Below are 144,179 nucleotides of genomic sequence, written 5' to 3'. Positions count from 1 at the left end.
TTGGATCCGCTCCTGTCTTACCTGGATTTAGCCGTAACAAGACCCCTTCAAGGTTTGTAAACATTGAATGACTATCGGGTGCTCGCGCAGCATGGGGTCAAACTGTTCATAACATCCAGGCTTTATAATTTAATATAACAGGGCTGAAAAATGATGACTTACCTCAAATGAAATGAGCACTACAAACACAGGCCTCTTTGATATTTGCATTGTCCCAGTCTGCACGTTAATTGCTTGCAGCCGCAGATGTTGTATTTTTTTGTTTTTGAGATTCTGCATGAATCGCGAAAACTTAACGGAAGACCTGGTGCGGTTTTCACAGCCCACGACGTAAGCATGCATTTTTAACGATACCGAATAATACGCAACTCAATCTGCTGTAATGGCTTTTCTGACCCCGACATGCGCAGTGGGAACCACCTGTGACGTGAACCGTGAAGGGGTCTATACTAAAAGTGACATCCTAATGCAAACACCAAATTTAACTCTAAACCGAAGCGACAATGGTTTGAAAATAGGACAAAACAGTTAAGTAACAAATACGTGACAATGACACGTAAACAGAAATACGTGATACGTTCACGTAAAAAGGCGGAAAAACGTGTCAGTGTCACGGAAAAGACTCACAAATTTACGTGACTATAGGTACATAATTTTGTGATACAGGGCTGGAGTTTACCTCAGATGTACCAATTGGTACCAAAGAGTGCAGAGCTTAGGACCATTTTCTCTGACAGTGTAGTTTGGTTCTTATAATAAATATATATTATTGTTTCCTTATATATGTGTAGTTTTATTCTTAAAGGCAGAGTGCACAATTTCTGAAAAACGCTTTGGAAAAGGGAGTCGGGCCGACTACCAAAACACACTTGTAGCCAATCATAGATATGTACACTAGATGTCGCCTTGGCTACGGCAGTTCATTGGACCGAATGCGTCAAATAGAGCCGCCATCTTGAAACAGGGGAACCCCGCATCAGCGTCATTGTAGGCAATGGTGTAACGGAAATAAAATCACTTTAAATTGACATGAATGCGATTTTCTTGGGGTTTTTTTGGTTCGTTTAAACAGTCAGACATGTATTTAGCATTGAGTCCAGAAAAAATTTAAGTTTTAAAATTTTGAAAATCTACTTTTTCTAACCATAATGCATAGTGCTAGTAGGCCTAACATCCATACGCAGCACAAAAGTCCAGCATCGTTCATGAATTCGAAGTACAGTCGAAGATAGCAGCTTTACCTAGCTTTCTATGACAAGACCCCTGTTTCAAGATGGCGGCGGTTTTGACGCATGCTCAGAACCCCAAGGCGACATCTAGAGTATATATCTATGGTAGCCAATCAACAGTAAGGAGCGTGTCTTCTAGCCGACATCCTTGACAGGGTTGCGTATGTGTGGGGCGGGTCTATCAAAGAAGGTCCAGATTCTATTGGGGTAGGGGCGTGTTTGTTTAGGTGATTTCAAATATCAACACTGGCTTTCAAACATTGTGCACTCCGCCTTTAATATGTGTACTTTTTGTTTTTTAAACTTATTGAGTATTGTTAGCTTAGAAAAATATTATGGCAAACTCAAAAGAAATTCAGTTAAAGATCTAAATTGAACACTTATGATTATGGTTAGAATGCTGCCTACTGTATGTAGCAAAGCAGCTGATCATCTTGTGGTGCAGAGCTAAACAGTAAATAAATACTAGATTCAGATTAAATCTCAGTATCTTGATATATTTTTTTCATCTTTCCTATACCTTTAGCTTACACTTATAGTTGCAAACAATTGTCATGCTACATTATAAGCATCCTAGAGGAATAACTGCCAGATTTATTGTGCTGTTCATTTTGTTTTATAGCAGACTGCTGAGATGGGTGATGGGTGTACTGTATGTTCTTACTGATGTGATGGAAATGTGTGAACGCTGAGAATCAGTGGCGATAGTAGCAAAAATGTGCACTTGGAGTTAAACAGTAAAAAGTGTTAAACTATATTTCAATAGAGCTAAATGCTGGAAAATAGAGTGATGTGTTTACTCTTAAAATTTTTATTTAAATGTACTGAAACAATTGGTTAAATGCAAGAAACAATTGGCGCATCTAAGCAATGCAACTTGTGATTTATCTTTGCAAGAAACGTTGATTGTGCAGATCAGCAGTAAGGTCTGTAAATAAGTGCTTTTATTGTACAATATAACCACTTTTTTTTTTATTTAGAAAGCAGTCTCATCAAACAATAAACTAAAGGCAATATGCCTTGTCTACTTATAAAAGTGCATTTATTGGAAGTTTACAACCTTGAGTGTAAATTTAAAGCTTTAGAAAATTGAAAATGTCTGCAATTTATAACTTAGATTAGTGCTGCAGCTTCAACAGCGAGTAGCCAAATTATCATAAAAAATAGATATAGGAATAATGAAAGATTTTGTAACTAGGTATTTTCAAAACAGCAATTACAGCTTCTTATCTATGCCTTCAACTTGATGAATGTGTTAGGAAAGACATTTACATTTATGCATTTGGCAGACGCTTCTATACAAAGCTACTTACAGTGAATTACAAAGAACACATTTTTTATGAGCGTGTGTGTTTGCTGGGTTCGAACCTGTGACCTTTTGCGCTGCTATTACAATGCTTTATCATTGATCTATACAGGAGCATGCAGGAGTTGTGGATAAATTCAGTATAGCAAAGAGTGCATTTCCATGTTGACATCATGTTCTGCAACCAAATCAAAAATGACAAAAGGTAAACAAAAAGACACATATTGCATGATCTATTAGGAATGCCAGTGTGACATGCAAATAATATCGGTAATAACACCCAGCTTACATTCAGCATTGCTCATGTTCTCGTATAACAAAAGTATGTACATCTATCATGACCAATACAGAACCAATGCTTAGTGTAATTTGCTTCATTCATTACTGGAGACTAATGAGAATAACCAGGCATTCCAACATTTCCTAACTGCAGTTTATTGACTGAAGCGACTGGGAATCACTCAACACATGCAGATGGGAGGAGAGAGTTATCAGTCCGTGCTCTGACTGATAGATTTACACCTTTATATGCATCGACAGACACTGATTGATGCGAGAGCAACACGGTGGAGAGATGCGGAGGTTGTGCCTGCAAAAATCTGAAAATAAAAACCTCAGTACACTTTCTTCATAAGTTTCAGTCTTTATAACCAATTTTGGTTCTAACTAGAAGTTTCTCAGAGAATCTGTACACTTATCTGCAAAACCAAGAACAGTTTTACTCTCCAAAGAATCATATAGGCAACTTTTACCAAGAAAAAATGACTTTTAATCTGAAAATGACCTCAGGTGGAGCAAAGACACATTTCAAAGGACATTTATTCAGAGAAATACTGATTGGTTGTTAATGAAATAATACATCACTTATTCTTCTCTTCAACCCTGTCCTTCTCATCCATCCTCAGGAGGGATGTTTTTATCCTGTTTCATCCTGCCTCATTTTTATTAAACACAGAAAGCCACTCTCCTGACATCTCTTCATTGCGCTGTTGTGCGGTTGGCGTGATTGGTAGCCTTCGTCTCCGTTCCATTCATTTTATTATATCTCACAAATGATCTTGCGCTGCTCTACTTTAAATACCGCAGTCATGGATAAATCTGCCTCAGTTCACAACCCTGTAAAATATTAAACATACGAGATCAGAAAGAGAGAGAGAGAGAGAAAGAGAGAGAGAGAGAGAGAGAGAGAGAGAGAAAGATTAAGAGAGGTGAGTGAGAGTGAGGCGCCCACCAGCCGGATGGATCAATATTTGCACCTCTGCTTAGAGCAATAAATATTCGATTGGTGCGAATGTGATTTTGACTCCGTACCCATAAGAGATGATTTAATGAGTGCTTATGAATAAAGGGAAATAGTGCACAGTTCATTGTGTCACTATCTTCTCTTTAGATGATGAATAGGAACTCATCAGAAGATGTGATGTCTGAAGTCAGGACATGTTTCTACTTGTTCTGGGTTTATACGGGAAATGAGTGAAATAATAACGGGCTGTGATTGTTCTTTTCTTTCATCATTTATATTTTCACTTTTGAAAAGTTTCATTTTGTCTCTGCTTGCCGTCTCCTGCGGTTTGAGAATCGGTTTGAAGATCAAGAGGTGAAGTAAATCTCCCTATGAACTGTAACTTGTATAAGTCTGCTGAAATGGATAAAGATCAGCTGCTAAAACGCTTAACTTGCCACAGTGCAATAAGGATATGATGAAATGTAGGAAATAGTCATGACTTTCCTCTGAAAGGGTCTTTTAAGATCCAGAAGGGAATTGTTTTCAAGTGTTTAAATGTATGTGTGTACACTTTTAAAACGGTTGTGTTAAAACAACACATTTTGAGTCTGTGTTATTATTGGAACAACACATTTTGTGTTTTTTAACACATCTCGTGTTGTCCCTTTTATTTATTTGAGCACAAAATCAACACAAAATGACACATAATGTGTTAAATAGGATAAAACAATCTGTAAAAAATTTACACATCCTTTCTTAGTGTGAGTGTGTGTGTGTGTGTGTGTGTGTGTGTGTGTGTGTGTGTGTGTGTGTGTGTGTGTGTGTGTGTGTGTGTGTGTGTGTGTGTATACTGCATAAATTACTTGCTTACTTAGTTAAAAATTAAAAAATTAAGAGAAAAATAAAAAATATACAATTTAAGTGAATTTGTGCTGAAAACACACAAATAAATCTACGGAGCCCCTAGGGGACATGGAGGAAAAATTAAATAAAGTTAGTTTCATGTGATCACGTAAACCTTTCATTTGCTCATGCAAAAGCTTCATGTGCAGAATTTTTTTTAAAGCTTAGTTTTGTGTGCTCACGTGAAACTATCGCATGCTCATGTGAAACTATCGCTCGTGCACGTGATAGTTTCACGTGAGCGCGCGATAGTTTCAAGTGAGCACATGAAACTAAACTTTAGATTTTTTTACTCCAATGTCACCTTTGGGACTCGGTATAAATCTGCCAATGGGGTAAGAAAAAAATCTTGAAATAAGTTTACTTTTTTCTTAACACTTAATTCAAGAAAAAATTTCTCACCCTATTGTCGGATATTTTTGCTTGTTTTAAACACAAATTTCCTTAAATATGAAAATGTTTGTTTCTCGCAGGATTTAACTTTGTGTCATGCAAATTTTTCCCTCGAGTTGAATATTTTTATCTTGGGCAAAGATGCGTTTGAGGCGCTTAGCGCGTGTTTTCGTGGCAAACGCGCCACTCAAATCGGCCCACGCGAGGACGCGTCTGATCGCATCTTTGCGTTGACTTTGTATGTAATCTACTCGCACAAAAGTTGAACTCGCATCTGGTGTGAACCCACAGTTAGTTCATTTTGCTAATAAAAATACATCTTGATTTACATTTTTTTTTAGATATTTTTACTGAAAACAAGATGAAAATATTAAGTAAGAAAGCCATTTTTGCAGTGTATACACACACACACACACACACACACACACACACACACACACACACATAATGTATGTGGTATTTACATTTATACATCAATCATAAAAAACAACAGCAAAATCAAACACGGTACACAAGTATATATTTCCTTCTTATGAAAGTCAATGTAAACGTGCCATGCTGGACCAGGCTCAAGTGGAAATATAACTGTAATTGTTGCTTACCAATCTTAGAACGGTTCGGCCCAACAGTGCTAAAGCTTTATTACTGTAGTTAGTGCATTTACAATATACAATGCAAACCATTATAAACAGTATATCTGCTGGCATTTCTTCACCTTCATTTGTATATTTTTGTCATTGAATTATTAAAGGTATAGCGGAGGATTTTCTCGAATTTTAGAAAAGAACCGCCTTCTCCACTTTTTTTAAAAAACGCAATTGCACAACACTCTTGATTGACAACTAGGAGGACCAATAGTCTTGATGATCCACCCGGAAATAGAAAATCCTCCGCAATACCTTTAACTTTCATCAGTCAAAAGCCAGAATAGAAACTAAAAGTTTAAAGCTATCCTGCCAGCAATGTTAAAAAGATGTGAAGAACTATTCATGCCCGCAGTGAGCTGTGTGTCTGTGTGATAACAAAGCTGAGGAGAACATCTCTAACAGTTTACGGCAACAAGGGATTTCTGCAAATTCATATTTTTTTGTAGCACAAGTCAGTGTGATAAAAGTGTTCTGTAAAGTCAGTAACGTTTATCTCTGACCATTTGTGGAATACAATAGTGTTGAACTTTGTGGTTGGTATAAAAATAATTCTTTGTAAAGGTAAAACTTTTTAATATACATTTCTCTTTTTCTTTTTGTCTCATACAGACAGTAACTTTGTGCTGGGGAATGCACAGGTCCAGTCCCTCTACCCTATCGTGTACTGTTCTGATGGATTTTGCGAGCTTACTGGCTATGCCCGGGCGGAGCTGATGCAGAAGAGCTGTGCCTGTCATTTCCTGTATGGACCTGAGACCAGCGATAGGCTGATGGCACAGATCCAGACGGCTCTGGACGATAGACGGGAATTTAAGACAGAACTGGTCTTCTACAAAAAAGGAGGTAGGAGATGCTGACAGAGTAAAAAAATCTGAGCTGAGAACAAAAATCACACCACAAACAGTACACATACTAAGGCTACAAAGTACAATTGTTATACTATAAGTCTGAAAGTATGCAGCATTATGTATAGATTAGGGAGTCCCAAAACATGGCACCTAGAAAATAGCATGATAAAATGCTTTCTTGGTCAAAGTAATATTGCATGCAATCTTTTCAGTGTGTAATAGAAGTATGCAAATTGTGATGCAACCCCAGCTGGTTCTGAAGTTAATTAAAATTGACATCTTGACAGGGAAGAGGTTTAAAAGAGGAGTTTAAACTATTTAAATCACCACAGGTACATTGAGCATAAGAGACAAAAACAAAGCAAATCCTAAAAGGATTTAGTCAGAACTAAATATTTGATGTACTGGCTTGATCAGAATGATAAAGCAGGTATAGCTGCAGGCGATAAGGACATTGATTATCACAGCGCGGTGAAAAAGAGTAATGGATGGATAAAAAGAAAAGAACAATTATACAGTGAAAGGAAATAAGATGTTGTACCTTTGTAGCGATACAAAAAGGAACATGTATAGGGCTGGGAATCGATTCCAAAAAGAATTGATTCTTAAATTCTGAGGTGCTGGGAATCGAGAGTCGGGAATCGACTCCTTTTTAATAGCCTGTAGTATAACCCCCTCCCTTTGAATCACACAGTCACCTGTAAATAAACTCACCTAAAGAATTATTAGGAACACCTGTTCAATTTCTCATTAATGCAATTATCTAATCAACCAATCACATGGCAGTTGCTTCAATGCATTTAGGGGTGTGGTCCTGATCAAGACAATCTCCTGAATTCCAAACTGAATGTCAGAATGGGAAAGAAAGGTGATTTAAGCATGGTGGCATGGTTGTTGGTGCCAGACGGGACGGTCTGAGTATTTCACAATCTGCTCAGTTACTGGGATTTTCACGCACAACCATTTCTAGGGTTTACAAAAAATGGTATGAAAAGGGAAAAACATCCAGTATGCAGCATCTTTGACTGAAATAACCACTCGTTACAACCGAGGTATGCAGCAAAGCATTGTGGAGCCACAACACGCACAACCTTGAGGGTGATGGGCTACAACAGCAGAAGACCCCACCGGGTACCACTCATCTCCACTACAAATAGGAAAAAGAGGCTACAATTTGGAATTGGACAGTTGAAGACTGGAAAAATGTTGCCTGGTCTGATAAGTCTCGATTTCTGTTGAGACATTCAGATGGTAGAGTCAGAATTTGGCGTAAACAGAATGAGAACATGGATCCATCATGCCTTGTTACCACTGTGCAGGCTGGTGATGATGGTGTAATGGTGTGGGGGATGTTTTCTTGGCACACTTTAGGCCCCTTAGTGCCAATTGGGCATCATTTAAATGCCACGGCCTACCTGAGCATTGTTTCTGACCATGTCCATCCCTTTATGACCATCATGTACCCATCCTCTGATGGCTACTTCCAGCAGGATAATGCACCATGTCACAAAGCTCGAATCATTTCAAACTGGTTTCTTGAACATGACAATGAGTTCACTGTACTAAACTGGCCCCCACAGTCACCGGATCTCAACCCAATATAGCATCTTTGGGATGTGGTGGAACGGGAGCTTCGTGCCCTGGATGTGTATCCCACAAATCTCCAACTGCAAGACGCTATCCTATCAATATGGGCCAAAATTTCTAAAGAATGCTTTCAGCACCTTGTTGAATCAATGATATGTAGAAATAAGGAAGTTCTGAAGGTGAAAGGGGGTTCAAACACAGTATTAGTATGGTGTTCCTAATAATCCTTTAGGTGAGTGTACTTAAAACTTTGTCTTAGCTATCAGTATAGCATTATAGTAATTTTACAATTAACACCTAATTAATAAATCACCCTATAGGAGATCATCCAATGTATTGAAAGTAACTTAACAAATATACAGTTTATTATATAATTCGACATTATTTAGCTTGAAAACAGCTGTTTAATAAAGTTTTTAAAAAAAGTATTTATCAATACATTGGAATTGGAGGAAAAGATGCGAATGACCCTTATTGATATTATATCATATAAATATATATCATGATACTAATATTATGATTTAGGTTTATAGTTGAAGAGTATATTTATTTTAGGGGCTTGTGATTTAATTTTGAGGTATGTTCCTACATGTTCCTTTAGTGAAAAAAAGAAGGAATAAAAAGAATCGAAAACAACAGTGAGGAATCGATTCTCAGAATTGATTCATTTGATTCCAGAACCAGGAATTGAAATCGGAAACCATTCCAAAAATTTCAGAATCAAGCAGCCCTAGTCTGTTACTTTATCTGATAAGTAAATAAACAGGATAATATAGTTGCGTATATGTGTAATACATTGTATGTATTAATCAACCATCAACTATTAGGTAACATATAATTGTATGCAATTATTCAAGTATTATTTAAAAGTTTTACTTTTTTATTGAAACAAATTATATAAAAGCCTTGGCTAGTAATAAAATAACATCTCATGAGCCTTCAGTATCCACAGTACACAACCAAGCATTTTATTTTGTGCCAGAAACCCGTTTATTTGTCCAAATCTGCAAATGCTCATCTTGTTTTCTAACGTCCGTCTGGAGCACCTGAGAATAGATTATGATAATATCTTAATTCAACAGCTGCCTCATGTCTCTGACACAGACGTTCCCGAAAATAACATTATATGCCTTTAAACTAGCTTGGGATAAACAACAGCATGGAGATCTGATGGCTTGATTGGTTCCACATTGAACGACGTCCACAGAAAAATCCCAGCATGTCATACAGTTAACGCCGTCTGCATATTTACCCACCTGCGGGCGGGCGAACACAATTCTGTTTGTGTAACAGGAAACCGTGCGGATCATTGTAAACATGTAATGTAGACCCGATTCAGTTCAATTTCAGGTTTGTGCAACATGCATAAAAAAAGATCTTCGATGCCCGAATTCATAGAGTGCCCAGTAGGAGAAGCACTTTCCAACTCATTCATTTAGGCAATTGTAAGAGATTCTCGGTAGCTTGTGTTAGGTGATTTGTATTTTAGCCACGCTGGATTCAAAGAGAATAGGCAATCTGTATGTTTTGTCCTGTCTGATTGTTGACTGTCTGAAAAAAGACGCTGCAGTCCCATGCAGCAGTCCAGACATCTCTGCTGCCTCTGTGCATTAGTCACAACATTCCTACTGCTTTGTCGCATGGTAAATAAACCATTCAAAGCTTGTGGTGCATTCAGAGAGCACCTTCCGTAGCTGCAGACTTCAAGTTGTACAGAATTCAAAGGGAATAGAAGATGATAGTAGCTGTAAATCCCCCTTTTGCACGGCTGCCCTGTTGTATTGAGTCATGGTCAATCCACTGTTTATATAAGACAAAGAGCTCAATGGCCTGTCAAATGCAGACTCCCAAAGGCAATAATCGGTCGGACACGACCAATTAAAACATAAAATACAATATATACCAAATAGAAAAGATCATGCAAAGACAATTATAAAGTGCAGACTCGCTCATTTTGCAATGCTGAAATAATTGGATGACTAGATTGGCTTATGAAGCATTATGTTTAAAGGATTGTTGTATATTTGATGTGCTTGACATTTGTAATGATTTGTAAGATAAGCAGCACATTTCCAATTTATTAATAAAGCTGTTATGTGACAATGATGTACACTCACCTAAAGGATTATTAGGAACACCATACTTATACTGTGTTTGACCCCCTTTCGCCTTCAGAACTGCCTTAATTCTACGTGTCATTGATTCAACAAGGTGCTGAAAGCATTCTTTAGAAATGTTGGCCCATATTGATAGGATAGCATCTTACAGTTGATGGAGATTTGTGGGATGCAAAATCCAGGGCACAAAGCTCCGGTTCCACCACATCCCAAAGATGCTCTATTGGGTTGAGATCTGGTGAATGTGGGGGCCATTGTAGTACAGTGAACTCATTGTCATGTTCAAGAAACCAATTTGAAATGATTCAAGCTTTGTGCATTATGCTGCTGGAAGTAGCCATCAGAGGATGGGTACATGTTGGTCATTAAGGGATGGACATGGTCAGAAACAATGCTCAGGTAGGTCGTGGCATTTAAATGATGCCCAGTTGGCACTAAGGTGCCTTTCTCCTTCTTCTTTTACTTTCTTGGCACACTTTAGCCAAGAAAACATCCCCCACACCTTTACACCACCACCAACCTGCACAGTGGTAACAAGGCATGATGGATCCACGATCTCATTCTGTTTACACCAAATTCTGACTCTACCATCTGAATGTCTCAACAGAAATCGAGACTCATCAGACCAGGCAACATTTTTGCAGTCTTCAACTGTCCAATTTTGGTGAGCTTGTGCAAATTGTAGCCTCTTTTTCCTATTTGTAGTGGAGATGAGTGGTACCCGGTGGGGTCTTTTGCTGTTGTAGCCCATCCGCATCAAGGTTGTGCGTGTTGTGGCTTCACAAATGCTTTGCTGCATACCTCGGTTGTAACGAGTGGTTATTTCAGTCACTTGAATCAGTCGGACCATTCTCCTCTGACCTCTAGCATCAACAAAGCATTTTCACCCACAGGACTGCCGCATACTGGATGTCTTTCCCTTTTTACACCATTCTATGTTTACCTTAGAAATGATTGTGCGTGAAATCCCAGTAACTGAGCAGATTGTGAAATACTCAGACCGGCCCATCTGGCACCAACAACCATGCCACGCTCAAAATTGCTTAAATCACCTTTCTTTCCCATTCTGACATTCAATTTGGAGTTCAGGAGATTGTCTTGACCAGGACCACACCCCTAAATGCATTGAAGCAACTGCCATGCGATTGGTTGATTAGATAATTGCATTAATGAGAAATTGAACAGGTGTTCCTAATAATCCTTTAGGTGAGTGTACACGTGTGTCAGTCCTGCAGTTGTTCAATTACAGTCACGGCATGTACAGATGTTGTTAAAATGAATTACTTCATTAGAAGTGACGCACTGTTATGTTTTCATATATCCATAGACTGTTTCAGGGTTGGAGTTATCACAGATTGTGGATTTAATTTTAAAATCACTTTTAATTTTAGTTTTGAACTACAACGGTTCATTTACAGTATTAAATGAGCTCTGATAAGAGATTTAGAAATGAAAGATGACCTATTCGGTCAATAAACAGCACAATGCATCCATTGTGCCGTCAACCCAGATACTGCTTAATTATTTATTGTGTATTTTTTTCAAGCTGCTTGTCACAGATCAATTTATTGTATTTAAACATTTTTATTGCATGTATTATTCATATTGGCAGGATGCCGTTTTTAGGCCTCATTAAGTGGTTTGTTTAGATTGTAATTTCCATTGTATTGTATGACCTATGGTCTGAATCCGCTAGTTCAATGAAATTCTGGTTCAATGAGTATTCTTTCTTAGGAGATTTCTTTTTACTTTGCTTGACTCAAGCTGTGCCTAATGAAAGGGCTTGGCGATTGAGACACACATACACACATCATTAGGGACTCCTACCTCCAACCATGCATCTTTCCTTCTGTTTCTCTCCATCTCGGTTTAATGAGGCATAGTATAATGCCGAAACAGAATGTTGAGCAGCTGTAGAACATTGCAGAACCTGCATATCTGCATGTGTGCACACAAACACCTCATACAAATCCATATACTGTACACATAACATTTTTGCATCCAACAATTATATCCTTCTGCTCTCCTGCATACAGAAGAAAATTGCATAAGCTAACAAAGCTCCAGCATACTCATATGAATACGTTATTGACAGACATCAATGGTGGATTAGATAAATTAAACCAAATACTTGGATGAAAAGTACAGGAGGCTGAACAATGAACATTTTATGAATGCATCTGTGTCTCAGAGTTTGGAGGAATTCAGTAAGAATTGTGCAGTTTGAACATGCCATTTATTTGCATTTGTGTTGCTTTAGTGTGGGATTCGGAAAAGCAAATATTCAACAAAGGAAACTGTGCAAATGTGCCTACAAAATTACCATGGCATGATTTCTGGCTCTCAGGCTGACTCTGAGTGGCTGGTTGTATTACTGTATTACTGTGAAATTTTTAAGCAATGTAAAAATGTATTAAACCTATGACATTTAAGAAGCTCAGTTACCAAACCACTTAAACGCCACTTCTGTCAAAAATTAGATCATGATATTGACCGAATGCTTCACTTTAAATCTGCTTAATCCCATCCTTAGGCCATTTAGAAATATTGCTTTGTTGGCAGAAACCACTAAACATCATGTTAATTTTTCAGCAAAGTGCACGAAAGATTAATTTTTGATGATGAACGACGGCATTCAAAACGAATCACATTCAAACTTGTGTCCCTTGTGAGTAATTAGACCTGGATACAACCCCTATATGGGAGTCACATGGATCACAGCTCCCCCCTGTGTGGTTCAGTTTCTTTTTCTGACTTTCATTTTGCAATTGTTTACTATGTCTTGTCCAAAGAAGTGAATTTTTTTAAAGGTGGAAGTTTTTGCCACAAAAGCTTGTATGCACTTAGAACAGTGGTTCTCAAGCTGTGTATATGTGGGGGGGCTGAGATGGTGCCAGGGGGCCCCGATTTAATCACAAAAAAAATACATTAATTTATCATATATTCTGTGTAATTAAACCATATTGTAGGGCGGAAGAGCACTTCGTTTGCAGCACTTCGACCTTGGGCGCAGTAATATTGACGGAAGATTGAGCGAGAGGGGTAGTCAAGAGTGATGATGTTACTGCACGCTAAGGTCAAAGTACTGCAAACTAAGTGTTCTTCCGTCACACAATAGTTCTCATTTTTATCTGCTTAAAAATCCCCATGTTTTATTTTGTGCCACCATACTTACTCATGTAACCACTTATGTAACAGTCTTTAAATAAGGAAAACATGGAAGTGTTTGGTGGCTTCTAAATCCATCCCTGTTTGGATCCTAAGGAATGAATGGGGCTAGGCTAAATGCTAACACATTCACGATGAACTGTACAAAGATTAAGTGCATGCATTGAAAAAAGATACAGCAAAATGACTCAACTTGTATACGTAAATGTTCTGATTTCTTTGTATGAATTCAATATTTGGCTTAATGGCTACATCTGGTGGAAATTTTGTGTCAATAGCCCACTTAAAAATCCCCTTACTGATAAAAATGCTGATGTGTCAAATTTTCCCTGCTGTAAGTACATATTAATTTGTAAGTTGAGGTAAGAACATAGTAAAATATTGAAAAATGGTGGTGTTTTTCTTTATGAGGGCTTTGCATCTGAACTCCTCATTTGGTTTCAATAAGTAGTATGTTAATATGAACATACAAAAGTATTATGGTAGGCTATACGTTGTCTGGTGATACTACCAAGTGCAAGATAAATAGTGTTTCACACGACTATTAATAAACATAAATATGTATCCATATTAAATGTTCATGCTGAAAATGTACGCTAATGGCAAACATTGTGTTGTGACAGGAACTCAATTCTGGTGTCTTCTGGATATTGTGCCCATTAAGAACGAGAAGGGGGAGGTGGTGCTGTTTCTAGTATCGCATAAGGACATAACAGACAACAAGAAAGTTCAAGATGAAGAACAGAGTCCAGAAAGAGGTAAGAGTTCCTCTATCACCAAGTTATACTATCAACTTTGCCTGTTTGTATTCATTTCTCTAATCTCTACCTCTAAAATCAGAGGGAATTGGTAGTTTGATAAGAATGTTGGTCATTGCTTACCAACATCTTCCCTACAATCTCATTGGTTGATAGGAAAGTTGTTCCAAATCCAAAAAGGATCCATGAGCATGTACTGCTCAGGTGAATCAATGTGAACATTGTTGATAAGAAAAGAGATCTGTGCTGAATTTAAGATTGATCTGCCTATCCGCGTTTAGCTTGGGATTAAGAACAAGAAAAGAAACAGTGAGTCACACACAACATAAAATCCCCAAACCTGTGAGATTCCAGTCTCTGAAATAACTTCAGTAATGAAGATAACCTTTCAAAGTGGTGTAATGCTGTGTACAGAACAAAAGACAACAATGATGAAAAGAGAGAAAAACAAAAGAGGTGTCATGTGTAATAATACTGTAACAGCAAGTAGGTACGGAGACAAAGCATCTAAAACAAAGAGATAATGATTTCAAAAGCGAGAATTATCCTCAATGCCATACAAGCTTATTATGGGTTGATTTTCTTAATGTACTAATATTCACACATGCATGTTTCATAAGTCAAAACATCTTGTAGACTTCTATTATTTTCAATGCTTAGTTTAAGTAAAACAAGATTTGGCTGATTTATTTTTACAACCTATCGGTTTTACTATTTCATAAATTTGGCAGAAAGTATAGCAACACATGCACACCATGAACCCCAGGTCCCGTCAAGGTCATATTTAGCAGTCCCATCCTGTCCTTTATGTCTCATTCTCTCTCTTTCTTGGCTGAGTCATGCATTGTGTATGTGTCCATGCAGGCTAGCATCTCATGTGGTGCTTTTTGTTTCTGTAATCCTAACACCTCTTCTCTCCAGAGACATAGATAGAGAGATTAAAAGACACACAGACAGGACACAGAAAAGGAAAGCTTGGCACAGAAATGTGAAGCTCCTTTTAACAAGTGTCCTGAGCCAGCACACAGCTGCTGTTATTGCTTTTGGCTGAGGGATGTGGATTATACTGGCACAATGATACATCTGATCAATGACATCAACACATTTAAAGTGAATTGGAGGAGATCATTTGAAGAATGTGGTTACATTGTTTATCATTTTGACTCAATGTTCTTTTAAAAATGTTAGTTTGACTCAATGTCCGTTTAATTCAACAAGATATGAAAATACATAAAAAAACTATTTGGAAGACGTATAGTCATAAGGCCTTGCTGGGTGTTTATCCCAAATATTCATGTAAGGAAAAAATATATAATTAAACAAAACAGAGCTAAAACACCATAATATGTACCATTAGGTACAAAAATGCATATATTTAGGACCATTATGTACCTTTGAGATACTGATATATATCTTTGAGGCACTAAAAATTTACTCACCACCATGTCATCAAAAATGTTGGTGTCTTTCTTTGTTCGGTCGAGAGGAAGTTGTGTTTTTTGAGGAGGGCGTTCCGGGATTTTTCTCATTTGAATGGACTTTGGTGGACCCCAGCGCCTGGCAGTTTTGGTGCAGTTTTAGAATTGCAGGTTCAAAGGACTCTAAACAATCCCAAATGAGGCATAGGGGTCTTATCAAGGGAAACAATGTCATTTTTGGCAAGAAAAATAAAAAATATGCACTTTTAAACCACAACTTCTAGTCTTCCGCCATTTGTGTGATGCACCAGCCTGACCTCACGTAATACGTCATCACTTCAAGAGGTCACGGATGACGTATGCGAAACTACGCCCCAGTGTTTACAAGTGTGGAGAAAGAGGACCGTTCCTACGTTGTTGGATGTGGAATGATACTTATTAATGTCTTTGTGTCAGTTTATTGTTTAAAATGGTCGCAAATGTGCGTTCATACATGTAACACGTGACCTTTCGACGGCGTTACGCAGTTACGTGAGGTCGCGCTGGGGCGTCACACGAACGGAGGAAGACGAGAAGTTGCGGTTTAAAAGTGCATTTTTTTTGCCAAAAATGACAATCGTTTCGCTAGATAAGACCCTTATGTCTTGTTTGGGATCATTTAGAGTCCTTTTAAGCTGCGCTGAAATTGCAATTTTAAACTTCATCAAAACTGTTAAGTGTTTTGGTCCATTAAAGTCCATTAAAATGAGAAAAATCCTGTAATGTTTTCCTCAAAAAACATAAATTCTTCTCGATTGAACAAAGAAAGACATCAACATTTTGGATGACATGCTGGTGAGTAAATTATCTGGATTTTTTTAAAGAAAATTGAGTAATCCTTTAAGTAATTTCAGTTTAAATAACATAAATGCTTCTTCTTTTACAATCCCCCCCCCCCACATAGCATGTCAGTCATAGCTACTGTAGTTACACTTGGATTGCTATGTAAAATCCACAAAAATATTTTTTTTTTAATAAAAACAAGATTTATAAATATATTTTTTTATAAATGAACACCCTTAGTACAGCATCTCACCACTAGGCCATTATTCTTTATCCCCAATAAATGTCCCATCTTCTCCAATAAACCTCCATTTTACCCAAATTTTGTAGGACATTTTTTCATATGCTGCCACCTTCCTCAGCTCTATAACCCAATCATGAAAAGAAGGCCAACCCGCTATTCACCATTCTCTCATAATATTTTGTCTCACTCTCATAATACTTAAAGTATTTGTATCTTTTCGGTCCTCTCAACATCAGATCCTAGAAAAAACCAGGACATAAAGATTGGGGCAAAATGGTAAATCTTTCTCATCTTGACATTGCATATGGCTATTCTCTTTTCAGATGAGGAGACAGGGTTGGAAGTGCACAAAGTCACACGACCACCTGGCTTCAATGCCAACCGGCGACGTAGTAGAGCTGTGCTATACCAGCTGTCTGGACATCTGCAGAAACAAGACAAGAGCAAACTCAAGATCAACAATGTAAGAGACAAGTTAACACTTAGACTCCCGTAACACGGTAGTCTAACACAATAATGCATGTTTGTCCTCAGCCCAGCCTGGTCATTGGGTGATGTACAGTACAGCACGTTCTAAGTAATCTCAGACTCTTTATTATCTTTATTATTTTCATAGAACATGAGAATAATACAGATATTATTGATAGAAGTAGAAAAGTGACCTTGGCCTTGATAGATAACAATACTTTGTATTTATAAAAAAGGCAACCAAGGAATGTTTATTCGATTTTTCTCATATTTATTTGATTAATTCTGTAGTCGTTCGTGACTGGCTTTCACGCACCTCAACTTAACCTGTACATGATGTTTCTAAACTTATAGAACATGTTTGGAGAAAAGCCGCCCATCCCGGAGTACAAAGTGGCGGCCATTCAGAAGAGCCGCTTCATTCTCCTTCATTACGGCACCTTTAAAGCTGGCTGGGATTGGCTGATTCTGTTAGCCACCTTTTATGTAGCAGTTACCGTTCCCTACAACGTCTGCTTCACCGTCGTCGGTGGGCGGGACGAAGCGTCGACCCCCAGAAATCCACCGAGTGTGAGCGACATCCTGGTGGAAATCCTTTTTATGTTAGGTAAGGCACATCTTTTTCCACAGTTATCATTAAATGACTTTAGTCAAAAATCATAGTGTATATATAATCCTAATACTTAACAGTTCTCTTGTGCCAGGACACACAGTTTCTGGCAACTTTTAATACGGCTGTGCGAACAAGCCACAGAAGTGCCATCTCAGTAATGGTATGCAGGTGGCGTTAAATGTCTTGCTGTCAGCCATGTGTTAAATTAAAGTAACCAGGGCTGTTGCTGCTAGATTTCCTTAGTATAGAAATGTAAAGTGAATATGGAGAACAAGATTTGCATTCCAAAACCAGACAGTTATTACACAAAATCACTTAAACATCTACTGCTAATGAAGCCTTAAACATAATGAGAGAGAGTCTGAACATATTTTAAAGGACAGTGCAGCAAATGTCAATGCAGAGCATGCATGAGGTACATCTGAGGACTCTCAGAAAAAATATTCTCAGGAAAAAAAACGATAAAAGCTGTCCCCTGGATGGTACCCTTTCAAAAAGTTCACCTTTGTACTTATTAAAGGGTGCATAGTACCTTTAAGGTGCATAATAGTAGCAAATGTACACATATCTGTACCTAAATGGACCTTTTTGAAGCGTACCATCCTAGAGACAGCTTATGTACCATTTATTCTGAGAGAGTATATTTCTTTTCAGGTCTATTAGATGAAAAATGATAATAAGCCATTAACTCTAGATTTTAATTGTCATAAAGCTTCACAGCGTGCAAAGACGCATTCGTTACTGTAGTGTTGTTATCCTCACTTAACATTTCTTAGGAGCAGTTAGTGTTTAATGACAATGTGTTTCTGCTCATTACACCCAGTTTCATAATTCAGAAATGAACAATTTACATTTTGCACAAAAAAAAACACATTTTTGCTGAGGATCTGTGCATAATAATTAAGGTTTTAAATTTTTTTCGTTTTCTTTATAAATCGTGGACTGGCATTGTAATGATACTAATGATGTCATCGCTCATGTTGGTCTTATTTTTTTCTGTGGCAGATATTGTACTAAACTTTCGCACCACGTTTGTGAGCACATCAGGCCAGGTGGTGTATGATGCGCGCTCTATCTGTGTGCATTACGTCACCACCTGGCTCTTCGTGGACCTGATAGCTGCCCTACCTTTTGACTTGTTGTATGCCTTTAATGTCAGTGTGGTAAGTGTGTTTCTTTTGTATAGCTTATTTCCTACAGTATGCCATCTTAAAGGGTTCTGTTATGTATTCTATGTTTTGTTTTATACAAAGTACAAAAGCTGTCACTAGGATGGTACCCTTTAAAAGGTCCTAATATGTACCATTTAGGTACAGACATGTATACATTTGGTACAAATAATATGTACATTTGAGGTACTAATATGCACTGTTTAGGTACAAAAATGCACTTTATGAAAGGGTACCGCCTGATCAGTGACAGTTTTGTACCATTTCTTCCAAAAATGTAGCCATGCATTCAGTCTCTGTGTGTTCAGTACTTTGGGGTTCATCTTCTGAAAACGGTCCGATTGCTGCGGCTTCTTCGCTTGCTGCAAAAGCTGGAGCGTTACTCTCAATACAGCGCCGTGGTGCTCACTCTACTCATGTCCATGTTTGCACTGCTGGCTCACTGGATGGCCTGTGTCTGGTACGTCATCGGCCGCAGCGAGATCGAGAATAGCCCTGGTTCCTGGGACATCGGTAAGCAAAATTTTTGTAAACATTCTTCAATTTTACAAACATATTTTACAAACATACATTTCAAATTAAACAGCTAAAATTAGAGTTTTAATCATATAAATGTTTAAAGGGAAATTTCACTTTTTTTGAAAATTTTCAATTTTTTTCAACATTTGATTTATACCATTTTGGAATCCATTCAGCTGATCTCCGGTTCTGGCGCTAGCACTTTTAGCATAGCTTAGCACAATCCATTGAATCTGATTAGACCATTAGCATCGCGCTAAAAAATAACCAAAGAGTTTGTATATACTTACTATTTAAAACTTGACTCTTCTATTGTTACATCGTGAACTAAGACCGACGGAAAGCTAAAAGCTGCGATTTTCTAGGCGATATTGCTAGGAACTATACTATCATTCTGGTGTAATAATCAAGGACTTTGCTTATGTAACATGGCTGCAGCAGGCGTAGTGATATTATGCACTGCTCAAAAATAGTTACCTTCGTTACTTTCAATAGCAGGGGACTATTTTCGGGCAGTGCGTAATATCACTACGCTTGCTGCAGCCATGTTACATCAGCAAAGTCCTTAATTATTACGCCAGTTTCAGAGTTCAGTTCCTAGCCATATCTGCCTAGAAAATCGCAACTTTTAATTTTCCGTCGGTCTTAGTACACGATGTAACTACAGAAGAGTCAAGTTTTAAATAAGATAAATATCTAAACTCTTTGGTTATTTTTTGGCGCGATGCTGATGGTCTAATCAGATTCAATGGATTGTGCTAAACTATGCTAAAAGTGCTAGCGCCAGACCAGGAGATCAGCTGAATGGATTCTAAACCGGTAAGAATCAAAAAGTGGAATGTCCCTTTAAGGTCTTTTCCTGAATGTTGGTCGAGCTAAAACAGAATTCTACCAAAATTGAATATAAATAAAAACATATGAAATCCCTCTTTTAGACTTGTTATATGTTTTCAAAGTGTCTTGTACGCATAGGTGATTATTAAAGATGTGCCTGCCAATATGCCCATTATATTGTAAATGTACAACAACCTCCACGTGATCCATAGACAAACTATTATATTTCTCTTTTTCGGTAAGGTAGAAATGAATTTACAGGTTAGATAGACGCGTGAACAAAAATAATGCCAGACGTAATGTGTTTTGTCAGAGGACCAGGACAATCTCTCTGGCTCTGTGAATAGAACATCACCTCCAAAGAACTGATGAAGCAGTCACCCATTAAAGACATTTGATTCTCACCATTTATTTCAGCTGCTGGACAGACGCCAGTATCTCGCCCTTTTAAGGTTTGTTCATGATAAAATGAACTGGTGAATTACATGAAAATGAAATAGACCTGACATCACAAGAAAAAAAGAAACAGAGCAGTAGTGTGAGAAGGATGACATTGAGATGATTCAGACAGCACAAATCTCCCGGGCCCTGATTTACTAAAGGTCATGGTACCTCAAAGGAAAAAAGTTACTTAATCAAATTGCTGTTAAAAGTGTAAGATTGAATTGCACCATTCTGAATTTATTGAGGTTTTTTGAGAATTGCGAGTGCTGTTTTCATGCATGACCATTATTTTTAGTAAATCACCTGCAATACACCCACAAAGATTGAGCATACACTATTAAACATATAGATGCGGAACGTTTTTTTTTTTATTGTAAGATTGCACATAATATTGCACATTTGTTGGATTACACAGGCTTAGTACTTTAATTTAATCTTGAATTTTAGTAAATTAGAGACTCTTCTCATTTTGGACAGACAAACACCATCTGTCATATTTAGTGGTAGTGTTTCTGATTGGCCACTGAGCTATCCAACAATCCGTAATAACCTGGGGCGCACTTATGTCCTAAGCAACCAATATTCTTACACTGAATTCTGGCCAGTGGTCTAAATTGCACCCACATGGTTGGCTTGGAAAGCAGGAATGCTTTAGTTTCTAGATTTAGTATCTGCCTGTGTGCCAACAATACCCTCTTGCCCAGTTTTACATGGCCAAACCTTTACATTTTTAAATACATGAGGCAATTTGGACACATCTAGTTTTTCTAGGGCTAGTGGTAAAAAGCAAGTTACCTGTATAGCATTTTGCACATCAAATTTTTTTAAATTGAAAGTGTTAAATATTAAACAGTTATTAGATTTATAAGACCTTGCTATAGATCTAACTGTTTTTGTTTGTGGTTGCTATCTGTCAATTTGCATTTCTTGAAGTAAGATTATTGATATATTAAAATAAATATACTTATCAATACTGGTGTGTATTTGATTCTGATAGGAATAGGGAAATGTTAATGGACTGAAGACGATCAATAATAAAATATTTCTCTGAGGGCTCCTCCAGCTCCACCCCCAACTCTATTTGATGGGTTGCCTTTTTCTGTCCTGACCTTCGATTACCTTCCCTTCTATTTTTTTCTGGTCTCGCTTTCATCATAACCCTATAGTTTTCAAATGCCTGCTGTCTGGCAAACCTTAAAAGACTAGAGGGAATTTGAAATGTAATTCAAAATTAATAAAATAATTAATAGAACATAAAAGAACATGTTTTATCTTGAACACAAAGTGGTTTTAAAAGAAGATTGCGAAAAGATTTGATGTGTGCAATATAGGTACAAAATGCATTTCTACTTTGGTCTTCATCTTGAGTTCCTCTCTTAGTTCCTTCTTGATGTTTTCCATCACATACATGACAAATATAATGTCAGCCTTGAGCAAATCAATGTCTCTCTGACCTGTTATTTCACAGCGTGTGTACTGTGTACAAACCCTATTATATATCCCCCAGCTAAGAGTGTCCTGTAAGTGTCCTTCACCTACCACTTGACGTTTCTCTCTGCGCAAAGCTTAATCTTTACCCCTATTACCTACTGTACTGAATAATGTGCAACTCATTCGTTTTCTTCTCTAGATGTGAATGATGTGTCCCTTATATTCAAGTCATATTGCATTATCTTTAAGATGTCTGATGCTGGGTACACACCAAAAGATTTTTTACATCTTTTTCAAAATGTGATAGACCACAAGCATGAGAATAAAAAATCTTAGATTTAACCGTTTTGCACAGATTTTTAGCCAGAGTCTCGACTGTGAACACATGAAAAATCTCGCAAAATATTGCAAGACTTTAGAATAAGAAAGGCAGATGATATGCAGGAAGAAATCTCAATGATAGTAGAAGGAAAAAAAGAAAAGGGTTTGGGTGAAGTCAGTGGGACCATGGTCCATCTCTACTGTCCACATCAACTTCACTTTGTACTGCGCCATGATGCTTCTGTCTTCCATCATCTCTCTTTCTGATTGGATATTGTTTTGTTTCACGTGATATTTCAAAGAGCGTGTGCGTGTTTGTCCTCAGAGTTCTAGTCGGAGGCGCCCCATGTTTAATATTTACGATTTGCGATCAGGGCACCTCCTCCGACATTCTTCCGATCGGGTTTGGACACTCTTAACACACCCCACACCAAGGGAAAATCTGATAAGATAATCTGTAGAACCATCAAGATAATCGGGACATTGCTAGGGTTGTCGGAAGGGGGAAATCGGCCAAAAATCAGCCCGATTATCTTTTGGTGTGTACCCAGCATAATAAAAATGGACAACAGGAAACTCTTGCCTTGTAATATAGGGCAGGGTCACTAATATCCTCTTTGTAAAGCCTACTTATTAAGTCTGGAGGTGAAGGGGTTCACCTATTAAAAACGTCAATGTTACTATGCCAGATGTGCTATTAAGTGAAACACTTTTGCCTAAGTAACTCTGGTTTTGACAGCAAGAGTAAAAAATCTGCAAAAATCCTTCATCAGAACATAATTACAAAAATCACACCCACAGAAGCAAAGACGGGTGGAGATACTAACCACCACAAAAATATAATATACAGAGCAACATAAATTGCTAGAAGAAGGATCAGAAACTAAAGTGAAAGTGAATATCTGTGGTAGGGGTGATCCGGGGCAAAATTAACGCGGGACGAAAGTAACAAACCGATTTTCTCTGAGCCCTGATAACATTTGCATCCCAAACTACGACAGCATCTTAGGCATTTTTCAGGTCTGACAGAGCTGAAAAAATATTACGTTATTTACTCACCATTTTCTGCGGGTAGATCCAGAAAGGTGTTTTAAACCATGCTTAGTAAATTCCTAAAGCGGTCTTTTTTATAACGCGTTGTGTTTCCGGTTTCATGTGTTCTGGTCATTTAGTGCTCCAACACATCCTGAAGTTTGACCTCTCTGAGTTTTTCCAAAATAAAAGTAAATCGGGTTTAAATGTGAGGAGATCCTGTCGGGTCGAAAGTAAACCTTGTTACTTTTGTCCCGCTGCTAATACTGTTGTATATGTTGATAATGTATATTATTCTAATTTGATTTAATTTAATTTTTATAGTGTTCAAACTGTTGAGAAAATGTTTTATTCTCAACTATTTAAGTTTGAACTGTTGATTGCTTTTGAAACATTTAATTTATTATTTTTTTACAGATAAATTCCAAAATATGTTATAAATATATATAATATATTTAATAAAAACAAGTGTAACACAAAAAATCTATCTTGTTTTGTTGTGTTACTTTCGTCCCTGCAGGTGGGGTCGAAAGTAACAATTCACTACTTATGATTAAAGTGAAATTATACTGAAGTCCAAAAATATATCTTTTAAAATTAAGTTTTTCTGAAAAATGATACTTTCGCCTTTGCTCTCCCCTAAGCTTGCTAATCTGTACTAATCTGTAAAGAAGTCTAAACTCAAACTAGTCGCTGTCTGAATTCTTGCCAAATATTTCTTGCACACGTGCGACACTGTGTGAATGTTATAAGTGTGTTTGTTTGTATGTGTAAAAATTTTTTTTAGTATGTGTGATTGCTCTTTAAACCTTCTCTGACAACTCTTAGAAAGAGATTCTCTGGCATACGTTTTTCTCCATCATTATCATTCTCTTCTTTCACACCCCTTTCAGTCTCCTGTCAGTTTTCCTCGTTCTTTCGGAACATTTTAGTGCAAATTCCACATGGTACCTGCACTACTATCAAGTTAGAAGCTAGGAAACCAACAACGAGAGAGAGAGAGAGAGAGAGAGAGAGAGAGAGAGAGAGAGAGAGAGGTAGAACAGAAACAATCCCACAGAGAATAAAAGTTTTTTTCTTTCAAAAAAAGTTTCAGATTCAGCCTAATACAATTCAGCTGATATTTAATATACTCAGGCTTCAGGACCATGGACAGGGACAGTTGTTCTGTATTTACTTAGTACTGAAAGTGACTTTGGACAGAGACAATACATGTACTTTTTTAAATTTTGGAAGTTTCAATTATATGTAAGTGTTGTAGTGAATCCCCTGACATTAACATTCTATGTGTGAGCAGAAGATAGGAGTCTGAAATTATGATGATACTGGAAGGTGATGCAATCCTATGTCTAAGGTAATATTTTGGCAAAGTAGATGGGTGATGTTTTACCTTCCAGCAATTTTCAGATAACTGCTGTGAACTTAGGCACAGGTTTTGTTTATGTTGCTGCTTTTGAACAGCACTCTCTCTGTGGGCTGTCTCTGTAGCGCAGGGCTGATGGGAGTTAGATTTGCACAAAAGTCACATAACTGTGTTTATGGGATTTTTTAGCACTGCAGATCATCCAAGCTGTTTAAGATTCGAAATTCAGAAGGAACGCATTAAACGTATTTAGTTACAGTCAGGGTGTGTACGTGACCAGGGAGTGTTAGCTTAGAGATGCCTTGGAACCATTGACAGTAAACACAAGCAGTGGTGACAGATAAAAAATGACTATTAATATGATGTGGGTCTTAAAACAAGAACTGTAGTCTAAAAAGTTAAAGGGGTCATATTATGAGATTTTTTTAAGATGTAAAATAAATCTTTGGTGTCCCCAGAGTGCATATGCGAAGTTTTAGCTCAAAATGCCATATAGATAATTAATTATAGCATGTTAAAATCGACACTTTGTAGGTGTGAGCAAAAATGTGCCGTTTTTGGGTGTGTCATTTAAAATGCAAATGAGAGGATGAAATGCAAACACTGATCACAATGATGATGGTTTGTTGAAATTGAAACTCAATTGTGCTATCAATACTTTTTCTCTCTCTTTCTCTCTGCACTAAATAGCTGTGCCGTGGTTGGATAGTGCAGATTAAGGGGCGGTATTATTGTAAGTCACCTTGCTACCTACCTCACAAAACAGGCGAAATCTGAACGACCTAATTTTTCACATGCTTGCAGAAAATGGCTTGCCCAAACAAAGTTACTGGGTTGATATTTTTACGTTTTTTAGGTTGAGAGAAGCACTGGGGACCCAATTATAGCACTTAAACATGAAAAAAGTCAGATTTTCACGCTATGACCCCTTTAAAGGGATAGTTTACCCAAAAATTACAATTCTGTCGTCATTTACTCATCCTCGTGTTGTTCTAAACCTGCATGAGTTTCTTTAAAAATCAAAAGAAAATATTTTGATCAATGATGATGATAACCACACAGTTGATGGTACCCATTGACTTCCATGGTATTTGTTTATCCATTTAGCTATGGAATCAGTGGGTACAATCAACTGTATGGTTACTATTATTTATCAGAATATTTTCATTTCGAAAAATATGATTATTGAAATACTCTAAAGCTTCGACAAACTACAAATATTATAAAGATTTTCATTGGTCATCATAAATCAGTCATTCCCATTTCTGTCTCCCTTTTTTTATAGGCTGGTTGCATGAGCTGGGTAAACGTCTGGGCACCCCCTACTTCCTTTCCCCTCTTGCATCCCTTATTCCTGATTCGCTGCGCCCCACCATACTAGACGGATTGGTGGTTAATACAAGCCAGTGGAATGGCACAGATCTGGTGGGACATGACTCTGGGTTGAACTCAAGCCAGTGGAACACTACAGGGGCGGGACCTGCGAGCACTACACCCGCAGGACAGACTGGAGTTGTACTGGGAGGCGGGCCCTCAATTCGGAGTTCATACGTGACGTCACTGTATTTCGCGTTGAGCAGTCTGACCAGTGTGGGTTTTGGCAATGTCTCAGCTAATACTGACTCTGAGAAGATCTTCTCTATCTGCACCATGTTGATTGGAGGTAAGTATTGGAAACTGCAGGTACAGATTCACTTTAGAGTTAATGACTGGGAAACAAGTCAATGTTTTCAATCATGTGAAATGTAAAATTAGATTTAGAGTTAACTGGTTCTACTTTTCGCAGAAAAATACAGGCTGTGAAAAGTATTTGTGACATAGAAGATTAGAACAGTTCAACACACAGCCAGATTAATCGATTTAGCTCATTGTGTTAAAACATTAGACGTTAGATTAAAGGTGCAGTGTGTTTTGCGGCATCTAGTGGTGAGGTTGCAAATTGCAACCAACGGCTTAGTCCACTGCTCACTCTCGCTTTTGAAACACATAGAGAAGCAACGGTAGCTGCCACCAGACAAACATGTCATCGTTTGAGACAACTTGGTAAAAAAATGTGTCCAATAAGGCTTCTGTAGAAAAATGGCGGCACAAAATGGCGACTATCATGTAAGGGGACGCTCAGTGTATGTAGATAAAAAGGTCTCGTTCTAAGGTAATAAACACATAATGGTTCATTATGAAAGGTCTTTATACACCCCTGATAATATAGTTTTGTATATTATTTTGCATTTCTGTCAAAAGATCATTCTAAAAATTACACACTGCACCTTTAAACCAAATAATACATTTCTGTATTTTTTAAATAAGTACCAGGATTTTCGCATGCTACAGCAGCATCTAGGAAACCACAAGTCCTCATCATGTTTGCCTTTTGGAACAGATCCATGTGTGCCATATTGGACTTCATTTTCCCCAAGGTTTAAACTTTGTACAGGGCTGAATTTCCCAAAGGACTACATTCTTAATGAGACAAGACTGAAGTGCATTCGCCTTATTGAAGTGGTCTTTAGTGAACTATCAGTCGCTATTAGGTTCTGTGTCCAATTCGACTTACATTTCCCTACGGGCTTCCGTTTTTTAAGCTCCAACATTTCATTTGACAAAGTTATCTATTATGCTTTGTTACTTATTGATTATCGCCATCATTAGACAACATTTCCTAGTGGTGGTCATGGTTTATTGACCATCATTTTTACAACCACAGAATCATCAACCCTATTTATAGAATCAGTGATGGATGAGTAAATATTTGAACTGCATACTTATTGATGTTAACACAACATAATGTAGTGTTGGGCAAAACCAAACATGTTTATATACAGGTTGCCTCAATATTATCTAATAAAATACCCTAGTAAATCAGTTATGATCCCATGATTTATTTCTAATATGCAATCGTGTCTAACTTTGTTTATATTGTCTTAAATTTAGTGTGGCATATTTGACATTCTTTTTATGTCATATGTTGGCCACTTTTAGCTAAAACTTGTTTACCATCGTGATCAGAAATGGAATGTATTGTTATCTGTTGGGACATCTGTAATGATTTTTGCTGCTGCATGTGCAGGTTTACGGAAAAAGCCATGAGATTAGACTGAATTTTATGGCATGTCCTCTGAGCCGTAAGGAGAGAGACACAGGCATCACTGCACTTAAGTGGGGCCGCATGAGACCGGCTGAATCTATGCACACTCGCATAATGCATACTGAATCTATCTGTCACCAAATCCTACCACTAAGGGCCATTACAGTCCCTGCCAGCTGACAGCTTTATACCTACCCACATACAGAGATCACACGCGCACACACGCGCATACACACGCATGCACACGCACACACACGGGAGTGAGCACATAGTTGATTAGGTTTACCAGTCCACATTATTATGTCCAGTAAACAATTCAACTGTTGACATAAAATAAGTCAATGAATTGACATACAGTTCTTAATGTATGTCAGCAATTCATTTATTTATTTTAGACTTCATAGTATGGTCCTGTGAATGATAAATGCACTACAGAAAGTGAGAATTGGAGCTATAGAATGAATGTATATGGTGTAGCACAAAATAATTGTATTATTGGATGATATATCTCTGGTTGTACATTTTGGTATCTTATTACATTGTAGCATTTAATGCCACAACTACTGTATATTAACACTATAATTGAGATCTTGTTGTTTTCACATCAGGTGGCTGTAATTTTTTGTTAATTTCTATTCATTCTGTTGGCCTGCCGGAATCTGTTTTTATACATTTCAGTATAAACCTCATCCAAGCACTCAACATGTACACAGCCCAGGTGCAGCCACTTTAACAGAGCACCGTACTTGAACAGAAGTGAGGCTGGCAATTTCCTCAATAGTTTATGCGGCAGACTTCAATTAGCACCCAGAGTACCCTCCAATCTCTCTTGATTGTTTAGGACTTGTTTTTTCTTTAACTCCTGTTAGCAAAATTCACAAACGTATATTAATAAATGGCAAGTAAATGAAAACAGCTGAATTATCTAGGTTCTGTATGTTACACCGAACAAAATCTCTGCAGAGAAAACCATAAACACTGAAATATTGAAACGCCGATAAAAACCATTAGCTTGCTTTCTACAGAAAGTGAGACTGAACATCAGACTGGAGCTTTTATCAGACTGGATAACAAGCTGGAAGTTAAAAGCTGTCCCTTTGTCACTTAAGCACCCTGTTTACACCGGATGTTGATCTACAGTGAGGAAAATAAGCATTTGAACACCCTGCTATTTTGCAAGTTCTCCCACTGAAATTGTCATCGTATATGCATGTCCACTGTGAGAGACATAATCTTAAAAAAATCCAGAAATAACAATGTATGATTTTTTTAACTATTTATTTGTATGATACAGCTGCAAATAAGTATTTGAACATCTGAGTAAGTCAGTATTAATATTTGGTACAGTAGCCTTTGTTTGCAATTACAAACGTTTCCTGTAGTTTTTCACCAGGTTTGCACACACTGCTGGAGGGATTTTGGCCCACTCCTCCACACAGATCTTCTCTAGATCTGTCAAGTTTCTAGCCTGTCCCTTAAAAACACGGAGTTTGAGCTCCCTCCAAAGATTCTCTATAGGGTTTAGGTCTGGAGAACCTTGATATGCTTCTTACAGAGCTACTCCTCGGTTATCCTGGCTGTGTGCTTCAGGTCATTATCATGCTGGAAGACCCAGGCTCGACCCATCTTCAATGCTCTAACTGAGGGAAGGAGGTTGTTTCCCAAAATCTTGCAATACATGGCCCCGGTCATCCTCCTCATTAATACAGTGCAGTCGCCCTGTCCCATGTGCAGAAAAACACCCCCAAAGCATGATGCTACCACCCCCATGCTTTACAGTAGGGATAGTGTTCTTGGGATGGTACTCATCATTCTTCTTCCTCCAAACACGTTTAGTGGAATTATCACCAAAAAGTTCTATTTTGGTCTCATCTGACCACATAACTTTCTCCCATGACTCCTCTGGATCATCCAAATGGTCATTGGCAAACTTAAGACGGGCCTGGACATCTGCTGGTTTAAGCAGGGGAACCTTCCGTGCCATGCATGATTTCAAACCGTGACATCTTAGTGTATTACCAACAGTAACCTTGGAAACGGTGGTCCCAGCTCTTTTCCGGTCATTGACCACCTCTTCCTTTGTAGTTCTGGGCGGATTTCTCACGTTTCTTAGGATCATTGAGACCCCATGAGGTGAGATCTTACCAGATTCTAGCTGATAGACAGGTGTCCAAATACTTATTTGCAGCTGTATCATACAAACAAATAGTTTAAAAAAATCATATAGTGTGTTTTTTTAGATTATATCTCTCACAGTGGACATGCACCCACGATGACAATTTGAGACCCCTCCAAAAAGTGGGAGAACTTGCAAAATAGCAGGATGTTTAAATACTTATTTTCCTCACCAGTATGGATATCACTAAAAACGTGATAGCACACTACTGTCTGTTTCAAATGGTTGGGTAAAATATGGATATTTTCAAGGTTAATTTATTTATGTCCATATTTTACCAAACCATGGGCTGAAATAAATGTAGTATAGAGAGCGGGGTAAGTTGTCACACTGTTCATACTGTATCTCCAACACTAGAGGCTCTATCTCAAAAATCAAATAGCCACTTTGTTTGACGACTTCTTCTATAGTCAACTTCTTGTTCACATGTGGTCAAGATCACTCTAATCTGACGTTAGCACAATTTTCTTATTTTTTGGCTTAAAAAGTTGAATGTTATGAATGTTAAAAATTATTATTTTGCACAAAATAGAGGAGACAATAATGTGTCTTTTGATACTTTAGCTGATGTGCTATGTTGAGCTAGCCCTGAGATTTAGCTAGCATTAACACACATGTTAGTTTGGGGCAAGTCGTCACATGCTTTTCAAATTGTAAATAGTAAACCCCAGGTAAATTTAAACCCCGGGGTATTCTAAACCCTGGATTAACAGAATCTTGGGTTATCTTTCCATTTTTCACACTGTTCGTACTTAACCAGGGGTTAAGAGATAACCCTGGGTATTCATAATCTTCTTTTTAGATAATCTAGTGTGACAATTTACCCACCGATGGGGCAAATTATAACATGTAAACATTCTTTATTCAACAGTCATAATAAGATAAGATATGAAAATGTAATGAATACAACATATGTGCCCAAAACTTCCACTTGGTATGAGATTTATACCATTGTGATGCATGGTGCTCCGTGATTACTTATCCCGCTCTCCCCTACTTAAAAAAGGCAAATCATTAAATGTCATAGTAACTTGCAGTAGCACAATAATGTGATAAATAATAGATTTAAGGTACGCAGTAAAACCAGGTGTATATCTCTCTACATCTCTTTGTCTAAGCAGCTGCCCACTTGTAATTGGACCCTTCCAGATGGATGTTTAATACTATTAGTAAACAGGGCCACTATCTCTTTTTCATAGCAGACAAGTACACAAATCATATAACGTAATCCTGTTATTATCACATTTATTATAACTCTTAAAAGGATTAAATTTCATCCACTGATGCTTTTCTTAGTAGTCCAACACAAGTTTTATGCTGAAACATCATTCACATCACTCACTTAACAAATGATGCAATTTATTTCTTTGATATGTAGTCTTTTTAGACTGTTGCACAAGTTGAATGCTGTTTAAATCAGCAGTTTTAAATTTTGCCATACGGAAGCGTGTACACTACATTGTTTTGTTGCACGATCGAAATGAACTTTAAAATGAATATTCTGTCATCATTTACTTATCCTCATGTTGTTTTAAACCTGTATGAATTTCTATTTTCTGATGAACACATAAAAAGATATTTTGAGAAATGATGGTAAACACACAGCGGTAAGTAACCATTGACTTCCATAGTAGGAATTAAAAAATATGATGGAATTTAATGGTTACCATCAACTGTGTGCTTACCATCATTAATCAAAATACTTTCTTCATAATTTATCACAATAATTCCAAAATACTTTTTTCCTACAATGGAAGTTAATCTATCTGCTGTGTTTACCATCATTTCTCAAAATATCTTCTTTTGTGTTCATCAGAAAAAAGAAATTCACACAGGTTTAAAACAACATGAGGATGAGTAAATGATGACAGAATTTTCATTTTAAAGTGAACTATCCCTTTAATCAAATTAAATATATTGAAGTGTGGTTTCATTTAGGGTCAATTTCAGCATCCTGGGAATACTAAGGCCATTCTTAATTTAATTCTATGTTTTAAAGGTGCAGTGTGTAAATTTTAGCGGCATCTATTGGTGAGGTTGCAAATTGCAAACCACAGCTCAGTTCACAGCTCACCCCTTGCTTTTGAAACGCATAGAGAAGCTACAGTAGCCGACACAGGACAAACATGTCATTGTTAAAGACAACTTAATGAAAAGTTTGTCCGTTAAAAGCTTCTGTAGAAACATGGCGGCACAAAATGGCGTCTTCCATGTAAGGGGACCCTCTGTGTATGTAGATAAAAACGTCTCATTCTAAGGTAATAAAAAAGCATAATGGTTCATTATGAAAGGTCTTTATACACCCCTGATAATATAGTTTTGTATATTATTTTGCATTTTTGTCAAGAGATCCTTCTAAAAATTACACACTGCAACTTTAATGTTCGGAAATGTTTGTTATATATCTCTCCACAGCACTCATGCATGCCGCAGTATTTGGCAACGTGACGGCCATCATCCAGCGCATGTACTCGCGTCGCTCGCTCTATCACACACGCACCAAAGACCTAAAGGATTTCATCCGAGTGCATCGACTGCCCAAGGCCCTTGCGCAGCGCATGCTGGAGTGTTTTCAGACAACTTGGTCAGTCAACAATGGCATCGATGTCGGTGAGGTAGGACTTTAAGCCCCTCTCTTTGTTTTCAGTGTGCTTTTTAAGACTAAGCTGAATGATGATACAGTGTTTGGAGAGGTGTGCCAGGCTACCCAGTTGTTTTTAGTGGTCGTTTGAGGGTTGCTATTGTATATGGTTTATGGATAACACCAAAATTATGTTGATTTAAACATTTTTAAGTAAATGCATATACATTTTTTATATTTTGGCTATTCCAGCCTTCCATTACCACTAATGGACCAGAATTAGGTGTGGGAATATGTGTAGTTTACAAAGAACACCATAAAAAAATGCTTTTATCTATACTCCTAGGAAGCATTACAAAAAATACAGCAAATTTTTGTAATAAATGTCATTTACGATCTACAATTTACTTCACTCATATCCCGCTTATATTGTTATTGTTTTATGTAATTCTTTTAAAAGTTTCTGTACTTTATGTACATTTTTGCTCCTCTTTGCAAGAGTTGGTTTCAGTTTAAATAGTTATTTTTACAACATTATTGGGTTTTTTTCTCACACGTTATTTTATAACACGTCTACTGTGACTTGATGCATCTTTATAAGATTTTCATAATCCCCCATCTCTTTCATCATTTGATTTGGCTTTTGCACACACACATCTCATTGACAGTCTCATATCGTATATCAGCTCTGCTCACAAACATTTGATTTCATCCTACTCTCACTATGTATTTAATGAGCTCGATTCAAAACCTGTTACATAACTCACATTTCTCTCTCCCTTTCTTTTTTTTCTTTTTTGATAGCCAATACTTTGCTTTATACTGTATCATACAAGTTTAATTATTAGAGTGCACTGATCAGTTTCTTTGCTGCGTTTGTTTCTTTGATGATGAAGTGCACATCTCACGTATGGTAATCTACAGAATCTCTTCTGACATTTTTAATTACTCACCGTCTCTCCGTGTCTCTGACTTTTTCAGCTCCTGAAAGATTTTCCAGATGAACTGCGGGCCGACATTGCCATGCACCTGAATAAAGAGCTCCTGCAGCTGCCTCTGTTCGAGTCGGCTAGTCGCGGCTGTCTGCGCTCTCTATCGCTTATCATCAAAACCTCTTTCTGCGCTCCAGGAGAGTTCCTTATCCGCCAGGGTGATGCTCTTCAGGCCATTTATTTTGTCTGCTCGGGCTCAATGGAAGTACTCAAGGACAACACTGTACTGGCTATACTGGGTGAGTTACATAACAGTGATCTTTTATATGGGAACAAAATATTATATATGAAGTTTGTCATTTTGGGGACAGTGATGTCACCGGACAGAATTGCAAAAACCTGGCGCCAATGGGGTTTGCAACAGATTGCATTTCTATTTGGTGCCACTAATTGTGCATGAATTATACACTTTTGGGTGATTTTTTGCACATATAAGATTAAGGTCTGAACGGACTATAACCATTATTTTTAGAGGATTTAAAAAATATTTCCTTTAGAATTATTTACATTTTTTTAGATGATCATTATCAAAAAATATCATTACCGCAACATGATATTACAATAAATATATGCATGTACAGACTCATGTTCGGTAATGAGAACTAAAAAGTTGTCTATGTACTATGACAAACAAAATTTCAACTTTTATCTGGAGAGAAAAAATAAGAAATGCTTACCTGGTAGCCATCTTGAGTGTCACAGTTAATTATGTCTCTTCCAACAATTTTATTTTTGAAAATGTTAGTTCCTTGAGGGCTTAAACAATGATTGAAAATTGTTGCGGAGGATGAGAAAATTGGTCTTGGACACATTTATATTCCTTATTATTGTCTCTACATTTACCAATGATCACCAAATACCACATGTTTCTTTACTGTAAATGTTTATAGTATAACATGCACTGAAGCTTTTGATTTTTTATTTATAAATATTTCCATGTCAAAGAACCCAAATCCAGTCATGGACACATTGCGGTAATGAAAATGTTCCCCTTAAATGTGGAAAAAACGACAAAATTGGTTTGTATGATGTCATTTGAAATCATGTGCAAAATAGTACATGAAAAGATGTTTGTAACTGTATGCTGCTTATTTTGATAGCATTTACTTTTTATCAAAATGTTTCATGACACCTCATAAGTCTAATTTCGCGAGAATCACCCTTTTATCTTAATTAGGATAATAAGACATAACCTGATTAAAGGTAAACGGGGTCTGTAAATAAGGCTATTTGATGTTATTAACTGGGATTAACAGGTGAAAGAAATTGCATTATCTCTTTAATCTTAAACTATGCTCATTTGTTAAGATATAAATATTGCAAATATATGCCAGGCATACTGACTTATTCATAAACCACTATATTGTAATTTCACAGCAATTTAAAAGCCCATTTTAAATTCCTCCTACTTGTCACTAATCAGTTTGCTTCCTATGTGAGTTTAAGACAATAAATTTAAGGCCCACACGTTCACCATATATTAATATCATTGTATTTTAAATGAAAAAAGATTGCTCTTTTATAGCATCGTCTCACACAGACAGTAGTTTCACTTTGCTCAACAAATTTAATCCACCCACTACCTTTATTTATTTTTCTTTCGAGGTAGGATTCCCATGTAATTTTCAAGTCCATTGAACAGTAACTATCCCCTCCTCCATTTTCTCTCCTTTTCACTCGCTCTTTTAAACACGCATATCGGCTCATTGGATTTGTTTTCTTATTAATTGTCTTCCTTTATTGTGCATATTAATTGCATATATTATCTTTGAGATAATGCTTTTGATGATAGGGCTACCACGGGTTTCTCTTATGCGCATGCCAATACATTTTCTGATATGTTGAAACATGCCAGCAATTTACAGTAGTTACAACATAGGCAGCAGTCAAATGAAATTGAATCTGATACATATAGTAATTTTCCAGCAGCTGTTTGGATAGCGATTGTTTTCTGGTCAAATCTTTGGAAATGTGTCTATATCACTCCATGCACTGTATTAGAAAAGGCATCTTTTATGCTATTGTATTGGTTAATAAGCTGGGCACGCAGCCCTGATGAGAAACCCAGCTGAATGGATTCATAAAGATTCATGATTGTTTGCCCTATGGGCTTTTGAATGAGACAGTTAACCTTTAGGTTTCTCTGAGGGGTCTATGTAAGAAATCAACAAGTATTTGCTCAATAACAAATAACAATCAAAAAATAACTTGAATCACGTGGTCTTGTGGTGTCTGCTAGCTAAACAATCTGATAAAACACCCAATCTGTTGGTTTGGCAGAAATGCATAGTGGCTGGTCTGCTATTCTTGTGAATATTGCTCAAGGTAGGCTTGTTTTTGAAAGTCTGTACAGTATGAATGCAGTACACATCTTTATACAAAATAGATATGTGTATTAAATACGTGCAACCATTATTGGTTCCAGCCTCCAGCTTGACATTTATAAAAATAGCATGAAGAGCTCAGATGCAAAGGCCACTAAACGCCACCTCCATCAAAAATTAGATAATGATACTGACCGAATGCTCTCGACACACATATATGTTAATTAAATACATTCACTTCAAATGTGCTTAATCCCAGCCTTGCTTCATTCATGAATACAGCTTTATTATGAAAATCTGCTTAACGTCACATCGACTTTCTGCACTTGTGCACGAAAGATGATTTTGACAACATGAAAAACGACTGTGAATCACATTCAAACTTGTGTCCCCTGTGAGTACTTGGACCTGATTACACCACCTATATGGCATTAACATTCAGTTTCATCATCATTTGCAATGTTTCTAGTACAACTGTTAACTATGTCCAAATTGTTTTTCTTTTCTTTTTTCAAGAAGTGAAAGTTTTTGGCTGTCAAATTTGTTCAATTATGGAATTACATGTCATGAACATGAAGGAGATTTTATGCACATTTATGGCAACTGTCATTAAGTGTTATTCGTTTAGTTGTGTCATTTTTAATGCGGGGATGAGGCTGTTTGAGATGTCTTTGTTGGGACAACTTGACATTAATCAATACATCATAACTTGTCACGACAACTTGACATTACCAACACAACATAACTGACCACTTTTTACCAGTGGTACAAATAAAATTTGTCATTAAAATTTGTCATTAAAATAAGTGTTAATACTCTGTTCATTAGTTTTATAACAGCGTCATGAATATTTTTCAGTTTATAATGTTTTTTTAAGTTTCCTCATGTGTTTAAGAAATAAAATCAATCATCCAATAATAATCATAATACTAAAATAATTAAAATTGAGAAAATTATATTGTATTGCATTTGGAGACCGATTCACCTAAAATTAAATTAAAACAGTACAATAATGAGTTAAGCCATTCAGCGTTGGGGCCATATTGCGGCAAAAACAGTTATTTACAATAAATGAATTAAATATATTGTTTTTTCTCTTTTCTTCTATGTCAGAAAATTTCAGAACCCTTTGTTGTCAGTTTTTATGTATTGTGCACATAAAGTTTAGTATAATTTTTTGATTATACTTAAGTCTCTTACATTTTATATTAACACTTAATTTGTACCACTGTAGTTCAGGTCAAGAAAAATATGCAAGATGCTGTTATAAAACTATTTGACAGAGTATTAACACTTAATGACATTTAAATGACAGTTTATTGTATTGTTAACCCATATACAGTAGCTATAGGTAGTTTCTTAAGTTTGATAATTATTTTGCTATGTCATGTTTATGACAGATTTATTACGAGTTATGAAATATTGGTTTATGTCAAGTTTTCATAAAAGACATCTCAAACAATGTCATCTTTGCATTAAAAATGACATAATTGAACAAATGACATTTAATGACAGTTGTCATAAACCTGCATAAAATATCCTTTATGACACATGTCATGTCATGATTATAAAGGTGTCATGTCAGTCTAATGCACACCCCTTAAAGTAAAGTGTTCCCACACTGAATTATACAATGTAGTGCTATTGGTTAGTAACCTTATTTAGGGTTTAATTAAACAGAATTAATGATAAATTATAAAAAATGTCATAAAACTGAGAAATAAATTTCAACCTTTCAAGGTTAAAATCAACATTCCAATTACAATAAAAATCATTAGATATAAATTTAGTTATGAAAGTAGACCACAGATGATACAGACACAAATGCCTCTGATTGCACTAATGGCTTTTAAACTTAATTTACATACAGTAGGACGTTTCAATGTCATACAGCTCTAATCAATTTGCTTTACAAATCAATGGATAAAAACCGAATAATAGCAGACAAATATAATACTAGAAAAACTGAATTCATATTAACATAAATGGAATCCAATTAAAATGACACCAATTATAAAGCCTCAGTCATAATCAGTCACAGCAGATGCTGTTTGAGGGTCATTTAAAACAGTGCCTTACCTTTCTGCCTTATCCGAAAATATTTTCATAACACAAAAGCTCACCAAAAAACTCTGCTAGGAATCATCTAGACCAATGGTCTCCAACATGGTGCCTGCGGGCACTAGGTTGCCCGCCAAAGCACATTCTATTAATAGGCAATTTTAATATTTATTTATTACATATTTTTTATATTAGCTTGGCTTCTTTTATATATGTTAATATTTAAAAAAAAAAAAAAAACATATCAATAAGTAAAAAATAAACTAAAGTAAAACAATAAAAGTTTTGAGTAGGCTATATAAAAAAATTGCCCTCCAGATTGTTTTATCCAAGGTTGGAGACCCCTAAACTAGACGCAGACAGTTTTGCGAAGTGTACACCGCTTCAATAAGAAATTTGGAATGTGAAAGCATTAACAAATAAAGGTGCATATACACTCACCTAAAGGATTATTAGAAACACCATACTAATACTGTGTTTGACCCCCTTTCGTTTTCAGAACTGCCTTAATTCTTCGTGGCATTGATTCAAAAAGGTGCTGAAAGCATTCTTTAGACATGTTGGTCCATATTGATAGGATAGCATCTTGCAGTTTATGGAGATTTGTGAGATGCACATCCAGGGCACGAAGCTCCCGTTCCACCACATCCCAAAGATGCTCTATTGGGTTGAGATCTGGTGACTGTGGGGGCCATTTTAGTACAGTGAACTCATTGTCATGTTCAAGAAACCAGTTTGAAATGATTCGAGTTTTGTGACATGGTGCGTTATCCTGCTGGAAGTAGCCATCAGATGATGGGTACATGGTGGTCATAAAGAGATGGACATGGTCAGAAGCAATGTTCAGGTAGGCCGTGGCATTTAAACGATGCCCAATTGGCACTAAGGGTCTTAAGTGTGCCAAGAAAACATCCCCCACACCATTACACCACCACCACCAGCCTGCACAGTGGTAACAAGGCATGATGGATCCATGTTCTCATTCTGTTTACGCCAAATTCTGACTCTACCATCTGAATGTCTCAACAGAATTCGAGACTCATCAGACCAGGCAACATTTTTTCAGTCTTTAACTGTCCAATTTTGGTGAGCTCGTGCAAATTGTACCCTCTTTTTCCTATTTGAGATGAGTGGTAGCCAGTGGGGTCTTCTGCTGTTGTAGCCCATCCACCTCAAGGTTGTGCATGTTGTGGCTTCACAAATGCTTTGCTGCATACCTCGGTTGTAACAAGTGGTTATTTCAGTCAAAGTTGCTCTTATATCAGCTTGAATCAGTCGGCCCATCATCCTCTGACCTCTAGCATCAACAAGGCATTTTCGCCCACAGGACTGCCGCATATTGCATGTTTTCCCCTTTTTACACCATTCTTTGTAAACCCTAGAAATGGTTGTGCGTGAAAATTCCAGTAACTGAGCAGATTGTGAAATACTCAGACCGGCCCGTCTGGCACCAACAACCATGCCACGCTCAAAATGGCTTAAATCACCTTTCTTTCCCATTCTGACATTCAGTTTGGAGTTCAGGAGATTGTCTTGACCAGGACCACACCCCTAAATGCATTGAAGCAAATGCCATGTGATTGGTTGATTATATAATTGCATTTGTGAGAAATTAAACAGGTGTTCCTAAAAATCTTTTAGGTGAAAGTATAGTGTTGTTAGTTCTGTCATTTAAAAAAAATTATGTTTACTCAGAAAGAAATTCTGTCTTTATTTCAACCCCATGATTTTCACTCTGAAACAGATTTTTTTTTCTTCTAATGAACAGAACTATCATTTACGGTAAACAACTCCTTGACGTGTCATATTTATTATGGCTCACATTTTATCCAGTTAATGAGTGCTACACAATGTTCCTGAAAGACATTTTTAAATTCTGTCATGTTCTGAGTGACATCAGTTTTGCAAAACAGGAGATAAACATGTCACAATGTTTGTAATTGTTACACTATCACTCATAGCTTAATGGCCCACACAGACAGGAAAAGGGACTTCCTTCATTTCTTCTGGAGAAAATAATGAAAAAATCATTTTCGGTTTCCGACGTATTATTACTTCTGTGTTGTCTCAGAGATTAACTATATTGCCTTTGAGGGTTTTATGGCGGTAGATTATCATGAAAACATCTCTTTTGTTTTAAAACTTCATTCCATTTCTGTGTGTGTCATCTGGAATAGCCTTCTTCTAAAGCCTTTTCTCTTAGTAAAGTGGATGGCAGCAGCTGTGACCATAGATGGATTATAAAAGTGTTTTTACTTCATTTTAAAATAGACCAGCTGTAGCCCAACAGGTATCTGGATTTCACCTTCATGCCCAAAAACAATGACACAAGTACCAAGAGCTAAGGGTATATCATAGTCATCTTTTAAAATTGAAATTGAGTTTGTCACCATGTTCACAGGTTCTCAATAACCTACAAGCTCTACACATTTTTGTACATTTGGGTTCATCAACTTGTTACATAAAATTGTACATGGATAATACAAACTACACTCGTCATACTTATGTAGTATATACAAATACAAAACAACATACATCTGACCTAATATGCTTCTTTGTGTTACACTTATCAGTCAAAAATAAACAATTTGTCATATCTAACCTGCTCTTGTACAGTGGCTACAGTTAATGTGGATATAAAGCCTCGCAAAAGGTCACAGTAAACGATGAGCCTGTGCTCTCACCAAGCTAAAGGTTCTTGTGTGTGCGTCTGTGTGTCTCTTTATCTCCAAACACCCGGACCCCATTGCTCTGATCAAATCAAATGTTGATGTGCCGCTAGGTCACATCCACCTCTCACACACTTAATAATTGATGGTTAATACATTATTAAAATGCTTAGACTATTAATACAGGCTGACACATGAAGGCAAGACCCATAGATCTTTACACAGACACACACACACAAAATAATGGTGCGAGGGAATGAATTAAGGAAAGGGAACAGGAACATAAAGTCAAGGGTAATGAACACAATGATACAGACTGAAAATAAAGACACACATCCAAGATTCTTGTTTCCAGAAAGTGTGCTTTTTATCTAAAGGAAAGTTTTTCTAAAACTTTTTCTGTTTTTACGCCAAATTCTAAGACATTATAATACACCAGGGTTCCCCAAATCTTGCCCTGGAGGGCCGGGAGCACTACAGAGTTTAGGTCCAACCCTAATCAAACTTACCCACTTGTGATTTTCTTGTGATCATGAAGACCTTGATTAGCTTGCTCAGATGTGTTTGATTAGGGTTGGAGCTAAACTTTGCAGTGCTCCGGCCCTCCAGGGTAAGATTTGGGGAACCCTGCTGTACACTTTCGCCTTACACTATGCACTACCATGTAGTGTATACATTTTAAAACACTCCAAAAAATGCTGGGTTATTTTCATTGGGTTTAAAAGGGACGAGGCCAGCCCATTGGGTTGTGATTTAACCCATGCTGGGTTGTTTTAACCCATTGTTGGGTCAAATATATTCATTTTCTGGGTTAATTTCAAACCAGCTGCTGGGCTAGTCCCTTTTTGACCCAATGGTGGGCTGAAAATAACTCAGCATTTTTTAGAGTGAAAGATAGTATCATAGCTCAAACATTTTAACCAACCGGGGATATGAAGAGTCACCTCAGTAACTTTTATACTGTAGAGTAACTGTCTCCACAGGTGAACTTTTCTCACACCCGTCCTTTCTCATGAAACAGGATGAACTGCACTCAAAATTTTTCAACACTGCATTGAGTCAAAAAGGGACGAACCCAACCTGGGGTGCGTTTCCCGAAACAACGACGTAACTCGCTGCTGAACCACCATAGTACGATGCATAGTTTGAGAAACTAATTAGCTTGTCACGACTGTTTCCCGAAAACATAGTAACTTTGTTGCATATTCAAAAACATAGTTGATGATGTCACGTGGCAGGTGGAGTACTAATTAATCTGTTCAAATCGATTTAATGTCAGATTACTGCTGTAAATAACGTACAGTACAGGCCAAAGGTTTGGACACACTTGACTAAAATGTTAACTATGATTTAAAAAATCTTTTAATCTGAAGGTGTATGGTTAAATGCATGAAATTACGTTTGTAGAAAAAAACTATACCTGTGTGCCAAACAGATTAATTTCTGTCATTAGAAAACAACATTTTTTATTTTAAAATATAATTTTTTTAAATAGATGACTTCCACTGAATATTAAAGAAAAATCTGTCAATAAGAGCCCAGATTAAATGTGATATCCTTCAATATTCTTTAAAATTTAGTCTAAAATAAAACTTCAAGAAGCTTCTTGATAAAATGACATGAGTACGGTTTTGCAATTTCTAGTCAAAGGGTGATTGCACTTCAGATGATAAAATATAACAGAATTTTTATTTATTTTGGATGCTTTCAGTCACCAACAGAATTCCCACAGTTGCATTTGTGTTATGCCATAGTTTGAACGAGTTTATTATTATTCTGTTATGTGGAAAATATATAAATAATGAACGAGTAAGTGTGTCCAAACTTTTGGCCTGTACTGTATATTGCACCAGACGACTGATTTTGTTATTGTGATTTAGTTATCTGTTTTTTTTAATATATTTAATTCATGTGCAAGTTCCCTCTTACGTCACTTCTCCCAGGGATTCCCCAGGGTCTTAAAGCTGGTAGGGTGTGACCATGTGCAGTTTTCAAATGCAGCGCTTTAATTCTGTTACAAACTTAAAGACGTAAAATAACATTTGTATATATTTAGAATGATGGATATAGAATGCACTACGTGTTTTTTGCTTATTTTGCTCAAAAAGTCTACATATTATAATAACAAGGAATTATGCTTCTAACCACAGGTCTGTCGTTCAAACCACACAAGTTTGCGATGCAGCTTGCGAATGTTAGTTTGAACTAGGGTGTTGGGAAACACCAAATGGTTGAACTTTGTCAGTAATGACGAAACTTATGACAGTAGTTGGATAACGATGCTTTTGGGAAACGCACCCCTGTTCTTTTAACAAAATGTTGGGTCCAATATATTTATTTTCTGGGTTAATTTAACCCAGTGGCTTGGTTTGTCCCTTTTCGATGCAACGTTGGGTTGTGTATAGTCTCGCGTAGCCAGACCTTCAATACTGAAGGTCTGGTGTTTTTCGCTGCTTTTTCTGGACAAAGCCCGCCCACGAGCTGTTTGACCGACATGTCAAACAACCAATCACAGTTTGTTTCATCTAGCGTCACGTTTCGGACTCCCCACAATAACGAGCCGGCTGGCAACAAGTCAGTTATTGAAATAACCAGCCGCAACCAAATAGTATCTAAATAGACAACATTACTCACCATAGGACAACATTGAGCACTTCATCAACAGCCACACCAATGAGACGCTCCCGTTAAACGTCTGTTTGAAGCATATCTCTCCACTTTTTAACACATACAAGCAATTCAGGAGAACCAAACTTTTAAACTCCACTAACTGCCTTAAAGAAAACTCTTGGACGTCTTTTAGAGAGTTGATGCCGCGAACTATGCATATTTTTGAGAATCCAATGTTTAGCTGATCATGATAACTGCTCATTATTATCCACGTGAACATGACTGATTATCTTACTCAATGGAACGTCAGAGCTTTGTTTTCCAGGGACTGAAACTAATCGCGACACTCGCGTCTCCTGGAAAGCCGTTTTTTCCAACCAATCAAAGACGACTTTAACATTCTCACAGGGTTTCCAGAAAAGTGTACGAAAAACATCAGACGTTCAGCCAACAGTTTGTGGGCGTGACGTCTGAGGCTGAGACTAGGTTGTGTATGACCATTGTGTACAGCGCTCCACACTTCCGGATTCTTGTGCATTTCTTCTTGTTGGAATTTTCGATGTAAACACACCACTACTGTTGCCTTACAGCAAGAAGGACCCTGGTTCGAGGTCAGATGGCCTTTCTGTGTGAAGTTTGCATGTTCCTCCTGAGTCAGTGTTGGTTTACTCAAGCAGGTTAGGTAAATTGGACTTCAAATGTGTATTGAATAACTTGTGTATCGATTAACCAGTTCTTGCCAGGAGTATAGATGCTGGAATGGAATTAAGAATAAAAAATACAAACAAATAATTCTTTCCAGAGAAAGAAATCCAATAATGCATTACTAGGAGCTCAATCAAGAAAAATGCTTTAAAAAATCAGTTCAGTCCAATTAATTTTTTTGTTTTACTCAATACCTGTGTGTGCTTAGTGTTATTCAAAATAAAATAAATAAATAAATAAAATGTGTAATTAGCTAAGCAACATGCTGATGTTCAGAAACTGATTATGAATTTAATAATTCATTATAAATCATTAAGGGAACACTTTACAATCAGGTTGTATTTGTTAACAGTATTAAATGCATTAACTAACATGAAGAAACAATTAATGATATAGTTTTTCAGCAATTCTTGTTAACGTTAGTTAATGCCAATACAGTTATTCATTTTAGTTCAGGGTGCATTAATTAATGTTAACAGTTATAATACTTAATTTTATAAAAATATTAGTAAATTCTGAAATTAACATGAAGAAAGATTAATAAATGCTGTAGAAGTATTTTCAGTTCACGTTAACTAATACATCAACTAATTGTCAACAAATACAACCTTATTGTAAAGTGTTACCATGATTTATTATGAATTTTAAAGGGACACTCCACCTTTGAAAATATGCTAATTTTCCAGCTCCCCCAGAGCTAAACATTTGATTCCCACCGTTTTGGAATCCATTCAACTGATCTCCGAGTCTGGCGCCAGCACCACTAGCATAGCTTAGCACAATCCATTGAATCTGACTAGACCACTAGCATCGCACATAAACAATAACTGAAGAGTTTCGATATTTTTCCTATTAAAAACTTGACCCTTCTGTAGTTACATTGTGTACTAAGACGGACGGAAAATTAAAAGTTGTGATTTTCTAGGCAGATATGGTAAGGAACTATATGCTCATTCTTTATTATTTAGGCAAAAATGGTTCTTCAATGACAAAGAGTGTAGTACACACGGAAAGAATGTAAAAGGTTTCGGAACAGAACAAACATGTACCAGACAGAGAACCTGACCAAACTACCAAAATCTACAAAGGAGTGATTGGATGAATGCAAACACATTTAGGCACACACGACTGTTACCTGCCTTCCCCTGCACATCCACCCACTGTCAGTAAGAAACTGTTTGGTTGGGTGTTTGGGGGATTAGCTTGTGATGTTGAAAACACACACCTGCACACACGCTAAGTAATGGCACTTTCCTGCTGCGTTATTGATCTGACAGCTTGACCCGAATGTCCACAGGGGGCTCCTGAAAATGAAGAGAGAGAGAAAATGAAAGCATGAGGCAGATAAACACACAGACAGAAGGGAAAACAGAGAGACGCGAATAGAGAATGACTGATACAAAATGAAAGCATGAAATGAAAGCGAATGATTAGTCAAGACAGATGCAATAAACACTTTGAATAAATGCACAAATCAATGCACACGCAGTCACACAGACGTCTCCGAGCTGCTGTTGAAGTGGAAGTGATTATCTTAATTAAAGTTTTAATATGAAATGGCTTCCTCCACCTAGACACATGTCAGTAGTGGTATAAAACCTCACAATAAGATTACATGTGTTATAGCACCAGAGCTACTGAGGAGAATAAAAGAGCGAGTAATAGAGGGAGGAGATAAAGATGAGGGGAGGGGGAGAGAAACAGGGGTAAGGTAAAAAATGAAAAGAAGTTAGAAAGGCAAAATGATAAGATTTCGATACTAATGTTGAATTTCATATGAGACCGAATTTGATCACATATTAGATGACTCAAACACAACAGCAGTGTGAAAAGCAATGTTGTCTAGCCATTCAACAACATAGACCATCAACATGCATACTCAGATGAAGATGAATGCCAAACAGTCATCTGGCGATCACTTATGAATGCTCCAGCGATATTATTATCACTTAACTGTCCAACAAATGTTAGAAACCCTGTATGCTTTTTGTTAAGAACCCTCAAAAACAATTGGATACTGGTGATATGAGACTTTTTTGTATTATATATGATGGTTAAAAACAATTTTTATTTTGTGTGAATACACAGCTGTAAGTGGCAATCAATAAAGATAAATTTTAGCGCAAACCTTGAACCCTTGAGGAGAGCACACTGCAAAAAATGACTTTCTTAATTAGTATTTTTGTCTTGTTTTCAATAGAAATATCTAAAAATTCTTAAATTAAGATGTTTTTTCTTGATGAGCAAAATGACCCAAGTAAATAAGTCTAGTTTTAAGACAAATAATATACAATTTAAAACAAGCAAAACTATCTGCCAATGGGGTGAGAAAAAAAATTGTGAAATAAGATTTCTTTTTTCTTAAACACTTAATTCAAGTAAAATTTTCTCAAACCATTGGCAGAGATTTTTTTGCTTGTTTTAAGCATAAATTCACTTAAATTGTATATTTTTTGTCTCAAAAACTAGTATTATTTTCTTAGGTCATTTTGCTCATCAAGAAAAAGCATCTTGATTTAAGAATTTTTAAATATTTCTACTGAAAACAAGACAAAAATACTAAGTAAGAAAGTCATTTTTTGCAGTGCAAAACAAAGCTTTCAGAGCAAAGTGTAAAATATGTAAGATAAGATTTCTAAAATGTCTAAAAAAAAAGATTTCCACTGACTGTGATCTGCTATTTTATTTGGACAGGATGTTTCTCTTGTTACCAGAAAATGCACATGCTGAAAGCCCATACACACAGAAACACCATCACTCATTCTGCACATGCAAAATTACCCCACCTGCCTACTTGATGATGGATGCACATATGGCCCACCAACTATCTCTCTCCATCCTCGCTTTCTTTCTCCCAGTGCTGCTGAACTCATTTGACTCCAGGGCGTGCCAACAAGTGTGATTTCCCAGAATGCACTGCTCTGACATAAACTCACTTAAGAATTTGTGGCTGCTTTCAGTCCCTTTGCACCAAACCTGAGCATATTTTTAGCTCTTTATTCTGCCTTGAGTGTTAAAATTTGAATCTTTTTGAACCCAAAACAGAAAGTGTGTATAAGAGTGTAAAAAAATGATTGACATCGTCTTTTTTGTTGTTTGTGTTTTTTGTTCGCTTGGGTAAACTCATTTATGCAAAGGACTTGCATGCAGCTTTGAATGAGTACAGCATGTGACAACAACTGTATTTAAGATCAATTAGAATATTTAAATGTACCTGTGACAGCTGCAAAATATTTGAGAGTGTTAAAGGTGCATTGTGTAACTTTTAGTAGGATCTCTTGACAGAAATGCAATATAATATGCACAACTATATTATCAGTGGTGTATAAAAACCTTACATAATGAACTGTATTGTTTTTAATTACCTTAGAATGAGCCGTTTTTATCTATATACACCGCGGGTCCACTTACATGGAGCTCACCATCATGTTTCTACATTAGCCATTATAGGGCAAACTGTTCTACAGAGTGCATTTAATCCGTTGTCTCAGAAGATGTCGTGTTTGTCCTGTGGCAGCTACCATATGTTTTAAATTGAGGGGTGAACTGTTGGTTTCAATTTTTGAAAACTCTGCTAGGTTGAGGTTTTTAAGAAACGGTGGTTGCAGTATTGTCGTGTAGACAGTAGGTATGTAACGGTATCAAAAAATCACGGTACGGCCGTATTTTGGTATGATGCCCGCGGTACGCTACTTATTAAAACATTTACAGGAAGGAAAAAACTAATGAAGAATATTAGCATTTTTCAAGTTGACTATTATTCTTATTTAATCGTATATTGTTGTAACGCGCTTATGACTTGCGAATGTAATACTCAGTTAACTTAAATACACCAGGCGTGTAATGACGGATGCAGCCTGCATATGCGACCTAAGGAGGCTGCCTTCTAATTTAGAAACGCCATACACACTCTTCTCATTCACGGATTTACTCAAATTTTGTCCTTTCTCGTTTCTTATCACAGCGAATGCAAACTTTTTCCACACATCAGATTTAAAATTCTCGCTTGCTTCCCCATTGTCGCTCCACTTGTAGAGAGGCATCAGAGTGGCACGCATGGGATAATGGGAATTGTAGTCCCAGCGTCCCTCCACTCGCTTCACTTGGCCGGAAAAAAACTACACATGTTGCCCGGAAGACCTAACGTTTTACCGAATTATGTGACCACGGTGGTACCGGGAAAATTTAATTCCGCAATACCACGAAATGTATAATACCGTTACATCCCTAGTAGACAGTAAAACCGGGGTTTTTTGCCTTGCGACGTCACTTATGTTAGGCTTTTGAATGGCCAAGGTAGCTTAACGATTTGGGTTATATCGCCGCCTGCTGGTGTGGCATGCTCTTGACAGCGCTTGATAGCGTATTTTTGCTTTTTCATGAGAACAGAGATTTCTTTAAAACCGGTCATGTGTGGACGGGATTTGTTTGAGGAAAAACTCAGGTTATAAAAATATCCATGTCCGTGTGGAATTAGGCCTAAATAAAATCACATGCTTCATGTAACACTCAGAAACATAAATGTGTTCATTAGTTTAACAAAAATTAAATAACAAATGAACAAACTTTAACCTCTATGTGGTTTTCTCATACAGGAAAGGGGGACCTGATTGGATCGGACTCTCTGACGAAAGAGCAGGTGATAAAGACCAACGCAAATGTGAAAGCGCTGACATACTGCGACCTGCAGTACATCAGCCTGAAGGGGTTACGAGAGGTCCTGCGCCTCTATCCTGAATACGCCCAGAAATTTGTCAGCGAGATTCAGCACGACCTCACCTACAACCTGCTTGAGGGCAGCGGCGCTGATGTAAGTGACACTTGCGCATAAAGTACATGTGGTGGTTTAAGGGCAAAGCGTGATAATCCTGTGTATATTATGTGCATATTTTATCATATGAATACACTGCCTTGTTTGGGGGTTAGCGATATGGTATGTTTTGATCAGACTTTGGACCATATATAACATCTGCATCATACAGTACATACAGATAATCAATACACTGTTAAAAAAATGGTCAAAATATGTACACTAGCTGTCACTGGGGCAGTACTCTTAAAAATGTCCTATTGCTATTATAGGTACATTGGTTATCAATGTGTACCTTTTAGGTACTAATATGTCTCTTTGAGGCACTAATAAACTCTCCTTGATACCAATATATACCTCTGAGGTACTAAAGTGAGTTTTTAGGTGCAAAGGGTACTGTCCCAGTGACAGTCTCAATACTAGATGCCGCTAAAAATCTACACACTGGTCCTTTAAATTAAACATTATATACTATATGACCAGTGACACAATATTATTACAGTAGGAGTCATAAAGTAGGTACGCTTTTCATTTAATTTGTTTAAGAAAGATTGGATGAGAAAGATTTAACTGAAGACTTGACAAATCTAAGCACACCTTGGGTGCATCCCAATTTAGGGTCTGGATCCTTTAAAGGCTGCTGACTTTGAAGGCAAGGCTCGATATTTGAAGGCGGCAGCCTCTAAAGGCCACAAAGCGAACTGAAATGAGATGGATTAGCCTACGGGGGAAGTTGCGTCACTTGCACCTTTCAGACTTTTAAAAATAAATATGTAGGTAGATATTTTTTACATTTTACAGTGTTCCCACAAGTCCTTCAAATCCTTGAAAGTTTGTGAATGTGGGGGAAATAATTTAAGGCCCTGGGAAGTTTTTGAAAATATACATACATAGAAACAGGTCATTGAAAGTGCTTGAATCTATTTTATGTAAAAAGTTTTTGGAAAAAAATCCATATTATTTCCTGTGTAGTGAAGGATAATATCATAAAAATCTAGACTTTTTCTGTTCGTTTTAAATGTTTATATCTTCTGTATGCGAATGTTGATTCACACCAAAATGCTATTTTGCATAGTTGTGTTTGACACATGAAAACATCTCGAGTTACGTATGTAACTGTTGTTCCCTGAGAAGAAAACGAGGCGCTACGTCTCCCTTGCCATACTTCCTGCGTCCCTGTAACACCGTCTTTGGCAATATTTCAGATAGCGATATACTTCCTGGCTCCCGCGTCACCCTGTCTTTGTCGTTAAGCCTCACCGTTGGTTAAATTTGATATACACATTCAGACACACTTACCGCTGGAAGCGTCCCCAAAGTGTCACCGCAGCAGTGATGCAGCGCAAGTTCCCTCAAAAGGGAACTGTAACAATCTATCTTTAAAGGTAACACAACCTTGCTCTCACTTGAAATGTGTCCCCACATTTAGTCCTTGAATTGGAGGGTATTGGACCTGGAAAGTCATTAAAAGGTATTTGAATTTGAAGTTTACTAAGGTGTAGGAACCCTGATTTTATTTTGGAAAATATAACACATTGATGCAGATTAAACTATCCAACAGCATGTAAAATTCCCCAACCTTAGAAATATACAAAAGCAAAACGCGTCATGACAATATTTGGGATAGCCAAGGCTGTGAAGGATACATATATAGTTCCTTGGTTTCAGGGGGAAAAGGACACATTTGGAGGCTTTTATGTGAAGGAGCCTTCGAATTCGGACAGCCATGTCACGGCCCGGTGATGTAATTTGTCCTTCAAATACGGCCTTGGAAGCTCGCAGCACCTGAATTGGGATGCACCAGACAAGACATTGCTGAGATCTCAAATCTCATTATGTGAGAGAAATTATTGTGCACTGTAAAAATGCTGGGTTGATTGAAAAATAGATAAACCCAACCGTTGGGTTAAATTTAACCTTGTAAATGTAAATGCATATTTGACCCAACCATGGGTCAAAACAACCCAGTGTAGTCTTTTTCAGGAGACAGATCTGAAAAGCAGGAGATTTAAGCAATATTCTCAATTTTTATATTTTTTAGTAAGAGAAGATCAGAATCTCATTTGAAAATTTGGGTTCTTAGGATACATACTATACCCCCAACTGATAGAAAATATAGCACTAAAACCCCACTACAAGACGCATCAGCACTGACCAAATGAAAAATAAACGGGTAAAAGAAAAAATATAAGCCCAGATTTACATAGTGAATGCATGCAGAGATGAGTTAATAAATAAATGTATAAGTTATGACTGACACTCTGAAGTTATTGAGTAACGCTGCAATGGCCACACCCGCATCAACATCCACCAGAATACAAAATTAATCCTCTATCTGCAGCTTTTTTTCCGAGCCTGTGGCCTTTTCCTGACATAGATAAAGTCATGTTCAGACTGCACATGTATGCTTGCTCACGAGTCCTCTCTATCATTCACACACATGTATTGTGCACACAAGCTCGGTCAGCCTTGAGTGTAACTTGCAAGGACAGGAATAGCAGCAGGCTGCGGTTCAGAATGTGTACGGATGCTAAGAATAGCACAGAGGGAAGGCGGGGACTCCACGCTGACTGGGTCCCCCGCGCCTCCAGCTAAGATTGGATCCCGACGGATAAAAATAGCGCTGAAGCGAGGGGCGGGTGGAGAGAAAGAGAGTGGTGCCTCCTTTTCTCCTCTCGTTTCTCCTGCAGTGTTAGATCTGCAAGGTGTCACATGCGGCTTTCGCTCAAGCCGGAGAACAGAAAGAGACGGCGAGAGAAAGAGAGGGGGAGGTGTGTGGAGGAAATCATAAAATAGGATGCGGAAATAAGATGTTGATTACAGGCAGTTGGTGGGGTGGCGGGTACATGATGTGGTGAAATATGCTATTAGTGATGGCATAAACCTCCCTATTAGTGTGACATTCTAAAAAAAAATAAAGGTTTACCGAAACCTCCTGATGCACAAAAGGTTAATAATAGTGCAAACTTACAAATGTAAGAAAGTAATTTGATTAAAGGGGGGACAAAGAAATTATTTTATGGCATTGCTAAAAAGAAATCTTGGTAGCACTTTATTTTACAGTACGTGTACTTACCTTGTACATATATGGTAAATAAGTTGTACTTAGCGACAAATGTGTGGTACTTACTTTTAGGTATCTACATAGTAATTAACTGGTATCATTACTGTACTTACCAGGTACATACTTGGTAGTTATTATGTAACTCTAGATAAGTACTGGGTAATAACAGATACATACTTATAATAAGTACTGGGTAATAACAGATACATACTTATAGTGTAGGTATACTGTAACTAATGAGAAACATTACTGTACTAACAAATAAATGTACAATATAAGTATTTAGTATTTACAGGCAAGTTACAGTATACCTACACTATAAGTATGTATCTGTTATTACCCAGTACTTATTATAAGTATGTATCTGTTATTACCCAGTACTTATTATAAGTATGTATCTGTTATTACCCAGTACTTATCTAGAGTTACATAATAACTACCAAGTATGTACCACTGGTAAGTACAGTAATGATACCAGTTAATTACCATGTAGATACCTAAAAGAAAGTACCACACATTTGTCGGTAAGTACAACTTATTTACCATATATGTACAAGGTAAGTACAAATACTGTAAAATAAAGTGCTACCGAAATCTTTTATTGTGCACCCGTACTAAACTTCGGAAACTGAAATGAATTACCTAAAATTGGCTTGCAGAGGAGATGTGTGCAATTTTCACATGACAGATAATAAAATAGGTGAAAAAATTACAGACTTACACAGAAAGAGGGATCGCTTTCATATCTTGTCCTATCTAAAGACCAAAGCATCATTGAGACGTAGAAACCGCATAGCAACAGGCTTAAAACAACTAGAACACCCCGCAATCTCATAGCAAACACACAAAAATGTAAATCACCTTAACAACCACATAGCAAAGCCCTGGGAACCACTTACAGCATCCTAGCATAGTGACAATGTTTGCATGGGCGTGCACACACGTGATCAGCATGATCGCACATTTTACCACAGCAACCCCAAAATGCAAGGAGAATACAAATGAACACAGCAGATGAAAGACGTGGGATCATTACTTGTGTGTGTGTGTGCGTGTGTGTGTGTTGTAGTATGGTTTTGGAAGGAAAATGTAATATATTTCTCCGTGTTCATGGCTGTGATTGAGTGAATTTGGTGACTCCGGGGACGTGGTACATGTTTGAATAAACAGTCTCTCTCTCTTTCTCTCTCTCTCTCTAAAGAAAAAAAGTGAAAACTTCTTTAGCAACACAGATTGAAGCATCTTGTACACAAGCTGTGCCACTGGGGTCTGTGTTACTAAAATTAGACGGAGATGGCTAAAAATAAATTCTGCTTTAGGTTGGGTGTGGGACTGCAGACGGTGCGTGGGGGTGGAGATCATCAGATGAAGGGGAAAAGAAAAACGAGGCAGAGAAGGGGAGGGGGGTTGCAGGGAAAAGATGGAGCGATTTCAGTCAAAGCGAATCGGAAAGAACAAATGGAGGAGTGAGAAGAAAGGAAGATGAGTGCAAGCAGCTTCATTTGGGTTGCATCAGTGATCAGTGTTGTTATTGTACAGCAGCACTTTGCATGTATGCAAGAGAAAGCTGAACTGTTGACACCTCACAGCGATGGATAGTGATTGACACGGTCTTTTATGCTTTTTGACAAAATAAACAAAAATAAACAACGCTGCCCCTCATTTCTTCCTTCGTGCCGGAGGATGAAACAGCTTGAAGTCACCCTTATTGTGACATTCCAGGAACATGCAGTACAGGGAGTTTATCAGCGAGGAAATCGAAATCGCTTTGAGTTTTATACAAAGATAAACGTTTTGTGGTAAATCAATTGTGGTTTCTTAACTTAATCTGTAAAATATGTAGAGAGCTTGGTTGAAGATTGAGAAATGGATGAGAGAGACATCGAGAGGGGAAGAGAGAGAGAGATAGCAAAAACAAATCTGCAGGCTGTGTTAGTATGCCACACACAGGTTGCAATTTTTTCCTACCAATTTTAAATGAAAATTAGATGGCACAAGGCTGAAATTATCTTCGATGAAAACTTTGAAATGCCGTCTGTATGTAAAATTTGAAATAAAAAGGCTGCATTTCAAGCACTATAATAAAGTGTTATCATCACACAAGCTGTAACTATACCTTGTGTCTCATGTCAACAAATTTCAGTCGGTTAAATTCATCTGTATTGTACAAACATTATAAAATCTGCTTTCCCTCTCTCAGCTGGACTGGGAAAGCAACGGCGGACTAGTCAAGAAACTACCTGTCATCCGCGAGGATGAGGAGACTGATGAAGAACAGCACTCGGTTTCAAGAGCACCACGTTCTCCACTGCGACTGACCAGGGCTCTCAGCTCACCCCTGCGATCACCTCTGCTCCCCCCACGGCCCGTCCGTCTTTCATCGGACCACACGAGACCTGCCACCCTTCAAATCCCCGTGGTCAGTTTCAGCAGCGCCCCTCCAGAACTCAGCCCCAGGTACTAAACACAACTTGCATAAAATCAGCTTTTATAACCATTCTGGCTATTCATTTTACAAAGAAATAATTATTTGAGTTGAAGGGTTGTTATAATATGGACTGGGACATTGGGCCGTGCTAAGACATCGTCTTACCTCAATGAGCTATAGCCCCCTGGTGGCTTTCATGAGAACTACGCTGATTCATAATTTAGGAGAAGTATCCAGCTACCATGACAACCAGTTTGGCCAGAATCATTGCTTGCTCCAATGATCGACTGTTCAATTTCACACTAAGAAATCAGAGCTTAGCTAAAGCCGCAATTTAGTGTGCACAAAGTGAAGGAATCCATTTCAGCTTTGTGTTTGTACAGTGAGATTTCTATTGGGCATAACATTTTAGATGTGATGTGTACGTTTTAGCCATTTAACCGCACAAATGTGTAAATTGCAAAATCGATTTATCAACTGTACATTAACAATAGCATGCATTTTCGGATGTCTCTGTAGGTTTGTGGATGGGATTGAGACAGAAAGCAATTTAAGCTCAACACAAAGGTTCGAGTTTGGTCCAAGCCTACCTCAGAGTGGCCCTTCGTCCCCTTCTCCAGGTACAAACATATTCACATCTACAAATGGGAGGTAATATGTAAAGATATAAAGGTTTTATTTTTTTGACAGAATGTTCTTTATGTAGAAAACAGTAAATGACTATAGCTGGGGTTTTTAATCTGCAGTAACACATTTTTTATTGGTCTTTCCAAAAGTTTGCTGCTTCTGGCCAAGATCTGCCCACTCAAGACATTTACGGATGGAACATGAGAATGCACATATAGCAAAACAAAGCTAAATATCTCTTAGGGATTTTTGACATAATGAGTGCCTAAAACAAAATTTTATCAAAGAATTCTTAAGATTGGGACACACCTAAGGATTTGCTAAAACATTCTAGGACTGGACACAACATACTTAATACTCATTCACATTAGCAGTGACTAGCGGTAGCAGAGCAACACAATCTCATTCAATGGAAGCTTGGCGACACGAGCGACTTTCTGTGTTTTTGAAGGTTTGATTGTGTTTACAGTGCGCAATATAACGTGTTCATGTTTCACGTGTAAAAAAACGCTGTATTTTTCACACAATTTACTTATCTGTATAGCGCTGCTTTCGCTGTTCTCAAAACGGCGTGATGTCTTCTTTGTTCTATGAAGTCCATCCTTCAGAAATACATAACGAGTTCTGATTGTGTAGTTTAGTATGTTGTGATTCGATAGCAGCTTAGCTTGCCATTAGCTTAGCTGGCGACTGATGTATTCCTGTGGGCGGAGTTTAGTCAAAAAAACTGTTCTAGTGACGTCTTTAAAAGCAGGAAGTAGAGGGCTTTGAAAGGCGAATTCTGTTAAAGACAAGATATCGCCTGGCAGTGACCTTTGAGCTTTATCATTTTACAGGTAGGCTATTATTTATGCTATTATAGAAACATTACACACTAACTAGGGTTTAAAAAATGGGATCAGTGACTAGCAGTAGCCAAGCAACGCAATATCATTGATTTCAATGGAAGCTTGGCGACACAAGCGACAGTGACCGTTAGCGACCGGATGGGGTGTGTCCAGTCGCGCGACAAAGTTTAACTTTATGCAAATGATGAGCGACTTTCTGGAGCGACTAGCAATGAGAGCAAAGCACTGGAGTTCACGTCATCCATCTTTCGGCAGTTACTGGAGTGGACGTTACTCATTTGTTTATGACAACCAGATTTCGAAACACCTCCTAATGACCTTTTTGCGGCTTTAAGGATTGATTCTTGTAACGGTTAAAGGCGGGGTGCATGACACTTTGGAAAAGAGAGTCGGGCCGAGTACCAAAACACACTTGTAGCCAATCAGCAGTAGGGGGGATGTATACTAACCGGTATCGTTGCCTGGGTTGCGTATGTGTGCGGCGGGTCTATCAAAAGAAGGACCGGGTTTCTTTAGGTGATTTCAAATGTCAACATTGGCTTTCAGAGATCATGCACCCCGCCTTTAACAAAGATTGAACACAATAGGAAAAGACTGGTCATGATCAGTAGATATGACCAAATTATAAATTCATAATCTGTGCGAAAATCCTTAGATGTGTCCCCAGCTTTAGTCCTTCTTCAGAAGTGTCCGATGATGCCACCCGAATCATGGTGCTGCCTGCAACGTAAAGCCAGCCAATCAAACTGGACTTTTATATTTAGGAAAAAGTCTTATAGGGGTTATGAACTGAATTATTTTATTAGTTTGTACTGTTCTCCATGGTCCACTTATAGCGTTAGAAAAGTCTTTACGTCATAAATTTGTATGTAAGTCTCTGTGTTTTGTGTGTGATTGTGTGCAGTGAACCAGGAGCAGCTGGAAAACAAACAGAGCATCACCAAACTGAGTGAAGAGGTGAGAAAATCAACACAAAAAACATTGTAATGGCGCTTTCACACAGGACACGGTGTACGCTGCACTATAAAACCCATACATTTCAATGGCCAGGACAGTTTGTTGTTGCATCGACCAAAGCACAAGCGTAGCACAGCCGAGTGCAACTTGCGCTCACGCCGCAGTCAAAGTTCGAAATAGTTTAACTTTTGCGCTGTGCTTTGTGATGACTACTCGCACGGCATATAGAAACGGGGCATCCAAGCAAGCGCAAAAAGCAAAATGGACGAAAAGCTTGTAACTTACTGTGTGTGTCGGAGTTTCTGGAGCTGTATAATACAAGTTTACGCTCCTATAGAGACGTCAGAAGAAAAGCTGTTTCATGGAAACACATCAACTCAAGTTGACATCTCAGGTGTTTGTTTAAGACAGGTAGCTTGTTGTAGGGTGGCAGCATAGGTTACGTGAAATGGAGATGGGCAACAGCAGCGTCAGTATTCCTTTTCCACTACTTAACCCAAATAAAAATACCTTAGTAATTTATAGTAATCCCGCTGAAAGTTTTGAAAACTCCACCTACTTTAGTCTGACCAGCGTAGATCAAATCGCTTGGCTGCACTGAACCCAGCGGCGAGCGCAGCGCACCCCGTGTCCTGTGTGAAAGCCCCATAATACCTTTAGACAGAACTGTTTTACTGATTATAAATGTTGTTTAATCTTTGTTAGGGTCATATATTGACACTATCAAATTCTGTGTCTAAATGTGCATTTATCAAAGCCAGAATGGTTTACAAATATTCTGTTGATCTTATTCACAGATGACAAGTCTCTCCCAGCAAGTGTCTCAGCTGAGTAAAGAGCTACAGGAGATGACACGTCTCCTCCGTCCCCTGCTCGTCATTGGATCTCAACCCCTCCTGACTGCTCTCAATCCAACGATGGCCATGTCTCCCAGCAGTAGCAGCGCTCCACCCATACCCACTCCACAAGTTCCTTCGCCCACAGCTCCACCTTCCTCGCCACTCAGGCCTACTTGCACCATAATGGACAGGGCATATGCTGGTGGCATTGGCTTACCCAGCTGTCTCATACCCACCAGTCCTCCACAGAGACACCAGACACAGGCTCAGTTGTCTCCGAAAGGTTGTTCAAGGGGGCCTTCCTTACCAACGCTCCTCTGTCCAGTGACAGCTCAAACAGAAGGACATGGTCCCTCCACCCAAACTTACACCCAGGACCAGACGTCACAAACCCCTCCCACTTTTTCTTTCTCAATTTCATCTTTTCGTTCTCAGTCTACTTCCTGTTCTCCATGCCAGGGCCCTCACCTTTCCCGACCTGCCAGTCACAGCAGAGGTCTGCTACCTCCACCCCTCCCACAGGATAACACACCTCCAGCACCCTCTCATTGCTCGGCACCTCCCTCTACCAGTAACTCCCCCGGCGACCACAGGTTGGGGTTCGTCCCCTTTCCCTCCTCCTCTGCTCCTTCGATGCGGTCGTGCACTCCTCCCTCTTGCCCGCACACCTCACCGCCTTGCAACTTAGACTCCCTTCCAGAAACAAGGGTCTCTGTTGGCACCTCGTGGCCCCAGCAGAGCCCAAGGCCAGGACCTCCTCAGTTAGAGATTGAGATGCAAGAGTGGGCACCGGGAGGGAGGTCATCCACAGAGCACATCACCTTCATTGATGAAGAGGGACCACCACTGTGAACGATAGAGAGAGAGACTGAGATGACTAGTTGACTTGTAATAGCAAATAAGGACGGTTGAACGGAGAACTGGGCCGAATGCAATGACCCCGACACGAGATAACAGACAAAACCAATTGCTGTTTCTTCAGGATGCCACTTGTAATTGGACAGATTGGGGCTCTGTTCAAAGCCATAGTGAGCTGCCTACCAAGACAATATGCTGATAAGGCTCCTGATGCCAAGTAGTAGGCAGCAAAATTATCTTTAGATCTTGTTTAGATCAGCATCGCATGCATGCATCACGGTTAAGGCCATCTCACGGCAAAGCTCATTTCGGTTCAAAGTCTACCTCAAATGGTAGACAGCAGAAAGTGAAGCGGCTCACTAGGATTTGAAACAGAGCGGCTGTATCACTTGGGAGCACCTCTGTACCTAATCACCAGCCTGAAACCTCCCTTTGAGCACAACTTCCCCAAAATCCTCTTCTAATAGCATTACAGGGCATTCACAGGCAATCTGGTCAGCAACCGGACATTCCAAACTGTGAGGATCCCGCTGGCTGCGCTCATACAAAATCTTGCTATGAGGATTTTATATAAGAAAAGTTGGCTGATTACCATGCATGGCTGTGCATTTCATACACCAGAATAAAGAAATGGTCAGGGGCAGTTTGTTATTTTTTGTAGAGGTTCTGTTTTGCAAAAACAATGTTTTTATTCTATAAATTATTTATCTTTGAAAACTAATTGATATTTAAATTCCCAGATGCGGTAAATGAATGAAGCAGTCACACCACATTATCTGAATCACCCTTTGCTTGATTTGTTTCCTCCAGTAGCTAAAAATTACATATTTAGTCCAAATGAGGATGGCAAGGGCCTTGGGAAATATTTGCGGAATTACGTCATTTAGCCAATTTAGAGATTTTCTTCATTATATTCACAAGGTTCAGAGCAGTGCTTCTCAACTTAACAGCACTGCACATTTTGTATGTTGAATTAGGTGTGTTAAAATTGCTGTGTTGCATATCTCTTTTAATCCGCTTGTTAACTCTGACGTCATGCAGCGCTTCTGGGTCCAACCGATCTCAAGGGAAATAACAAAAAATCATGCACTCGTACACTCTTATATTTCTCAAAAGCATCACTTGTGATTCATCTAATTAATGTCATTCACTGACATATAAAAGATCACCTGTCAATGTTTAAATCCTTTTTTGTGCAGCAAGAATGGCTTATTTTCCAAAAACCTGCAGCAATTGGACAAGCAAAAGTGCGTACGTCTGCTCCGACCCTGACGTGGCACTAAGCACTTTTCCATATTCATATATTGCACCAAGACCCTGAATACTGCTGTGTACACTCCCGGACAGGGCTTATCCTAGTAGTCCCAGACTATAATACATGCTTGAGATGGCTTAATTTAAAAACATATGACTCCGACGTATCTTAAAGGGACATTCCACTTTTTTTTGAAAATATGCTAATTTTCCATCTCCCCTAGAGATAAACATTTGATTCTTACCGTTTTGAAATCTATTCAGCTGATCTCCGCATCTGGAGCTAGCACTTTTAGCATAGCTTAGCACAATCCATTGAATCTGATTAGACCATTAGCATCGCGTAAAAAATAACCAAAGAGTTTCGATATTTTCCCTATTTAAAACTTCACTCTTATGTAGTTACATCGTGTACTAAGACCGACGGAAAGTTAAAAAGTTGCGATTTTCTAGGCCGATATGGCTAGGAACTATACTCTTAAACTGGCTTAATAATTAGTGAATTTGCTGATGTAACATGGCTGCAGCAGGGGTAGTGATATTACACACTGCCTGAAAATAGTCCCCTATGCTACTTTCAATATCAAGGGACTATTTTCAGGCACTGTGTAATATCATTGCATCCCTGCAGCCATGGCACATCACATCAGCAAAGTACTTGATTATTATACCAGAATGAGAGTATAGTTCCTAGCCATATCTGCCTAGAAAATCGCAACTTAAAATGTTCTGTTGGTCTTAGTACACAATGTAACTACAAAAGGGTCAAGTTTTGAATGGAAGAGATATTGAAGCTCTTTGGTTATTTTTTGGCGTGATGCTGGTGGTCTGGTCGGATTCGGTGGATTGTGCTGAGCTATGCGGAGGGTGTTGGCGCCGGACCCGGAGATCAGCTGAATGGATTCCAAAACGCTAAGAGTCAAATGTTTAACTCTAGGGGAGCTGAAAAATAAGTCTCAAGATGCACACCAGTATTGTTTATTGTTAGGTTCGTTTGTAAAAAAAAAAAACGACTTAAATCCCCTATTATAACTAAGGCCTAGTCCTGGATTAATCTAAACCCTGTCCAGGAAACCGGCCCCTTTAAGTTTATAAAATTTCGCTTAAATGCGTAATATGAATAAGTAGTGCTCATAAACGGCTGTTTAAATAATATTCTCTATTGCAATGAGTGGAGGTTTAGACTCGGATTTCTTACATGACTTAACCTTAAGTGGATAATTTGTTGGAAGGCATTACTAATTCTTGTTGTCCTACTAAGAATTCTAAACAAATGAGTTTTCCATTAAAAATAACGAGATTGCGTCGTTTTGTCGCTGCGTGTTGGTTGTAGTGTGAACGGGGCACAAGGGAGACATACAAAATGTGCACTGCTGTGTGTTGAGAATTACTAATGTAGAACGGAAATGATTTCTTTGTAAGCCATACAAACACAAAGATAAAGTTTGAAAGTAACTTTTTGCCACAGTTGAAAATGTTAATTAAGAAAATTTATATAGCATAAATACCCTTTTACCAGCCAAAAGATTGTATTTTGCAGTGTTTCCTTGAAATATCTATTTTGTTCTTATGACGATAGCTTTATTAAGTGAGCTTTATTATTTTAAGCAAACAAAACACGTCATGAATGTTGAAGCAACATTATATTTTTAAATCTCTGAGTTATATTGCAAAACAAGAGCCACATTTATTGTTTATCATCTTATTGTTTTGTTACCTTACAGTGCAGAGCAATGTTCTCAGCTAAACCTTTGATAGTAAATTTCTACTGAAATAGTCCCTGGCTGTCACTGGGGTCGTACTCTTTCAAAAAGTACACATTTGCATCTAAGGAGTTCATATATTAGTACTTCCAATGTACATATGGTACTAAAGAGTGCATATTAGTACAAATTGCTACCTAATATATACATACAGGTAACTCTACCTAAATGGTTCATATTTTGAGCGTTTAAAAGGGAAACAGCACCATTTTTTTCAATATTCTACTATGTTCTCACCTCAACTTAGATAAATTAATACATACATGTGTGCACTTTTGATCTTTGTACGGCGCTTCTTAAATGTGTTAGCATTTAGCCTAGCCCCATTCATTCCTATGGCTCCAAACAAAAGTTTTATTTTGTGCCACCATACTACTCATGTAACAGTCTTTAAATAGGGGAAACATGGAAGTGTTTGGTGGCTTCTAAATTCATCTCTGTTTGGAGCCATGGGAATGAGTGGGGCTAGGCTAAATGCTAACACATTCATGAGGCGCTGTACAAAGATTAAAAGTGCACGCATTGAAAATAGGTATGTATTAATTTGTCTATGTTGAGGTAAGAACATAGTAAAATATTGAAAAACTATGGTGTTTTCCTTTAAGAGGTCCTGCCTCAATGACAGTTGGGACTTTTTTTCTAACAGTGTGTGGTAAAACAATACTTTTAAACCTTTTGAATCTCTTTGAATTTACTTAAGTAGCTATGTCTAAAAGAAACCAGCCAGATTTAACTATAATAAAAAAAAAAAATCCTATAAAAGTGGCCACCTGGCCCTTTATCAAGACCATAAAGGTCAAACAATGCCATTGTAACATGCAGAACAGCTATCTTAGTTCATGAGAACATAAGGGGTGTGCCAGTTAGCTGTCAGTTGGGACTATGAAGAAGTCTGCATTATTTTTATTTCAATTATACTCACAACTTTAGCCATCATGCCAGCGTGCCTTCCTTAAAACAGAAACTCCTAGCTTCCCCCATTGTTCGGCATTCACGACACTTCTCAAAAGCTGCTGGTTATGTGCACTTTCATTTCACTGATCTATTTATTCAATTAAATATGTATTTATTTGCTATCCTAAGAAAAGACTCCCATCAAGATCTCCATGTGATTAAGGACACTATAATCATGATCTCAACATTTCTGATGACCAGCAACAGTTCTCTAAGACGCCAAAACCAAGCAACCATCTTGATCTTCCATTAATATTCAATTAATATCACTGGAACCAGAATGACATTGTACTGTTTCATCAGTTTGCCGAGGTTCATCCAAACTCATGGCACGGGTGCGCCATCTGTCTGTCCCAAATAACATGTGCTTGCTTGAATTTGGAAAGGGCATGATGCTTATATCACAATAGGTTTCTATTTTCTTTGTCTAGGCCAGGGAGACAGAATATGGACAGTAGGACATTTTTTGGACTATTGGGGGGTTTCCTGCATGTCCAGTTCATTTGCATGAGGAATGTGCCTGCATATATTGGAGGAGGGATTGAGGGGGGTGGGGGGCTGCACGACCCAGGGCATACAGGGGTCTAGATGTATTTTATTAACTGTAACAAGCTTTACAAGAGATACCAGAATAATAAATGAAAAGGTGATGTTTTATAAGAATTAATAGTTCTGTGTTCCTTTTCATTTGTACTCTCACCCGATTCACAATAGTGCATTCACTGTCTGCTTTTTTATTTACATCATCAATTCATTTAGCAGATGATGTGGGATTTGCCATTGAATGACTGTTTCCTTTGTAGCTACCCTAAATTTGAAATGTGGTGCACCTAGATGTAGGTTTCTGTCAATCTCACATACACACCAATGCCTAAATTGTCTGGAGCAGTGTTGGGGAAAGTTACTTTTAAAAGTAAGGCATTACAATATTAAGTTACTCCCCAAAAAAGTAACTAATTGCGCTACTTAGTTACTTTTTATAGAAAGTAATACTTGCGTTACTTTGAAGTTACTTTTGTGTTACTTTATCTTATTTGGCTGAGGTTTGATCTCTTTAGGCATTGTTTTTTCTGACTGAGAATATCTGCATTTAAAAAATTGCATTTCAATCGCAAAAATGTCAAGCCTGCCATCTCCGTTTCTGACTCAAACTGTTCCCGCTTGTGCATGCACGCACACATAGTGCGCGTAATTCTATGGGACCACGGTTAATTTAATTCAGTACATAATTTTTTTTAAATATAATAAATTAAACTGAAAAGTAACTTGTGTTACTTATTTTAAAAAGTAACTCAAATATTAATGTGTACATTTATAAAGTAAAGCGTTACTTTACTCGTTACTTTAGAAAAGTAATATTATTACTTAATGCGTTACCCCCAACACTGGTCTGGAGCACAAATTTATGTTAAAGGCAGGAATTATCTAAAAAACTTTTTTACAAATTTGTTTAAACTGTCCTTATATACCAATACATAATTAAAATGCAAGTACTCTGAAAAAGAGAGTACAAAACCCGAGCGTCTGTAGACCTTTCACAACTTTTTTAAACACAGCTCATTATTTCCATTCGGGACGAAACAAATGATTGGCTTGTGCGACTATCACTCTCTCTCGCGACCATGGCACCACCCCTGTTGCTATGGGATCTGCCCACACATGCGCACACCCAATTGATTTGAACGTGCACGAGGCACTCTAAGAAGAGCAAAAGTACGGCAGAGAAAGAGCATTCAGAACTCACAGTACCTGCATATGCAGTCAGCGAAGGCAAACGAGGCAAAAAAAGGAATAAACGAAGAAATCAAACGAGAGTAAATATCGCGTGGCTTTCCTTGTGTCGACGATGCGGTAGCGGTATTGTCTCCGGTGTGTAGTCCCCATCAGAGTCAACAATGCTTTCATCACGGAAACTCTTCCATGCAAAACACCGTATATGTTATGAATCTTCCACGAAGTTCACCTTCATCACAGTGTTAACTGATGGTAATAAAAAAACTTGTATCAATGCAACCTGTTTTAGCTTTGTCTTATACATTTAGCTTGTTCGTTACCGAATCAAACAAAATATATTTTAAACTTTACCAGTATCGATATGCTAGCTTAATAGTGAGTACTAAAATCCATCCTATCTGTTTATATTCATAGTGATAAAGTTAGGTGTGTTATTACATGTGATTGTGACATGATGTTACTACATGCACCGCGCTCCTTCCTCTCCGCTGGTCTGAGGTAAATGCTTCTCCCAGCAGAGCCGGTCAGCCTCGCACGTTCATGTGTTTTGGGGGCGTGGCTTTAGAAGAAACCCAGAAGGGAGGGAGTGGAGTGAATGAAAAAATTAGTTGTGTTTAAAACAGTGGTGAGAGGTCTACAGACACTCAACCTCCACACTCTCCTTTTCAGAGCACTTACATTTTATGTATTGGTATAAAGACAGTTTAAACAAATTTGGAAAAAGTGTTTGAGACTTTTTTTAGACTTAAACCTGCCTACTCTGCCTTTAACTGCTACGCAACACTATGGAAGTTGTTGTTGTAAAAAAAAGCCAGGAAAAAAGACACAAACCATTGGGCTGCTCCATGGCAGAGGCCTGCATATATTTGAGTAGAAACATTCACTATAGAGCTTCAAAAAGATGACGTTATGAGGAGGTGTTGTGAGAAGACCAATTCTTGTAAAGATAAAGTGAATAAAAATGAGAACTATTGGTAAAGCAAACAAATCTTCACCTTCTGTTTAGGGTCGGATGGTTTCTATTAAATGTTCGGTGTGTAACCCAACATGCTGCCTCTCCACATAAACCCACATTAGCCTATAATACAGAGAGGAAAATACAAAGGGAAAGAACAACCTGAAAGGGTAAATTAAAAATCCAAAAAATATATTTATATATTTATATTTATATATATTTACGAGGTATGTATCTACAAAAAAGAACAAAAACGAGCAGACTTTTTTTCTAAGCTTTCCAAGTCCCAATTAAAATAATAATAATAATAATAATAATAATTATAGTTATAATAACATCATCAACAGTAAATCAGCAAACCAAAATACGGAGACTAAGCTCCTATAAGCTTAGCACAGAGGTCAGTTAGCTTTCTCCAAGGGAGTCCAAAGCATCAAAGCCTCCAAACCACCAGGTGGCGGCGCAACACACTTTGAGGAAGTTACTTAATCCTTCACATTATGTCCAAAAACAACCAAAAATCTTAGCTCCGAGAGTTCAGCAGAAAACATTAAACCAACGTAGCTGTGAGCCCAAAAGGTGCCGTGGCCCCTGGCAACGGTGTCTCCGATTACCAAGTCGTTCGGGGAGTCTCCACAACCAAAGGTGTCTTGTGCAACAAAACCAAAAGGAAGAGCAAAAAAGAAACTCAAATCTAAAGCAAAAACACAGTAGATGACATCCTCCTTAAGTTGTCGGGGCACATCGCACCTTCCTTTGAGGTCACGCCAAATACTGCTGCATTGCTGTTTTTGCCCTGTGAGAGATAAATGGGGAGAGATATGCGTGTTAAAATAAAACAAAGGTGGCAAAGATGCAAATACTAAAATGAATATGAAATCTTCATATTACCCGTCACAGAGGCCTGGATCTGACGCCAGAGTAAGCTTGTGTAAAATATCAACAAATCCCATCTCTTTTAGTTTGTCTTGTCTTTCTTGTGAGCCTACAAAAGAGGATAATCCTATATTTCTCATAAACAACACCAAAGTACAATAGATATGCATAATTTAACTATGCACCCAAAAACAATCACAGTGCACAGTTTTGGACAATGGCTGTGTCCGAAATAGCCCCCATACTCTTAAATCATGCACTATTTGTGGGAACATCCATAGTGGACATTATTGAGTGCACTTATTCAACCTCACAATGCACCACAATAATGAGTGTACAACCGATGTACGATCACAGCTCGAATGAATTTTCACATCTCAGCGAAAGATAGCGCCCACCATTTCATTCACTCATTCGAGTGAACTATTTTAGTGGACTAATGAATGAGGGTATAGGGGGCTATTTCGGACACAGCCAATGTTTTTAGTCAATTCCTCACCATCCTCCTCGTTCCAGATGAGGTTGGAGACGCAGGAGGTGGCGGCCAGCTGCAGCTTCACATTGGAGTGTCCCTGAAACACAGACACGAATAAAAACAACAACATGGAGGAATGCAAACAAAGGACAGCAGAAGCAGCTGAAAGATCGGACCTATTGACATACCATATAATATTTGATTTTCTGGAGAATGTCGTCATTGGTCATAATGAGGTCCTTGGCTGTGTTTCCATCAGCGATGTTGGCCAATATACACAATGTCTGCAAAAAGACAACACGGTTATTATTACACACAAACGACAAACAAACTCATCCAAGTGTTTTTGTGTATCTCACCTGCTCTTTGACCTCTATGCTATGTTCTCCCTCCAGGATAAGAGTGACCGCTTGCATTATCTGCTTCCCATGCGAGCTCATGATCTGGTCTATATGCTAGCAAAGACAATGCGACAGTTACCTTGTGTGTGTGTGTGTGTGTGTGTGTGTGTGTGTGTCACACAAAGCTAAAACGCACGTCCATCCTCCATAATTAGTGAGCTAATATGTGTGTCTTACCGGTCTGGTGGACAGTAGATTTCGAAGCAGCCCCAGTGTTTTCATGAGCACATTGGTATCAGGGTCAGACAGGAGTCTAAAGAGCTGTTCTGTGCCCAACGCTCGAACGATCTCCACTTTCACCTTTTGATCTGCCTGGTACGCCATATTCTACACACACACATTACATATATGCTGAGATGTTACTTTAGTTTTGGTATGGTTAGAAAAAATTAAGATTCATTGTGAACAGCACTGTTAGACAAGCCAGTCTCTTACCATGAGAGCCCAGATGCCGTTGACCCTCAGAGCTGGACTGTCGCTTTGTGTAAGACTGCATAGTAACTCGATGACCCCAGACTCTAAAATAGGCTGTGTACAAACACACACACGTCTGAATACACCAAATCCGCACGTTTTTCTGCATGTCGGCCAGTGCCCGGTTGCATAAAAATGTCCTTAAGCTAAGAAATCCCTTAAATATAAGGTTAAGGGTACCTTTAATAAAAAATGGGTTGCAAGAAAAACATATTAGTGTTCACTTAGGGAACCATAAGGGGGTGTTCACACCAAAGCTTTTACGCCCGCGGTCGGTGCATGTTTTCAACTGATTCCAATGGAAACTCTGCCTTTTTCAAATAAGCCGGCCCTCAGCGGTTTTTTGGGTGAAAAGCTCCGCTTGCAATGTCAGTTCTCACATGGCCATCCAATCACAGTGAAGGAGGGCGAGACAAGTATCACAACAACCAACCGGCTCACAGCTCAAGTATCACAGCTAAACAGAGCTCGGCTGAAAAAACAGCTGGCAATAGGTGTCCTCCAGCCGCGTTTAAAAGTTTTGGTGTGCACAACCCCTAAGGCTGTCAATAAGTATTTACCCTTAAATGCTAAAGTATTACCTTAAGTTCTGCTATGCATTGCTACAAAGTCCTTAGTACCCATTTAAGGGACTATAAGAGGTCCCTTAACGTCACATGCAATGGCTGATTTTATGATTATTTAAGAAAATTGAGTACCCATGCGCATTTCTAACGATCAAAATAATTCCTTAGAGAAAAGTGATGCGCATTTATTAGGAGAATAGCGGTTTGATCGTCAGTCAATCTAAAGTGCTTTGAGTTTGAATTACTTTGACGTTTTATACATGCTGTACTTTATAGTCTGTTATTTGCGACGTTTCACTTTCTGTTGAGCTGCGTGCGTTGATTTGTTTACGCTGTGAGATTTCGTAAGTATAGCAACCGCTTCTCCATTGCCGTGTTTTGGCAGAGATTACCATAGCTATGTATAAAGGCTAGATGTCTCGCCCGCGCTGCTGGCCAATTGATTGGAATGTCCGCATTTGGCAGCCATTGAGTTTTAATGGTGCAGGTACTTTTAAATGACTATAACTTCCTTAATTTTCTACCGATTTTCAAATGGTTTGGTTTGTTTTAAACGTCAAAGATGTACCTATGACACTGCATACTTATACAAAAAAAATTCATGAAACATGTTTAAGCATCCAGAATTATAGCCACGTTAATAACGTTTGTAATGCTGAGTTTTCACCAACCGTGTTTCAGGCGTCAAAATCGCGTCTACCGTGCCTACTTTGCCGCTTGAACAGTTTGAATGCATTCGCGCGTGTAGAGCGGAGTAGACGCGCGGAAAAAACAAGCATTTGACGCACGTCAGAGGCAAAATCCGCTTCTTGTGGGAGGGGCATGTGCTATGCGGTTGTCTGTTTGCAAGATGACTGTTGTTGAATGTGCATTTATCGAGAGAGTTACCGGTTTGTATTTGGTTACCTTTCTATAGGGGGAAAATAAACGGCGCGGGTCGATAAACGTCACGTGACTCAAAAGTGAAATGTGTATAAATTACCAGGTTGCCCGATGTCCTCATTGACACTCTTCCAAGTGAGGTCCTTTTTATTCCTGTCTCCTCTATAGAAATAAGAACTTGTGTCGTATAGCTCCGGGTGACTGCTTACGGACAATATTAAGCGTTGCTTGAATGAGTGACTCCGGGCGGGGTTGCCACCACAGCAGCAAGCAGGCTCCTGATTGGTTAACGCGGCACGAAATTCCGCCAAAGTTCACATTTTTCAACTCGGGCGTAAGCCGCAAATTCGCGTGAACCGCAAAATGCACAAAAATCACCATTTCGCGCATACCGTACACAGCGCTCAATTTGTGCCTTTCGCGCGAGCTAGACGCGCGAATGAGGCGGAAACACGTCTTCCGCGCCGCGCCAAACGCCTCTTTCGCGCCGCGGGACCTCCAGACCCGCGTCAACACGTCTCTACATTGACTTAACATTGAAATCACTGGCGCTTCACGCCTCTACCGCGGTTGGTGTAAACGCAGGATAAGATACCAAACCGTTTGAAAATTGGGCGAATTATTGTCATTTAAAGGTTCCTGCACCATTAAAACTCAATGCTACGAGTGAGCGAGCTGCCTGTGGTAAGATGGCTGCCAGGTGAAGACGTTAGAGACTCTGCCGTAACACATCTAGCCCTTATACATATCTATGGAGATTACCGTAAAATACTTAGGTATAAAACCTTAGGTAAAGGTGACAGTTAAGACCTTTGTTGCAACGCTCTTACGATACATTCACACAGGACAAAAGCGTTAACGCTTGACAGAAAAGGCTTTTCTGAAACGTGGCCAATAGCCAATGGCACACAGTGGCTGCAACACATGCTCCGGTCTTCCATCAACATTATTGGCTGGCTCTGCCTAGCTTATTTGCAGAAGGTGATCTGACTGGCTGACGCAAACATTGCCGCTTGAAAAGTTGAGAAATGTTCAACTTCTGCCAGGAGCAACGACACTGACACAGCACCGACGGATCCGCAATTCATGACGTCACCAATTAAAAGTGAATGGGAAGCGTTAACGCTTTCGCCCCGTGTGAATGTACTGTTAAAGAAATCCCTTCCCTCAGGGATTTTTTGTCCTTCAGAGAAACCCTCACTTAACGATTTTTATGCAACCGGTCACTGGCCTTTTTTAAGTCATGTTTAAACGCTTTGGCGTACACACTACCTAAAAGTTTGTAAAATTCATGGTCATTTACCTCCTTGCTGGGGGAAAACTCCAGCAGTAAGTTGCATAGTGTTGAAGAGGCCATAACCAGCACCTCATCCGGCGCATTCTGTAATAACTACCCACAAAAAAATAAGCATTTAGTTTGCTTTCAGTTAAATTTCAGTTTCAATTCAAGTCATCTAAACATCATAACTTCATTAGTGGCTTCCATACTGCATGATCATGAAAACTCGTTCTTAGCTGTTGTACAGATCGTGATAAACTGTGCAAGCATCTACACAAGAAAAAAAGAGATAGAAAACAAAATCTCGTTTATATATTTTTTTCTCATTTACAAGCTGCTGTGGTTTTTTACATTTTGACAGACAACTATGAAATAACTATGAAAGTAAAAAGGTTCATCATACCTGACTGCTGCTAACCGTACTTTGATGCTGGATTCTGATAGGCCGCTGACGATCCTGTCCATCATGTTCTCCGTCTCTGTGATCTGTATTGAGAAATGAGACGTGAGGTCACAGACATCAACATCCACCTGCATGCAGCACAGCCGTTTGATAAAACTCCTCCAATGGAGCATTAATAGCCACATGCAACCTACGATGATTCATTCAGATCTCTAAAACACTTTGCAGGTGCAGATGAGCCCCTTGATGTCTCACCTTCTTCCTGATGTCCTCGTCATTGGAGCCCAGCGAGGCGTAGAGTTTGAAAGCTGCCTGTCTGAGCTCATGTGCATGTTTTAGGTCATGGTCCAGCTACAGGAAGAAAGCGTAACAGTTAAACTAGACTAAACAAGTCTGGATTAATAATAAGCAAATAAAACCTGGTAAAGATAACTTTTCTTGTTATAAAATTGGTTAATGAGCAGGTACATAAAAATAGCAGTATTCAAAATTAGGGTCTCAGGCTAATTTGCTACGGTCAGCTTGTAATTTAAGCTGTCGGGTATGATTTTGCGGGTAATGTCAGATTGAGTTCATTTAAATTCAACACACGTACGCACAACAACTGTTGCGTTTTATGTTTCAGAAATGGACTATAGATCGAGATTTTTGCAGCTTTAACCTGGATTTCACACTAAAGCGTGAGTGTGTTAGTGTATATAAAGGGTCTGGTCACCCTCTTAATATCCGTGATGGCGCTGACAGAGCTTGGGTATTTAAAGTAGTCAGCCAGCATGGACACGAGATGGTCAGTGACGCTGGCGATCCGCTGCAGTTCTATGTCTGGCTCCATCAGGTAAGCCAGTGTCTCCGCCCCCTCCACCCGCTCCTCCAGTAACCGTTCTTTACTGCACATCCGCACCAGGCACGGCAGAGTCTGTCCATAAAGAGTACGTATCTATCAGATTCCTGGGTCGTCAAACTTTACGGTTCATTTGCATATATCAGATTTTTAGAGGTACCTTTAGTACAACACAGCTGTCATCCGTCCTGATGGCTCCTGCTCGACACATGTATGTTAAACTGAGAGAGAAAAAGTGAGAAGGAAAGTAAGGCATGAACAAGAGTGAGATGTATTTTAACAGAAGTGACATTTACTCACCATTTGGCAGCTGTAAGCTGCATTTCGATTGGTTTGTCCCTTTGCATCATTCCGACAAAAACCTGAGAGAGTTGCTCTCCATCTACAAGCACTGACACAAACAAATACACAAACATTAATATTTAAATCCTATTAATGGTGGCTAGAGTGACAGGTGTTCCCATAGGACTCAATAAAGAACATCAATATATTAGATATAAAATATAAGAGGAAGAGGACAAAATGAAAGCTGTTTAAATGAAAACAAAAGAAGGGAGAGGCAAGGGCACACTTACCATTCACCAGTGTCATAGACACCTGAGTGTTCTCATAGGCCAAGACTGAGAAACACTTTAATGCCTGCATCCGTACCTATGGAGAAAAAAGAAAAACACTCATAACATGCATTTTACACAAACATTCAAATTACACCAACTAAAGAAGCTGTAGAAATTATGAAGAAATTATGTTTTTTTTTTTTTTAGGAAAACATTCTAGGATTTTTCTCATTTTAATGGACCCCAACACTTAACAGTTTTAATGCAGTTTGAAATTGCAGCTTCAAAGGACTCCCAAATGAGGTATAAGGGTCTTATCTAGCGAAAGATTGTCATTTTTGGCAAGAAAAACAAAAAATATGCACTTTCACACCACAACTCCTCTTCCTTCTCCGGCTGCGTGACGCACCAACACGACCTCACGTAATTGCGTAATGCCGTGGAAAGGTCACGTGTTACATATATGAAACGCACATTTGCAGACCATTTTAAACAATAAACTGACACAAAGACATTAATTAGTATCATTCCACATACAACAACGTCGGAACGGTCCTCTTTCTCCACACTTGTAAACACTGTGGCGTAGTTTCGCACGTCATCCGTGACCTCGTGACGTGATGACTTATTACGTACGACCGGAGAAAGACATTAAGTTGTGGTTTAAAAGTGCAGATTTTTTATTTTTCTTTCCAAAAATGACAATCGTTTCTCTAGATAAGACCCTTATGTCTCATTTGGGATCGTTTAAAGTCTGCATTAAAACTGTTAAAGGTTCTCTAAGCGAATTTGTGTGTTGATTTTTGAAATGTGTTTTCAAACAAACTGAGCGTAGTTAACTTCTCCCCCTCCCTTCCGTGCTTTCATGAACGCGCTCAAACCCAACCCTTAAATCCTTCTTGGCGTTTATTGATTAGAACACTTTGTTATGGTTTCTGGTGTAGGTTTGGCCAGTTTGTTATTATTGCAGTTTGTGGAGGCTGGGCTGTCTACAGAGATTTTTACAGTTTGATCAGCAGACAGGAAGCTAGCAGATAGTGAGGAGATGTTTGCTGTATGTAACAAAAAATGTTTTATGGTCTAAAACGTGTGAATTCACTTAGAGAACCTTTAAGTGTTGGTGTCCATTAAAATAAGAAAAATCCTGGAATGCTTTCCTCAAAAAAAAAATGTATTCTCGACTGAACAAAGAAAGACATCAACATTCTGGATAACATGGTGGTGAGTGGATTATCAGGATTTTTTTTAAGAAAATGGATGAATGCTTTAAAGGATTTATATCTGAATACCATTGATCATTTAAAAGTCCAAAAAGACTTATAAAGAATAATATTATTTTTACTTTCTTGTTTTCACAAGTGTTTTTTTTGTTATTCTGACAAAATCCCAATCTCGTGTCATGATGTAATTTCCGTCTCCATAATATTTTGGGTGTTTAGAAGTGGACTGCTGATGCATACGAGTTTGGGTCTTCGCCATTACCCCAAGTGTAGCTAATAACTGCCCACAATGAACTAAACAAATAAATAAATAATGTTGGATGTTGATGTTCGTGAATTTAGGGACCATCTCTAAAATTGCAATGTACAACCACATGAACACTGTAGGCCTACAGTTGGTTTTGTGACTGTTTGTTGACTGAAAGTCATTTAAAGAAGAAACCTGTATATTATTGTGTAACTTTAGAGACAGTCCCTAAATTCACAACTATCAAATTGTCAAATACTGACATCTATTATATCTTGAGCGAAATTCCTGATCCAAGTACAATCTAATTTGTTAATTCATGCTAATTTCGGTTAAATATGCTTTTGCTGTCTCCAAAAAACTAACAAACAACAAAAAAAAATCATGTTCTATCCAGTACACATAAGGTTTAATCACATCACGAGAAAACAACTTTTGTTATCTTGAGATCATAAGAAAACAAGCAAGCAAAAATAATATTTATTACATGGCCTCTCTCGACGTCCGTAAAAAGCAACTCGCCTGTAATATGTTATTATGAAAGATCCTAGTGCTAGAAATAGGCAGTAACAGTAACAGAATGAAAGGGGATATTTTTAAATCATCTGCAGATTATGAATAATAAACAGCATGTGCTTATGATGTTATTCAGACATTGCGCAAGTTTGGCCAGTGTACATGAGATGAGTTCTCTTATGTTTTGTACCTTATAGGAGGGAGAAATCAGAAGTGGAGCAATGTTCTGGATGGCACCATGGTTGAACAAAACTGTCTGATGTTCTGGAGTCTGGACACACAGGCAGAAGAGATACATTTATTTCACTAATAAACTAAAACAACAAACTAATTTAGAAGAGGTTATTTTAATGTGGTTTAATCTGTAGTTTATAAAAAACTATTTTTTATATTCTTTCTTTTTTTAAACACATAATATGTTTTGAAGAACGTTCTGCTTGATGTTATTGCAATGTATGCAAACAAGAATGAATAAGAGGCAAAGCAAGTTCCATTTTTAGCATTCCTCAAACTTTTTTGTGACCATGGACCACAAAGCTAGTCATAAGGGTCAATTTTTGAAATTAAGATTTATACATCATACAAAAAGTGAATAAATAAGCTTTCCATTGATGCATGGTTTGTTAGGATAGGACAATATTTGGCTGATAAACAACAATTAAAAAATCAAAATATTGAGAAAATCGCCTATAAAGTTGTCCAAATGATGTCCTAACCAACACATGTTACTAATGATCAATTCAATTTTTGATATATTTTTGGTAAGAAATTTGCAAAACATCTTCATGGAACAGGATCTTTACTCAATATCCTATATGATTTTTGCCATAAAACAATCAATAATTTTGACCAATACAATGTATTTTTAGCTATTGCTACAAATACCCATCAGGGCTCCAGACTGCCACCAAAATTTAATAGTGCGTCACTGAATTTTACATCCAGTCGCACATGTGCGACCAGTAAATTTGACCTTTTTTTGTGATGTGACACTGAATTTGAAACAGCACATTGTACTTTCTACATCTATTATTAAAGTATTTATTAGTAATACAGTGGACGTTAGTAGAAATGTAAATATTTGGTAAGCATGTTGATTTTTGGTGTGTGCCCCTAAATTTTCTGCTGGCGCCCCTAAAATTTTCAGTTTGGGGCACTGTACTCCTAGTGAAAAAAGTTAGTCTGGAGCCCTGCCCATGCTACTTATGACTGGTTTTGTGGTCCATGGTCACATTTGTGTTTGGAATGACATGTGGGTGAATAAATGCTTGCATTTAAAATGCTTTAAGTTTTTGTGTTTCAATTGTTGGAACCTTTTATTTTAATGATGTTTATTGAAAGTAACAGCAATACGATCAAGTTTGATCATATTTTTACAGAATCTCTGATCCTGCATACAAACAAAACTTAAAGGGATGTCATAATTTACTCACCTTCATATTGATTTAAACCTGTATGAGTTTGTTTCTTCTGTTGAACACGAAAGAAGATTTTTTTGATAAATGCTGGTAAGCACACAGTTGACGGTACCCACTGACTTCTACAGTATTTGTTTTTCCTACTGTGGTAGCTATGGTAATGGGTACCGTGTGCTCACCATCATTTATCAAGAAAATCTTCTTTCTGGGTGAACTATTTCTCACTTTAAGAGTTTCAAAAGTTTGAATAAATGCATATTTAATGTGTGATAAACCCGAGCTGTGAATGTGATACCTTGCAGCAGTGAGCAAAGATTTGTGTGATGTATTCCTGTGTGTGCTGTGATTGACTCAACAGAGACATGAGATGAGGGATCACACTGGGGTCCTGATAAAAAAAACATAATACACTTCTGTTAACCACTGCATATGCCAAATCTTTAAACAATGCTAGCACAAAACCAATGTTAATGAGTACAGTGTATAAGTGGTGTGATGGTGAAGTAGTCTTACTGTGTAAAGTAGCTGGACTGGTGTAACTGGACTTATGAAAACGGTTCTTAAACAGCGCAGACATGCTTCAATGAAGATCAGATCTGAACACAATAGACCTACACAAGCAGAAAACACGGTGAATCAGTGCAATACTAAGATAAATACATTAGCACAGAGGTTTATATTTATAACAGGGAATGAGACAGGGTAAGCGAGTGATAAAGCGAGTACCCTGCAGCAAGGCTGGGATGATGTGACAGTCTACCAGGGACTTGATGTTGTTTTCTGTGCCCATGGCCAGACTGCCCAACACAACTGCACATTCAGTCCTCAACTCTAGACTGGATGAGCTCTGCTGGAGAAGATAAAGCAGTCTACACACACACACACACACACACACACACACACACACACACACACACACACACACACACACACACACACACACACACACACACACACACAGTAAACAACATCAGAATTTAAAAATGACACATAAACCGAGATATTTCAGTTGTCTCAAATGAAAATAACTTGCAATAACAGATCTTAAAATATGCCAGTGCCATTGATTTGCCTCAAGAAACACACCAGTAATGTCTTTTTCTATGCATGTTTATAAAAGATAAACATCTTAAAGGAAAACACAGTTTTTCAATATTTTACTATGTTCTTATCTCAACTTAGACGAATTAATACATACCTATCTTTTTTCAATGCGTGCACTTTTACAGCATGCACTCTTTGTACAGCGCCTTGTGAATGTGTTAGCATTTAGCCTAGCCCCATTGATTCATGTGGCTCCAAACAGGGATGAATTTAGAAGCCAAAAACACTTCCATGTTTTCAATATTTAAAGACTATTGCATGAGTAGTTACACGTGTAAGTATGGTAGCACAAAATAAAAGTTTTGTTTGGAGTCATAGGAATGAATGGGGTTAGGCTAAATGCTAACACATTCAAGAAGCGCTGTACAAAGACTAAAAGTGCACACATTGAAAAAAGATAGGTATGTATTAATTCATCTAAGTTGAGGTAAGACCATAGTAAAATATTAAAAACCGGTGGTGTTTTCCTTTAATTTAACTAAGGCCTAGTTCTGGCTTTAGCTAAGCCTTGTCTGTGAAACCAGGCCATAAAGGCAAAAAAGGAAATTAGCAGGATCTGATATGTAAAGCCCCTGCTGTGTCTTTTGAATTTGTTATTATTAAGGTGTCAAGCACTAAAATATATGCACTTTGTTTTTGTTAGTTTTCTTCTTTCTCTGGCACTGAAGCTGAGATGAGCCAATCCAACCATTTAGAGGAAAGCTGGAAAATTTGGCACACTTACTGAGAAAAGTCTACAAACCCCTTTATCTAGTTCTTGAAAACTTTGCCTAAACATTACTTCTATCTAATCCCATTTGTCACGGCAAGGTCAACAAATCATTTGGTTTAAAGGACAAGTTCGGTATTTTACACTTAAAGCCCTGTTTTCAGATTGTTTATGATGAAATAGAACGGTTTTGACTGAAATTTGGACATATGATGCTGTCTCGAGAATTTTCGGGTGTTTGTTGTATCACCCCTCTCTACAATGGTTGTATAGGTGCACTGGAACAATCCTTCCTAAATTGCATTAAACTTTCGTTTACAAAGACGTGAAACGCACCGAGTGGCCAGGGGTGCTCACTAACATGCCCCCCCAAAAATCGCTGCAAAAGATGCCCTCCAACAGGTTTTATCGTAGTTTTTGTCCAACTCCATTGACTTGTATTAGATGTGCTGTGATGTACGGTATTACTCCACGCCGGGAACGTTGTTTGTATTCTTGCAATTGGCAAAGGTGGATTATCGCCACCAACTGGGCTGGAGTGTCTATTATTCAAGCTCTCAACGAAAGAATGTACGGGTGTGAGGCTTTTGGAAAAATAGTTCCAGAAGTTTACAACAAATGCTAAAACACCTGTTGGAAAGCATCTTTTGCAGCGATTTTTCTGTGAGCATATCAGTGAACACCCCTGATGATTCGGTGAGTTTCACGTCTTTGCAAACGAAAGTTTAATGCATTTTAGGAAGGATTGTTCTAGTGCACCTATGCAGCCATTGTAGAGGTGGAGGGAGAAACAACGAGCACCGGAGGAGTCTCGGGCCAGCGTCATATGTGTCCAAATTTCAGTCAAAACCATTCTATTTCATCATAAACAATCTGAAAGCAGGGGTTTTGAGTGTAAAATACTGAACTTGTCCTTTAAATATTTGCTTAGGATATTGGCTGATCCCAATTTTAATGAACTATCCTGATGAAACTACAGTATTTCTACCACCAAATTTGCTCAGATTATAAAACTGACCAAATGAATTTTTAATCTGCCCTCATGAAGCGACAGTGTGCTTATTCTTTATTCTGATTTGCTACATCACTGTACTTTTACTTTATTGGGACAGTGGGATGAAGTAGACAAACCTACCTCGGCACAGCTCCCAGGACAATCAGGTTGGCCTTTTGCTTGTTATTTCCGATGACAGCGTTCTTCATGTCACTGTCAATACAAATCCAAAAACATTACACAATTTACTGTACCAAACACATCGCTATCACACACTGAGTGGGTTTACATGCACAAAATATCAAAATATGCTTATTTTAGAAAAAGGTTTTTAAGCATTTACATGCAAATCTACGGAGCCTCTAAGGGGACATGGAGCAAAAATTAAATAAAGTTTAGTTTCGCATGCACACGTGAAACTATAGCGTGTGCCCACGTGAAACTATGCCGTGTGCCCACGTGAAACTATGGCGTGTGCCCACGTGAAACTATGGCGTGTGCGCACGTGAAAGTACCGATTTCCTTGTAGGAAATCTGTCTGAATAATGTCTGCAGAACCAGTAAATGTAACACAAGTTTTTAATTTTGCAGTTTCTTGGTCAACTGCATAAGTCGAGAGCAGACATTTATGGGTTACTTAACACTTACTTCCGTTTGTAATGTAAACAAAACTGCGAGAAAGCCAGTTAAGGCGTTTAAATGAAACGCAAAACAAAATCTGGGTAATGGGCATAAATCTACCTGTGCCGATCGTATTTTGCTTTAGCCGTTTATGACCTGTTTTACATTTGAATAATGACAATTTATAATTTTTTACTTTTTGACAAAGACAGTTACATTTATTTAATCACAGATTTCAGAGTTGGCAGAATGTCAATTAAATTATTATAGTAATAAAAGCGAATTGGCACGGATCACAAGAATTTGTCATTGTTTATAGTGACAACAACTTTTGTTTATACAGAGTGACAACTTGTTTTATACATATCGGTATACTGATCATTCGCATCTTGCCAGACAAAATCTAAGCTGATTTGGGAAGAGAGACTTGACTTGTGTAAACTAAATTATCCATTATTCTCTCTGGCAGCAAGAAATTGCTAATATAAGTAGATTACGTATCAACAATTGCTCACCTAATGCACAATTTTTCTCTACATTTGGTTGCATTAGCACCAAAAAGCTTCCTGTCTTTGTCAGGAAGTGACGACGAGAGAAATAAATATATAATTGCCAAGTGAGCACATTTAATTTGGACCAAAATTACTCAAACATTCATCATGAGATAATTAGAAATAATTTTAGACTCAAAAGCACTGAATATGACCAATCCCAACTGGTGGCTTCAATGTACGCAACCATAACTTGAAAGACTCCAAGAAGATCTGTCTCATGGTCACTGTAATCATCAATCAGAAAAGTACAACCATTGAGATCTACTTAAGTCTGGCTGATGTTTTCTCTCATACATTTCTGGAAAAGTAGGACTGTTGGAGTCGGGAAACACAGAGTTACAGTAACCAGAGCTGAAGCTCCAAGTTAAAAATAAAGATGAAGAGACTCGAGTCACATTCGAACACTCTTTCAACACTACTGTCGTAAAACACTTATTCTCTAAAAGTCATACACACCACACAGCCTCACCTTTATATCATATAACAATAAAGTGTGACCTATGAAGGACACATGGTTGTTTACTCACATGACTCCCTGCAGCACGTTTTGTGGGTCCGGGTCGAAAAGCCGGTCAACATAGTGGCGACTCGTGGCTGTGACTTCCTGCATGGCGACAAATGACAGTACAAAAATGATTCAGCAATCTCATCCCTCCTGTGGTTTTGAAACGGGCCACAAGCCCTCATAGTCGTCCCATAGCCTCATGTCTTGTCTCACAAAGTCACAACAGTCATTCACTCTGTTTATCCTTACAGTTGCTGGCTGTTGATAGAAATTTCTAGAAGGGGAGCAGATTACACCTCACGCGGCAATGTTAGCTTGAGCAGGCGGAGAAGTCGATTTCAGGCCGGAGAAACAGGGGAAAGATGGTCAGTGATGGTCAGATTTCAGCCCTGACATACCAAAGTGTCTATGAAATCTACAAGCACTGCCAAGTCATTACATGTTTCAAAACGATGATTAATTCACTTCGCTAACTGTGAATTTAAACATATAAATAAATAAGATCTGCAGTACAGGTTTAACCTGTACTGATATCTGAGCAATGTAATTATTATAGCAGTATTATATAAATCTGAAATGGCCCAACCGTACAGAATTCTCTGATGGCTACTTATTAACTATTAGTTTTGTGAGTAAGGGGTTTGTATGAGGTACTGGACATTGTTTAGATGAAAATGCAAAAAAATGCAGTGACAAATCAAACATAACACCATTAATTTACAAGTGTTTGAAAATTTTTTGAAGAAAAAACTCAAATTGCAACCATTTGCATTGGATGCAATAATAAAATTGAAAAAAATACAAAATATTTATATCAGGGATAGTTTGTTCTTTCAGTTATGTTGGCAAGTTACAGAAGACCGGAGTTTACAAGACGCATCGCTGGGTATTTCTGCAATTATGTAAAAATTAACACAGATGATCTTTATAACTTTTTACTGAAGGTTTAAAGCTATAGTGTCATTTCTGCAACACACAGAACTGTTTATTTATTGACTTTTTCGAAGACTTTACCTATTTCAGACATAAAAATAGCCCCAAATGCATCCCGTTGGTTAAGGCACAAATAGGCAAGTAATATGCTCAAACAGCCATGTTTTAAAGGTTTACAGTCTCCACACATAAACCAGGTTAGGAGAAATTTAACCATAAAAATTACACAGTACCTTATTCCTTTACCCTTATGTTCAAGTCCAAAAAAGTTTTATAGTTCAACTAGGGATGCATAACGATTAATCTACAGCAGAATAAAAGTTTTTGTTTACATCATATATGTGAACTGTGTATAATAATTATGTATATATAAATATGCACACATGCATGTATTAGTTCTAAGAAAAAAATATATACCGTATTTATATATCAAGTATTTATGTATAATATAAATTGTAGGGATGCACCGATACCATTTTTTTGGAATGCGAGTACGAGTACTTGCATTTCAGTACTTGCCAATACTGATACCGAGTACTTAATAAAAAATAATATTTAAATGTACAGGTAACAGCTTTAGTCATATAATTTAACAAAAAAACAAGGGACTAGTTTGGAATTAAAAACATTTATTTAAAATGAAAAGCATGTTGTATGCAACACATTACAGAATAAATAATTATAAATAAAAAAATGTAAACAGTGACAGTGCAACTCAAGTATTTTTTTTTCAGGTTGTTGTAAACTCTGCCTCTTTGGACAACACAAGAGGCATTAACCCCTTACACGCTGCTCAAACATAGACATTTCTCAGACCGTGGTATCGATCCCCGGTATCGGGGGACTTTAAACGAGTACGGGTACTAGGGATGCTAAACAATTAATCGCGATTAATCGTTAGCAGAATAAAAGTTTTTGTTTACATCACATATGTGTGTAAACTGTGTATAATAAATATGTATATATATATAAATATGAACACATTCATGTATAATTTTAAGAAAAAAAAGTATATATTAAGTATTTATATTTATATATAATATAAATTATACATAAATATACAAATGTATATACACATGTAAATATTTCTAAAACATATACATGCATGTGTGTACATTTATTTATGCAGAGTTGTTATACACAGTTCGCACACATATATGATGTAGACAAAAACTTTTATTCTGCTAACGATTAATCGCGATTAATCGTTAAGCATCCCTAACGGGTACTTTAGAAAATGTGGTATATCGAGGCCGATACCCAATACCAGTATCGGTGCATCCCTAATAAGTTGTAAATAAATATACAACTGTATATGCACATTAGGGGTGGAACGGTACACAGAAGTCCCGGTTCGGTTCGTACCTCGGTTCAGGCGCCACGGTTCGATTCACTTTCGGTACAATGGAGGGAAAAGCAAAACAAAAATGAAGGCGGCATTTTTTTAGTAGCCTACTTAAGCTAATCTTAAAAACATAGGTGTCCTTATCAGTGTTATTTTGAGATGTCATGAATATGAACTGAAATGCATTTAACATACCACTTTAAGTAATCTTGTACTCATCTTTCATACAAATATGGGTTCAAATGTATTACAAGTGTTACCTAAATACATTTTAAAATTAAATTTTGGCCTTATTTCATATTAATGTACTAAAGAACAAAAAAATAGGCTTGTAGGATGAATTAATAGGGGTGTACGACTTCACGAGGCGCTGCAAGAAAGGACAAGTGGATGACGTCAGAGTAACGCGAGAGCGATTTGAAATCAGCCTCCTCCGCAAGATTTCTCGCGGTACTCTGACGCTGATGGCGCTGCGTAAAGTTGAGCACAGCACACTTTAAAAAAAGCAGCTGAACTCGACAGAACTGCCCTGCGTATGCCTGTTGTATATAGCAGGACATTTTATCTCCTACTTCTCAGCGTGAGAAATACAAAGTGTGGCGTTTGAACTGACTGAAATGCGTGTCAAGGTGAATGCGTGAGACTTGAGAGCCCTGATATTTCCACTCACATATCTAACAACTGCTGAACAACGCCGATGCAAAGTCCTCGTCTTTTCCACCACTCTCTCGCCTGTACTACTGTAACTGACTGGAAAACTGAAGTTTTGCCAAACTTGCAATCTTAAAGAGGCTTGCCATCCTCGCTATCGCTGCTCGCTCAACTGACTGGACCGGCTTCGACGTAACAAAAAATGCAGAGTGCCAGAGAATGTAGACGGGCTCTGATAGAGCGCATACATAGGCGGAGCTCGGCTGCATCGGCGCCAATCAGAGCTTCAGAGCTAAAGCGGGGCAACAGATTAGCTGTCCATAAAGAACCCGCGTATCTAACAGTAGTTCCGCATTACATTAATTATTTTGCACGCAAGTTTTTTTATTTTCATACCGTGTATTCTCCGTTTAAATTCATGCACCGAACCGTGACCCCCGTACCGATTCGGTTCGAAACGAATACATGTATTGTTCCACCCCTAATGCACATGTAAACATTTCTTAAATATGTACATGCATGCATGTGCATTTATCTATACAAAGTTATTATACACAGTTACATATATGATGTTAAGAAAACTTTTATTCTGCTATAGATTAATCGCGATTAATCGTTATGCATTCCTAAAACACACACTTAACATCAAAGTCTCTGTTGACATGGTGACTTTTAATAAACATGGTCCTTAATGAAATAGAAAATACTTTTGTTTAAGGTTTTAGAGAGCGCAAGTTTATATATGAATAAAATAATAAATGTGGTGATCAAACACAAATGAATTTATCTTTCTTAAAAGTGTAAACATGCTTTCTCATAGAAACAAGGGTAAAAGCTTCAACACCATCACCTTAATGTATCTCTGTGTAGTTTTGATTGTCTCAGAGGAAAAAATACAAGAACTGGATAGAAAAACTACAGACAATAGGTTTAAACAACAGACACGCAGAATTGTACTCCCTGGCGTTTTAGATATTAGGAGGTCAGTGTCAACAAAACAGCAAGGTTAAGGTCTGAAAGTTTTCCTTTATAAAAAGCAACCATGGTATTAGCATATTTTGGTGTCATAGTATTCTTTAAAGTACCTCGAATGTACCATGTTAATAATATCAGGGCATATAAACATGGTAATCATTCATTACAATGCTATGCAACAATGTACCGTGGTATTGTCATGTGATACTGTACCATAGTACTATCATAGTAATGGTTGATCAACATGTGTCAAAACACCCAGTACAAGACTACAGGACTGTCAAAAGGGGGGCGTTTCCAGCACATTTGCCCACCAGATCATTATTTAACCTTCTTGTCAAATAATATTAAGCATGTATGAATTTGGTTTCAGAGCCTGAGCTCTACATAAAGACTGAAAACTAAGTATAACTTTGATTTGACAGTTCAAAGCACATTCAGTTCTACTATTAGCCACATAAACAAACAGCCAGCCATTATAAACCACACAGTTTAATATCAGACCGCTCTCTAAAGTCTATCTAACGGGTCGAATTTATGTTTAAGTTATCTCAAGGTGAAAATGTTAGATTTTGATGTTTATAATCAGAGAGACTCACAGATAACACGCTGATGCGTAAAGGGGCCTCCAGCAGGCACGCCATCATTCACTCAGCAAAACATTCACAGCAGCACTTTCCACACACACCCACACAGCTAAAATGGGAAGATTATTCACAGCAGCACTTTCTACGCCACTGGGTGTCAAATGTGACTAGCGGTTTAATGTTTAAATAGCATCATTTAATTACATAACTTTATAAATACGAATATAATAATTCCACAAAAACACATTAATAGCAATTATCCAAAAATTACAGCAATTAATGGGGCATAATGAGACATGAAATTGTTTGGGCGCTTGGTGGCTCAAAAAACAAATCCTTCACTGAACCATATACATGGGCGTTTAAAAAGTTAACATGACTTACGTTTTTAAATATTAACTAATTTTAAGAAAGGGGCTTCTGACTAATAAAAAGACATTCATCCCGTTTGATTAAAACATGCATTATTTATTGCAAAAACGTTTTTGATTGCTGTGTCCAGCTGAGAAAAGAAACATGTACCACGTGATAAATGTCAGCGAAAATTCTCAGGCGCATTTTCGTCATTGCTTTAATATAAATTTAGTTTAAAGGTAAAATTGTGTTATTTGCATTAACGTTTCCCAATACATATTTTCCCAAAATTAACAATCGTTTCGCAAATTACAAAAAGAAAAAATATAAACATTCAACATGACATTGAATTTTAGGAAATGATGAACATTACAAAGCATACATATAAAAACAGTCACCAGTCTTATGGCCAGGGATGACAGTTGACTGTGTATTAAGAATTTTTATTTTACATAAGGATTAAATATAAATCGAAAATGTGGATAGAGAACAAAAATAGATCCACTGTGATGGTCACGTGTCCGTTTTGCGCTTGCGCAAAGTAGCGTGATGCGAGTGTATGGAGGCAAAACGTACGTTCAATATTACTTCAGACTGTTAAGATGTAAAATCTGACCTATTTTGCGATACTTGAGGTGTTTCGTTGTCTTTAGGTGTAACGTTGTTTATGACCTACCGATATAAAGATGAAGATTGCAGTAGAAGGCTGTTGTCATGGAGAGCTGGATAAGATATATGAAAGTATCAGTTACCTGGAAAATAAAGAAGGTGTGAAGGTGGACCTGCTGCTCTGCTGTGGAGACTTCCAGGCCGTGAGAAATGAAGGGGACATGAAGTGCATGGCAGTGCCTCCCAAATATAGAAGCATGCAAACCTTTTACAAGTAAGCAAACACCTAATACGTTAACGTTACTTTACTTTGATAGTAGTGATAGAAATATAGGCCTGTACGGATGTGTGATTGTAGACAAAAATCTACAATTGTAGATCTTCACCTAAGGTGACTTATTCATTTTATCAGTTATATGTATTTGGTGGGTTTCAAACCCATGACACCATAATCTGCCAGTTTAGACGGGTTTATCAATGGATAACGCACGTGCAGTGTTTAAATACTGTAATCAATCAGTTATTAAACATACATACAGCTATGTATATATATTAATTGCTAACTGTTTCTCATGTTTTGTCATTGTGTTTCTTAAGGTACTACTCTGGTGAAAAGAAGGCCCCGGTTTTGACGATTTTTATTGGTGGAAACCATGAGGCATCAAACTATCTGCAGGAGCTTCCATATGGAGGTTGGGTGGCTCCCAACATTTATTACTTGGGTGAGACCTTCCATCTTTTAACTTTTAACTAACATTGCTACTTTTATATGTGCTTCATTTGACAGAGCATAACTTTAGCAGTGCATAAGTTGTGGGTTCGATTTGCTAACCTCAAATATCAGTTATGAATGAACCTAATATTCCTCATACTGCAGGTTATGCTGGTGTTGTACGCTTCAGAGGAATACGGATTGGTGGTCTTTCTGGAATCTTTAAATCTCATGATTACAGAAAAGGTGGGTTATAATGGCACCAAGTATCTTGTGTTGGTAAACCTTCAACTGAAACATAATACATTTTAGAAAAAAAAAAACATTATACAATTTCAGGACACTTTGAGTTCCCGCCATACAACCCAGAAACCATGCGCAGTGTGTACCACATAAGAAATATTGATGTCTTCAAGCTTAAACAGGTAAATTGTAATAATATTAGGCACATCAATAAATATCATACTCATACACATTTACCACTAAGATGTTTTAAAATAGGCATAAAGTAGCTTAATTATATTTTTTTCAGTTTTTCAACATGGTGGTAAATGTGTACAGTCCAGTTTATGCCTTGAATTGCAGAAATAAGCCATGAAGTGCTCTCTAAACAGACTAATGGCTATAAATAAAATGTATTATTATAATTATCTTAGCTGACACTGATACACAGTCATGTAGATGTGCCAAGCATTCCTACAATATACATTTAAAGTGTATATTTAGAGGAATATATGTATTGTTGGATTTAGCTTACATTTTAGTTTAAAGGGGCCAAAAATCTGACTTTTTCCACGTTTAAGTGCTATGATTGTGTCCCCAGTGCTTCTATCAACCTAGAAAATGTGAAAAAGATCAACCCAGTAACTTAGTTTTGGTAAACCATTCTCTACAAGCATGTAAAATAATAGGTGATTGAAATTTGGCTCTCCTTATGCTGTCATAAGGAGCTCTTATTATAATAATATCACCCGTTAATCTGCACTATCCAACCACAGCACTGCCATTTAGTGCAGAGAAAAGCACAATTGAGTTTTAATTGCAACAAACCACCATCATTGTGATCAGTGTTTCATTTCATCAGCTCATTTGCATGTTAAAGGACACACCCAAAATGGCACATTTTGCACACACCTCCAAAGTGGCAATTTTAACATGTTATAATAAATTATCTGTCGGGTATTTTGAGCTAAAACTTCACACATGTGCTCTGGGGACACCACAGATTTATTGGACATCTTCAAAAAGTCTTGTGCGATGGCCCCTTTAAAGTATTTATGTAAAGTAAATGCATAGTAAGATTACTTTATTTGATTGTTTAGCATTGTGTACATCTATAGATGTTAAATATGTAGCACCACCATGGTCCTGTGAGACAACAGAATTGTTCTTGTTGTGTCTCCACACTTATAGCAAATGTCAATTAAGCTTATCTGAACTAGTTCTTTCACATTTAACTATTACCTAGTTACTGCATACCTGCTGGATGGTTGTTGTACCACAATTTTTTCTTATTCATGTAAAATTTATAATCTCATCCAGCTCAAAATGCCCTTAGATGTGTTCATGACACATGATTGGCCACGAGGCATCTATCATTACGGCAATACAAACCAGCTTCTGCACAAAAAGAAGTTCCTCAGACAGGAGGTGGAGAATGGGACCCTGGGCAGCCCGGCTGCTGCAGAGCTCTTAGAGCATTTGCAGCCCAGCTACTGGTTCTCCGCCCATCTGCATGTGAAGTTTGCGGCATTGATGCAGCACCAGGTAGGTCCTCTTTCACCCAGAATGATAAAGATGAAAGCATTTAATATGTATTACTGTTATGCCTTCTTCACATGTCTCAAATGCAAAAAAAGCAAAACAATTACTCTCAACCATTTATATTTAGTATTTACAGCCACAATTATATATCGATACACTGATGCTACACTTAACTTGCGTGCAGTAAACTCGAAACAGCCCTAAGAAACGTATGTGTGTATATGTATATGTATGTATGTATATATGTAACGATTCAACCGTGTGTCCCATTAAAAATGCCTGTCTGAAATCGATTCTGAATCGTAAGGCTGCAATTCTTTGTTTCATGCACAGCTTGTGTGTGTACTACAGCATATGGTCAGAAGGAAGTCCTTTTCAATCTAAAATCATTATGAGTCGGAGTCGTTTATAACGTGCATTTAAAAAAGCAACACTCGTTAAACAAAATCATTTAAAATACTCTTTATTATCATGAAAATACCTGAAACAATTCGAAGAGCAGTGGTATAAATATTCCTGTAGACATATCCTGGAATAGCATTCGTAATGCTACTTCTTCTGTGGCACAAAGGGAGTTTCTGCACGGGAGCGCCCCCTGGCGTTCGGATATGCCTTGATTTCACCGTAATTCATTCAAATTAACTCATTGAGAAAACGTGCATTTGCACGGTTAATCGTTACACCCCTAATATATAGGAGTTTATTTTTATTTTAAAGCAATAAAATCAAGCTATTTGTTTTCCTAGGCTAAGAATAATGCTGCCCCAAAGATCACCAAGTTTCTTTCACTTGACAAGTGTCTTCCACATCGAGATTTCCTTCAGGTAATGATCTACCCTTATACAGCGATAGCCTATTATAAGATCCTCCTTAAAAACGTCTTTTGCATTCATTTTGTCCAGAGATTGTTAATAGGAGTAGATCTAGTCTTTGTACGTAAAAGTTTGTTAATAGGAGTCGATCTAGTCTTTGTGAGTAAAAGTTTCAATACTACAGATCGTGGAGGTAGCAGATAGACCAGGCTCATCTGAGCATCTTGAGTATGATCCAGAGTGGCTGGCCATCCTGAAAGCAACAGACAGCCTTCAAAAACCTTCGTGCAACTACTGGAACCCTCCACAGGACAATGGCCTACACCCCCGGTATGGATCTTTAGATTTATATGGTGTGCAGATTAAAGGGACACTCCACTTTTTTTTTGAAAAACGCTAATTTTCCAGCTTCCCTAGAGTTAAACATTTGATTTTTAACGTTTTGGAATCTATTCAGCTCATCTCCAGGTCTGGCGCTAGCACTTTTAGCATAGCTTAGCACAATCCATTGAATCTGATTAGACCATTAGCATCTCGCAAAAAAATAACCAAACCTATGTAAAAGTGGTACCGCCAGACCCAGAGATCAGCTGAATGGATTCCAAAAAGGTTCAAATTAAATGTTTAACTCTAGGGGAGCTGGAAAATGAGCATATTTTCAAAAAAAGTGAAGTGTCCCTTTAACCTTTATAATGTAGTTAAGTCTTTATTCTAAAAGGTTTGCTTATTTTAGTAACCAGTGTATTATAAAAAAATTCTGCTCATAAATAAATATCCATGTTTTGTAGTCATACAAAATAATTGCTTTTACAGGTGGGATTTCAGTGCCACACAAGAAGCAATGATGGAGGTTGTGAGTGATTTGAGTGGTGACCTCTGCGTTTCTGACAACTTCAGCATGACAGTGCCCGTTTATGACCCCAACCGTCCTCAGCGCAAAACCCAGCCATCCTACTCCACCAACCCCCAAACCACAGAGCTATGTGCCACTCTCGGCCTGACAGACATTTATGCCATTGCAGGTCAGGGTGTGCAGAATTATGCCACAGGTGCAACAGAAGAGGAGGAAGAGGAGGATGAAGACAACGGGAGCACGGGTAGCACAGATGAACCAAGTGAATATCCCACTGATACCTCTGTCCTTTCCAACTCCTACAATCCAGATGAAATCACTATTGAGGATGAATGGGATGAGGAAGAAGAAGAAGAGGAGGAGGGGGTAGGATGTGCAGAAGAGAAAGGGACTGACGCAGTGGTTCCAGAAGGGAAGGTCGGAGGCCAAGACAGCGATAGAGACAGCAGTCCTTTCCGAGAGACTGCTAGTAGACTGATCTTACCACCTCCATGTGCTCCACCAGAGACGGAGGTACCGCTACGCTCATCGCTGTCTCTCGTTCTTCCTCCTCCATCTCTGTCCTCCTCAGCATCCATTTCTCAGGGAAGCTCAGAGGAGGAAGGTGGCTTAACTCCAGCCAGGGTTCCCAAACGTACCAGCGGGGAGACACAGGTGTTAGCGAGTCATTCGGGTGGGACACCTCAAATCAAACGGAGAAACCAGAGTATCTACACCGCAGTAGAGGATGAAGAGAGTGAGGGGTAGATCAGTATGATTACATTTTTAATGATTACAAAATTAGGCATGACAAATGGTCTGCCACACTTTGGACATTATTTTCATGTTTCATTCCAAACCTGTATGACTATTTTTTTTTCACCTGTGGAACATAAAAGTTAGGGATAAGGGACAGCCATGGTCATCTGTAACTTTCATTGTATAGAAGAAATATCAGACATTTACAAGACCTGCTTTATGTTCCACAGAAGAAATAAATGAGGTCTGACATGAGGGTAAATTACAAGGTTTTTTATTTATGGGTGAACAATTGCTTTAGGGAATAGGAGTTGCCAAGTTGTTGTGTAAAGCCCCATTAACGTAATAACTACTCCCTATCCTGATTTAAAGGAAGAGAGCTTTTAAGTTTAAAATCATTTGGAATCAAAAGGAAAATTATGTAACATTTTTTGTTTGTTTTACAGTATAACTTTCGACCAGTGATGGTGTTTCATCTTGAATTTACTTTGTGATGGCTTTTAATGTTCTGTATATTTTATTTTTTTGCCAACGATATATCACCCTCAGTTGTTTGCTATGTCGCTGCAATTATTTTATTCGTTTTGTTGTAATTGACTTGGCTTTACTTTTTTTTTGTAAATACATCAGAGATCAAACATGATTTTGATGTCATTTTTATGTTGAAATACTCAAATATACACTACAAAAATGAACCATTCATAGACTGACTTTCTAAATATGTCAACACTTAGAGGGAAACACCACTGTTTTTCAATATTTTACTATGTTTTTACCTCAAGTTATAAATTAATACATACCTATCTTTATTTTAATGCATGCACTTAATCTGTACAGTGCATCATGAATCTGTTAGCATTTAGCCTAGCCCCATTCATTCCTTAGGATCCAAACAGGGATGAATTTAGAAACATCATCACTCTTCTCACTCAAACTCAAAAGAAGTGGAGTAGTCAGGACTCAGGAGTGATGATGTTACTGCGCGCCAAGGTCGAAGTTCTGCAAACTAAGTGCTCTTCCGCCATTCAATATAGTTCTCATTTTTTATCTGCTTAAAAAATTGCCAGATTTTATTTTGTGCCACCATACTTACTCGTGCAACTACTCATGTCTTTAAATAGATAAAACATGGAAGTGTTTGGTGGCTTCTACATTCATCCCTGTTTGGATCCTAAGGAATGAATGGGGCTAGGCTAAATGCTAACACATTCACGACGCGCTGTCCAAAGGTAAAGTACAAACATTGAAAAAAGATGGGTATATTAATAAGATATATTAGTTTGTCTAAGTTGAGGTAAGAACATAGTAAAAAAAATTGAAGAGCGGTGGTGTTTTCCTTTAAAGGGGTGGTCTAAAGCTATTTTATGCAGTGACTTATTATCACCGTTTAATGCTCCTAGAACAGTGGTTCTCACACCTGGTCCTGGAGGCCCACCGCTCCGCACACCTTGTATGTCTCTCTTATCTGACAGACAATGAGATCTCTGCCAATGAGCTGATGATTTGAATCAGCTGTGTTAAACAAGGGAGACATACAAAATGTGCAGAGCAGTGGGCCTCCAGGACCAGGATTGAGAACCACTGTCCTAGATTAAGGATTTATTTTCAACTTGGGCGAATAGCGCGTGTTTTTGCGGCAAACATGCCGCCCATATCGCGTCATTTGCATCGGCCCACGCAAGGACGCTTCTGATCGCGTCTTTGCATTGACTTTGTAAGTAATCTACTCGCGCAAATCGTTGAACTCGCGTCTGGTGTAAACCCACAGTAGGAGTTGGATTCCTTATGCTTATAGGCAAAGCGTTAAAAAAGTAGTTGAGCTTGTGATGGAGTGTCTTTGGGTTAAACTCATGTAAAAGTTTCTTTCAAACATGGGTACATCTTTGGTAACATGGGCCGACGTTACGTATCTTTTTTTTTTATGGGCACTTCCCCCAGAAAGGCAGGACCACACATCAATCAGCAAAGCAAGAATGACGAAAACACTAGAAGTCATAGGCATCACTTTACACGACAGCTTTGTTTTTTTATCAAGACTCAACAATGGTACAAAGAAGTGTGTTTTTGAATTTAAGAAGAAAGACTTGTCTTATGGAAACAGTGGATATAGTTTGTTTATGTGAGGTAGCAGCAGAGTTTTGCGTGTGATTGTTTAACGCTGGATTTCATTGAAAAGTCCCAACCAGGGGCCTCATTTATAAAACTGTACATAGAATTCTTACTAAAACTCTACGTACGCACAAAAGCCAAAAATGGCTTATAAAACAAAGCAATGTTCCCTTTGTAAATCACAGATCACATGCAAGTGTGTGTAGCCTACATACAACAAACTTTTTCTGCCATTCCCTACTTTGGCGGTATAGGGAAGGGTTCCAAGGCCCACCTGTCCCCAATCGCTCTTTCAACTAGGGTGTTGAAATGTATTTAATCACATCATAATTTATAACATAATGGGGCGGTTTCCTGTACAGGGATTAGAATAGTCCTAGACTAAAATAAATGTAAGAGCTGTCCAAACTTAAAACATCTCGCACTGACATATCTTAAAATACATCAGTGCCCTCTGTTTTGCCTCAAAATGCACACAAGTAATGTTTTAATAAGGCATGTTTGTCAAAACTAGTTATATTTCCTAATTAAAGCGACACTAAAGAGTTTTTGCTCTTTGCTCCCCCTACAGGTTAGAAGCGTAATTGTTCATTACCACTGTCGTAAATACTGCAGCATAGCTGGCTCTGATTGGATTGTAGGTTTTGCGGTAAAGAAAGTTTTTGTAGTTTTCACTCGAACTACAGGACCACTACCCGACGGTTGGAAACTTCTTTAGTGCGGCTTTGGCCGATAGAGGGCTGCAAAGCGAATGTGAAAGTGCCATTTACCCTGTTTTGAGTGGATGAACCACTGAAACTTTTTTGGAAACGTTATTTTAAGGTAAAAAAAATCTTTGATGTTGCTTTAAACTAAGGCCTAGTCCTGGTTTAAGCTAATCCCTGTCCGGGAAATCATCACATTAGCATTAAAGCTTTCAATAGAGAAAATAAACATGCAAATGTATTATCACTTTGCATGAAATAAGACTTTGCTCAAAGTAAGTCACTTTCTTTTTATTGCTGTCTTTTTGGTTGATTAGGTTCACTGTCTGCCATTTTTTTCTCTGCTGGTGCTGAATCTCCAGGTTTTTTTCATTGTGTGTCACAAACTTATCCATTGTTAATTTGTATACTCGCTACCGCCTCTCCACATTAAAGTTTTCCACTTCAATTAACATTCCGATGTTAATTAATTCTTGTAGGCCAGGGGTGGGGCAATTCTGGAGCAAAACTCTGCAGGACTGTGGCCCTCCAGGACCAGAATTGCCCACCCCTGTTGTAGGCTATGGTTCCACGTGACATTTACTACACAGTCTGATGTTGTTTTAAGTTAGGCTTATATTTAAATGTGTCATTTTGAGTGTATGGTCAATAAATAAAGGAATTAATAGAGATTACAAAAACGACCAAATTTCTCCCAGTTTTTCACGCCCCACTTGTTAAGTCCCTATTCCCCACCAGTGGAGCCCGCCCCACACTTTGAGAAACGCTGGTGTACATGAATCATCCTCAGATCCCACCCTGCAAGCCATTCTCCCACTAAGTTCGTTTTTTTATAGATCACAACCTTTGCGTAGGAACTGGCCTATGCACGTTTACAGCCCCGTTTTGTGCGCAAGCACGTTTATAAATGAATGGGTCGTGGGTTGCAGGCGGTAACACTGTGTTAAGTTGGAAATCGGCACGCAATTGCATTAAATGTAAACGACACAAACATATAGTCAATCATTCATAAATTATCCAGAGATAGTGGGATAATGTTGTGTGTGTGTGTTGCTTGCTCGTGACTTGCTCCAGTTGCGGTACACCTTAAGGTGCTCGGGTTTATTCCAGGAAAGTAGAGCAAATCTGTCTTTTATAAATCTGATAAAACTAAAGTCTCTTAAGTAATATAGAATGGAATTCTACACTTTAGGTACTCAAGATCAATATGAGATTAGCAGAAACACTGTGTGTTACGTGATCTTTAAAAAGGCTTCCCAAAAAGTCAGATAAAGCAAAGCCATGTTTCATTTATAGCAGAACAGCACAGCTTTATTTAACATTTCAGTTCACAGAGGTGTTAACAGGAGATCAGATCTATTCCATAGAAAAGGTGGACCTGAAAACACATGACAAATGACTTTGCTGTGAGACACCTTTTTATGATACTTAATTCATTCCCTAAATGACCATATAAATGTAACCCATTTAATTACAGACTAAAATCAATGTTAAATAAAATTCATTTTTACACACATCAACAAACAGCATCCATAAAACGAAACATCATAAATGATTCCATTTACTAACACACCCAGCTAATTATTGATACAGGTTATTGCCTGTACGCTTCGGGCCGACGTCTCTGAAAACGCTACTTTTTTGGCCGTATGCCAACGTGGACACCCCTTGAACAAGCCCAAAACAAGGAACATGAAAAAACACGAGTAGGCACTTCTGTTTTTTCCACTTTTAAGGGGCATTCTGATTGACTTGGGCAAATTTCCTGTGTCACACAGCGTTGACTGGTAAATCGATTTGTGGGTGCTTTAATCATTTTGTTGCTTTTAAATGGTATTGCATGGCCTTCACATCCAGACAAATCAAAGCGACTTGTTCTGCCTTCTTTCTCTCGTGTGTTAAGTGACATGGGTTCAAATCCGTACCATGTCGTCGCAATACGTTATAAGTGATTTGGTGATTGTTTCTCAAACAGTAGTTTACACAAAGCGACAAGAACAAAGAGAAGGCATCGTAAAGCTTGCTGTTGTGTTCTGAACTTCAACACTGAACTTTACATGGATGTTGTTGGGAGGAAGGAGGTGGTTGGGGTCGGGAAGACATTGATGTAAAAAACATTATGTTCTTTAATACTTAATAGATCAATGGATGAAAAGCTTGGCAAATGAGACCAATTAAAACGTTAACATTAAAAAGTTAATAAATAAAGCTGGAGGCTAAAAACAGCTCAGCTAACGTCTGGCTAAGTGTTCCCTCTGTAATTTAGTAACTGTGGCTTTCATGAATGCTCACATTTGAAGCGTTACAGATTCTTTCCACCGTGCAATTCATTTAGGGTTAAGGTGCTGATATTCCTCCAGTGTTAAGAGTTGGGATTAGAGCGTTGAAGTGCCTAGCATACAGATACATATATTGGGGTAGATTCTGCATAAAGACTTTCAGGATGTTACAGAAGGGTGGGGGCATTATGGACCATCTCAGTTCATTCCAGGATTAGTAACGGGAAGATCAGATGATGTTATATTTTGTTCATTTTGTTTCTTTTATCCCTTTCCCCATCCTTTATCTTTTTGCAAAACCATTGTACTTCCATAATTAAAATGACAGGGGCTGGAAATATTCTTGAGTTAGAAATAAAGAATCCACATTTACTTCCGGAGTCCAACGTCGGTTTGCGTTCTGCCCTGTCCCTCAAACCATCGGAAGTCTTCTCAAAAATCTCTTTGTGGCACCAATGAGAGTTTTTCCTCAATTTCTTTCTGTCATTCTTCTCTTTCTTTCTTTCCATATCCATTGTGGGAGGTGAACGGGTGAAGGGTGGGATTTTGGGAAGAAGGTGTCAGTGGTCTCCCGTGATGGAGTGTTTTAGTTCCCACAGCAGCTTCGAGAGGACTGTGCATCTGGGTCCTGTAGGTTGACTCCTCTGTGTCGAGCAGCATGCGTGGGGTTTTGGGTGTCTGTTTTTGGCATCTTTTTCGCTATTGATGAATAAAGAAGAGTCAAATGAAAAATATGCATTCCAGTTACTGACAAAAAACTTCAATACATTCATGGTTAGAGTAGTTAAAGGGTTAGTCCATTTTCTTAAAAAAAAAATCCAGACAATCCACCCACCACCATGTCATCCAAAATGCCGATGTCTTTCCATGTTCAGTCGAGAAGAAATTACGCTTCCCGAGGAAAACATTCCAGGAGTTTTCTCATTTTAATGGATTTTAATGGACACCAACACGTAACCGTTTAAAATTGCAGTTTCAAAGGACTCCAAACGATCCCAAACGAGGCACAATGGTCTTATCTACAGTAGCGAAACAATTGTCATTTTTGACAAGAAAAATAAAAAAGCACTTTTAAACCACAACTTCTTGTCTATCTCCGATCATGTGACGCGCCAGCACGACCTCACGCAATACGTCATCACGTCAAGAGGTCACGGAGGACGTATGCGAAACTGCAATTTTAAACTGTCACATGTTGGGGTCCAATAAAGTCCATCAAAATGAGCAAGGTCCTGGAATGTTTTCCTCAAAAAACATAATTTCTTCTAGACTGAACAAAGAAAGACATCAACATTTTGGATGACATGGCGGTGAGCAAACCATCTGGATCTCCCTCAAGAAAATGGACTAATCCTTTAAGACCATTATTAAAGGCAGAGTGCATGATCTCTGAAGGCCAATGTTGACATTTAAAATCACCTAAACAAACACGCCCCTTATTGATGATTGGCTATTAGTGTGTTTGGTACCCTTTTCCAAAGCGTTTGTCAATAATCATGCATCCCACCTTTAAAGTCCCAATGAAATCAAAACTGACTATTCTTATTTTTTATGTAATATTGCAGTGTGTATTATAACAATTTATCCCTGGAAATCATTATTTTAAAAAAATTCATGTGCCTTCATAAACTTCAATCAAAATCTGAAAATGTACTGTGGTGATAATTCTCAGATGATGTCAGTTAGACGGCTTGGGCAGGAGCTTTCCTTAGCTCCGCCCCCTCCAACTATCAGTCTGCTGCCAGTTCTATTTCTGAATGAAACACCTACTTTTCTATATTCAATCAAAGCACAGTGACAAATGACCTGTGAGGTATTTTGAGATTAAACTTCACAGACACCTTCTAGGCACCTGAGACTTATAATACATTAAAATGGACATAATATGTCCGCTTTAATTCCAGTGCCTTTGACAGAGAATTCACATATGCGATGTAATGTTGTAAACTGTTTTGATGTTTTCTAACAAGTCATTCTTAAAAAAATTCACAGATTTTTTTTACATTTTTGGATAACATTTTTACATTTACAGCGAAGCTAAATCCCATTGTACACATATGTGGACCTTAACTTCAGCAGCATAGTAAATCAATAGATTTTTGGCAAATTTGCATGCCATATTAATACAACACAATAATCCAACTTAAAAAAAATCAACAATAAAAAATGTTTACATTGTGGACGTTTTGATTGGGTGAGGCTGCCTGACTTTTTAGATTTGTTCTCCGCCATCTTGAAATGTCAATGTAAAGTGATTTTTTCTTCTGCCAACACCAGATGGCAGAGTAAATGTCCACTTTTGTGTCCAACAGGTTTAAGAATTGAGTATTATGTTGCACACAACCAAAAAAACGTGGACGTCGCATGTGGACGCCAGGTCGCAAGAGGTTAATGTAATATTTTAATTAGAAAATGCAACATGAAAAAAGTACAACTGGGAAAAAATCTGGGAATAAGAAAATATCCCAGTTTGTGTTTAACTATTAGTTGTGCCTGGTTTACAATAAAGTGTTATTTGAAGAAAAAGACATTGTTACTTACCAATGGCCAGGAATAAATCATTTACGTTCATTGCAGTCTTGGCAGAGGTTTCTATGAAAAGCAAGCCTGTGTCTTCAGCATATGTCTGTGCTTCCTGTACAGAAATGTGAGAGATAGTTTTGTAAATTCATTTAACCAAACGCGTAGTTATAATTATTTTATTTACTGTATACTTTCAGTTTTACAGCCTTGAAATTCCTGTTGTTGCATAAGCATCACTGCACAACCAAATCATTTTAATCCTTTGTTTAACAAACATTTCAATGCTAAACTTGACATCGCTTCTGGGAAACATAAGCATTAAGGTAACATAAAATAAAAAGAATATGACCTCATACTCCACCAGTCTCTTGTCTGCTAAATCTGCCTTGTTTCCTGCGAGAGCAATGACAATGTTGGGACTGGCCTGCCTCTGCAACTCTTTAACCCAAGCCTTTGCTCGCTCAAAGGTTTCCTGTAAACAGAGTAAGTTTTAGACACAAGCCCTGTGCGTGTGGTTTATTTCCTGGACAAGGAAAAATTAGCTTAAACAGGAATGTTAATGTCTTTTGAGAGTACCAGTGGTAACTTACAGGCTTGGTAATGTCAAACACTACAATGGCCGCTTGGGCTCCGCGGTAGTACATGGGGGCCAGGCTATGATAGCGCTCCTGTCCTGCCGTGTCCCAAATCTCAAACTTTACTGTAGTGTCATCTAGACAAACAGACTGTGCCAGGAATGCCGCTGATGGAGGGAAACAAAAAGAGAAAGACAGTAAACAAACTAAATTTGAGTTATTCTATGTATTGTCATTTAAAGATTAATCTGGACTGATATGGTGAACTCCAATTTATTCTTTTGATATCTAAGTTCTAATATGCTAAAACAGATTCTGATTGGATGATCCGCATTCAAAGCTTTAAATGTAGACATTTGTGACTGCACATCAGCTTAATTTTGTATTATTAAACTTTCCTAACCGTGTAAACAACATGCTGCTATGACGTTTCAAGATCATGCTTTAAAATATCTCTATATCATGCTAAAATCACTGTAACATGACTTATTGCTTTAAGGTGCACCCATTTCATTGCTAAAAACTAGGGCAGTCACAATGAGTAAAAAATCGTCTCATCGCGATTGTTTGACCTCATCGTGATGATTTCAAATCACCGCAATGATTGCACATCTCTCTAAAAACCACAAGGGGGAGCTGCAGCGCCGGTATAAACAAAATTGTATCAGATTACTTTTAAATATGTGTTATGTGTATTAATATTTACTGCCAGATAAACCTTGCAAAATATTTAATTTAAATAATCACAACAATGGGTGAAAATAATTTAATAAACAAGCAAAAAATTATGAGAATTAAATGTCAAAGCAATAAAACAGACAACTAATCATCATAACCGTCAAAGCCCTAAAACAGACAATTAATCATCACAATTACCACAATTTATTAGACAATTAACCGTCCGCAAAATTTCATAATTGTGAGAGCCCTACTAAAAACAAAGTTATTTGTGTTATTTTGTACATTTTTGTAGCTCCAGATTTCCCTCTCTTCCTAAAATACACTGATTTTGTACAAAACTCATCGATTTGAAAAGCGCTGTGTCCCTGATTGGCCAGGTAATATGTACATTGTGATTGGACCGAAAACCTCTGACATCAGACGGAAATGTGATGCTCCTTACCATGTTTGAAAGATTCACTCACAATGCAATGCTAACAGGAGTTCATTTACAGGCTGTAAATCGGGAGGAATTATGATAATGTCGGTCTTGTCTACATCACCAATCCCAGAAGTATACTTTTGCCTACAATCTGTGTGTTTGTTGTTGTCCATAAAAAAGATATTTACGTTGGAGACGATAACTTGCGTCATCGTTGTTTAATTTGGAGTTTGTACCTTTTGCATATCATTAACATGTACTAATACACACTTACACACCAAATCAAATGTTAAATCATTAATCGGACCAAAGTGGCTCTTTAATTACTTTAGGTACTTTGTAATATTATTGCTGCATTCCCTCCATTTCTGTACTGTCACGCCTGTATATTGTTTTATGGAACCCAAAGTCTATGACAATGTTTACAAACTGCAGATACAGAGCAATGGCATGCTGGTTACATTTACATTTTTTCATTAATCAGATGCTTTTATCCACAGCCACATCCTAGGTAATGTTGCAAAGGGGCAATAACAAACGTTCCTGGTAGATTTCTGGTAAATTTCTGGAATTTCCATGGGAACTTAATCTGGAAATTTTTGGAAATATTCCAAATTGAAAACTTAACGGGAATTTATAGGAATTATTTGGAAATTTTAGAAAATGTATATAAATTATGTAATATACAAACATAAATAAACATTTTGTTTGGCCATAAGCATACATACATTCAAGGTAATTACAAATTTTGAAGAATCCTGATACTTACGCTCATCAAGCCGTGGATTTATTTGATCAAATAAATGCAGGCTTGATAAGCACAAGAGACAATTCTGTATGATAACTGGCTAGCAGAATAAAGAAGAAAGAGCATCACAGCTTGAGGTAGCTACATGATAGCTAGCCTCATAAATTTTCAATAAAATAGTGCTAGCCTAGCTTACATTTAGATATCTAATTTACTGGCTAGCAAGCTAGCTACTAAGTGTATAAACACATTTTGGTATTTGCTATTTAAACTATAATACCATAGATCAAATATATTTATCCAAGTCAAAACTTAGTTAACTTAATGAAGTCCTTGGGCTCTAATGCACCAAGTGTGGCTTCTGTGGTATTTAAGGCCTGGAAAATGGAGGGTCATTTTTAGACACAACTTTAATTATTTCACCTAAATGTTTTCTAAGTCAATGTATTTTTGTTTTCACAGTCAAATGTATATTTGTCTTACAACCATATTATGTTGTTGCACACTAGCTTACACACAGCACAAGCAAGTTTTAAACAAATGTATGTAATTTACATGAATATATGCAAATATGGACATTTTGACATTATTTTGTGTGCAGGGGGTGTGGCCTCAATGGCCATTCAGTAAGCAGTGTGCTGTGTGTGCATGTGACTGAGGAATGTGCAGGGTAGAAATTGCATTAAATCTTGTTGTCTTAAACAAAATTATGCTGCAAGATACATTTCATTTCCCTGCTATAGGCAAATTCTTTTCAAATTCCCATTAATTACTGTTAACTCCCATATATTTCCATGGAAAGTTTCCAGTCTTGAAAATTCACAGAATTTGCAAACCTAAACAAACAGTATGGTTTATACATATTATACTAGGACATGTTATCTCAGCAATAAGTCAAATGAACTGATTGTTATGGATTATTACAAAAGCACTGTTGGTTGTGCTGCTCACACTCAATGTCATGCTTTTGATATTACACAATTAGTTTACCCTTTGAAAAAAATGTAAAGGTGACCAAGAATGTAAAACTGAATTTACTTTGTCATAGCTGAATTATAAGAGGTTGTCTGACTATTTTCTAAACTGAACTCTTGAACAAATACCTCGTCGAAAATAAAACCAAATGTTTTAGTAACTAGGTAACCTATGTGTTATTTAGCTTGTTATATAAATAAACTACGTTTAATGTACTTTTAGTGTATTTATTCTTAGCTGAGTTTTTCCGGAAGTTACGTGATGACCACAAAAGCTACGTGTTTATGTTGTTACTGCTGAAACGTCTATATGAGGTCATAATTTGTGCTCTGTATTGGGCTATGTGTAAATAGTAAGAAAATAAAAAATGCATGTAAACAGGAGTCAAGAGGTAAGCTCCAGTCATGTAAACATGCAATTAAGTCCTGATGGTGACGTGATGAAGTGATCCCCTTGGGGAAGAAGCCAATCAGAGCGCAGCTCATTATTATTATTCATGACCCTTCCAAATAAGGTAATAACAGGCCATTTCATTCTGAGGGCAAATCCTAGGGTTGTGAATGGACAAATAAAACTGTCTCTGGATCAGTTTTTCACATACATTATATTTAGATATCAAAGAACAATGTAACATATTATTTCAATCAATTGCGCGGCTCGGCAAGCTTTAATTTGTGGCTCACATGGCAGTAAATAATACAGTGATAGGATCATGCAGGCATGCGCTTTTTCGGTCTTTTCTGCTCCAGACACTAACTTTGTTAGAAAACCATACCTATTAGATCAAGATGCACGTCGATAAGCGTGTTCAATCGCATGCAGCGCTTGCACAGAGCGAACGGCATATGACATCAAAGTACCATGAAATCAGACTGCTTGTTATGCTTTCGAATTGCTCTCATGGCACAGAAATGTTACTCGCCAACTGTTCTGTGCACCACCGCATGAAAGTACGAGAAAGGTGGCCCCCTGGTGGTTTGGGGGGCACTGCATAAGCATATTATAAGAATGCTTAGCATTAAAATCCTGTTTTTGTCATTAAGGGAAATCATATTGTCTCAGTTAGAAATTTGACTGGTAAATGATAAAGAATGATTTGCCCTTGTATTTATTGCCTTACAACAGATTGACTGATTGATAAGCAGACATGATATTTATGACTGGATGTAACTTTTGATACTTTGCGGAAAAGGCGGCTCTCCTATTGACCCTGACCTATCAGTGTGGCTCTCATGAAAAAATAGTGAAGACCACTGTCATAAACCAATGATCCTGCACAGTGCAACTGGCTAAACATGACAGTAACAAGATTATGGATGTAATCCCCAGTACACTTTTATTGCTAAACTAATATATGGATAAATCTTTGATGAATTTGCACTATACATTGCTTTGGGGAAAAGGGTCTGCCAAATTATTCCCTGTAATGTAATAAAACAACTTCTTGCTTAAGTTTACACTGTAAATTTTAAAGTTATGTATGTAAATAGATTCACTGTCTATTTGAAGGGGAGCTCCCAACGGAGACATTGTGAATCAGGTTAGTGAATAATGCTGCCATCTCACTATTTTTAACTTTCTTCTGCTGAGCAAAACTCCTCTAGAGGTTGACCAAATTTATCACCAATGCTGGCTGAATGCAAAATGAAAACTAAATCATGCTTTTCCTCACCTCCAATGGTGGTCTCTTGAAACTCATCAAACTGGCCCTTTACAAAACGCAGCACTAGGCTGGATTTGCCGACGGCCATGTCTCCTAGTAGCACCAGCTTGAACTGGCATATCTTGGTCTGCGGTAGGTTCCCATTGGCCCTGCCGGTCCCGCGGGTGCTCATGATGTGGGAAGGGTGGGCGTCCTCCCTGGTAGGGTCTGTGAAAGCAGTAACTCACGTTTGGACTCAGATCTTCCAAAGAATTGGACACGTTCTGTTTCCTCTGAAGACGGCAGTCGGACTGTGTGATGCTAAAAACAAACAAAACAGTAAAAGTATTCAGAGTAGCATGAAAGTGGAAGAGGTAGTGGAAGAGGAAGTGATCATGGGGATTATTACAGTAAACCACATGTTCTGGTAATGTGATAACCAATAAATTTGAGCTTTTTGCATTGCAAGGGATTCTACTCTGACATAATATGGTTATGAAAGCAACAAACTATGGCCCAGTAAAAACCCGTATGACTACAGCAATAAGAAAAGGACACTTTCCCCAAAAAAATAGATATTGTCATGTTTTTCTATCTTCTGTGTGTTTCCATGAGTTTATTTCTGTCTGTCTGTCAGGGTCATCATTCACTTTCACGGTATGGAGGACAGCCACAACAAGTCACACATGTTTCAGAAGTCAAAAAAATGAATAATAGGACTTCTGTGGTTTATTCCTTTAAATACAAGAATCAAGTTGCAGGCAAAATTAAATGAAAGAAGTGAGAGACCAGACAGAGGAACTACAGGTTAAGATATCTGTTTCTTACAAACAAAACCAAATTAAGACTTTTAAGTCAGAAGGCAGGACTACGAAATGTTGCAGATAATCCTCTATACTGTAGTGTGAATCAATTCACATCAGAAAGCAGAAAAAAATACATTTCTGAAATAATGCATAAACTTGCATTGCTAAACATCTTCATGACAGACTTAATCATACCTAATACTTCCTGTTCTACACCTGTCAAGTCCAACGGAAACAAGGTTGCATACACCAAATGAAAAGAGAGCTTCAAGAAAGGCTTGATGTTATGACAGGAAAAAATGTGTACTCAAAGCAGAATCTCTATGCCACATTCCACATCTAAATGTTTTAATCTAAAGTTTCCACAAAGATTTGTTTATCCTATTACAAATCCCTAGCAATGAAAGCCATCATAAACAACGATCAATGCCACAAATATGGATAATTGGGTAAAATCCACCATGTCTGTGAAACTTGTCACCTCTTTGTGGTTTATCAGCCGTGTGCTCTTTAGTGGTTTGAGTTTGCATCAGTGTCACTTTGCAGTGCAAATATTTATAGCTTAACCACACCAAGTACATAGGTCAGGCAGATGACTATTACAACAAGCAAAACCTCTTTTTATTTTGATGCATGTCCAGCTGTGATAATTACAAGTTATGAACAAAGTCTTGTGAATATATAATAACTGTAGAGCTACAATTTTATTGTCAACGATGTTGTAATGAATAGCACTTAAATGTTATGTAAATCCACAGAGACACTATTTCTATTAAATGCTTTATTGTATCTTGATTTTCAAGGGGTTTCTTCTTCTTCCATGTTTATAGAACACTTCAAAATTCTAAAAGGCAGGTTTTGGTATATGTGGTCTTAATGAGAAACTTAATGCAGTGTTTCCCAACCGGGGGGCCTCAGCAGATTCATAGGGGGCCTCAAGATGACTGTAAATTATAAAAAATCGGACAAAACAAGCATTAAAGGGACACGACACTCCACTTTTAAAAATATATATATACTCCTTTTCCAGCTCCTCTAGAGTTAAATATTTGATTTTTACCATTTTGGAATCCATTCAGCTGATCTCCTGGTCTGGCGCTACCACTTTTAGCATAGCTTAGCATAATCCATTGAATCTGATTAGACCATTAGCATTGCGCTAAAAAATAACCAAAGAGTTTCAATATTTTTCCTATTTAAAACTCATTTGTAGTTACATCGTGTACGAAGACCGACAGAAAATTAAAAGTTGTGATTTTATAGGCAGATATGGCTAGGAACTATACTCTCATTCTGGCATGATAATCAAGAACTTTGCTGCTGTAACATGGCTAATTATCAAGTATGTCATGTCTTAATGCTTGTCATGTGTTTGGTGTGTCATGGGAACCTATGTCATCGCCTGTCATGTCAAAATTGTGCCTGCTTACTTAACAGTAAACTCTGATTGCACATGAGATTAAGTGAGTATATGGCAAACACGAGCGTCTCTTCATTAAAAATGCTTACGAAGCCTCTGTAGCCGGCATGTATTTTGACACGACGGTGATGAGTTTCGCATTCGTGCCTCCTCAGAAAAGTCACAATTCACTTTTGCGTTATGGTTGTTTTACGTTTAAATATTGTTTAACAATTTATAATTGTTCTGATGCATCAGACTCTAAACCTAACAAAATTAATATTAAAGGGACAATGTGTAGTATTTAATTAGTCAAATTCAATGTCTTTATTCATAAATAAGTGCTCACTGGTGTTAAATGACTTAATCTGACTTTTCTTTTTAAGCTTAGAATTTCTTTTTTTTTATTTACATTCAATAGGTAAGTCCAAGAAGGCTTTCCTGTCGTTCCGCCATATTAAAAAGCTATAATAGCAAAAAGGGATAAAAAGCACTAGCCTACCGCAATTCGTTTCCACAATGCGTTTAGTTCAGAACAAGTGAAGCAGCTAAAACGGACAAGGAGATCATTGAGTACATTACGGCTACTGTAGTTGCAACACGCATTTGGAAAAAACGAGGCGCTAGAGAGCACTATTCGTTTGAATGCAAAATACAATTTCACCACTAGATGGGGGAAAATCCTACTTACGGTCCCTTTAAAATATAAAATATTATATTTATATAATATTATATGATATAAAAGCTTATGCCAGTTTGGCATGACATGGCTTGTATGCTTTCTGCCATGTGGAAAATGAGGGCGCCATTGAATAATTTTTTGAATTTGAACCCATAATAAGTTTTACAAATGCCAGTTATTTTTCATAGTTTCATTAACAATCAAATAAAGTGACAGTAATACGGGAAAACAAGCGGAACACAGGGCTTCAGCAAATTTTATTCCAACAGACTGACCCAACTTTGACTCCAAAATCTAAGGTAAAATTAAATTATTTTGTTTTCGCGTTTTAAAATAATTTATTACTTCAAATATTTCACCGTGTTACTTTAAAATTATGTTTTTAATCAAAATTAAAATGACAATAATTTCAACAATAGAATATTTGTATTTTTTCGTGTAGTTGACTACTGTTTTAGGTGTTGACTAGTAGCAGTGGATAAGTTTAGTCCAGTGTCTTGATTTTAATATTTATTTATTACATATTTATTATATTTCATTGGCTTCTTTTATGTTTGTTAGCATTTTAAACAATCATAAAACATATCAACAAGTAAAATAAAATAAAATCAACAAGTAAAACATAAAAGTTTTAAGTAAACTATATAAAAAGTTGCCCTCCAGATTGTTTTAACAATTGTGGTAGCCCTTGCTCACAAAAAGGTTGGATACCCCGTCTCGTACATCTCTTGCAAATAGACATATTTTTTTGATGTCTGGACTCTAGTATCATTAAGGGATTATAAAAAAGTAAACAGATGGTTTAATATATTGGTAATAAATGCAGTCTCTGCGAATTTATATTTCATAATGCAGGAATTGCTAATAACCCTAATCCTCAAGTGTGTTTGAAGTGATCTGGGCCCATATTTATCAAGTCTCAATTACAAGAACACTGCTAAGAATTGACTTAAGAGTAAAAAAAGCTCAAAGCTGTTATCAAGCAGTTATCAAGCATCTCAGTGATAATTTAAGTGAAGTGTAGTAGTAGGACTAACGTTAAATCTTAAGTGTCAGTCTTGGCTGTGTTACAAACGAGATTTTGGATGTCGACATAAGCATGGACAAATCACTGAATTGACTTCCTTATTTAAGAATTTCCTCAGAAAACTGAATGGTGAAATTTCTAGAAGTTTATATTCAACTACACACATGGACAATACTGCTGAAAAGGCATTGCTGCGGTAAGTTAGTGGTGATATGATGTCTCTCACAAAGTAACTGAAAGATGATGCCTGTTCTGTTCAACTGTTTGATTAACTGCTGGCCAACAAACATTTCAAAACATTCTTCCTAACCTGAAAGATCTGCTCACGTCTCCGTCTCCTCAGTGGCATCACAAGCCCCTACTGACAACTCCTAACCACTTGAGAGATCTCTCGAGCCGTCTTAACTGGGAGAGTAACGTTAGATTCCTAGTAGAAATTTGATAATCTGCTTTTATACTTATTAAGTTTGAAAGTAGGAGCAAATTTCATGAATTCTCAACACTTAAAAGACTAAAATGGCAATTTGAGAAGCTTGATAAATACGGGCCCTAATTTATAACTCTTGTAAGTAGGGTTTTGTGATCTAATAACAACGCAGTATACACTACAATCATTAACGTGACTCGATCCAAGGAGAACGGGCCAACCTCTGCTATTAACATCAATTTCAAAAGTGATCACATTATATTTGGACATAAAGAATCATACAAAGCTACCACAATTCGTGCTATTTACCTGTTATAGCCAGTCACGGTTGTTTTGTCGGGTGGTTGTTCGGTTGTTGGTCTATCAGCTGGTTATCGGGCTAAGCACTTCCTGCACTAGTGCGCACGCGCACGAAATCAACGTACTTTTATCTTTTTCGTCATATTACTGTGCATTTTTAGAGAGATACTTTGCTTTAATTATTAATATAAAGAACTAACGTGTTTGATTATACATTTTTACTTAAAACTATATAACCTATTATTATTGGTGATTGGCTTTTAAAATACATTTTTAATATAAATCAGAATTTATCTAGCAAACAAAAGCCAAATCATTGTCTCTTACATTACTTTAAATGTGGAACTTTTGTCTTGATCAGGAGACGCTGTTTAATTTTTCTTTGTATTTAAATTTGTTTTAATGTACAGACATAACATTGATTCAAATTGGTAAAATGTAAATATATTTACCTTCTGTCCTAACAGGTGTTTTGCTGTTTACGTCTTTTAAAATCATTAGGTACGCTAGGTTCAATGGCTATATCAAGGACTTTTGTTTTGAAACTTAGCCAGCCACTATTTATTTTACGTCAAACTGTGACGTACGACATGGCAACCGTTTACGAACAGTGGTGCAGTTTTTCGTTGTTTATTTTGTTAGGTATAATATTGCTGCCGAGACGTTACGTGTGCTAACGCAGTCTTAAACTTTCATTTATTATTTGAAAGCTTTTGAGGATTGTTTGGTCACATAGTAATGGTGGACATGGTGATAAAGGAAAAATAATGAAGTTTTGAGCGGCACGGCTGCGCGCGTTCACGAGGCGCCTCAGTTTTGCTTGAGATTCGCATAAGTGGACAGCATCTGAAATTATTTTCAGTTTAAAATTGTATGCTGGAAATGATTTGAAATATAAACCCTTAATCCATGAAGCAAAGGTGGCCATCTGGTGCAGCCTTGGGAATTTCAATAATCTGGTAAGGACAGGGCACGTTTATTTTATAATAACAGTGTTTTTAAAACTGATGTTCATTAACCTGTCTTAAAGTCTGCTGATCAGCCTCTTGATACTGATGTAAGGATGCTGTGGTTGTCATGGAAACACAGATTATTGATCTTCAACCAGTCTAACCCTTTAAACTTGATATTACCTCTTATCATTTGTAGTCTTTATATTCACATATTTTATTCATTCATTTTTATAATATTTAACCCCATGTAAACCTATGTGTAAGTATAAAAATTTAAATGATATATGTGCATATTTTTGCTCTTATTCCATACTTAACATTTAAAAATACAACTTGCTCACATATATATCTAGATTACATACATTACAGCATTTTGTCTTTTTTGTTCCTAGAAATGGAGAAATACACAGCAAGTGTATGGCCACGCCTGGAGCCCTTCCTGATCGGGGTGATTCCCGCAGCACCCCCAAGCAAGTTCAGCATGCACTATCTGCGCAAGATGGCCTGTTATGTTCGATCCCGGGACGGCTGCTTCCCCAGGCTCGGCTGGCACATGTGGCGACACATCGCCTGTGGCAAACTGCAGCTGGCAGAGGAGATCGCCTGGCTTTATTTTGAAACTTTTGATCTGTTAATGCCTCATACTTCAGAGAGGAGATTAGAGTGGGCAGAAGCTCTGTCTCAATGCCAGACTCCTAAAGAACTTGAGAGGCAGCGTGGTAAGGTAAGAACAAAATGGGTGTTGTGTGAACGATAGAGAGATCTGTCTAATATTTAGAGTTTTAATATAAGTATAATATATATTTTTAATAAGGATAATTTTGTCTATTTTTAGTTGTCAGTGGACACGCTGCAGTTCCTGCTCTTCCTGTATCTGCAGCAGCTGAACCGAATCTCTCTACGCACATCACTGATAGGTGAAGAGTGGCCAAGTTCACGATCACCCTCTTCCTCCTCTGAGAGAGAAACCAAAATGAGCTCCCAAAATAAGGTGTGTGCTTAAGACTTCCAAAAAGTTTTAGCTCAAAATCAAGAGCTACCTTAAACATTTTAATGCATTTTAAAATATTAATAATAATATTAAGCTATATAACATCACATTTGTGTCTGTATATGATCCAGGAAATGTCAGGGTTTCTCATGTGTAAGGAAGTCTGGGAGAAATAATTCTTAAAATTATTTTTTTGTCTTGCCCTTCCAGAACTGGGATGACCAGGCTCATCTCGCTTTTATCCAAACACATCTCTCTGAGCTCTTGGAATTACTGTTGGAGCCCGGGCAACTGAGCAGTTCAGGACAGATTCAGCGTGACAGCCAGCTCACTCCAGAAGCCCTGGAGAGCCTCAGTCTGCTGCTGGAAGGATCTGTGAGCTCCAGCCGTAACGTGTATCCCATCCACAAGCTCCTTAGCCGCACACCGCTTCAATCTCCAGCTGGATTCTCCAAACTCAGCCGCACTTATTCTCTGCAGCAGTTTGAGGGCTTTCTGCGTCAAGCACTCTGTCTCAACCCTTTTGGCATATCCTCCTTCCCGCAGTCAGGCAAGAAACTGGCATGGGCCCTTCAAGGTATATTGGCAGTATTAAGAAATAATTATGGATGAATGAAAGTTAGTGGACCTCACAGAAAAAAATATTACTAAAAATGTATAATATAACTGGTTTGGTTGATTTAATTAGGGAATAGCTTATTTTCTAATGTATTTTCTAACTCTACATTTTTCCTTTTGCAGTAGAGGGCATCCTGAAGAAAGCCAAAATATTCAGGAACACCCACCTGGCTCCACTAGGAAGTCGACTGGTGCTCTTGTCACAAGTTTGCAAACAGACCTTGGCCAAGGACTCTGAGAAGCTGAATAATGCCAATGTCAAACTGCACCGTTGCAGTGATGCATTCATCTACCTTCTTTCCCCTCTGAGGTGAGAGGAATCTACTGTATTCATAGAGATCATAAATATATGAGATTTAAAGTAGTTTCTTAGCTGATGTATACAATGGATAGAGATGTACAGCGGGGATAATACGTTTTTGACACATCAGCATTTTTATCGGTAGGGGATTTCTAAGTGGGCTATTGACACACAATTTCCACCAGATGTAGCCATCAAGCCAAATATTGAATTCATACAAAGAAATCAGAACATTTAAGTATACATGTTGAGTCATAATAAATAAAGTGAAATGACATAGGGAATAAATATTGAACACATGAGGAAAACAAGGTGCAAAATGGCATAGAAAGCCAGATCATCACCTGGAAATAACCTTTATTAATTCACTAATCGGTACATACTGTAGTCTTGTAAGCCTGCTTTGGATAATGCTAACTAGCCCTTCTTCCAACAAGTAAAAGAATGCTGGTCATAGTCTGATCTCTATGTAATGATTTATTTTTGTGTTTGTTCATGACTCTAAATGTCTGTGTCCTTATCTTTCAGGTCTGTGACCCTGGATAAATGCAGGAATAGCACAGTGGTGCTGGGCCCGGTGGAGACCAGCGTCCATATTCAGAGCTGTGAGAATGTTCGTGTGGTGTGTGTCGCTGGTCGTCTGAATCTAGGTGCCTCCTTTCAATGCACAATCCACGCTCTAACTCCAACTCGACCCCTCCTTCTTCCTGGGAATATGTCCCTGACTCTGGGTCCCTTCCACACACATTACCCCACCCTGGAGGACCACATGGCTAGCGTGGGTCTAGCAGTGGTTCCCAATTTATGGGACCAGCCACTGCTGTTCGGAGCAGAGGGTTCTGCCCCAGACAAGAGTTGCTTTCGCATCCAGCCCCCCTCTGAGTTTAATCCATTGGTGATACCCTTTCAGATGAAAGGGGACAACTGTGAGATCCCTTGGGCTTTGCCGGCAGATTACCAGAAGGCAGTGGAGAGCAGAGAGCAGACGGTTCAGGAATGGCAGAAGACTGTGAAGGATGCACACTTGAATAAGTGAGTTCAGATTTTGTTCCTCTCAGTGCTGCTGTACTGGTTTTATATATTTTACACATTGACATTATATTAGTGATGCACCGAAATGAAAATGTATGGCGAAACCTGACGTTTGTCAATCAATCTATCTTATGCATCATATTTTTTTATCTATTTAAGAGTCTTAGCTTTTTTTATGTAATTTTGGTTTTTAACCTCTGATTAGCCTGTGCAATGCAAGATTAACTGTATTAATGTGTTTTGTCTGTGCTGTCCTTAGGGATCAGAGACGTCAGTTTCAGGCTTTAGTAGAGCAAAAGTTTCATGAGTGGTTGCTCGAGACGGGACAAAGACAAGAGCTGGATAGTCTTCTTCCTCCTACTCTCACCTCTTCTACCTCGGTGGACCATTGGCCTTCCAGCCACACCTCCAACTCTGCACTTCATCCACTGAAAGATCAATCACCTGAACAGGCAGTGGGACAAACACCTACTGTTTGCTAAGACAATAGCTAAAACATTTGGAGCTTCAGTCATGTGTAGCTACGGTTCCCCTTCTTTTCCAAAAAAATTATAAATTAATGCTGTAAGGGTTCGAAAATGGTCAACATTGTTGTTGTAAGGCATTTGTAGGATTATGACTATTTCTGTAGAAATGTTGTATGAATTGTTTTTATGATCTGGACAGGGACATTGTGTCCCTTCATGCTGTAATTGGCATTTAGCTGGTACTTGCACCTTTAGCCTTACATTAGTACTTTAGGAGAAATCTATGCTGGAGTTGGTAGATTCTGTAATATGTATTATTGCTTTGTGTACGATACTTTACGTCAAAAACTGTATGCTACTTTTTGTTACAAGACACATGACTGTAGAGGTTTATATGCCTTTGGCACCAAATTGTTTTTGTTTAATTAAACCATGTAAGGGAACTGTTATCTCCCACATAAATATACAGGAAACAGAGATGAGATGTGGATGTGCCGGCATGTACTGTAATTATTGACAAACATGTGGACTTATTCCATATGCTCACTGAAGAGTTTGCAGCTATTTTTCCTTAAAATTTTCAGCCAGTATGAATTAAATATATATTTTTGTTGCTGTCTTTTCACAATGCATTATTTTGTAGTTGCACTATTATTATAAATTCACAATATAGATGCCAACAACACGGTCACTCAAAATGCCTCTTGAATGTATTTAACTCACTTAGTGTTAAAATATTTAATTAATAACCAACAGTTTATATACTGATCATTATAGACAGCACTGTAATGGCAACTTGAGGGTGAAATAAGTTCAGGTGTTTAATAAACAAGCCCTTTTTCATACCAATTTTATATTTGTACTTTGAAGCACATGAAAAGGTTATATACACTGTAAGTTTTTTTTTGTTTTGTGATTAAATATAGTTTTTTCCCTTACTTTTAAGATACAGTATAGAATCCATTAGGGCTGCATAACAACTAATCGTTTGCAGAATAAAAGTTTTTGTTTACATCATATGTGTGTGTATTGTGTATAATAATTATCTATATGTATAATACACAAACATGCATGTTTAATTTTAAGGAAAAACGTGTGTATATTAAGTTTTTATATTTATTTATATATAATATAAATATAAAAATGTATATACACATGTACATATTTCTTAAATATATACATGCATGTGTGTGTATTTATATATACACATAATTATTATACACAATACAAACACAAATAAATGATGTAAACAAAAACTTTTATTCTGCAAACGATTATTTAATATCAGTAGACTTGAGGCTTTTATTAAATGGGCACTTTCATATAAGCTTACATTTACCAATACCTCCGGAAGAGCTGAGCCAGGCTAATGGGTGCCATTTAGTATGGCAGAATACAATTCAGTGCATCTGGGCTCTTCATTTGGCACTGCTCTTGGCATAAGGTTCTGGCCAGTGTGCTGTTATGGTTTAGGTTGGTATGGGCGTAGGCTTCAGGGCTGTCGCAGTGAGGGCAGCACACAGGGGGTGAATGAATGCCTGTGCCAGGCTGGTCATTATTCTTTAATCCCTATTTGCTTTTCTGGAAAAACCTGAATAGTGCCAGAATCACTGACTCAATTTTTGGATCTCATTTTCATGACAAAGCGATTATCCGACCACTCCCCTTGTCATTCTGACATTGGGGGCAAAATATTTAAACGGCACCATAAACATTCAGTCTGGATGACAGATAGTCTACCCAGGCAGGCCTAAATATACTATCCAAGATGGGCAGGGTGAGTATTTTTGGAGATTCCTTAGGACAAATACATTCTTTTAGAGAAGAAATTGTGGATACCTTATGACATCAAGAATTATGTGGACTTGAATTATGATATTGACATTTATAACTTAGTTTCTTAATTAATGGTTTAACTGCCATTTTATTAGCAGAGATATTAGTTAGTGATAATGAAGTATGCTGCTCAACACTGTGTCCCTCAGATTGTGTTTTTTGAGGACAAGAATTTTCAGGGTCGTCGCTATGAGTGTGACAGCGACTGCTCAGACTTCCATACCTATCTGAGCCGCTGCAACTCTATTCGTGTGGAGAGTGGCGCCTGGGTGGTTTATGAGCGGCCCAACTACATGGGTAACCAGTATGTGTTGACCAGGGGGGAATATCCCGAATTTCAGCGCTGGATGGGACTCAACGACCATCTCAGTTCCTGCAAGATCATCCGCTCTACAAGTCGACTTCGCTTGTGTTTTTCAGTGTGTACTGGTGAGGCTTAAGCTCAGATTTTAATAATAAAGGATAGTTCAACCAAAAATTCTGGTATAATTTATTCGCCTTAATGTTCAGTTCTTTTTATTTAACCAGGTTAAAATGAAGTATCAAATCCAGAAGCTTAGTATCCAATCAGGAGAGACAGCTACTCTGCTATAATTAATTTTCCCACGAAAGAAAGACATACAGGTTTTGAACATGGCAGTATTTAAATAATGGGGGAACTATCCCTTTAAATAAAGCACAGATTGCAAGTGCAAGGTTTAGGACACTGGTGAAGCAGTTTTACAATGCTTTGTTTCACTAGAATAGGGCTTTTGTAACTGTCTGGTTAACCTAATTAGACTGGAAAGCTTTAGTCTATGGATCAATATCCATACGGCCTACTATATTTCAATTAGTCTTGCTGAAAGGCTTCACTTTTGCACAGTATAAGTATTTTTGTATTATTCAATGGAGTTCCTTTATTATATTAAATATTACACGACATTACAATTTGGAATAATTGTCCGAGGCGATCTTCCCTAACACTGACACAACTTTATAAAAAAGTTTTTTAATATATTATCATGTAGACTGCTCGACAGTAAACAGAATAAAACTGATTTACAGTACAAAACGCATAAAACATGCTGCAGCTGATTGTCTGTACCCCTTTTATTTACTTTAATCCCTACTCTCTAACCCACATACATAAACTTTTCTCCCCCCTTTTCCTAACCAAACCCATAACCCGCCCAACTCATTTGTCCCACTTCCTCTGCAGACAAGTGGAATGCAGTACAAAGTTCAATTGTACGACAAGCCCGACTTCACAGGCCAGGCCATAGAGGCTGTGGATGACTGTCCATCTGTGCCGGAGAGATATCGCCTGAGAGAGGTCCATTCCTGCAAAGTTCTGGATGGCTACTGGATTTTCTACGAGCATCCCAACTACCGCGGCCACCAGTACTTCCTGGAAAAGGGCAATTACCGCAAACCAGTGGAGTGGGGCGCAGTCTGTCCAACCGTGCAGTCCTTCAGACGCTTCACCGAGTGACCTCGGGCTTCTAGCGGTCATATTGCATGACCCGCTGTTGTCCCTGCCCCACAATATTCTGAGGTCCCAGATGAAATAAAGATTTGCTGGCGACTTACTCAGCAGCATATTTGTCTGTAGTTTGATTGTAATTTTTCTCCAGGATAGTTGTTAACAATATTGTGCACACACTTTTATCTAATATACATTTTAGAGGATTGGCCTTAAATCCAGAGTTACAGGGTGGAGATTAAGGTGAGTGCCGAATGAGAAACAGTTTCCACCTCCACCAATGAGCATCAATTCGGCCCCCTCAGAATCCAGCAGCTCGGAGCAGAATGAGTGCAGCATAAGAGGCCAAGGCACAGCTGACTGGAAAATTAAAAACAGAGATATAAATAAGACACAAAAATAAAAATTTTGTCATGTTGGTATGCTTTCTGAAACAAGAGCAACCAATATTTATGATTAATAGAAACAAACGTATGGTTCACACATATCATGAAAATCTGTCTTTTTCCATGTTTACGTGCTATTAGGGTCCCCAGTGCTTTTATCAACCTAGAAAATGTGATAAAGATCAACCCAGTAACTTAGTTTTGGTAGACCATTTTCTGCAAGCATGTGAAAAAAATAGCTCATTGAAATTTGGTTCCCCTTGTGATGTCAGAAGGGGATAATACGCCCCATAATCTGCACTATCCAACCACGACACTGCCATTTAGTGCAAAGATCAGGTCATTTGCATTTAAAAGGACACACCCAAAACGGCAAATTTTTGCTCACATATACAAAGTAGCAATTTTAACATAGTTATAATAAATTATCTATATGATATTTTTTGAGCTAGAACTTCATATAAATACTCTGGTGACACCAAATATTTATTTAACATCTTAAAAAATGTCTTGTGAAATTTCCCATTTAAACCTTCAATGATAAATCACATTTAAGCAAACATATGATTCATTTCGTAGTAAACCAATTCCTGTGAGCGCATGGACTTAATGGACTTACAGTATCCAGCTGTATCTCCACGTAAGCCCCAGTAGTCACATTTATTACAGCAACTCCAGGTACTCCATCAGCTTGAAGCCAAACTCCACCAACCACAACCAAATTGTCATTGATTACATGGGCCGAGTGAGAGTATCTAAAAAAAATTTAATAAAATAGAAGCAAAAACTGTCACACATCTTTTTGATACAATTATTTTAATTTCTCAGAACTAAATTTTACTCTTAACAGCAAAAAAATACACAATCTGAACTTACTGTATATATACACTTGAGTAAAATACTTTTTGAGCTAATACCATATAAATACAAAAAGGAAGTGAACCTGGGCACTGGGGATGGATGTAAAATCATTTTCTCCCAGCAGAAACCTGAAGAAGTGGTTCTTAGGTAGAAAGCATCACCGAGAGGTCTTCCACTTTTACCTAAACCTCCAAATACCACAAGTCCCCCTCCATAGGGACATGCTGAATGTGAATGACGGGCTTCTGGGACGATACCATCAACAGGAATCTGAATGAAACAGGAAACTCTTTGTATGAATGCTTGGAAGTTGCTAGTCGAAACTCTTGTGCACAGCACAAAAACTTTGTTTACAGCATTATATAGTGCAAGACCATACCTCTGTCCAATGCTTGTTCTCCAAACACAGAAAATGTGCATCACCTAGAACCGGATCTTTCTCAGTACGTCCTCCAAACACAAATAGAAAGGTCTTGTCTGGAACAATGAGATCATAAATTAAATTTAGACTTTTTAAATTATTAAAATAAACTAAAATGATTGTGTGCTTAACATTATTAATCTTACCTCCATGACTTATGCAGGTTGATGTGTGGCGCCATCTGGGTTTTGGACCACTGCCGGTACAAACCATGTTTTTAAATGACAGTTGTACTTTGCTTTGAGATGGCTGATCACCAAGGTCAAAGGTCACAGACACAACACTGCCTACTGGATTGAGTGGAGAAGTTCTGCCGCCGAGCAGGACAGCTCCTCCACCAGGTACAGGGGTCAGTGTCTGATAAACACTCACCACTGGGAAGAAATGCCATAACCAACAGTCTCATTACTTACAAGCAAGGTCTGTGATGATACTTATTTATTAAAAGTGTTAGTGGCGCACACTAGTTGGTTCGAAGTTACTGCCACAATTGCCCATAAAAAGTTAAGGACTAGCAACATGTATTTATTTCATGGTTCTAACTCGAAGTTAAATGTTAAATTCCCTGACTTTTACAAACCATAAAATCTAAATTTCCATAACCTATGTCCAGGATGCCATGAGCCTGGATAATGTAGAGTAGTAATATTGAAAAACGATGGTGTTTTCCTCCAAAATTCTATGATATTCCAGAAATTCCATGAACTGTGGGAACCCTGTTATTTACAGGGTACAGGTGTCACTTCATTTAATCATTTGTCACATGCGGAAACCTTAAAATGGCATGCAAATAAATAAGCATCTTTATATATAGTGTGCACTGTATTTACCAAAATTTGAATGACAGCAAAACAACTCACCTCTGTCACCCTGAGGGTACACACTGGCACATTTCCAGCCAGCTTGCTCTTTGATCATGACCCTGGCTGCTGTGTCTCTTCCTGCTCTTCCACTGCCTCCAGTAAGAAGGATTAGCCCAGATCCCAGCACAGCAGAGGCCATACCTACAGCCTCCACACATGCAGAGCCACTCACAGGCTTCACGGACAGAGGAGGATTCCTGAGCCACTGAGGAGTCATGCGAGGGATAGACGGCACTAGAATAAATAAGACATTAAATACAATGTAAACAATGCAATAAAGCCAACTACAGTATATCAATTTTAGCTGTATAGCAAAACGATGGCCTTTAAGGACAAATTATACTTATAAGTCATAGGCTACACGTAAGAAACAGATAACTTAAAAAGGGATCACAATACATATATTTTGTAATTGTGGCCCGTTACTTTTTTGTCAGAATCTATATGCAAACATTTTATATTAACATATAACAAGGTAATGGACTGCATTAAGATCCAAGCATTGGTCAAATTTAGCAAAATATCAGGTGTACCTACACTGTAAAAATTTCTCACTCCTCACTACTCAAGAAAGTTGAAATTAATTGTCAATCGCTTTAAATCTAAACTTAAGACTTTTCTCTTTAACAAAGCATTCACATAATTAGTCTAGTCTAGTCTACTTATCTCGCAATAGTTAACATGTACGGAACAAAGCATTTACATAACTCGTCTGGGTAATTTACTAATGCCGCAATAGCTAGCCTGTCTGGAACCAAGCATTTATTAAAACACAACACTGTGTGACACTTTCTTTACATGCGAACGGCCCCTATGCTAATTTGTTTCTCTTTCCTGGTCTCGTTCTCGAACCCAAGGACATTGAGACAAACAGACCCAGTTCTGGCCACCAGCCAATGCCTGACCAACGACCACCGGCAGAACTCGTTTGATCTCCTCATCCGTTTACATATTTATATAGTTGATATATATATCTCCCAAGGGGTTTTCCCTCCTAGGACTTTTTTCCCTCCTGGCTAAAAAAGTCCATAGGTTTTTCTCCTAGGGGTTTTTTTTCAACCCCGGGGAGTCAGCCGACATTGGCTTCACTTAGCACTCTCTTCTCTACGTTACATTATTAATATGCTCGCTTGTAAAGTTTATTCATAGCCACTGTATTTTGCTACTTATACTGTCTGTCGCATTTTCTGTGTTTTCCCCGGCTTCTATTAAAGTAAAGCTGCTTTGAAACAATTACCAATTGTGAAAAGCGCTATATAAATAAAATTGAATTGAAATTGAATTGTCAATTCAAGTTGATTAAACCTAAAAAGTGTACTGAGGGGCATGACAAAAAAATTGACACTGATCTTTTAGTTAATAAATGGTAGGTTGTACAACCCAAGATTCTAGATTAAAGTTGCTCACAGTTATTTTTATCATATTTAACTCAACCATGAGTTACAAAACAACCCCAAATTGGGGTCTTTTCAATCTAATATTTTTAGTGTATAACACTGTTGTAACTGCATTTATTGGCTGGTGTAATGTTTTTATACCTTTAACATGATGTAACCAAATAATGGCACCATTCACTTATTAAAGGGGCAATCCTCCTAATAAACCAATAGTTTAGTATCTTTCTTAATTGTCCATGGCTTACTGCATTTAGATATCAAACCAGCAACCTCATGTTTACCAGCTATGAGCCTTAACCGCTATACTACACCCCCCAATCCTACACATGACAGAAATATCTCACTGGTACTTACCTTTTGGTAGCATCAGAAGGGCTTGACTGGTCGTAGAGCCTTTTGAGGCTGTAAGGATGAAGTAATGAGAACATTTCTGGTGCCATTCCTGATATCAGAAATAACAGCAGGCCTGAGATCAAGCATTACAGGTTAGAGACCATAAATAATCTTTTTGGACGATGAGTCAGTTTCCTTACTTCAAACTCATCAAAAGGTTCCAGTCCCTCGACTCTCTGTTTCTCATCCTCACGAAGAAGATCAAAGTAAAACTCATTCATGTCCAGACAGACACATTTCTCCCAACCCTGTGACAGTCAGGTTAAGATAAGTTATTGAAACTAGACATTCCAGTTATTAAAGCTAAAAGAGCAATAATGTGCCACAACTCTTTTCTGTGTAATGTGCATATTTTAGTTATGGTGGCTTGATACAGGCAACAAATTATTATTGTACTAATGCTGGTTAGGGTTGTCACTCATACCTGCTGTATGAATCTTTGAGTCTGAGCATTGCTGTCTGGATACTGTTTAAGTGCGTGTATTGTTGAGTTAAGCTTCAGGAAGTGGTTTTGCATGACCAGGCCAAAAGGGTCATCTGGGTGGATCTGCTCGTACATCACAAACAAAGATTGTGGGAGGAGCTTGGCAGCCCAGCCGATCACAGCATCTGACCTGAATTGAAACAGCGAAAACTGTTTAAAGATAACACATTACAATGTGTCTTGTATGACACGTGTGTCATGTTGGGAGGTGGAGGTGTCTGGAAAAGGCACCAAAACACTAACTGCTCCTCTACAGCTCCTTCACCTCACTCTTGAAGAAGACACATGCAAAATATTTGTGTGTTAGTCCTTACCACTGGGTTTCCATGTAGGTTAGCACCACCTCTGAAAGAACAAGTGTGGGAACATCCCACTGCAGACCAGCTTTGTTCAGAGTCGCCTCCACTTCCTGCTCTTTCCTGACATCCACACCCAGAAGATTGTAATGACCACTTCTGATGAACACACCATCTACATATAGGCAAGCAACAGAGTCATATTTGGATAACTGCTTCAATAAACAGTAATAATATTTGGGTTTGACAAAATATAGGCACGTTGTCCATTGATGATATGAGTGATACAGTAAATGTCCTACTAGTCTGTTGAGTTGAGACAGACTCCCAATCTGGCAACGCATCCATCAGGCAAGCATTGCTACTGATCAAGGCAGCCTTGCGTTGGGCAACTTCTGGAAAGTCAACCTCAAAAACTGTGACGCTATTAAGAGCTCCTTCCACATATAGCCGGAAAAACAGGGAGTCAAACCCTGCCCCTAGAGACAGAATCTGAGGTTAAAAGAAGAGATTATCAGGATTCATCCACAATCCAAAAAACACACACATTGACAAAAATGTGTTATCCTACCTGCCTCCTCAAGCAGGATTCTGTGGCATAAAAAAACTGCTTCACACAGTGATCGACTGCTTTCATGCGTACATAATAACCTCTGTTGAAAAAGCAGCATGCATATAGCAGAAAGGTAACAATCTGTTTTTAGAGATCATCACTATAAAAGTAAATGCTATCTCTATAACTCAGGTTAATCCCACAAAATTGCAATGAAAACATTAACAAATCTGATTGGTTGTAAACTTTTACCTGTTGATCAGTGGAGCTCTTCTTGACACCTTGCACACAAAATGCTTCAGAAACTGATCATTGAAGTAACCCTGTGCAGCTGCTGACACTTTACTGACCACACTGCTGTCATTGGTCCCCTGTACCTGACAGACACAGACCCATTCCGTTTAATACAGGTTTTAATCTCTGGACCTCTTATATTTGCAAAACCATTCTGTGTATTTATTCTATTCCATTAAAAGCATAAACAAGACATTAAAAAAAAGCTAGTATAACATGTGTTTTCACAGGTAGCGGTGGAATTTAAATGTAAGGTTTACAGATCTACTATCCACAAAAACGCTTCTGTTTAGACTATGACTTACGGCCACATCTTTTCCCTGCTCTTTTTTGCTGTTGATCGGCATCACTCTTAACACACGTGGATTTGTGGAAGCCGAAAACAAGCATAAAAGCGGAAGTGGTTCGATTATACCGATGCACATCATTGTATGACAAAAGTCTTACCATTATAACTGCACATTAAAATATTGAATATAATAAATATTACATTAAACATATTTAATATAAGGACATATAAAATTATTTTAATTTATATCCCGATTTACAATATTATAAATACTGCCCCAGCGAATTAGCCCAAAGTATAATCGCAAAGTATACTTCTTTTGTATTTCTATGCTTTATATAAGTACTTTATGATTTTGTTGAAATATTACACAATTTTTTTTAGATCAATGTGTTTTTAATGTGTTTTATTTTTTATTTGAACTCATCACCGGACTTTTGAGCAACAGGCCGTACGTCATTTCCGCTAAGCGTTAGCGTGATGTTGTATGAGAAAAACTTGTTCTCAACGAAACAGGAGGAAAATTAACGTTAGAGGTAATTTTATTTCAATCGTTCAGCGTTCAATATTGTTTGTTTTGTTGAATGTATTTGGTTTAACTGCATTTGTGATTCACCGATTTATTTTAATCTAATATTAAACTCTCTACTAGAATGTAATGAAGCTCATTTGGGAAATAGCTTCACTGTTACATTTTTTTAATTGTGTAAATTATGCTAGTTTTTAAGAAGTACATTGTATCTGGATTTCCATGATCATTACTTGGCATTTGTTCTTACTAGCTGTTATATCTATATAAATCTGTTGTTAAAACACAGTGATTGACACTGAGTGGCTAAAGATTAAATGACTGTTAACATGATCACGAGCTCACATAAGAATATTATAAGATGAATAAAGCATGTAACTGGTTTCATGCCTACTCACTGCTTAAAATAACTACGTAATACTGCTCAGCACGCTCAAGATTGTTTTACATAGTTAGTCCAAGCTGGTCATTCATGGGTTATAGACCATTTTGCAGGATCTAAACAACACTGGTCCAGAAGCACTTTCCGTTTTAGTTTTTTAACACTGAACAAAATAATAATATTGATATTAAAACAAAATACAACCAACAGAAAATTTAAAACTGAATCAAAATGTAAAATAAATGTTAACTGTCATCAAGGCAAGCCTATTCATTGTTAGTATGACATTAAAGTGTAAATAAATAAGTTGTAAACAATGCAAACAAGTGAGTGCCGAATATTTGTAGCTAATCTGTCTTTTTTCTTCGTCTACAGAACCTCATCTCAAATAGATTCCCACCTGATCCCTGCCTTGCACCCCAAACCGTTCCTCTAACAATCAAGTACACTTCTTACAGCCAAATCCCATCTCCACCAACCACACGTCTTCAGCTAGTTTTGTCTCTTCATTGCTCCATTTAGTTCTACACTTTCGCTCCATCATGGCAGAACCAGAGCTGCACACAGAGGTCCCCAATGCTCTGAAACGGTTGGCCAAGCAGGTTGTGCGGGGCTTTTATGGCATCGAGCACGCACTCGCTCTGGACGTGCTGATCCGAAACCCTTGCGTGCGTGAAGAGGACATGCTTGAACTGCTCAAATTTGACCGCAAGCAGCTCCGTTCGGTGCTGAACACACTCAAGGCCGACAAGTTCGTCAAGTGTCGCATGCGCATGGAAACGGCACCTGATGGCAAGGCGACGCGGCACAATTATTATTTCATTAACTACAGGCTGCTGGTCAACGTGGTCAAGTATAAGCTGGATCACATGCGCCGACGCATTGAGACGGATGAACGGGACTCGACTAACAGAGCCTCTTTTCGTTGCCCCTTCTGCCTTAGCACATTCACCGACCTGGAGGCTAACCAGCTGTTTGACCCCATGACTGGTGAGTATAAGGGAGAGGGGAGGATGAGAGGTAGGAGAGGGATGGTGGTGTAATGCCCAAGATGTTTGTCTTTTAACAGTGTGATCCATTTATGGCGCTTTTCCATTGCATAGTATTGCATAGTTTGGGTCGGGTCATCTCACCTCACTTTGGCTTGGTTAGCTTTTCCATCGAGTTTATCACTTCGGAGTGGGAGGGATTATAGGCATGTTGTTATATTTGCGCTGTCTACTGCTGAAACCTCATACAAGTGGGAGCGTCGTTGTACATTCCCATACATTTATTTATTTCTCAGTCTGCCGCAAAATTAAAATTGACCACCACAAATAGATGTTTGCACATCGTGTTTATCACCACTTCTGTCTCACATGACAGTTTTTGTACAAACACCCTATGGCGTCAGTCGACACGCTCCGCTGAGCCTCATTTAAGTTGCATTTAAGCATATATACGAACGTATGCATTGCGAATGTGCCGCCACAAACTGCAAGTCTGGAAAAAACTGTTATGGTGTTCCTGATTCTCAACCTGTGGATGTTTTTCATCGCTAAAAGGGAGTTTGGGAACTTGCAACAAAGCACAGATGACAACAGGTTTAGTCGAGACAGTGAAAGCTAGCATAAAGGTAAAGCTAATCTTTTACATTATAGCGGTGACACTGGGAGTGACGATTCTCTCAGACCAATCAGTCATCTACAATGTTTTCGCGTCACGTTTTTGTATCAGCTCGGCACGCATGGAACCCCGACTGAGGTGGTACTAAAAAAGTATTGGGTACTACGTACTGCACCCTAACCTAACCCTAAGCCCCTAAAAGTAAGCTGACCCGACCTAAACCAAACCGTGGGGTACTATGCAATGGAAAAGCGCCATTAGTTATTTACTTGATCCAAGGGTACTACATCAATATGATTGTTCTGTGTCATCTGTTTTTGTTGCTTTCCTAAATGACTTTGGTGCAGGTGTTGTGCAAAAAAAATCATAGTTTTTAATGAATGTTTTATAAGTGTATAAAGACGACTTTATGATTTCGCAAGAATTGGATTAACACTATTTTGGGGTGACTTCCTTTAGGAGAACCCATGTCAAAGCCTTATTAGCGGGATTTTGCAATTTCCAATTAATATAGGATATGATCCTCAATCCGGAAGAAAAGAAATACTATTGCTACACACAGTGTTCATATATTTTGACTGGTAAAGCATTTACATTTCTATTATTACATTTTCATTTATGCATTTGGCAGACACTTTCATCCAAATCAGTGTGTGTTTCCTTTGAATCAAACCCATGACTTTGTGCCGCCATTGCAATGTTCTACCCGTTGAGCTACAGGAACAGTTATAACAACCAGATATTTATATATTATACACTTGCAGAACTGCTTGCTGACACATGATGGCAGCAAAGGTAAAGAGTTGCATACAAGGCATCAGAAACGTTTGCAGCACTTGAATGTTTTCTGGGAGTTTTGAAACAGTGTCATAATGAATTACTGCTAGTTTGAACACACTTGAGACTGATGTCAAATTGCGTCAGACAGAAATTGAAAGATTTAAAAGATTTAAAAATAAACAGGATAAAAGCTGTGAGGATTAACACATTACGTTGTCGCCGTCGTCTTGCTTTTTTTTCCTCTGGCTTACTGTCATTCACCTCTTGTTTCAACAGCTGCTGATTTATATACTTGGAAAATTTACACACACACTAGTGCCGCTCTTGACGTGACTTGTGTTATAATGAATCCTGAGATGGCGTATTTGTGAAGCTCAGCACACTGCTGTTTAAGCTTTTATTAGGGACTGCACCCAGAAAAACCAAAGCTGCAGTGTGTATTGAAGTCCATTCCAGCAGTCTTGTGTCATATATAATAGATCTAATCTGTGTATGTTCAGCCTGTGTTCAGAGGGGAAATAAATGGGAAGAAAGTTTGACAGCTGACTCTCAACACCACTGAACACAGCTGACTCGACTAACGTGGATTTATCTGCACCCTCTTCAAACACTTTTATATTAAAGCACTTAGCGTATGTGTGCGATTAAAAGAACATCCTGTTTATTTATTCATATTTTACCTAATGTTTATGCATTGCATCTGTGGTGTGCAGTTTAGGCTTATTCTGCCTTTGGAAATGTTAACAGTAATGCTCTTAAAATGAAAGCGTGACAGGCAAGGGAAGCCTTTAATGCAGAAATGTAATTACTGTATTTTGGTGGATTCACTTACATGAATTCCTTAGTAATAAAATGTTGTTTGAGCTGTAAATTTGTCCTTTTTAAAGAACCAACTTCATGTAAACAGATCTTTATGGATATTTAGTTTTTTCTGAGTGGCCTGGTGCAGACACCAAGATAAACTTAACTAGTTACTTTGCACAGACCTGTCTTATGAATAATATTAAGTAAGTAACTGTAGTACAAATACTCTCAGAAAAAAGGTACAAGAAGGTAGAAGAGTTGTCACTGGGGCGGTACCTTTTCAAAAATACATGTTTGTACCTAAAAGGATTATTAGGACCTTCTTTAAAGTTACTGTCCCAGTAGGTGTTTCTCAATGTCAAGGATACTTTCTTGGCAGGACTGGTCCTGGTAAATGGAACAGGCTAGCAAATGCACGTCATTGCGTCATTACGTCAATGAAAAGGTCTGCTTTCGGTGCTGCGCGCATAGGCTTGTTGTGGGTGATTTGATAGCATGAAGGCTACACATATCAGTGTTTCCCACAGGATTTTGAGGAGACTGTGGTGGTGATGACGTCACTCACTAGTTAGCATATATGTGACGTCATCATGTCGTGTTTGCGTTTGATCTAGTGTTGGCAGTGGCACATGAAATATGTTTCACTTCTACTCTTTGATCTATATCTGTATTTGATCTGTATTATATATCAAATTATATTTTAAGCCAAATTAAGCTGTTTTAAATAGTGAAATAAAAATGTAAATGGGAGTCATGAAAATTCTATTTGTGGGGGCTAGTGTTGATTCTGTGGTGGGCCACCGCAAATAAATCAATGTATGGGAAACACTGACATATGCCTATTTCCTTTATATGGGATATTTTTTGAACAGTCCTTCGATCGATGACGTAGCCTCCTCGAAATTCTGGCTTTCGTGGATCCTTCCTTGACATTGAGAAACACCACGTGACAAATTTTGTTATTTTTTTCTGAGAGTGTAGATAGACTTTTACTTTTACACATACATTTGGGTTTCATACATAACTACTTTCTATATGAAATCAAATCATCCTTTATATTGTAAAAAATATGGTGTGAAAATATAACCTTAATATTTTAAATGGATGGTATTTCATGCATTCTGACTTATTAACACAGTTATAGAGTTGTTTCCTCATGCTAAACGTAAGTGTCAAAAAAGCAGTTGGGCGTGTTACAAAGTATTTCTGTGCCGAATGCACTTCGCCAGGGTTCGTACAAGTTTCAGAAAGTTTTTTCGATTACGGGTCCAGCTGACGTTTCAGGGGTTTCTTTATGTATCATTCTTTTTATGAGCACTTCCCTCGGAAAACCCCGCCCACCCGTCAATCAACGGGAGACGCTAGAACTTACAAACATCATATCATGCGACAGCTTTGTTTAATTTCAAAACTCAACGATTGCACGAAAGAAGAAGTGTGTGTTTGGATGTAAGGAGAAGAAAGTCAGCCTTATGGAAACAATGGATATAGTTTATTATCCGGGGTAGCAGCGGAGTTTTGCTCGTGTGTTTGATGCGCTGGATTTCATTGAAAAGTCCCAACCAGGTCATGAGTTGCATGCAGTAAGTAAGACTTCTGTCTTATGTTGGAAATAGCGCGTGCATATTATATAAATGGCACGAACATGTAGTGAATCATAAGTTAAACAGTGTTGTATAGTGTTGCATGACTCGTACTCGCTCCTCTCGCGGTAGTAACTCCTCCTTATTAATTTATTCTTAAGTTATCGGAAAGATTCGGTAAAGCTAATCTTTCTTTTATAAATCTGATTAAACTAAAGACTCTTTAGAGATATAAAGGATGTAATAGTACTCTATAGGTACTCCAAATTAACATCAGAAATGCAGAAACAGCATGTGTTACATGAGCTTTAAATATTGACTAAGGCCATGTCAAAGATTGAAATTAAAATTTGATGCTCCTTATCTTAAAATTAGATTGAGACTTCAGCGTGGATTTCACAGACATGGTCACATATTTTTGGCTTTGCATTTAACACTGGTTATATTAACTCTTTGCTTGTACCTTATTGACAATAGGAACTCCTCACAGTGACTATGCGAGTAGTGTGACTGAATGGAAAGAATAGGAATAAAAGACAGAGAGTGATGGAGGGCTGAGAATAGGGCCAAAGGTGAGTTATGAGAGACAAAGAAATGGAGAGGAAGGTAAAGACCCGTGTGGCACGCGTTCACCCTCACCCTGCTGAAAGTACACCAGCAGACAGGGAGGCAAAGCTGTTGCTAGGATACACATCAGCAGGACCAGCAGACAGGCGAGGAGGGAATGGAAGAACGAAATGTCCATGATGAAGAACCTCATCTTGTGTATATCCCGCCATTATACTGTATACTTATCCTTTGTTTTCTCCTGGACGAGTTTACAAAAACTCAGATTTAACTTTACAGAATAGGGGGACTGTGTGTCTAGAAATCCTCATCTTTGGCTCAAGCTTGTGTAGCTGACCTCAAAGGATTTGTTTTGGGATGCACACTGTTTGCCCTCCGGGTAGACTGGAACATGCACTGATGTTTTGGGATTACCCGTCAACCCCCTGCCTCCAACATTACATTTTATTTTTAATGCTGATGTGAGTTAGCCATATCTTGGTGGAGGAAAGAATATTGATCCACTTGGTCAAGCACATCCAGATCCTCCCATCTTTCAGGAAAAAGGATTGATCTTTGCAAATCTCTTTGATTGGTGAGGTGTTAGAGCAGATAAGGTGATCCGACTGGGTCAGCTGTGCGCTGTAATAAGTCGCTCGCTGATCCTATCTCGCATGTCTTCACCCTGTCTTATTGCTGTAATCCCTGTCTCTTCTTCCAGTTTCACACATATGCATATATCAGGGCTTTAAAGACAGATCGGAAAGACCTGAACCTCACAATATTAAGATTAGAGGTTGGACAATGTTGTTTTATTATTTAAAATGCCCTAACAAATGTAGTTAGTAGTATGTGATGTGGCATTTCTGCCATGGTTTTAGTAACCACAGATAATACATTTCTCTTGTTCCTCAGTTCTATAGATGTCCATCTATAGATTCCTACTGTCCACTATCACAGAAAATCATTTAGAGTTTTTCTCTTTCATCTTTTTTTAAGACCCTAGTCCAATAGCTTTTGCAGTTTGGAAAAGCAAGCAAAATTGCATTTTCAGTAAAGCACTTACAATGGACATCTGTGAGGCATTGTACAAGAATGAACATTCAATTTCACACTTTCAAAAAGGAAATATCTCATTCTTTTGACTTTTGTCGTGTCTATGTAAAGCAAGATTCACTATCAGAAGTGAAAAACAAACCTGTATGTATGTATGTATGTATGTATGTAATAAAAACTGTAGTGTTTATCTAGATCAGGAGTCTGTCCACCACATGAGTGGTTTATACAATTTTGTAGCTCAAATAACACAGATTTTCTTTGAAAAGGTTTGTTGAACACAGTTTTCATTTCTGTGTTGATGTATTTCTTATACTAGAGAGTTGGGATTTGCCGTATTCAAGGACTTGCTCTGTCCCCAGCTGTATCTTTAATCACAAATAGGTTTTAGTTTAACAATGAAGAATAATTTGCTGTGTGCTGTTGCCTTGTATTGGAGGGACATTGTCTGTTTTGAGAACATTTGATTAAAAAAGCAATTTAGGTCCAACAGGATTTAGTTTTTATGAATTACCGTAATTTTATGTGTATATATCTGCAACTTTTGTAAAACTTTTAGCACCACAATGTAATAAAGGAGATAATTCACCAAAAAAAAAAGAAAATTTTGTCATCATTTACTTCTTCTAATGTTGTTACAAACCTCTATGAATGTATTTGTCCTGATAATCACAAAGGAAGGTATTGGAGAAATATTAGAAACAAAACCGATCAGAGACCCCATTCACTTCCATTGTGTTCTTTTTCCTACTAAGGACGTCAATGCAGCAAATAAATTTATACAGGTTTGTAACACAGAATTTTCATATTTGGGTGAACTATTTTTTAACTCTTTCCCAGCCAGCATTTAAATAAAAATGTGGCCAACGGCAGTATTTTTTATGATTTTTACAAAAGTTTAATGCCTTCCAGAAAATGTTCTTCTTTAAATATAAACAAACAATATATCAAACTAAAAGAACAGACCCTCTGCTTCCAAAAAAAAAACGTTTCATCCTACCTTCATTCGTTCTCTTTTTATCACCTCTCAAATATGGGAAGGTTTCTTCAAAAACACCAAATTTTGGGAAAAAAGCTGAGATAATTCCATTTTTGTGAAGGACTTTTTATAGATATCAGATGCAGATTGATCTTTTAAACATACACGGAGTACTTTCTTTCACATGAGGCGCTACTTCCGGGTTGTATTAGTTGTGGAAGTGCGCCACCTGGTGGATAATAGCGGTATTGTGGAAAGCCGGAAATTCTCTTCATTGGCAGGGAAGCGTTTTTCTCTTAATTGACGAGTTATCTCGTCAATAGCAGCGAAAGAGTTAAAGGGACACTCCACTTTTTTTGAAAATATGCTCATTTTCCAGCTCCCCTAGAGTTAAACATTTGATTCTTACCATTTTGGAATCCATTCAGCTGATCTCCGGGTCTGGCGCTGGCCCTTTTAGCATAGCTTAGCACAATCCATTGAATCTGATTAGACCATTAGCATCGTACTAAAAAATAACCAAAGAGTTTCAATATTTTTTTTATTTAAAACTTGACCCTTCTGTAGTTACATTGTGTACCAATTAATTTTTTAGGCCAATATGGCTAGGAACCATACTCTCATTCTGATGCAACAATCAAGGACTTCGCTGATGCAACACGGCTGCAGCAGGCGTAGCGATATTATGTACTGCCCGAAAATAGTCCCCTTGGTTACTTTTAATAGCAAGGGACTATTTTCGTGCAGTGCGCAATATCACTACACCTGCTGCAGCCATGTTACATCAGCAAAGTCCTTGATTATTGGACTTTGGTCTTACTGTCGGTCTTAGGTCCTGATGTAACTACAGAAGAGCCAAGTTTTAAAGGGGAAAGTATTGAAACTCTTTGGTTATTTTTTAGCGCGATGCCAATGGTCCAATCAGATTCAATGGACCGCGCCAAGCCACGCCAACAGTGCCAGCGCCAGACCCGGAGACCAACCGAATGGACCCCAAAACGGCAAGAATTAAATGTTTAACTCTAGAGGAGCTGGAAAATGAGCATTTTTTTTAAGTGGAATGTCCCTTTAATGACCCCAGTAAGATACACACAGACTAAAAAGGGCTTTTCACACCTGAAATTGTTAACCCTGGGTTATTCTAAACCCAGGGTTAACGGAATCCTGGGTTATTTTTTTCATGTTTCACACTGTTCAAACTTAACCAGGGGTTAAGAGATAACCCTGGGTATTCATTGTTTGCACGTTTCACACTGTGCATTCCTAAACCCTGGGTCAGGAGTCTCCAACCCAGTTTTAACACACCTGTCTGTAATTATCAAGCCTTGATTAGCTACTTCAGCTGTGTTTAATTAGGGTCATAACATTCTAACCCTGCTTCGTTTCACACTGCATGCATTTGGCACCACAATGCGGGGTTAACACCACAAATGCGGTGCTAACCCTGCTCCAGAGCAGGGTTTCAAAACCCTGGGTAAAAAGCGGTGCTAACACCGCTTTCAAATTACAGGTGTGAAACGCTCCTTAACCCAGGGTTAAAAGCGGGGTTTAGAATGAAGATAACCCAGGGTTAAGCGCAGTGTGAAAACCCCTAAAGATACAAAACTCCAAACTTTTTAATGTAGTATAAAACTTTAAAACTAAAAAATTGTTCCCGTGTCATTATTGGTGCATTAACACAATCACACAACAAAGCAATTTCTCTTGTAATTGGACTCAATAGTGTACATTAATCACAATTGCTCCATCATGAACAGTTTTTCTCTCTCAAATGTTGAAATGATGCCGGATTCATCATTTATGGGCTCATAACAAAAGTCCTTTTGTTCTTCGCCGTAGACGACCGAACAAAGCGCCATCCCTCTTTTAAAAGAGCTTTGAATCGTTGGAAAGAGCTGCTATGTAATTTAAACCAGACCTATTCATATCTAAAAGATCATACAAAAACTATCAACACAAAGACAGCAGCCCACTTTTCTCTAACAGAAAGCATTAATGTGTGCCTACACGCCAACAGCTCAATGTTCCTTTAGATCATTTTGACAATGTGTGTGTGTTCGCACAGAGCTGATACACACTTTACCTGTGTGTGTGTGCGAGTGTGTGTATGTGTGTGTGTGTGTGTGTGTGTGTGTGTGTGTGTGTGTGTGCGAGTGTGTGTGTGTTTTATGCCATATGCTATTTGTCTGTTTCTCTATTGCTCTGATTTGATAAATATCTGTATAACAGTATAGCTGTTTTGGGTATATCACAGGTCCAATAACACTTCCTATCTTGATCTACCTAAAGTTTCTTTTTTATCTTTTTTCCTCAAACCTCCTTCTTTGTCACATCATGCAAGCACTTCTTCAGTGTTACACCGCATTAACTATCTGGTCCAGTAATTCATGCTTTGCTGCCCTGTACTTTACATGATGTTTGCATGTGTTTGACAATGGCACTTTTGAACCCGCCAGATATTTTATATTCGGCCTGTTACCTTTGCGCCTCCAACTGCTTGTGATTTTCTTTGTGTGGATGTGTGAGAGCAAGGAGACAGACTGACTGACCGAGAGGGTTGCAGTTTAATTGTTCCCTGCGGTCAGGGTTTGTCGATATTTTTTTCTTCTTCTCCGGAGCAGTGTCAGATATAGCCCAGACCTGTCTTTATCTTTGCTTCGCATGAATGTCATTTCTTTTCTTTTACACACACATACGGGCACACAATTTCTGTTTCTCTCTTTGTGCTTGTCAAATTGTTTTCTTTTTCTCTCTCCATCCATGAATTGGCAGAGGAGACATCTGTAGCGAAAAACCCGAGCCAGAGGTGATTGTTTTTCGGCACTCGCGCAGAATTTGTTGTCAACTTTCCAACGAAGCTTTTAAAATGGAAATTGCGGTGAATGGTTTACTCCTTCGATTCACCTCAGGGCTGTAAACTCATTTGCTTAAAATATTTCACCTTGAAAACCAAATAGCTACTGTATGTTCATGATAACACATGCACGTTCTCGATGTAACCGCACAAATAAAGGTATGTGACAATATCCGCACCATCTGTGGCTGACCGCGGTAATTGCTGTCATAGTCCATGCCCAAGCAACATATGCAAAATAAAGACATGGATCCTACTGTATATTCAGGTAGTAGACGGCGCTATACGCACACGCAGAGCCCTGCTGTGTGTGTTCTCATCGATAGGCTGTAAATAACTTAAGCAACAGATGGCAGACCAGACCAGCAGCGGAACTGCAAGTGAAGAGTTTGTGTGGATGTTTTTCCTTATGTTTGTGAAAGTTCGTTCACTTTATTTAGGTGGAAAAATGATTTTGGCATCTTTTCCCAGATGACATTGAGCTGTAACTGTAATTGGTCCACACATTATTACTCTTCCTCGGTCATTGTATATATATAAAGTGAGTCCAGGGACATCATAAATAACACTGGAGGCAAAACTGAGGTATACTAAGCAAAAGCTGAGGGCCATGTTGCTGTTTTTCTGATAAAATGGTGTTGGTGGTGGTATCGGACCCACTTGAGGCTCAAGATTTGTAACCAGAAGGTTGCTGGTGTTACTGAGTAATTGGTACACTGTCTAAAAAAAGGTTTAAAACTGCATCTTTTCTGTCACTGGGTTGGTACATCAAAGGTTTGTTTTTGTACCTTTATGGCTATATAGTAGGGGTGTCACGATTCTCCAAATCCTCGATTCGATTACATTTTCGATTCTAAGGTCACGATTCGATCCGATTCTCGATTTTTACATATTTTTTATATGGCATATAATTTAGACAAAAATTATATGCCATTATTTATTATTGTTATTATTATTATTCTTTAACATTAACATGCACATTGCAAAACTCGCATGGGGGTTTGTGGGCTTCACTTAACGCGAGAGCTTGTAGAGAGAGGATTCCTTCTTGCACGCACATGACTATGCGCGGTTGGCTTAATGGATCGGGCGGATGACGTGACGAAAAATAATATTTTAATTAAATTCGGGCGGGTGCCGGATCGACTGCTTGTTATTAGCTCTGTCCTTCTAAGCATGCGACATCTCTGTCTTTCATAGTGGCAGTCTTAGAAGTTCAATAAAAGAACTGAAATGAGACGGTCTAGCCTTCTGAGGACCCAAAATTTGCGTCACCTGCTGCACACGCCCCCAGTAGCGCCCACCGCGCCTGTCAGCAGAAAACAGCGGAGACATTTCTGACTTATTAAAATAAATATGTAATCAGAAAAATATTAATTTATTTCAGAACATATGACACATTGATGTAGATTAATCTATTTAACAGCATATCAAATAATCAACCCAGAAATATACGCAACATAAACAGAATAATATTAACACAAAACATAACTTATAATACTAAAACAGTGACAAGAAAAAGTATTCTAATAAATACACACTTTTATTTAATAAAGCTTTTAATTGTTTGGGATATCCTCGGCTGTTAAGGATCCATTCGTTCTATCATTAACAGCGCGGAGAAATGAGGACGCATTTTGACACAGCTCTTATCAACGCTGGCGAAGGAGGAACGTGGCAAACTCAAAAAATGAGAATTAAAAACAAAGGAAATAGAATGTCAGAAAGGGTTGCCTGGAATAAGTTTTCCAACGTGGTAAATTAGGATGACACCAGTGCAGGCTATGAAATAATAGTCCATCCGCGCATCTAACATGGACTTAATGCGCGTGTCTTGGACTCATAGCATCTGAAATAAATCCAGCATAATAAGCAGCTGCGCTTCTCTCTGTCTCAAGTGCACGTGCTCGCATCTGTCCGACGTCTGAACATAAACTAAAGTAGTAACCCTTACGTATTTGTTCAGTTTTATGCGTTTCATGCAAGCTGAGGCAATATCCTTTTGTTTAATATAACCCGCTGCATCTTTGCGCCTCCCTCGCTATCGCGCACGTGCAGAGAGCTGCGCTCTGTCCAAAGTCAGATCACTGTTAATCCTGTTTATGATATGCATTTCAAGGAGTTGTAGCATCCCTCGTCTTTAAAATATGATCGCGTTCCGCTGGACAGATGTTTTTAAAGGCATCTCTGAGAGTTTTTTTTCCTCGCTTGGCAAGCCGACCGGACGTGAAATGGGGGCGTGGCAGCATCGACGATCCCATTTTTTAATTCGAAGTTCGAAGCTGTGATTTAATTTCGATCGATTTCGATTTAAAATCGAAATCGTGACACCCCTACTATATAGTACAACACATTGAAATGTTGTACCTTCTGGGGTACAATATTATACCTTTAATTTTGTACCTGTTAAATGTACCCAGTTTTCGTAGTGACTTATGATGAATACAGAGTGTGGAGGCACAAAGCAGGGAGCAGATGATACTCTCTCCTGAATGCAGAGGAGTCTAAGATGGCGGTGTTACCGGAAGCTAGTTATTTTTGTTTGTAAAGTTTTAAATATGGATATTTCTCTTACAAAATCGCATTGATTAGTCTCAGAAAGCCTTTATTTATCCCCTTGGAGCCATGCAGATTACTTTTGCAAAGGATGGATGCACATTCTTTGGGCTTGAAGGAGCTGGACCTTATATTCATCCATTATAAAGATTGGAAGAGCTAGGACATTTTCACAAATATCTGAATATGTGTTCGTATAAGAAAGGATGGACCTATGCAACTTGGATGGCTAATTTTCATTTTTGGCCGGACTATCCCTTAAAGGTGCAATGTGTCATTTTTAGAAGGATCTCTTGACAGAAATGCAAAATAATATACAAAACTATATTATCAGGGGTGTATAAAGACCTTTTTATAATGAACCGTTATGTTTTTATTACCTTAGAATGAGACGTTTTTATCTACATACATCGAAGGTCCCCTTACATGGAAGTAGCCATTTTGTGCCGCCATGTTTTTACAGAAGCTCTTAACGGACAAACTTTTTGGCTAAGTTGTCTCTGGCGATGACATGTTTGTCCGGTGGCGGCTACCATAGCTTCTCTATGTGTTTTAAAAGCAAAAGGTAAGCAGTGGACTGAGTCTTTGGTTGCAATTCGCAACCTCACCACTAGATGCTGCTAAAATTTACACACTGCACCTTTAAAGGCGCTCTAAGCGAATCTGTGAGACGTCACTTTTTGTTGATGTTTGAACTGTTTTCAAACAAACGGAGCGTAGCTAACTCCTCCCGCTCCCCCTCCCTTCCGTGCTTTCATGAACGCGCCCAAGCCCCACCCCCAAATCTTTCTTGTCGTTTATTGGCTGGAACACCTTGTTTTGTTTCATGGTGCTAGGTTTGGCCACTTTGTTTGTATTGCAGTTTGCGGAGCCTGGGCTGTCTACAGAGATCACTTTTTTACAGTTTGATCAGCGGACAGGCAGCAAGCAGATAGTGAGGAGATGTTTGCTGTATGTAACAAAAAATGTTTTATGGTCTAACACACTTGAATTCGCTTAGAGCACCTTTAAGCAAGGAATAATTGACAACGGGCCGTTGAATTATTAGAAAATAATTAATAATGAGCCCCCAAGGTGGTATGTGACACGACACAAAGCGGAGTATCTTCACACCGTGGGTGTGCATTATTTTCAAATAATTCAATTAGGACTGGAGTCAATTATTCCTCTTATACCATGGTTACCACAAACATTGCTCTGGTGCCTATTTTTAAGGCATTTAATAGGCTAGTTTTGGGGTTTACAGAAAAGAATCAACACCCATGGAACAACCAATCAGAATAAAGCATTCAACAGGCCCGTGGTGTAATGTACAGTAATGTACACAAAAGGTACAACATTGTATTATGTTTTATATTCCTGTAAAGCTACAAAATGGAACCTTATGGTACCAACCCAGCGACAGAAAAGGTACCGGTTTAAACCTTTTTTTCTGACAGTGTAGAGCAGGGGTAGGCAACGTCGATCCTGGAGTGCCGATGTCCTACTGATTTTAGCTCCAACCCTGATTAAACCTCACCTCTCTATAGTGTTAAGGTGACTCTTTAGACCTTGATTAGTTGTTCAGGTGTGCTTGATTAAAGCTGGAGGTAAACTCAGCAGGACATCGGCACTCCTGGACCGATGATGCCTACCCCTGGTGGAGTGTTAGCAACACAAATGTTGAGTTTGGAACACACATACTGATAACAATTTATACCTTTTAAGTCACTTTGGATAAAAGCATCTGCCAAATGTATACTTTATAAAAAAATGCTGTTTTTTTCAACCAAGTTTTGGGTCAAAAAGGGTTTAAGTTTAATTGAACCCAGAAAATGTTAATATTTGACCCAACAATGGGTTAACTTCCTAAGCTTTGATAACCTGAGGTTTGGTTTGGCTTGCATTTTAGATTTTTTTTCAGCTATTTGGGGTTAGGAAGAACCAATAAATATAGCAACCAAAAAATTTTCTTTGAACATGAAGCAGTGTAAGTGTCCACGTTTGTGTACAACAGGTTCCAGTTACACAGAATTAAGTATTGTGGTGCAAACAACAAAAAATGTGATGTCCACATATGTGCGTTCACGCCAGACAAGGAAGAGGTGGCAAAATGTGCTTTTCGCGCGTAGTTGGACGCTTGAACATTTTGAGGCTACTCGCTTCATTTGCGTGTGAAATTCTGGTCATTTGAGACATTTACGCGTAAATTTGCGTCATGGGAGGGGCTTATATAGCTCAAATTGAGTAAACTTACCAGATTGTTCGAACTCCTCATTCACTTTCTTCCAAAAAAGATCCTACCGATTCCTGTAAAAGTATGAAGATGTCTCGTATAGCAATGATGATTGTCCTCCATTGTTATTTTGTTTTTCTGCCTCCGCTCGCTTCCTGTAATCACTACGCGGCGCGAAAATCCGCCATAGTTCAGATTTTTTAACTCGCGCGGATAACGCTGGAGCGCTTAATTTGTGCGTTCCGTGCCATCCGCGCAGTGCGTTCTTCGACATTTGCGCTTACTGCGCCGCATGATTCCTTTTCGCGTCTTTGCATTGACTTAACATGCAAATCACTCATGCTTGCCACCTCTTCCGCTTCTGGTGTGAACGCTACATTAGGAGGTTAAAATAACCCAGTATAGGTTAAATTACGTTTTTCCCTTTTTGTCCCTTTTTGACCCATTTTTGTATCTTGAGAAAGAAAATTAAACGCCTGTTTTTTCCAGACACGTTTGATGGTGATATCGTGTAAACGTCACAAAACCAGCTGTTTTCATTGTGTGGAAAAATTGTGTTTGTGTAATCTTTGTATACTTTAAAGGGATAGTTCACCCAAAAATTTAAATTCTGTCATTGTTTTCTCATCCTTATGTTTTTCTAAACCTGTATGATTTATAACCTGTATGATGATGAAGATATTTTGATAAATGATGGTAAGCACACAGCTGATTGTAACCATTGACTTCCTTAGTGGGAAAACAAATAGTATGGAAGTGTTGTGATAATATGATGAAGATGTTTTGATAAATAATGGTAAGCACACAGTTGATGGTACCCAAATAATTCCATTGTATTTGTTTTTCATACTATGGATGTCAATGGTTACTATCAGATGTGTGCTTACCATCATTTACCAAATTATCTTCTTTTATGTTCATCAGAAAAAAGAAATTCATACAGGTTTAGAACAACATGAGGATAAGAAAATGATGACAGAATATCACTATCCCTTTAAATGAAATAAGATGTTTTATTTATTAAGACCTTCTCTCAACCACAGAAAAGTTCCACTGTACGTTCTGTAAAACGGAGGTAGAAGAGGACGAATCAGCCGTGCCAAAGAAAGACGCCCGCACTCTGGTGGCACGCTTCAATGAACAGATAGAGCCCATCTACGTATTGTTGCGAGAGACTGAGAACATCAACTTGTCCCATGACCTCTTGGAGCCAGAACCGTCAGAAATCCCAGCTCTGAAACAGAGGTGAGCCTCTCCTGTTTACTAAAAGTGGCCAGGATGTATGTGGGTGGGTGACCAGCGATTGTGACTCATTCATCATGCACTATACAGAGGCTTTTTTATGACCGAATAAGTGACTTACAGTTTAAAACATGTCGATCTTATTATCATCAATTTTGATGCTTTTTCAATAATACCAGCTTTAAAAGATGGCCAGTTGAAATCAGTTATGTAGCACATTCAAAATCCTCTTAGTAACCCAAACCCACCACTGTTGCTGTCCACAGTCGAGAGCGAGCCGCCCAGGCTGCAGCGGGAGGCGGTGCAGGGGCACCTGGTCGGGAAACATGGAAAACCAAGGGCTCGACATATGACCTTTACCATCAAGATGTGGATATCAGCATGGAAGACCAGGAGTCTCAGTCTGGGCAGACCGCTAAGAGCAAAGCCCCCAAAGAGAGGCCTGTTTGGCTGACAGAAAGCACAGTGCAGGGAGCGTTTAACGACACAGATGCTGAAAAGCACAGTAAGTCAAATCAGCCACATTGTATCATAAATGATAGTCATTTTATGGCTGTACATTAAGAAAATTGTATCATGATTTGTCTTTTGTTGTTCACATTCCTGCTCCTGTGCAATCCTGAAGGTACTTGTTGGCCGAAAGGGATGGCTCATCCAAAAATCTATACATTTCTCATTTATTCTTCTGTCATCAGCTTTTGTATTATATTCTGTGGAATATGAAAGGTGATACGCAGCAACTTTAAATGCATTGAATGCCCAGTTACACAGAAATGGTATAAAAGTAGCCTTTGAACTTAAATTTGACTTTGAGCTCACAGTTCATCTAAAGCTATGCAACAGTGTGCACAGTGCACTAAGCACCATAAGAAAAAAATAGAAATATGAGAAAGTTTTTATTTAAAATAGATTTTTAGTGAATAATGTCTTTAATTTTACTCTGTACCTCATACAAAGCTATGGTTTTAATAGACTTTTAGTGCTTATAGTGCTAGACTTGAAGCATTGTGGACTACCTTTATGGTGCTAAGTGTCCAACTGCACATTTATTGCATGTCTACTTTGTTAAAGGGATATTCCACTTTTTTTGAAAATTGCTAATTTTCCAGCTCCCCTAGAGTTAAACATTTGATTTTTACCGTGTTGGAATCCATTTAGCTGATCTTTGGGTCTGGTGTAGCATTTTTAGCATAGCTTAGCACAATCCATTAAATCTGATTAGACCATTAGCATTGCGCTCAAAAATAACCAACAGAGTTTTGATATTTTTCCTATTTAAAACTTGACTCTTCTGTAGTTACACTGTGTACTTAGACCGACAGAAAATTAAAAGTTGCGATTTTCTAGGCAGATATGCTAGGAACTATATTTTCATTCTGGCGTAATAATCAAGGACTTTGCTGATGTAACATGGCTGCAGCAGGCGTAGTGATATTACGCACTGCCCGAAAATAGTCCCCTTGGTAACTTTCAATAGCAGGGGACTATTTTTGGGCACTGCGTAATATCACAACACTTATCTGCCATGATCCTACACTATTGGCTATATCTCCCACGTTTGCCTAGACCATACCCCTTGAACATATGGGGACATTGATTTATTTATTGAAATTATAATGAATTAATAATCAGTAATTTTGCCTTAAACTTAGTTAGATTAAAAGATTAAGGGACATTTCAAACAAACACTGCACTGTTGTCATATTTAGCATTTAGATTTGTCCTTGAATTTGTACCTTTTTTCTATAATTTTCCACACCAGCTGGCGAGGACTCCATAGCAACCCAGGAGGATGTGAGTGGAAGAGGAGCCACGCAGGACGAGAATGAGGAGGTGATGCTGGCTCTCCTCATTCACGAAAAGAGAAGTGGAGCTGGACCAGGAGGCGCCGTCGTCTCCAAACAGACCATTCCAACCGCTAATGCCAGCGACTCTGATAGCGATACCAGCGAGTCAGACGAGGACTCTCCACCCCAGGCTCCAGCCCACACGGCGCACAACGCCAGCGCCTTGCGGCCGGGTAGACAAGAGGAAGAGGAGGAGGAAGATGATGAGTTTGAGGAGGTTGGTGATGACCCTGTGGTTATGGTAGGTGGAAGGCCGTTCCCCTACAGAGAAGTGAGCCAGAGGCCCGAGCTGGTGGAACAGATGAGCGCTCAGGAGAAAGAGGCGTACATTGAGATGTGCCAGAACCTCGTCCAGGACATGTACTACTGAGAATGTCATTTCTCAACCGGCTGTACTACCTTCTGTATCCTACTGGTGCGTTGTGTGGTGTGCCAGAGCTGAAAATTAAGTGTTACACCTTAAACATTCTTGTCATTAAACGTTCACACAACTCTTTGCCGTATTCACATAACTGCTGTCCAAACCACTCTGGTGCCAATAGACCGAAGTATCTGTTCTCACGGTTGTAAACAAAAGTATCATACATATTGGCACACATGCTCTCATCGCTACTTTTCCTTGTAATTCACTTTGGTTTGTGCATAACGCAGTCTTGCCACATTCAGAGACTTGTAAGCGAATAACAGTGTTGCACTAGTGTCCTCTGGGATGGTTTCATTCAAGAAAAGACGAACCGAAATTGTCCTGAGGCTCTTCTGACAAGATTAACATTTGGAGTACAGAGAGAGGTCCTGTCTTGTAAAGCTGAGACTCACTTTTGGCTTTATTTTTGCTTAAAGCAACACAGATTTCCTATGTTGTGTCTTTTTTCATGTGAGCAGTATTTAGCAGGGCTTGATAATAAATGGAGTTATATGTTATGTTTTATGGCTTTCTTTTTAAAGAAGAGATGAGTACTTTCTTCTGATCTCTGACTAAATGCGTGTTATTGTCTTCAGTTTGTTTCTCTATAAGTGAAAAAATAATGTTGTTTATTTTTCAGTTTTGTTAGACCTTTTGCAGCAATAAACATCTGAGTGTGAAGTCTTAAAGCGGCGTATTTATTAAATTGGAACCACAAGCTCAATTGAAGCTCTCAATTTAAGAAAAAATATAATGTATCTAATCTGAACAGATGGAAAAAACTGGATGCTTTCCATCAAGTAGAATCCTATTATTTTACATTTCAATTGATTGAGTTATTTTGCCCAAAAAAAATTCAAACATGTTTTGCAATGACTTTTATGCATCCAAAAATGTTTGAATGGAGCTCTTATGTGTGGGAAGATAATTGAATTGGGAACACAGTGTGTGCTGGGATGAGCTGTGGATGAGATGTTGCTGTGTTGACACGCAGCCAGAGAGAAAAGCAGTGGTGATGCTGTCACATAGCATTACAGGAGCAGCTCTGCGTGCAGTATACAGTATGGCTGTCTGCAGGTCAAGGCGCTGGACATGTTGAAAGGTTTCTTTTATTAGTGATTAAAGATTCTGTGTGGACCAGTGAACTGAAAATCACTCGATTTTCACACACAACCACATAATGTTCTCTGAAGTTTGAACATTAAAAAGATGGAGGTTGAGAATGTCTCTGCTATAGAAATACGGTTATACAGTCTTATGTGTTAAAGGAAAACACCACAGTTTTTCAATATTTTACTTTGTTCTTACCTCAACTTAGACGAATGAATACATACCAATCTTTTTCAATGCGTGCACTTCATCTTTGTACAGCGCGTCGTGAGTGTGTTAGCATTTAGCCTAGCCCCATTCATTCCTTAGGATCCAAACAGGGATGAATTTAGAAGCAACCAAACCATGTTTTCCCTATTTAAAGACTGTTACATGAGTAGTTACACAAGGTAGTATGGTGGCACAAAATAAAACGTGGCGATTTTTTAAGTGGATGAAAAATGAGAACTATATTGTATGATGGAAGAGCACTTTTTAATATAAATACAAAACCAAAATTTTTTTTAAAATTACGCATCTTTTCTTAGAGTATACACACAATACTGTTAAATCTGTGATCTTGTTTGAATTACATAAAGCTAAATTAGCATTATACTAGTAATACTATGTAATACTAGATAAAGATATTAATGGACATCTGAACCTAAATATATACTTTTTATTAGGCTATATATAAGTAGCAGTAGGGTTTGTCACTTTTAATAATTTATTTGCCGGACTCGATTAAAAAAATTAATCTAATTAATTAGAGGCTTTGTAATTGATTAATCGAAATTTATCACATTTTAATCACATATAAATATTTGACCTGAGAACATTGAGAAGTTATTTTTTCACATGGATTTTTAGTATACCATGAATAATGACTGAATACATAAGCTTAAGCAACAAAATATTGTTTATTTTTGTTCAACCAAGTCGTTGTACTCGGAGTCGGGCTAATGTCCACGCTAGCTGCTATATGTTTTGCATTGAGATGATACTTGAGGCTTGATGTGCTGCGGTGACTATGTGAATTCCTTGTTGCATAGCTTACACACAACCATGCTCTTATCGACGCTTCCATCCGTTCGTTTTTTATAAAAACAAATTCCATCCACGGGGCCAACCAAAGCGATCTCATCAGCTTCTTCGTTCATGTTCACTGTGGTTTGTTTTTTTTGTCTGAAGTCATGATGAACGCTAGTTGGTGCTCCAGTATATTAGGTCCGCTGAAACTCATCCAATGAGAAATGTTCCGCGGTGCAAAAATAAGTGCGATTAAAATGCGTTAAAAATGTTTAACGCGTTATTTTTTTGTGCAATTAATTAATCGTAATTAACGCGTTCAAATCCCGGCCCTAGTTTTTATTAATCAAAATCAATGTCTTTATTCATAAATATGTCCTTGTTGGTGTCAAATGACCTTTGGCAGTGATCTGACTTTTCTTTGTAAGCTTAGAATTTCTCCTCTTTACTTACATTGAACGGGTAAGTCCAAGGAGGCTTCCATGTCGTTCCGCTATACTGATAAACTATAATAGCAGAGAGGGACAAAAAGCACAAGCCTACCAACGCGTTTTCATTCAGAACACGTGAACTAGCTGAAACTGACAAGGAGATCAGTGATTACACAACGGCTACCGTAGTTGCAACACGCATTTGAAAAGCGAGGCGCTAGAGAGCACTATTCGTTTGAATGCAAAATACAATTTCACCACTAGATGGGGTAAATCATACTTATTGTCCCTTTAAGTAAATTTATTAAATTATCTTTTCAGTTTGTTGTACTGTTGTACATTGATGGTTATCATTTATCCAGCAAAATTTCCAGCCATCTTAATACATGGATTATTCCATGTATCCTAAGTAGGGTCTATTGAGTGGTATATGCTAACCAAATGTCCTGGAAGTGCGGAGTTTGATGATTTACAATATAAGTTCAGTATTGTAAATGTGATTGCTGTTTATTTTTACAAACTAGCAAACAAGTTGTATGGTATTACAGTACATGTTATGCATTTGTCAAATGCTTTTTTCCAAAGCAACTTACAGTGCATTACAAGAGACATTTGTTTCATCAATATGTGTGTTCCCTGTAGAATCCTCTACTATTAGTAATAATATTATCAAATTAATCAAAATATAAGTGGAAGATCAGCTGTGTGTAATACTAAAATAGAGCAGTATTGTGTATTGTTTGCGCTAACTTTTAATAAGGAAATATTTTAAGCAAACTCGGATATGTCTAAACATCTGTTTAACATATAAATGACTCTCAAATGAAAAGATTTTTACTGGATTTTGCATTTTTATGAGTCTCGTATAATGCCAGATCACCTTGTTGTTGTAAATTACTTTCTATTCATACGGTTTCTCTGTT

General features: G+C 38.0%; 8 protein-coding genes across 14 annotated transcripts in view; 5 read left to right on the top strand and 3 right to left on the bottom strand.

Annotated features, from left to right (window-relative positions):
- Positions 1-59,591, top strand: part of kcnh3 (potassium voltage-gated channel, subfamily H (eag-related), member 3) — a 147,359-nt gene extending 87,768 nt beyond the window's left edge. For 2 of the 3 annotated variants that reach the window (XM_055216307.2, XM_055216305.2), the window contains 14 exons: positions 6,313-6,546; positions 14,047-14,181; positions 16,989-17,128; positions 17,488-17,740; positions 18,752-18,909; positions 19,197-19,428; positions 26,145-26,522; positions 32,536-32,735; positions 33,683-33,932; positions 48,658-48,872; positions 54,137-54,393; positions 54,884-54,984; positions 56,744-56,796; positions 57,594-59,591. In XM_055216307.2, the coding sequence (XP_055072282.2) occupies positions 6,417-6,546; positions 14,047-14,181; positions 16,989-17,128; positions 17,488-17,740; positions 18,752-18,909; positions 19,197-19,428; positions 26,145-26,522; positions 32,536-32,735; positions 33,683-33,932; positions 48,658-48,872; positions 54,137-54,393; positions 54,884-54,984; positions 56,744-56,796; positions 57,594-58,487 (3,396 nt within the window). In that variant the 5' untranslated portion in view covers positions 6,313-6,416 and the 3' untranslated portion in view covers positions 58,488-59,591. The remainder of the gene's footprint in view (positions 1-6,312; positions 6,547-14,046; positions 14,182-16,988; positions 17,129-17,487; positions 17,741-18,751; positions 18,910-19,196; positions 19,429-26,144; positions 26,523-32,535; positions 32,736-33,682; positions 33,933-48,657; positions 48,873-54,136; positions 54,394-54,883; positions 54,985-56,743; positions 56,797-57,593) is intronic. The other variant, XM_055216306.2, reaches the window with a different exon arrangement.
- Positions 59,592-65,328: 5,737 nt separating this feature from the next.
- armc8 (armadillo repeat containing 8) lies at positions 65,329-84,436 on the bottom strand. Of its 3 annotated transcripts, none has more exons than XM_073855184.1 (22): positions 84,299-84,436; positions 79,818-79,894; positions 78,257-78,328; positions 76,035-76,177; positions 75,822-75,919; positions 75,604-75,696; positions 74,081-74,161; positions 71,926-72,001; positions 71,651-71,741; positions 71,511-71,571; positions 71,225-71,425; positions 70,765-70,860; positions 70,510-70,592; positions 70,297-70,376; positions 70,131-70,219; positions 67,341-67,433; positions 67,083-67,232; positions 66,864-66,959; positions 66,693-66,788; positions 66,529-66,601; positions 66,045-66,156; positions 65,329-65,949 (listed from the first exon to the last, which is right to left on the bottom strand). In XM_073855184.1, the coding sequence occupies exons 1-22, from the start codon at positions 84,344-84,346 to the stop codon at positions 65,916-65,918; spliced, it is 2,043 nt and encodes a 680-aa protein (XP_073711285.1). In that variant the 5' UTR covers positions 84,347-84,436; the 3' UTR covers positions 65,329-65,915. The 3 variants fall into 3 exon arrangements, with proteins under 3 accessions (XP_073711285.1, XP_073711286.1, XP_073711287.1); XM_073855185.1 differs by having other exon boundaries at positions 66,045-66,138; positions 84,299-84,435; XM_073855186.1 differs by lacking the exon at positions 84,299-84,436 and adding an exon at positions 80,045-80,063.
- Positions 84,437-85,126: 690 nt separating this feature from the next.
- dbr1 (debranching RNA lariats 1) lies at positions 85,127-90,771 on the top strand. Of its 2 annotated transcripts, XM_055215749.2 has the most exons (9): positions 85,127-85,212; positions 85,294-85,523; positions 85,847-85,971; positions 86,127-86,207; positions 86,301-86,386; positions 87,504-87,728; positions 88,472-88,549; positions 88,722-88,867; positions 89,351-90,771. In XM_055215749.2, exons 2-9 carry the CDS (start codon positions 85,327-85,329, stop codon positions 90,135-90,137), a joined length of 1,725 nt encoding a protein of 574 aa, XP_055071724.2. In that variant the 5' UTR covers positions 85,127-85,212; positions 85,294-85,326; the 3' UTR covers positions 90,138-90,771. The 2 variants fall into 2 exon arrangements, with proteins under 2 accessions (XP_055071724.2, XP_073711284.1); XM_073855183.1 differs by having other exon boundaries at positions 85,155-85,523.
- A 3,454-nt stretch (positions 90,772-94,225) lies between these two features.
- On the bottom strand, positions 94,226-107,960 carry rab5b (RAB5B, member RAS oncogene family). 2 transcript variants are annotated; one of them, XM_055214886.2, is made up of 6 exons: positions 107,879-107,960; positions 102,816-103,106; positions 98,334-98,485; positions 98,093-98,215; positions 97,762-97,855; positions 94,226-95,919 (listed from the first exon to the last, which is right to left on the bottom strand). In XM_055214886.2, exons 2-6 carry the CDS (start codon positions 102,976-102,978, stop codon positions 95,807-95,809), a joined length of 645 nt encoding a protein of 214 aa, XP_055070861.1. In that variant the 5' UTR covers positions 102,979-103,106; positions 107,879-107,960; the 3' UTR covers positions 94,226-95,806. The 2 variants fall into 2 exon arrangements, with proteins under 2 accessions (XP_055070861.1, XP_055070860.1); XM_055214885.2 differs by lacking the exon at positions 107,879-107,960 and adding an exon at positions 107,436-107,589.
- Positions 107,961-107,983: 23 nt separating this feature from the next.
- On the top strand, positions 107,984-112,407 carry tbccd1 (TBCC domain containing 1). Its single transcript, XM_055214884.2, has 7 exons — positions 107,984-108,385; positions 108,772-109,103; positions 109,215-109,370; positions 109,581-109,947; positions 110,112-110,298; positions 110,818-111,321; positions 111,581-112,407. Exons 2-7 carry the CDS (start codon positions 108,774-108,776, stop codon positions 111,801-111,803), a joined length of 1,767 nt encoding a protein of 588 aa, XP_055070859.2. The 5' UTR covers positions 107,984-108,385; positions 108,772-108,773; the 3' UTR covers positions 111,804-112,407.
- A 1,146-nt stretch (positions 112,408-113,553) lies between these two features.
- On the top strand, positions 113,554-115,205 carry crygs2 (crystallin, gamma S2). Its single transcript, XM_073855182.1, has 3 exons — positions 113,554-113,565; positions 113,774-114,033; positions 114,831-115,205. The coding sequence occupies exons 1-3, from the start codon at positions 113,557-113,559 to the stop codon at positions 115,096-115,098; spliced, it is 537 nt and encodes a 178-aa protein (XP_073711283.1). The 5' UTR covers positions 113,554-113,556; the 3' UTR covers positions 115,099-115,205.
- A 66-nt stretch (positions 115,206-115,271) lies between these two features.
- lcmt2 (leucine carboxyl methyltransferase 2) lies at positions 115,272-121,478 on the bottom strand. The gene is made up of 14 exons (XM_055215871.2): positions 121,343-121,478; positions 120,996-121,120; positions 120,762-120,843; positions 120,493-120,682; positions 120,209-120,365; positions 119,835-120,024; positions 119,551-119,658; positions 119,372-119,459; positions 117,618-117,854; positions 116,904-117,131; positions 116,716-116,813; positions 116,419-116,606; positions 116,095-116,230; positions 115,272-115,449 (listed from the first exon to the last, which is right to left on the bottom strand). Exons 1-14 carry the CDS (start codon positions 121,463-121,465, stop codon positions 115,288-115,290), a joined length of 2,112 nt encoding a protein of 703 aa, XP_055071846.2. The 5' UTR covers positions 121,466-121,478; the 3' UTR covers positions 115,272-115,287.
- A 233-nt stretch (positions 121,479-121,711) lies between these two features.
- On the top strand, positions 121,712-141,396 carry gtf2e1 (general transcription factor IIE, polypeptide 1, alpha). The gene is made up of 5 exons (XM_055215811.2): positions 121,712-121,862; positions 122,613-123,227; positions 138,259-138,460; positions 138,724-138,962; positions 140,220-141,396. The coding sequence occupies exons 2-5, from the start codon at positions 122,780-122,782 to the stop codon at positions 140,672-140,674; spliced, it is 1,344 nt and encodes a 447-aa protein (XP_055071786.2). The 5' UTR covers positions 121,712-121,862; positions 122,613-122,779; the 3' UTR covers positions 140,675-141,396.
- Positions 141,397-144,179: the final 2,783 nt, after the last annotated feature.

Source organism: Misgurnus anguillicaudatus, chromosome 17 (genome assembly GCF_027580225.2).
Source record: "Misgurnus anguillicaudatus chromosome 17, ASM2758022v2, whole genome shotgun sequence".
NCBI lineage: Eukaryota > Metazoa > Chordata > Actinopteri > Cypriniformes > Cobitidae > Misgurnus > Misgurnus anguillicaudatus.
This window is presented reverse-complemented; position numbering and strand designations above follow the sequence as displayed.

Excerpts from the sequence above, each read along its gene's own strand:
- armc8 (XM_073855184.1), bottom strand. The coding sequence starts at position 84,346 with ATGATGGCGTGCCTGCTGGAGGCCCCTTTACGCATCAGCGTGTTATCT. Across the intron at positions 72,002-74,080 it reads TGATTTCTCCCTCCTATAAG|GTACGGATGCAGGCATTAAA; the intron begins GTACAAAACATA and ends TTTTCTCCATAG. Across the intron at positions 71,742-71,925 it reads GTCTATGACACTGGTGAATG|TGCTTGTAGATGGAGAGCAA; the intron begins GTAAGTGTGCCC and ends TGTTTGTGTCAG.
- crygs2 (XM_073855182.1), top strand. Across the intron at positions 114,034-114,830 it reads TCTACAAGTCGACTTCGCTT|TGGAATGCAGTACAAAGTTC; the intron begins GTGTTTTTCAGT and ends TCTGCAGACAAG.
- lcmt2 (XM_055215871.2), bottom strand. The coding sequence starts at position 121,465 with ATGATGTGCATCGGTATAATCGAACCACTTCCGCTTTTATGCTTGTTT. Across the intron at positions 120,844-120,995 it reads AGAGCTCCACTGATCAACAG|AGGTTATTATGTACGCATGA; the intron begins GTAAAAGTTTAC and ends CTTTTTCAACAG. Across the intron at positions 117,855-119,371 it reads CCTTCTGATGCTACCAAAAG|TGCCGTCTATCCCTCGCATG; the intron begins GTAAGTACCAGT and ends TATTTATTCTAG.
- tbccd1 (XM_055214884.2), top strand. The coding sequence starts at position 108,774 with ATGGAGAAATACACAGCAAGTGTATGGCCACGCCTGGAGCCCTTCCTG. Across the intron at positions 109,371-109,580 it reads AAATGAGCTCCCAAAATAAG|AACTGGGATGACCAGGCTCA; the intron begins GTGTGTGCTTAA and ends TTGCCCTTCCAG. Across the intron at positions 110,299-110,817 it reads TACCTTCTTTCCCCTCTGAG|GTCTGTGACCCTGGATAAAT; the intron begins GTGAGAGGAATC and ends CTTATCTTTCAG.
- rab5b (XM_055214886.2), bottom strand. The coding sequence starts at position 102,978 with ATGAGCACCCGCGGGACCGGCAGGGCCAATGGGAACCTACCGCAGACC. Across the intron at positions 98,486-102,815 it reads TCAAGAGACCACCATTGGAG|CGGCATTCCTGGCACAGTCT; the intron begins GTGAGGAAAAGC and ends TCCCTCCATCAG. Across the intron at positions 97,856-98,092 it reads AGAGACTGGTGGAGTATGAG|GAAGCACAGACATATGCTGA; the intron begins GTCATATTCTTT and ends ATTTCTGTACAG.
- gtf2e1 (XM_055215811.2), top strand. The coding sequence starts at position 122,780 with ATGGCAGAACCAGAGCTGCACACAGAGGTCCCCAATGCTCTGAAACGG. Across the intron at positions 123,228-138,258 it reads GCTGTTTGACCCCATGACTG|AAAAGTTCCACTGTACGTTC; the intron begins GTGAGTATAAGG and ends TCTCAACCACAG. Across the intron at positions 138,963-140,219 it reads CACAGATGCTGAAAAGCACA|CTGGCGAGGACTCCATAGCA; the intron begins GTAAGTCAAATC and ends TTTCCACACCAG.
- dbr1 (XM_055215749.2), top strand. The coding sequence starts at position 85,327 with ATGAAGATTGCAGTAGAAGGCTGTTGTCATGGAGAGCTGGATAAGATA. Across the intron at positions 86,387-87,503 it reads ATGTCTTCAAGCTTAAACAG|CTCAAAATGCCCTTAGATGT; the intron begins GTAAATTGTAAT and ends AATCTCATCCAG. Across the intron at positions 87,729-88,471 it reads CGGCATTGATGCAGCACCAG|GCTAAGAATAATGCTGCCCC; the intron begins GTAGGTCCTCTT and ends TTGTTTTCCTAG.